The 144,179-nt window shown below is 41.0% G+C and overlaps 3 protein-coding genes across 5 annotated transcripts; all 3 read right to left on the bottom strand.

Annotated features, from left to right (window-relative positions):
* Positions 1–30,525: 30,525 nt before the first annotated feature.
* Positions 30,526–100,849, bottom strand: LOC146491395 (BCL-6 corepressor-like). 2 transcript variants are annotated; one of them, XM_085152744.1, is made up of 14 exons: positions 99,979–100,849; positions 83,035–83,114; positions 80,925–81,016; positions 74,357–77,959; positions 66,652–66,907; positions 61,996–62,436; positions 61,674–61,901; positions 54,157–54,512; positions 48,893–49,051; positions 43,285–43,451; positions 42,577–42,722; positions 41,026–41,103; positions 39,869–40,052; positions 30,526–35,537 (listed from the first exon to the last, which is right to left on the bottom strand). In XM_085152744.1, exons 4-14 carry the CDS (start codon positions 77,933–77,935, stop codon positions 34,241–34,243), a joined length of 6,891 nt encoding a protein of 2,296 aa, XP_085008870.1. In that variant the 5' UTR covers positions 77,936–77,959; positions 80,925–81,016; positions 83,035–83,114; positions 99,979–100,849; the 3' UTR covers positions 30,526–34,240. The 2 variants fall into 2 exon arrangements, with proteins under 2 accessions (XP_085008870.1, XP_085008869.1); XM_085152743.1 differs by lacking the exon at positions 80,925–81,016.
* Positions 100,850–102,450: 1,601 nt separating this feature from the next.
* On the bottom strand, positions 102,451–115,276 carry LOC146491394 (uncharacterized). Of its 2 annotated transcripts, XM_085152851.1 has the most exons (4): positions 114,415–115,276; positions 113,461–113,595; positions 112,046–112,143; positions 102,451–111,950 (listed from the first exon to the last, which is right to left on the bottom strand). In XM_085152851.1, the coding sequence occupies exons 1-4, from the start codon at positions 114,776–114,778 to the stop codon at positions 111,852–111,854; spliced, it is 696 nt and encodes a 231-aa protein (XP_085008977.1). In that variant the 5' UTR covers positions 114,779–115,276; the 3' UTR covers positions 102,451–111,851. The 2 variants fall into 2 exon arrangements, with proteins under 2 accessions (XP_085008977.1, XP_085008976.1); XM_085152850.1 differs by having other exon boundaries at positions 102,451–112,143.
* Positions 115,277–131,288: 16,012 nt separating this feature from the next.
* On the bottom strand, positions 131,289–138,120 carry LOC146491393 (uncharacterized). Its single transcript, XM_085152874.1, has 4 exons — positions 137,700–138,120; positions 133,089–133,190; positions 132,729–132,835; positions 131,289–132,086 (listed from the first exon to the last, which is right to left on the bottom strand). The coding sequence occupies exons 1-3, from the start codon at positions 138,061–138,063 to the stop codon at positions 132,756–132,758; spliced, it is 546 nt and encodes a 181-aa protein (XP_085009000.1). The 5' UTR covers positions 138,064–138,120; the 3' UTR covers positions 131,289–132,086; positions 132,729–132,755.
* Between the last annotated feature and the right edge of the window lie 6,059 nt (positions 138,121–144,179).

Raw genomic sequence — 144,179 nt, 5'->3', positions numbered from 1 at the left:
ACAATATGATACAAAACACAAGTGCATGCAACCCTGTCATACTACAGGGGGTGTCCCTATCTTTAAAGTGCTTTTCAGTGCAATGAGTTGCAGTCAAGATTGCAGGAGTTAAAAGTCCATACTGCAGAAGGTACAGTTAATGTTGCAAGTGCATGATGCATATGTATGAGATTCAGGGCTTAATACACTCTGACTTTGAAATAAAAGCCCAGAGGGTTTTTTAAAGAGTGCCGCCAGGTAGTAAGACTTACCTATAAAGGGACTGGATTGACGCCCGAAAACAACATGCTTGATCTAAATAAAGTTCTGTTCTATTTTTTTTAATCTAAATTTGTTTTTTATACATTTTATTGAAAGTTAAAGTTTCCATTCATTTAATATATTGCAGTTTGTCCTCTAACAGACTTCAATAAAGATGTCAGCAGGGGGCGCTGTGGTAACACCACAGTACACACACACACACACACACACAAACACCTCATATCACTGTGCAGCAGAGTGAGTGTGTGTATGTGTCTGTGTGTGTGTGTGTGTGCGTGTCAGAGTGCCAATTAGTGTTTGGGAGGTTTAGCCCAGAATAATTAACACACACATACACACACCCACACACAAAAACGGTTTTCATTAGTTTGTGTGTAAATGTTTGCGTGCGGAGGAATGAAGGCAAAGTGTGAAAATTAAAGGTCAAAGGTCAGCAGCAGGAGGGGTGGAGGAGCGTGTTTAAAGTTTTTGTGTGATTGATTGCTGATCAGTGTGTGTGTGTGTATTTGTACTTTAAACCTAATCCCAGCCCTCCTCTTTATGTGTGTGTGTGTGTGAGTGTGTCTTTCTTTGTGTGCGTGTCTCCGGCGTTGTCGGTGCTGTCAGGCCTCGTTTCCGTGACGGCCGGCGCTGCAGCTCTGATTATTCACCTGTCACGCCGCTCGCTCTCTCTCCCACACGATGTTTCTCGCCTGCGCGCGTGTGTCTCCCTCCTCCCTCTGCGGCTCACTGCTTTGACAGACAGTCGGAGGTTTCCACAGCCTGTACACACACACACATGTACACACACCACAAATGTCTCTGTTATGACAGCTTTCACACATTTTCTATGTAAAGTTTTTTAATCACAATCCGACCACCAGGGGGCACCAAAACAAGGATGGTATTGTTACACTAAAAAACACCTTTTTTGTCAAGTTAACAGCAAATAATTGATGATAATAAAAAGTAGAAGAACAAAAGTTATGTTATTTATTTTACTCAAGTATCTGACCTAACAAGTTACAGCTAGCTAACCATCTTCATGTTTGTAGCTACTGTGGTCAATATTATTATCATCTTTCTGCCATTATCGGATTGACTGACGGATTAAACCTTTCGGGTCAAATTCCCATTTGTTAATGGGCATCCAAATGTCCAGTAGTCAAGCATTGCTTTGTCACTGGCAGATGATCGCTGGTGCCCATCGAAGGTTCTAGGTGGATAAGTAACGTTTTCATTTGTCACTTAACTGTATCCCTTACTCTTATTAGTAATCGCTTAAGTCGCTTTCCTTCAAGCTCAGAAACATTTACTTCAATTGTTACACTTTACATCGCCGGAAATTTCTTCACCTGCTATCCTGTGGAGCTGCTGAACATCATTCATTTTTAATGGTTCACAATCCAGCATTGACGACCTGGCCAGAGTGTGTCCCAACTCTTGCCCAGTGACAGGTGGGCTAGGCTCCATCACCCAGGCGACACTGATAAAGAAAGAAGAAAGAAAAGCAGAAGAGAATGGATGGATGATCATGGATGATTCATGATCACAACATCTTTGCTAGTCACTTCCTGTGTGGACTTCCTTTTAGATTGTGTTTCTTCAAGCTAACATTACTTTAATTGCTAAGAGGAGAATAAAACACAAATATAGCTTGACATCACCCATTGGTTAGAGAAGCCCCAATCCGAAGCCTCAAAAATTAATTTGATCACCTCTGCCTAGTTTGCAGTCAAGTGACCACTAATGACATGACATTAATTTATCCACCTTTTTGGGCGTATGACAATGTAACGTCAATCCAGATCTGATCCATGACTGTTTGCTATGTGGTTGCTGGAGACTGATGAGAGTTAGATAGTGACTGATCAGTGAGAACCTGGTAACCTCTGCCTCCTATGGAAAAATTTGTATGCCCCGAATGGTTGGTGAATGTCATCTGGCAAACACGTTGGTTGTTAGCAGATTGCCGTGGTTGTCTGTGCTTTTCACTGAAGACGGCTACTTTAGTGAAACACGAAAATGGAGAACATTTGCCTTCAAAGTATAAAGTAAGTATGTAAGTAGTGGCACAATTTTACTCTGGTTGCCAGCAGAATTATTTTAAATTTTAGTACCATTTGGCTAATAGTCAGCAAGTGCTTGCAGACAAATCACTCTCTGCCAGACAAACTATGGGAAACTGATAACCAAAAAAGGGAGTGGCAAGTGTCACCTTTGTTTTTTTTAACCACAGGTAGCTTGTGTTCAAAATAGTTCACAGTCACTTTCTGTTATTTAGGTGAGAGTCTGTTTGCTGACTAACATTAGTAAACATTAGTTAATGTTCCACTTGTTTTTGGCTTGTATTGTTGCCGCATCCATTTCTGCTCACCATTATGGATGGTGCTATTACCGGTGGTGCAAGAGAAGAAGAAGTCAAACCTGGAAATAATGTAATTGCATTTGAGTTTTTTTCCACAAACTGGATTTTTTTTTCCAACTGTTGTAACATTTCTATCATGTATGATGTCAGATATCGACATTGTCAAAGCAACATCAGTGCGTCAAGACAGTCGTAAAATCGGTGTACCACAAGTGTATGATTGAATCTCTTCAAGTTAGCAATTTCATGCAAACTGTGCAAACTTTAAATTGTGCAGTAGTATAGTAGCTACAGCCTTGTCTTTATGCAGTAATATCACAGAAATACAAACAGCTGAGTTGAGTCCCATGTGGCAAAAAGGGATGATGAGTTGCTTTCATCTGAGTTACATCTGATTGATTGCAATGTGTTGGCATTTACAAATTAAACTGCAATTATTTGCACACCTTCAACAATCTGTCTGAGACTGAGCTGTAGTCAGTGTGAATCAGACCATGATTGTTTGCAGATAGGTTGCCTCCTATCAGGCAACCTGTGCTAGTGTGTTACAAAAGTGGTCGCCCAGAGCTTCAGAGTGTTGCTCACTGAACTGTAGGGTGAACAGGTGCAACTGGTTGCCTAATGCAATGAATTTCAATGCAAAAACAAGGCATCCACCAATTTCCCCTAGTTGCAAAGAGGTTGCTGTCCTATTTTGACTCTAGAGGGACTGAGCCATTAGAGACAACACAGAGTTTGATCAGCCCCTCTTAACCTTTCCTTCAGTCTGTTTTCTATCTTCTTGTTTCAGTTCTTTCTTCTTCTATCTCTGCTGTATCCTGTTGGCTCCTCCTGAAAGCACACACACACACTCAAACATGCACACAGTGCCTGTCAGTTGCTGCACTGGGGGAAATTTGCAGCAGGGCGATCAATTTGTCACACAGAATGTGTGTGATTTATGCGACCCTGTAGACATCCATTAGCCTCCGTCTCTTTCTGTTTCCCTCCGCTCGTCCTTTCTTCTCGCCTCTTTTCCTTTTCTTTCCATCACCCCCTCTCTCTCTGCTACTGTTTCTCATGCCATCATCAGCGGTGATTAGATGCAAAATGAAATGAGCAGCAGCAGATCATAAAAACATGAAAGAAGAACAGCAGATTGTCACAGTTACAGTAAAGTGAAGTTTGCATGGAGAGTCGACACTGACATCATGCCGCAGCTTGTGTAGCACATGAAATCTGATAACACGTTCATCGCACAGAGAAACCCACTCCAAACACAAATCCTTAAAAGCAGGATGTAAATGTACACAATAAACTGACAGCCATATTGTCTCATCATATTTGTTTTAAAACACCAAGATAGTGGTGGCAATATTTGACTTGAAGCTTTGTAACGGAAGTTTACTATCCAGTGAGTGAGATCACAGTACTTACATCCATATCCAGACCACATGCTCTGGTTGCTTTGGGAAGAATGTGCATTTTGTGAGTGGTTACTTACTGTTTCTAGGTGAAATCGGTAACTGAAAGGATGCTGCATCAATCCTTACAATTATTTTTTCTAGTAGATTCCCACAATTGCTCATTGTTTACTTGGAAGATGCCAACTTGTCTGCAAATAGTTTCCAACTGAAACTGAAAAGTGCAAAACGTCAGTATAAAAGTTAAGCCTCAGTGATGGGGCCAACACATTTCAAAGGCACAACTTTTATTTTGAAGGTTAGCTTTTAACAGTTTGTATTACTACTGCCTGGCAAGTAGTTAACAAGTTAGCATACAATCTATGGGCAACTGCAGCAACCTGCTAATGATCAAAGTAATCAAAAGTAGTTTTTTTGGTCAATTTTTACAATTTCACCTGGCTCCTAGGTCATTACACCCAACACGATGTTCACCAACTTCAGTGTTATCGTTGGTGTCTCAAAGTGATCAGGTCTAGAACCAAACTTTTTATCATTTTTGTGGTGACAGATTGAAGCGACTGTAAGTGACAGTGAAGGATACCAGGTAGCTTACAGAGTTACCCAAGCAACATGAACCAGACACCCCCACACGACAATGCTGAGTGAATTGCTTCATGAGTGGACGCCCGAAACAAAGAAGAGTTTAACCGCTAGGTTAAAACTGGGGTCAGTGTCAGCATAGATTGTCCGTTTTTGGGGATTAAATCCAGCTGTTGGAAAACATACATTCATGTATCAGTAAAGTAACCTGATAGAGCAGGACAGCCTGTGGATGACTCATTAATGATTTGGTCGATGCTAGCACGTACACGGAGAGCAGATATCTGATGCGGCGTCATTAATAATGATTTATGATGGTTATGCAGAGAACCTTTAAATTCTTTCTCTCCGTCTCACCAACTAGTCCAATGTGCATTTCTATAAGGAGATGGAAAAAGGTAAGAATGTGTGTGTGTGTTTGTGAGTGCGTGCGTGTGCAGAGTGATGCATGGTGGGAAATCGTTTAGCGCCCTCGCCGGTCCTCGGCGACAGCCCTTGGCGACGGGATGAGAAACGAGGCGGCAACGAGGATGTAATTTGAGAAGGAGAGAACGAGGGGGAGGAAGGAGTGACAGATCGGAGGACGAGAAGGAGGAGGAAGGGAGGAGGGGTGAGGGTGATGGAGAGAGGGATGAGGGAGAGGAAGAGGAAGGAGAGGAGAGGATAGTGAGTGACAGAGGAGACGGGGGCGGGAGAGGACAAAGGGACGGTGAATGACAGAACGAGGAGACGGAGGAGGAAGGCGGGAGGAGGGAGTGACAGATCGGGGAGCTCTCGCTCTGCCTCTCTCCCCCCTCTCTTTCTCTGTTGAGGCGTAAACGAGGCGAGTGCGTCGTTTCTCCTTCGAGCCAATTTGAATAATGAGGCAGTCTAATTTCCCTCACACACACACACACACACACACACACTTTTAGTCTTCCATGTGACGCCCTGATTGCCTGTGTGCATCTGTGTGTGCGTGTGTGTGTGTGTCTGGGCGTGTGTGCTAATGCGCGCACACGGATGTTTTTTTCCTCTGCAGCTGCGGGCGAAACTCGGCTCTATTTTTCTCTTCCAGCGAGCAGCCGGCACACAGAAAAAGAAAACCCACCAGCAGGAGCAATAAATCCTGCAGGTTTGCTTAAAATACCACCTGCGACGTCCTAATGCAGCATAGCTAGGGGGCGCTACAGCGTGAAACTGTCACGTATATTTAATGTTGCATGAGAGTAGCCCAGCTCATTTGAATCTAAACTGTTTACAGGGTGAATAAACAAAAAAAGAAAAATGCTAACATGAGCGGAACCTTGCAAAACACAGGACATTTTTTTATAAACGTCCACTAAAACATTGTAGCACAAAGTCTGTTGTTAGCATTTTTATGAGCACTGATCGATGAGCTCCGGTTGACTTCATGTTAATAAATTTGCACGAAACCTAGTTTAATTCCACCTGTAGCACAGCAGAGGGCACTGGTCTTTACTCTCTAGCTGCAAATCCTTCTGCAAACATATGCCGTACCCGGCGTGCACCTCCATAGAAATGAAAGTACACGTCGTTCTGTACCTCCTACAGTGCTTGAACTGCCCATATTTCTTAAATTGACTACTAGATAATGGATGAACTTGGAGAGAGAAACTCCATCACCAACTATTGTTTTGACCATGAAATCACAGAGCAACACAAGCACACCGACAGTGGCACTGGCCATGTGCACAGGCTACATCCTAGGTGCTATGATCGATGTTTCATTAATCAGGCAACGATTATGTGTACGAACTGAAAGAAACTGTTCCCCTTTAGTTTTTCCCACAGAAAAGCTGGTTTTGACCATAAAACACTGTTTGTAATACATGATGATTGGCCGGTTAATAATATAGGACAGTCAGGACATCCTCTCTTGATTGGCGTCCATTTAGAAACGATAACTCCATAAGGCGTTCGGAGTGTTGTTAAAGCCCAGAATTAACCTCTGTCGAGTGAAACCCTGGGAATACACAAAGGACGCGACCCTAAGCGACGGCCTCGAGGTAAACGAGCCGGCATCAGGAACAGGCTACAGGCTTGCGCACACCGCGCACCCATGCCCAGTATCCTACTAGCCAATGTTCAATCCATCGAGAACAAGCTTGATGACCTCAGAGCCAGAATCAAGTTCCAGAGAGACATTCGGGACTGCAACCTCCTCTGCTTCACCGAGACTTGGCTGAACCCAGCGATACCAGACCACGCCGTGCAGCCGATGGGGTTCTTTTTGGTTTACCGCATGGACAGGACAATGGAGTCGGAGAAGAAAAGATGTGGTGGAGTGTGTTTGATGGTGAACAACAGATGGTGTGACAGCACAAACATCTCCCCACTCACACGCTCTTGCTCGCCCAATCTGGAAATTTTGATCGTTAAATGTCGCCCTTTCTATCTCCCTCAGGAATTCACTGCGGTCATTGCCTGCACTGTTTACATTCCGCCTCACGTGGACTCGGACACTGCCTTATGTGAGCTACATGAGGCTCTCACACATCAACAAACACTTCACCAAGATGCCGCACTCATTGTTATGGGAGATTTTAACAGAGTGAATCTCAAACGGACATTTCACAACCTTCACCAGCACATCAACTGCCCCACCCGGGGCACTAGGACATTAGACCACTGCTACACCCCGTTCAAGAACTGTTACAAGGCTCAGCCCCTGCCGGCATTTGGAAAATCGGACCATGCCGCCATCTTCCTCATGCCTGCTTACAAACAAAGGCTAAAGCAGCAACCACCAATCAGGAGGGAGGTCGCTCGTTGGACGGACAAGGCTGCGTCCTACAACGTGCGCAGCGCGGTCAGAAAGGCAAAGCGGAGCTAAGGGGAAAAACTAGAGTCACAGCTACGACAGTGCGACTCTAGGAGCCTGTGGAAAGGACTGCGGACAATAGTGGACTATAAACGACCAGCTTCTTCAATGATGAATGCTGATGCTTCACTGGCTGATGAGCTGAACACATTTTATGCTCGCTTCGACACCACAGCAATTGAAACAACAAATGGCTGCGCGCGCTCGGAGTGCACCAGTGAAGAAAATGCATTCATCATCACAGAGCATGCCGTGAGGAACACCTTCAGGAGGGTGAACACCAGGAAGGCAGCAGGACCAGATGCAATCCCTGGCTGGGTTCTGAGAGCCTGCGCTGACCAGCTAGCACCGGTGTTCACGGAGATCTTCAACCTCTCCCTGGCCCAAGCTGTGGTTCCCATGTGCTTCAAACAGTCCATTATTGTTCCTGTTCCAAAGAAACAACGGCCCACTTGTCACAATGACTACTGTCCAGTAGCACTGACTTCAATTGTGATGAAGTGTTTTGAAAGACTGATGAGAGATTACATCACTTCTTCACTTCCTGCCACCATCGACTCACTTCAGTTTGCTTACCGGACTAATCGTTCCACAGACGATGCCATATCTCACCTGCTCCAGACATCCCTGAGTCACCTGGACACTGGCAGAGGGAATTATGTTAGGATGCTGTTCGTGGACTACAGTTCAGCATTCAACACAATAATTCCCTCTAAGCTTTTCACCAAGTTGACGGATCTAGGACTCAGCTCATCACTGTGTCAGTGGATCCTCAACTTCCTCACAGACAGACCCCAATCAGTCAGGGTGGGAAAACAAGTCTCCCCCTCCATCTCACTCAGCACTGGAGTGGCTCAGGGCTGTGTTTTAAGCCCCCTGCTGTACTCACTGTACACTTATGACTGTGTAGCCACATCAGACACCACCTCCATTGTCAAGTTTGCTGACGACACTGTTGTTGTAGGCCTGATCTCCGACAACATCGAGACGGCCTACCCGGAGGAGATTAGGAACCTGGAGACCTGGTGCCAGGAGAATAACCTCCTCCTAAACATCAGCAAGACTAAGGAGCTGATCGTGGACTTCACTACAAAGCAGGCGAGGAATTATAAACCCCTCATCATCAGTGGCACGCCAGTGGAGAGAGTGGACAGTTTCCGATACCTGGGTGTCCACATCACTCAGGACCTGTCATGGTCCTGCCACACCAACACCCTAGTTAAGAAAGCCCGTCAGTGTCTCTTCTTCCTCAGAAGACTTAGAGACTTCCATCTGCCACTGAAGGTGCTCAAGAACTTCTACTGCTGCACCATCAAGAGCGTCCTGACGGCAAACATCTGCACCTTGTTTCGGAACAGCACCAAGCAGGACAGACGAGATCTGCAAAGAGTGGTGCGCTCAGCCGAACGCATCATTCAATCAGAGCTCCCTGACCTGCTGTCCATCTACACCAAGCGGTGCAAGTCCAAAGCTGGGAAGATTATGATGGACCTCTCCCATCCCAACAATGGACTCTTCTCACTGTTGAGGTCTGGGAAGCGCTTCCGCTCCCTTAAGGCCAAAACAGAGAGAATGAGGAGGAGCTTCTTCCCCCAGGCTATTCGGGCCCTGAACCAGGTGTAGGACTGGACTCTCCCACACACATCACTATAAGACTGGACTCTCACACACATAACATCACCACACGCACCACCACACATTTCCTATAATCCTATAATTCCTATAATTTATAATCTTTATAATCTTTATAATCTCTTTCTGCTATTTGCACATTTTTTTTACTGTAAATTCCTAAGTTAATTTGTAAATTTTGTAGTAACCTGTAAATTGTAAATACTGAAAAACTTTTTTTTTCTGTCATTTAATGGTCGGGCATTGTACAGCTACAAGCATTCCACCCCCATGTCATACTGTGTATGGTTGTGTGTGTGTGACAAATAAAATTTGAATTTGAATTTGAAGTAGACATCTTTGACAACAGGACTTTGGTGCAGTTTTCTTCCGTCCCTTTTCTTTTGAAAATTGCCCAGATACGCCAAACTGTTCATGTGTCCAACTTCCTACTATCCTCCCCTAGTCTGTGCATTGTAACATAAAAATATACCTGCTGTTATTGTAAGTGATCTAGAGTGACAGGTGCTGCGGCATTGCATGCTGGTGATCCTGCTTTGTTTTTGAGTGGGTGTGGTTAGCATTGGAGCTGGAAAGGAGGATAAGAATTCCCAGGTTGCAAAGCAGCTGGTTGGGGTGGATAAAGATTAGGCCATCAGGAGGCTCTTGCTTGCATGCCTTATACCAAAATGATAGATTGGTGGATGCTATAAAGTGGCTTCAGTGTAGTTCAGTATGCAAACAACATACTTGAGTTTTTGCAATGTGAATACTTGGAAATAATGGTGGAAAGGTGTGTCCATGATTGTCTTGCTAGAGGTCACATTTTGTAGAATTGAAGGCTTTTGGCATCTTCAAAGAGTCTTCAGTCCATCAATCCATCTTCTTCTGCTTATCCATTTCAGTGTCATAAAGGGTTTGGGGGCTCGGGGTGTGCACCTTAGTTGTCATAGAGCAAGAGGTAGGGTACGCCATGGATAGATCACCAAAACTATTGCAAGTGTAACCAGTATGTAACAAAATATATAAACAATGGGCAAATCAGAAGACTTCAGGAACGGCAGGAGCCTAGAGGATGGCTAACCACAGTGAAAACACAATCACAAATGATGAAGCAATGGTTCACCTGTATTTGAAATTTGTGCACTGTATTGCATTTAACAATAATAACCAAAATTGTGTGTGCGCGCACAGATACCCAAAAGAAAAGAAAAGAATGTTAGACCCGGGTCTTTTAAAGTGTCAGTAGAATCCAGTTCAGGCCTGTTTGGTGATCGGGCAGTTTATTGATGTGAGTTCAGTCCTCGATCGATGTATGTTTTGCACAGTTTTGTCCTACCACAGTTCATGCAAACAGACGTCAAGATTCAGTTCCATATGGGCTGTGGCTCGCCATCCATTGCAATGGAAAATTATTCCCCTTCTACGGATTTCCACAAAGTCTGTATTCCAAAGTTTTCCATGGAGTCTCAGCTCCTTTCTCCAAATCAAAAAAACCTGACCAGTGCAAAGCACTTCGTAGTCATAAAATTAGCTTTGGATATCCAAATCTGGTGGCTAATCAAGCAGACACCAACAGCTTCACTGTTTCAACAGCAACCACGTTTTCCCACAGGTACAGCTATGGCACATGTGGTCTAAGCAGCCTTAGCAGCGCAACCAAACTGGAAAACAAGGCGGGACAAACAATCCGATTGGTTGAACCGACAAAAAATAACCTTTGAGAAACAAAAATAAATAAATAACAAAAATAATACAATTCCATACAAAATAACTTGGGTGTTTTCTTTAGAGTCTCTCTCCAATTATGAGTGTTTTTAACTGAACAGAATAAAACCCCTTTAATAATAATAATAAACAGTCTCTAATTGCATCTGTTTGCCTCTGGGCTACACTCTCCCCTCCTAAAGTCCCTTTGCATGGGAGATGGCTGTGACCTCACCACTTGAGAGAGTGGCTCCTGGCAAGTTCCAACCTCCTTACTCTCTTGCAAAGCATCAGTAAAAGCTAAGTTCAAGCCTTGGAATAAGGATTGCACAACAGATATCAGTGGATTTCCCAACTGGGTGTACTGCAGTCTTTCTGGCAGAACTCTACCTCTAACTGAATGTTGAAGAGTGTCCATTTTATCACCTTCCAAACTTTGTTGTGAATCTTTGTTGTTAATGGCCTTAGGCTCAACGTCAGAGTCTTCTCTGCTTAGAAGAACATCTCCCTGAAAAGTAGATTTGTCTGCTAAGTCACTTTCACTTTCAGGAACATCAGCAGCCGAGCGTTTTTCACTCACGGCATCCAAGGCAGTATCCTCAACAATGATTTCTGGATTTTCATGAGACAAGTCTTCTCTGACTACTGTATCATCAACAGCTAAGCAGTCTTCAGTTAAATTCGTCTGTGCTGCCTCACCATCATCTGCATCAGAGCATGATTTTGGAACCTCGTACACTGTGGTGAATCGAATGGTTTCTTTGGGAAGCCTCTCACGAAACCAAATGGTATCCTCCTCTGTCTCAGAAGGTTCAGTCTCATCAGACTGTTTAGCTGATTGCCGTGTTACAGGCTTGCGTGTGAAGTTTGTCATAACAGGCTTCTCCTTAGTAGGTGTGACAAAACCACAAGGAAGTAGGAGGTCTCGATAGATAGTTTGCCAAGGAGCGTCCTTGTTCTCAGGTTTTGTGGTGTAAACTAGGAGATCTCCCACCTGCTTTACCACCACATAAACATCTGATTCCCACTTATCAGCAAGTTTATTTTTCCTCTCAGGCGTACAGCACGCACTAAAACTCTGTCTCCTTCTTCCAATTTAGAAGCAGTTACACGTAAGTCAAATCTGGTCTTTTTCTTGTCAGCAATTTTTGCTACATTTTGTGCCGCGATCTTGTGACTCTCTTCCAGACGTGACTTCAAACTTTGCACATATTGCGAATGTGACTTGTAGCCGTTGTCTCTGAGGGGAAGACCAAAAGCCAGGTCAATGGGCAATCTGGGTTTACGGCCGTACATTAATTCATAAGGTGAGTATCCTGTTACGTCATTCTTTGTACAATTGTATGCATGAACCAACGGTTTCACAAAGCTATGCCACTGTGATTTGTCCTTGTTTTCCAATGTACCAAGCATGTTCAACACCGTCCTATTACAATGCTCTACAGGGTTTCCCCTGGGATGGTAGGGTGTAGTACGAATCTTGTGAACACCCATGATGTTGCATAGTTCTTTGATGATGTGTGACTCAAAGTCAGGCCCTTGGTCACTATGCAAACGTTCAGGGATGCCATAGTGGACAATGAAATTATCCCACAGGCACTTGGCAACTGTTTGAGCTTTCTGATTGGGTGTTGGGACGGCAATGGCATACTTAGTAAAGTGAGTAAGTATGAGAACATCCTTAATATTGCTCCTATGAGGCTCAGTGGACAGAAAGTCCATACAAACAAGCTCAAGAGGTCTGGTGGACTTTATTGTGACCAAAGGAGCAGCTCTTTCAGGGAGAGATTTTCTCAGAACACAGCAATCACAGGTTTTAATCTTTTTGTCAACATCTGCAGCCATCCTTGGCGAGTAAAACCTTGTTCTCACCAGGTCGAGAGTGCGTTGAATCCCTAAGTGACCCATATCATCATGGAGGCTATGGAGGACTGTGTCTTGAAACTGCTCTGGAAGAACAAGTTGCCAGGTTACACAACCTCCATCTTGTTGTGTTCGGTACAGTATTTGATTGTGTAGCTCAAGGCGACTGAATTCCCTAATTAATAAGGGAACATCCAGCAGTTGCTTTCTAACGGTGGGTGGAACCTTGTCCCCAGTCTCAAATTGAGCAATAATTTCCCTCAAACATGGGTCAGTTCATTGTTCTGCTCTTAGCTGCTCTACTGGCATATGGGGAATAACTGGTAAACCACCACACTGATCTTCATTCACAAACTCATCTGGTATAGCAGATGCAAACATGGCTAAAGAATCTACCAGGGTGAAAGCACAGTCCATCTCTTTGTTTTCACTTGGGCTACTGCCAATGAGGTGCCTCTCACAGATAGCTGGGACCACATCTGGGCCAAGAGTGACTCCTTGACCAGACAGATGTGTTTCAGTGAATCGCTGTATACGTTCCTGCTCTTTTTCTGAAATGGTGTCATTGAGCAGTTCTCCATTTGGTCATCTTGAAAGACCGTCTGCATCAGAATTTAACTTCCCAGCTCTGTACTCTGTCCCCACCACCCTGCTAACATCAATCGGGTCTGCATTGGGCGGAACAACTGTGGTTGAGACATGACCCTCAATAGCAGCTTCATTGTCCTGGTCACCGTCAGTAATGGCTGCCAACTCCAAAACAGAGGAGGCTGCAACTGGGGCCACAGACATAAGCAGGTCAGAATGTTGACCACCAGAGGTGGCATCTACCTGCTCCTCAGTGTCAACAGGGGGAACACTGGTACAGGCAAGCTCTTGATCTACAATGCTGCCTTCTGGTTGAGTAACCTCTGTCATCAGCGAGTCGCTGGACACTGCAGACGGTAAGTCAGACACCCGAACTCTCGTTCTGTATTCAGCCATGCCTACCGATGAGTTGCAGACAGCTTCTCCATCACATCCAACCGTCAGCGAGCCAGACTCAGAAACCTCATCTCCATCATCCTGAACTGAAGCACCACTGAGAGGGAGGAAGTTCACTCGCATTATCAGGTTGCGATGCACAACTTTCACTTGCCCTGTGGAATCATCCATCAGCTTAAAGGTGTGACTCTTATCATTTTTGTCAAAAACTGTATAGACAACACTCTCCCAGCAATCAGCAAGTTTTCTTTTGCCATGTCCCCTTTTGTTGGCCAAAAGGACACGATCACCAATCACTACTGGGGCTCCCTGCACCTTCCGGTTGTAGAGGTCCGTATGACGCTTCAAATGTTTGCGTGCCACCTCCTGCGCCAAATCCATGGCCTCTTTGAGGTCCCTCCTCAATGTCTGGACATATCGATCATAGTTCATGATGTCTTGGTGCTCAATAACAGAGCCCAAGATCACATCAATCGGCAGTCTTGGCACTCTGCCAAACATCAGCAGAAATGGCGCATAGCCAGTCGTCTCATGGACTGTACAGTTATAGGTGAATGTGAGAGCTTACAGTGCATCATGCCACCTTTGCTTGGCTCTCGGGGGTAATGCACGAATCATGTTGCCCAAGGTACGGTTCATCCTCTCGCAGGAGCCGTTTCCCATCGGATGGTATGGGGTTGTGTGAGACTTCTGGACACCTGCCACATTCAATAGCTCGGCAATGAGCACACTCTCAAAATTAGCTCCCTGATCCGAGTGAAGGCGTTTCGGAAAGCCGTAGATGCAGAAGTAGTTATGCCAGAGTTGGTGTGCTACTGCCTTAGCAGACTGATTGGGGCATAGAAAGGCCTTAGCCATCTTAGTAAAGTGGTCTGTGACCACAAGCACATCCACTGATTTGTTCGCCAAATCCTCCGCAGACCAAAAATCTATGCAGACCAGTTCAAGGGGCTCTGATGTTCTGATGTTCTCCAAAGGTGCTCTCGCCTCTGGCTCAGGTGACTTGCTAACAACACACCTTCTGCAGCACCGTACATATTCTGACACATGTTTGGCCATACCAGGCCAGTAGAATCTATGCCTGGCCAGATAAAGTGTTCTTTGTTGTCCCTGGTGACCGGCTTCATCATGGACGCCTTTCAGAACAGCGAGACGCAAGGTTGGCGGAACAACATACAGATAAGTCTTTGTCTTTGTGACGGGATTGTTGGAGACTTGATACAGCACACCATCTCTCACAGTTAACTTGTCCCAAGCCCTTAGAAGTCTCTTCGTATCAACCGGTTCACTTGCCCGCTCCCTCCTCGAGGGTCTCTGTCCCCTTTCCACATAGGAGATCACTCTGCACAGCACATCATCACGCCGCTGGTGTCCCACTAGGTCATCATGTGAGAAGGGTTCAGAGTAAGACTGGTTTGGCGTAAGCACAGTCTGAGAGCATTTGGGCAGAAGGAGAGCATGTGGCCACACCCTGGACTCATGTTCACTATGGGCCTGGAAGACAGCTCCCACCTCAGAAGATGTCAGCATTCCTGTCTGTGCAACAGCTGTGCACTGCGAAACAACAGGCTGGTCATTGCTTGAGGCCTTATCAGCTGAGTGAACAGTCCATCTGAAGGCCTCCTGAACCCCACCAGTGGCGACTGCCTCTGCTTCTGCCAGAAGTTCCTTATATGGAACCCTTATCAACCGGTGGGAGGCCCTGGGGTGCACGAAGGGCTCCCTGCTCAGCGCGTCAGCAACCACATTTTTAGGACCAGGAATGTACTTTATGTCAAACTGGAAAGGTGCTAGCTTTGCGATCCACCTCTGCTCACATGCATCCAGTCTTGGCTTAGAAAGTATGTAAGTGAGAGGGTTATTATCCATCCATACGGTAAACTGATGACCCCTCAACCAGTGATGGAACTTGTCACACACCGCCCACTTCAATGCAAAGAACTCCAGCCTATGCCCTCCAGCCTATGGACTGTGCATGATTGAGTGTCTTACTGGCAAAGGCGATCGGTCTTGATGTAGAAGCCCCAGCAGGAACTTGCGACAACACGGCACCAAGGCCACTGCTGGAGGCATCAACAGAGAGCAAAAAGGGCTCCTCAAAATTAGGATGGGCCAGGAGCACTCGATCCAACAAGGCCTGCTTCAGCTCATTGAAAGCTGCCCTACATTCATCCGTCCAGTCCTCCTCACACAGCTTTGTACGCACCAGCCGGTGCTTTCGCCGTGAACCACGAAGGCCTTTATCCCCAGATGTCAGCCGAAACAGAGGTTTTGCGATGGATGAGCAGTTCTCAATAAATTGTTGGTAGAACATTACCATCCCCAAAAATGAGCGGACCTTCTGTTGGGATGGGACACTCGAACCCTCTTCCATAAGGTCTGCCTCTGCAAGGGATATAATGGATGCTATTTTGTCAGGGTCTGACTGTATCCCATCTGCATTTACAATGTGCCTCAGGAATTTCACAGACTGTCTCAGAAAATGGCACTTCTTTGGAGCCAACTTAAGGTTGTGAACCTGGAGTCTCTGGAACACCATATGCAAGCGCTCCAGTGCCAATTCTTCTGTGGGGGCAAAAACCAGAACATCATCAAGGTAACACAGCACACTGAGGAAGTTCTGATCCCCAAAAATGCCTAGCATCATCCTCATGAAGGTGGCCGGACTGTCCTTGTGGCATACGATTATATTCGTACAACCCAAATTGACAGTTCCAATCTTATCACCAACATGCCCTGGGGCCACCACTCCTGACATTGAACTCAGCAGATTTTTTATTAGGCTGTTCTTCAGCACTCAGGGTCTTGCTGCATTCCTCTCCTAAATGTCCCTCTTCCCTCAGGCGATTACCCAGATACCTCATTAGGTTGCTGCCCAAAATGAGGTCCTCACTCTGCCCTGCAATCACCAACATTGGCACAACAACTTTACAGCCATACATCTCCACTGTAATGTCACACACACTTGATGGAACTGTCCTCGAACCACCACAGCCAATCAGGACGACATCCGTGGGTTGCAAGGTGGGGGTCTGCAGCACTGCATGATGTAATAGTTGGGGCATCATATTGGTGCTGAGGGTGCAGGCCATAGAGCCACTGTCAAGCATGGCTTTAACAGACACTTTGCCACCCAGGGTCACATTTTCATAGAACAGCTCATCATGCTGTTTTAATCTGTGTGTGTTCTGAAAAATCGGTTGCCGGCCTAGCTGGCGCTCCTCACAAACAGTGTGGTAAACAGATTCTAAATCTTCAAAATCATCCTTTCTGGGGGTGATTTCAGGCCTAACACTTGCCCCCTCCACATGTAGGCCATGTAGTTTCCCAGCTGCTGGGTGGCTAATTCAGGCCCCCTCACTCTGACATTCACGGCCCTGGGGCATTGAGCCCGTGTGTGGTCGCCAGCATGGCAGATGAAACACAGTTGATGGGCTCTACAGTGGTAATACGTAGAGTGTTCAGTGTCACCACAAATCACGCAAGGCACAATTTTGTGTGTTTGGTTCCGAAAGACCCTTACATCATCCTTAGCAGGCAGTTTTGCTTGTCGAGGCTGTCCCTCCAGGACTTTCTCTAACAGGGCTATCACATGATCAAGACGATCAGTAGGTGGTTTTGCATGAAGGTCGGTAAGTGATGCTGAGGTAGAGGTTGGTGATGGTGTAATACACTTACTGTTGTCTGTCACCTGCTGCACATTAGGACTCACCTCCTGTTGCTGAAAACTCAAGGCACTGACTGCACTAAACTGAGTGGTGCACTTCCAGTCCTTGCCATGCTCCAGCAATTTCTCGTGCACATCAGCAACCGTCCACTGCTGCAGGGGCTTGCACTTGAAAATTAGAGTCTGGGCAGTGACGGATAAACATAGCAGTCAGCTCTTTTGTCAGATATGCAAAGGACTTATTTTGTCTCTTCAGACAGTCTTCTGTCACCTCCATGGCTCTGTTCAACCTGAGCCAGTAATCAAACGGTGTTTCACCTGAGTTGGGTAGTGTTGCATAAAAGTCAGCTAAAGGCATGCTTGAACAGGCAGTGTCACTGAAGTGCTGCTTTAAGATCTCAAAAATGGGCTCTGGGCCCCTCTCAAGACACACAGATGGCTTACTACGTATGCCCACCTTGACTATTTCTCGTGCCCTCCCCAGCAGTTTACTTAGCACATCATCAGCTTGTTCAGCAACTGGTACCCCTCTTCTCTTAAAAAAAGTCATCATCATTTCCTCCCATTCCTGAACACTGCATGTATCACAGCCATCCCCTCTAAAACACACAGGTTCTTTAACATCAGACTTTACAATCACATTCAATAGTGATGGTTCTGATAACACATTATTGGCAGACCCAACAACACTGTTTTGCTGAGACGCTGAAATGTGCTTGGAGCATTCGTAATGCCTTGCGGCATACGATTAAACTCCCAAAATCCAATGGGACAAATGAAAGCTGTTTTCGGTTTGTCAGCCTCATCAACCTCAATCTGGTAGTAACCAGATTTTAAGTTGAGGACAGAAAACCACTGGGAACCAGACAGCATGGAGAAAGTCTCCTCCAAGTTTGGGAGGGCGTAAGTATCCTTCACTGTTTGCAAATTGAGCTTCCTGTAATCAACACAGAGACGCACATCCCCATTCTTCTTCCTTACCACCACTATGGGAGAAGAGAAGGGTGACGTGGACTCCCTGATCACACCTGCCTGTTGAAGTTCTAGCAAGTTCTTTCGGACAGCTTCCAGATCATTTGGGTGTATGGGGCGTGCCCTGTACTTTAATGGAGTCTCATCAGATAACTTGATTTGGTGTGTTACCTGATTAGTTCTCCCAAAGTCAATGTCATTTTGCGCAAAGACCTCTGGCATATTGGCAAGTTTTTGTGTTACTCGCTCTCTGAAACATGAAAACACAAGGCAGGACAAACAATCCGATTGGTTGAACCGACATTTGTATCCAGGTCAAAAAATAACCTTTGAGAAACAAAAATAAATAAATAACACAAATAATACAATTCCATACAAAATAATTTGGGTTTTTACTGTAGAGTCTCTCTCCAATTATGAGTGTTTTTAACTGAACAGAATAAAACCCCATTAATAATAATTACAATAAACAGTCTCTAATTGCATTTGTTTGCCACTGGGCTACACAAGGCTAACATAGAGACCATTCACACAATTCAGATTCACAAATTAAACTAACCCCACATGTTGCACTGTCTGCGCAAGCTAGAGTACCTGGAGAACACATGGAAACTCTGCATTAAAAGTGCACAGACGGGTTTCAAACCCAGAACCTGCTTGTCATGATGTGACAGTGCTTTGGACCGCCTTTGGACTGCAAGAGTCAGGGATCGACCTTCTGATTATTGAAAACTAGGGGTAGCACTGGTGGGAATCAGTATTTTTAAGCCATGAGGTTAACTTCAGCACCTCAAATTTGAAACAGATATGATGAGCCAGTTATAGCTTGAACAGAGAAACATTGGACATTGCAACTTATAAATCACACAGTATATCCTTCCCTGCTTCCTGGTCTTGTTTGACTCTAATGGGACCAAAATTTCCAATATGAACTTCATGTTTTATTCACTAAGACTTCAAACTAGCATCTGAGACCATAAACTCATAAGGAAAGTGTTCACTGAGCTGGGAGTTCAAGTGAGTAGTAGAATGATTTTTCCATGGACTTCTGTTTAATTAAATTTCTTTTTACAACCAGAGGAGTCACCCCCTGCTGATCATTAGAAAGAATGCTGGTTTTAACATGGTATTAGACAGTTTTGATGATAGTAGCAAACATGATGCATGTGGAGAAATCATTACTTGTTGAACTGCCAAGAACATTTAGTGTAGTCCCCCTCCCACCTCCTGTAACCTTCGCTATGAAAGACTAAAACTTCTGAGAGAATCCTAGAATTCTTTCACACTTCTTTTTGGTTACTTTTCTAACTTTTTAAATGTCTTTTATTCATTTATTGTTTTGATGTGTTAACAGTGTTAGTTTTTTTAGGCTCCTGTATCATTCAGGAAGGAGTGAAGACCTTCACTAGTGCCTCCTACAGGCTGTCCTGTGTCTTCCCAGAAAAGATTAGGAAGAAATAAAAATCCTTGCCCACATTTTCCACACAGTTTAATGGAAAATAATTCATTGATTTGCTACAACCTAGTAACCCTGCTGCCCTAAGGCGGGCACTAGCTCCAAAAAAACTAATCAAGTCAAGTAGCTACTGAAGTCATTGCTTTTTGTATATATTTGAATAACTCAATGTAGCTGAAATTTTGTTTTGTTTTGTTTTTTAAGGACGGATATTTTGGTAGAACATTTTTAACATTTTGTTAAAACTTTCAGGATAAATGTTAAAGGCCGATCCTGCACTCTTATTTCTGCTCCATATGATATGTTAAACCTTCACAAACCCTCCACCTGCATCAGTCGCAGCGCTTCTAGTTGAACATCTAAAAACTGAACGTAACAAAACACCAGAAGATCTGAAAGACGAGAAGTCGGGTCCCTCGCCCACATCAGAAAGGACTGAAGGGGGGAGGGAGGAGGCGGGAGGAGAAGGAGGTGGTAGGGAGTCTAATTGATTTCCTCATTTTCCCTCCCTGGAAAGAGAGCGAGCAGGTCAGACGAGTGCAGCGGCGAGCGAGCAAGTGTCTGCATTTCAGCGAGAAAGAGAGCGAGAGAGAAAAGAGACCGTTGAAGGCTTTGGCAGTGAAGCATGAAAACGTGTGTGTGTGTTTGTGTGTGTGTGACCTTGTCTGGCAGCGTGTGTGTGTGTATGTGCGATAGAGAGAGAGCGAGACAACGAGAGCGAGCGAATAGAAAGGGGGAGCCTTGAAACTGTCTTGATTCCCTCCTCCATTATTCTCTCTCTCTCCCACACACATGCAGACACATACTCGCTTACCCTCGTGCATTCCTCCAAACCTTTTTCCTCTCCTTCTTTTCTCTTTGTTTGTCTCCTGCTGTCAGCACCGCCTCGGAGGTCACCCCCGCTGACCTTTGCCCTCTCGCCTTCCTGTTGACGTGTAAACATTAAACGACCTCCCTTCCTCTTTCTCTTTGAAAGATGAGAGCTGAGAGAAGCAGCAATTATTGTGCCAGTGAAGCAAAAGCAGAGGGTGAAAGTGATGGAGGAAGTTTTTCATGACGCAAAGCCAAACTCCAGCATCCATTTCACTGAGCTGTATAGGTTGTGATTAATGGGTTTATATAATGGTTAATGCACCATTAACTTCAAATTTAGTCCCTTAATTGATGTGGAAATGCCTCCAAAAGAATGTTTTTAACTGAGCTCGATGAATCGCTATAATAAAGAAAGAGCCTACAGCTTCCACAGTAACAGTAAGTAACATTAAGATAAGTTGCAGTTAAGTTACTAGCTTAGTTTAGCCAAGGGATTGTTTATATAGATGGACGAAGCTCCTGCTTTGTAGCAATAAAACCCACATTTTTGATCACCCCCTAGTGGTGGTTCTATATAGGTCATAAAACCGCATATTTAACATTCAGTTGTCAATCCCACCTCCTAAACTGGCATCTCAAGACTCGATTCAGCAATCAGTGATTCTAACTTTATTTGCAGATTCACCCTCATGCAACTAGGCTGATTTGAAGGGATGTTTTTTTGTTGTTTGTTTTTGTTGTTTTCTTTAGCTTGCTGAGCTTGTAGTAATAACTGGATGATTTTGTGAAATAAAGAAAAACCCTGCAGTTTATCTAATTTCCATTTGAGGTAGACTCCTAAAGTGAGTCAGTTGCATGTTACCAGGAAATAATGGACCCATCTTGCCTATCACCAACATTTCAGACTGCTGGTCATGTTATGGTGTGGAGTATAATTTCGTGGCACTCTTTGTGCTCATTAGTACCAAGGCAGCATTGTTTAACCACCAGAGCCTACCTGCTGAGTATTGTGGCTGACCATGTCGATCCCTTTATGACCACAGTCTGCACCAGCTTCCAGCAGGACTCACCATTTCACAAAGCTGAAATCAAACTGGTTTCTTGAACATGTTAAGTTCACTGTACTCAAATGGCCTCCATTGTCACAAGATTTCAATTCAACAGAGTCTGTTTGGGATGGAATGTGAGACTCGCATGGATTTGCAGTTGAAATACCTGTAGCAACTGTGTGATAATATCATCTAAATATGGAGCAAAATCTCTCAAGAATCTCTGAAGAATGTTTATAAATGAGTTTCAGATGGTTTGAAAAGGTTGTTACAGCTTTTTAATCTTTCTACCATAAAAATCTGTTAGCGGCACTTGCTACAACTTGTTGGAAATGGAGAAGTGGTTCATATGTCAAAACTCACCAAGGCTGCAGAATAGAACAAGGACTATTGTTATCAGGTCTTCTCCTACACAGTGGAGGTGAAGTCTGTCTATACATTGGAGAAGCAGGTGATTATGCTGTTATTTATTGTTACAGAGTCCATATGATACTATCAAATAATTTACGTAAGACAGTTTGGGTGTATCTATTGATAAGTACCATGGACACATTAAAGTCATTGCAAAGGGCAAGAAGATATTCTAACGCGCTATGTTTTGTCAGTATGTTCTCGTGCATGATGAGCAGTGATGGGAATAACGTTCTTATAAGTAATGGCGTTACTAACAGTGTTTCTTTTTTCAGTAATGAGTAATCAAACTAATTACCATTTCTATTGTTACATCGCCGTTACAGTTACTAACAAGAAAATGCGGTGCGGTCGCGTTACTATTTTTCAACAAACAGACGGTTGAAGCTGTGTTCAGCTTACTGCACGTTATATCAGTTGCACGGAAGTAGCTGTCTACGTAAGTAATCTGGGCGCTACAACTTTAAGCAGCTGCGTGCACTCCCACGGACAGCAATCACTTTCTGGCAGACGATCACTTTTTGGGACAACACCCGGAGCTGAGGGGGCAAAACAATCGCATGAGTGCTGCTGTTTGAATGAGGAAGAATTAAAGTAATCGTGGTAAACCAATCACATGACCACTTCAAGATGACAAAGCAACAAGGTGATATATACCAGTTTTTAAATTGTGTTGATAGGCCACGTAAAACCAGAGTCATGATAAACAATATATACGCGGCGTTCTCTCCTGAATACTTTCGTCACATTTACTCTCTAAGGCCAGCGCTAGCAAGCACTCTCTGCTTATGACCAAAAAACAAAACAAAAAAACTGTAATTTCTAACATTACACTGCGACAGGTTGCGGGTGGTAGTAACTATGTAATCAAGCTCTAAACCATTACATTTAATGAAGTCCAGGCCCTGCTAGACATTCAGGACAACTGATTTGATGGTTGTAGGGCATTGCCCATTATGTGTAAATAGATTATAAGAAACTTGTCATGTTTTGACTCAAAATTAACAGAGAAAATAGACCTAAAATTGTTATATATTTTGTTTTAATGCAAAAGTGGATTTACTTGAAATAAGTAAATAGCTTGAAAGGGAGGTTTCACAGCAGGAGCGTTACTGAAGGCTTTAACAGAGAAAAGCAAACCTATTATAAGTGGCCAAGGTGACTATGAAGTGATAGCCTTGAACTTGTGACTTAATTCAAAGGTTACAGACTGGAATTAAAGTTTCAGAGGGGTTATCAGGCAGGCAGGATTCTAACATGCCTGGGAATGCAATGGTAGAAGGTGGGCAGGCATGTGATTTACAGGTAAGTACTTTAAATTCCTTTGCAGGTACAGACATCAACATACCTATTGATTAAGCTCAGGTTAGAGTGGCAGGTTTGTCCATTCAAACTGTCTTCGAATGGATGACTAGAAAGATAGCACAATAAATTGCTAGTTTCAAAGATTGCTTGATTACTACCATACTAGTGACGATAATCTGGTGGAGAACAGCAGTAGCCAGCCAGCCTTAAAATAGCATTCTAATGCGTTAACTCGGAACAGGTGCAGGACGGAAAGTACAGGAAAGAGAAGCTCCTGTTCAACCAGGCCAGGCAGACCAGTGAGAAAATGCAACGTCATCGTGGCTCTGAGATAGGCTTCAACGTCATCGTGGCTCTGAGATAGGCTTCAACGTCATCGTGGCTCTGAGATAGGCTTCAACGTCATCGTGGCTCTGAGATAGGCTTCAACGTCATCGTGGCTCTGAGATAGGCTTCAACGTCATCGTGGCTCTGAGATAGGCTTCAACGTCATCGTGGCTCTGAGATAGGCTTCAACGTCATCGTGGCTCTGAGATAGGCTTCAACGTCATCGTGGCTCTGAGATAGGCTTCAACGTCATCGTGGCTCTGAGATAGGGAAGCCTATCTCAGAGCCACAATGACGGCAATGCAGAGGCTGGAGCGTGAGCATCAGAAGAAAAACGGAGCACTCCCACCTGAAGCGGCCGAGGCTTGGATGCGAGCGGGGCAACAGGCGGAGGTTTTTGGCAACTTCGGGGACCTCCAAAAGCCAGCCGAGTTCCACGGAATATGTGCTCAAAATCCGGAGCGTGCCATGGCTTCCAGCGGAGCTCCTCCTCCAGCTGGGCGATGGCTGCCTCCTGGCGCTCATACAGCTCACTGTCTGCTGGGTCCATGTAATGGTCGCGTCGTTCTGTCATGGTTGGCTGTGTGGCAGGCAGGTAAGCAGGAGTGGTGGACCCAAAACGCAGGACTCAGACTCGAGGGATGAACTCAAAATACTCAGCTTTATTTGCTGGCACGGGAAAACAAGCATACAAAGCAAGCTAAACTAAACTGGGAAACAACATCAACTCACGGGAAACACAGGGAGATCCACACAGCATGAGGGTGGACTGACGTTAACGACACGACAACAAGAACTAACTGACAGGGACTAAAATACACTGGCAGGCACATGAGGAAACGAGGAACAGGTGGGCACACAGCTGGGACTCATTAGGCTAGTAAGGACAAGGAAGTAAAACAGAATACGCTAACATGAGACAAGACCTTCAAAGTAAAACAGGAACTCCACAGGCAGGATTCAGAGACAATACTAACACAGTACAGAGGAAACAGGAGGAACATGAGGGTAGAACTAAACCTAAGAGCTAGAAATCACAACCCAGAAGGACAAGAAATCTAGAAAAGCAAAACAGAACCCAATAAACAATAGTATAGAATCAAAACACTGGGCCACAGGCCCAGGACCGTGACAGTGTATGTCTTTTCATTAAACTTTACTGTAACACCTGGGAGAACAGCTACACTGATCATTTTATTGGAATGTAGACTGTTTTTAACTCTTAGGAACTTTCAGTTTTAATGACTGGACAATTGAGCAATGCTAATAACCAACAAAAAAGTTGTTTACTGAAACATCTGACTTTCACAAAGTTTATGTCAACAGTGGAACACTTGAAAGGTTTTTGATATCAGCTCCAAACTTTTGGTTGAAACTGGTGAGTCTGGATTCAAAACAATGCTCGTAACAAATTCTTAGATGATCTAAGAAACTTTTACCAAATCTTGCAAAGATCAAGAAGATTCCTGTTCTGAAGCCTCACATTCAGGCTTCTGCAGTTTCCCATACAGCCTCAGAGTTGACTTGCGCTCGGATGCCGGCTGTTTCCAGCACACACTCCTCTCCAGCGCTGTGTACACAGACAGGCTATTCATCTTTCCCTTCACTAACATCAATAAATGATGGCTGCTCTCTCTCTCTCTCTCTCTCCCTCTCTCTGTTTAAATATTCATCGGTAGCGCTGCTCGTCTCGCTCGCTAAACAGCCTCGCATGCTTGCCAGCCAGACGAACCACACACACATACACACACAGATACACACACGCACACAATCCCTGAGGCGCATTAGCAATTCAATCCGTCGTCTTCAGCATCGTGTTAGGCAGCCACACACACACACACAGACACACACACATGGATGCGTTTAGAGACACACAATCACGGTTACACAGTCATTATACACACACATACACACACAGAAAACCACACATAAGAAGCCGGAGAGTAAGCGGCAGCTTTGACATAGCTGCATGAAAGTGTGTGGCTCTGATGGGGGAGGTGAGGGTGATGAAACCCAAAGCCGCTGGACGCCTCGTTTATCATCACTTAAAGGAACAGTCCGTCACGCTAGGAAGTTTCCCAGAATTATTAATTTTAAAAAATCTATTCATGTTTTAACTCTAAACTGAATTAGTGACACAACTGAAACTGCTGCTGGAGTCATTGTGTCCTTCAAGAGGAAAAGGTGTTTAAGGCTTTGATAAAAACACTATGATGTGTTTGAGGAGCACTTTGAAGCAATGAAAAAAATGAAGCTGAAGCTGGAGTGCTGAAGGCATACAACATATTTCCACCAACATTAACGCCCAAACACACACACAGCTGGTTCATATTCACATCACTCTGTATTCATCCCCACCTCTTTCACTTGTTCGGTCTTTAAGACTTTTTTTTCCCTCGCTAATTAAGCTCAGTTTGTTGCCATGGAGTTTCACAATAATGGAATATGTCTGTGTTCATTGTTGGCGGGTCAGTGAAAACCACATTTTTAAAAGCAGGAACGCACATGAAGGTTCCTTCACAAACCAGCTAGATCACTGATTAAATGCAGGAACTAATCAATATAAAATTCAACCAATACGAAATCATAGTAAGAAAGGACATAGCCATCATTACATCACTTGCTGGTTTGTGGACTTGGCTTAATGGCTATCACTGTGTTAGTTGGAAGCCAGAAGTGACCTTATTTGGAAGAGAAAATGGAGTGCTAAGTTAACAGCTGTTGCTAGCAAACTTAGTTAGTACGCTTAAAAGAGTAGTTGTCAAACAGCTAACAGACCCAGTGGCGGTCCTAGCCTGTTTGGCACCCCGGGCTAACACTCCCTCTGGTGCCCCCACCTGATGGCTTTGAACTTTTCTTGTCCATCTTCCATTGGTTTTAATTTTGCACTCCAGTATGAACACCCATTGCCCAACCCAAGGATCACCACAACATAACCTAATAGACCTACACCTTAGTTCACAGATTCACTTTGTCTAAGGTGTATTTCTGGGATTTGCATTTCGTCATTTCGAGCTGATTGGAAACCAAAACAGCCAATCAGATTTTTTTTGCATCCAAGTCTGTGATTGGCTGGTTTTGTGGCACAAATATAACGGTGTACAGAAAGAGTTGAGCGCGCACGGGCAGAAATGTTGAAAGCGCAAGCAACACATTGCGAGCGAGCGCAAGTGCAAAAACTGAGCAACAGGGGCTGCTATTGTGTGTGTGCGGATAATAGCAAACACTGAAATACATTTTTTGCACGCAGCAATGAATTTTGTTCACTCAAATTTAGCTTTTCTTCGCTCAAAATAAATTTCTACTCAAAATGCAACACTTGAACCTGCAATTTTTTTACGTGCGCTCAGAATAGTAGCACAAAAATAATGCCATAATCTTCTGTGAAATGTACTCCCCCCTGCTGTGTAATCCATTATTGTAAATTTAAATGTTTTTAGGAAATAACAGGACAAAAGAGGGTTTTCAGGAAACACTGTTAAATGTTCAGGTTCTATGACATATGTTAGAACAAGATCTCGAGTGTGATTAAAGTGGTGGGTGCGTTCTTTTACATCTTGAGAGAAGCCAATTGAGTCTAATAATAGATTAAATACCGTGTTGAAGCTGTCATTTTTAGTATCTACATGGATGTGAAAGTCACCCACAATAATTATTTTACCTGAGCTGAGCACTAAATCACATAAAAAGTCTGCAAAATCAGACAGAAATCCTGAGTAAGGTCCAGCTGGACAATAGATAACAACAAATGTAGGCACTTCTGGTCCAATCGTGTGGCCAAAGGTCATATTAGGAAAAAGCTTTAGTTTTAGTATAGCCCTTGCTCTTGTTTAATCTGAGCCTCCCCTCACCCTCTCCGAAAACCCCCCAAAACATCTGCTGCAGTAATACTAATCAATATAATACTAACGGGTAATGTTTTTCAGCAGAATAAGCAGCTTTGCTTTTGATAATATGTGTACAATTTGCTAACAGTACAGTTTTTATATGTAGTTCTTCAGCCAGGAAGGAAGGAGTGCAGAAGACCTGCATCTGTCAGCAGTGTGGTCATCGTCTCTGCTGGTCTTTGTGTAAAAGTCATGGCTCACCATAAATGTGCAGATCTCTGTTGATCTAGACTAAAGTATCACCAACAAATTAATAATTAACGAGACTGACAACTTCCCAATTTATTGATCTGCCAAATTAATATTTATCACAAGCAAACCCACTAATTCATCACCCAATGCTCAATCACCATTCAACATCCAACAAAATGACATAAGTTTAATATACCAAGAGATTCACTGTCAACTGACCAACAAAATGAAGTAGTTAATTTATCACACAAAATATTTGACTCAGGAACTTTTATCTTGTAGTTTGTATGCGTTTAAAAGACTGGATATCTGTAGTTTTAGTTTTATTCTGACAAGTGTATTAGTATTCTCAGGGAGAAAACCACAGATGTGTGTGAGTGTTTGCTTTCTCCTTCCCACACCTTTGTATTGTGTTTTGTGAGTACACCTGTGAGGACATTGTGTCTGCTCCTTACTCTCACAGTGGTTTCAGACTGATCGATGGGCCTCACAAGGAGAGAAGACCAAATGCGTGTGTCTTTGAGAGAAAAGTGAATAATGTGTGAATGACTCATCTCTCTCTCTCTCTTTTTCTATCAGGATAAATAGGGTGTGGGCGATCGAAAGTGAAGACAGCTGAGTGAGGGAGGGCGTGCGAGGCCAGCAGACACAGAGAGAGAAAACATCCAGGATGCATGAATGGCCTCTCTCTCTTTCATATAAGAGAAAGTAGTTTGTCCCAGTTTTTGAGAATCCAGTGAGTCACCTCGTTTGCACTTTCCGTGTCTTTGTGAGGAACATCGTTCTCTGACTATCACAGCTAAACGTTGAAGGCTGTTAATGTAAAGAATGCAGCTTTAAACTTCCTGAATGAAATGCATTCAGCATGTCTGTGAGGCTTTGAGGACACATTCAGTGAGTGCGGTCAACAACTATGGGGCAAAAACTTCACACGTCTTTACATTCTTTTCCGTCAGCAACACCACGAGGAGGTGTCTGATCATTCCAGATTTCCTGTCCAAGACAGGGCCTGACATCGAAAAACACGACAGCCACTGTTTGAAAGCCAGATTTTGAACCAGTTCAAATGCCAAAAAACACTCCAATATAGTGTAAAACCTAGTTTGAGCCAAAGTCAAAATAGTCTGAAACAAACAAACGAATAAAAAAAGTGCATAATGAGTCTCAAACCAAGTCTAACGCTAAGTCTGACAAAAAGTCTCAAAAAAGAGTGTAAAACCATTCCAGGGCCATATTCCAAACTAATCTAATCCACAACTGAAGCCAAGGAAATGGTCAGAAAAGAAACTGGACATAAGGTCCCAAAGCTTCAGTATTAAACAGCCTAAAACCAAGAGGCCTGCACTACAAACCAAGTCTGGCACACCCAGGATATACAGTAGTTTCCCTCTGGTGATGGACTGGCATTTATACAGCGCTTTCCTAGACTTACTTATTGACATAGATTTAGCCATACAGTCATACAGCACTTTATTCTAACATTTCAAGCAGTTATCTGTCTTACATCCATGGCCAGTTATGAATGAACCTTTAGACTGTTAGAAAAAGCCAGAGTACCCAGAGGGAGACCATGGAAACATACGTACACATACATAAGTCTTTCCACTGCAGGAACTCAGGCATTAAGTTGCATAAACTGTCACAGAACCATAATGTGTCCTTTCCTCTATTGTTTTCTATGATCCACTGAAGTAACAATTTGCTAATGGCTTCAAAATTGACATCAATTCCTAAACAGTAGGTTGGTTGCTGTTTGTTGCAGCCCCCAGTATAGACAAGAACATTATTGACGGCCATGATAAGCTACTTTTACTTTTATTCTTACATTGTAATGACTGCTGGTTTTAAAAATAAAGAAGTGTTCCAACATTCAGCATCCAGCCACATGTGACATTTTTTGAAGGTCATTTAGAGGTACCAACCCTGCAGGTGTTTGTTTTTTGCTGTACCAAAAATAGCACTGAAAGAGGTCCTATGGGATGGATTCTGCCACAACTAGACAATTGACTAATAATAGTCAATTAGTTCTGCGCTAACAGAAATGATAAATCACCTATAATGTTTAAGAGACTGCTAGCAATTTTAACCAGTAAGCACTAACCATTAAAAAATAACTAGACTCTTGGTCCTGCTAACCAAACAGTTACAGTCATGTGAAAAATAAATGTTTTGCAGGACCCTGTGCAGTCCTATGAAAAAGTACAACTTCACTACTTCCATAGGAATGAGCAGCTAGAGCTGTGAATCAAATTCACTTAACTGATCATTAACAAGTGTGAAAACTAGAGATGGAAATTGATAAGAATTTAGAGATTCCATTATCAATATCACTTATTAATTAGATTCCTTATTGATTCTCTTGTCAATTGTCATTGTGTTCTCATTAGCTCCTCTTTGAGAGGCACCAAAATCACTAAGCAGCATATCAAAGACATTACATTTGTGCAAATTAATTGCATGCTTTGAGGTCAAATGGTTGTGGATGTTGGAGTTACTTCGTCCTTTGTTATGATCCGCGTCTGTGGGCTCATTAGGGTGTTGTTTTTTGTGTAACCATTTCCCTAATTGTAGAGGGTTTCAAAAATTGTGCTGCTGATTTTCATGAAGAGATGCTCCCACGACTCATTGAGTGACATTACTGACTAGCCAATTGGTGGCATGCAGTCAGCTGACATCACATTTTTGGATCACCTCAGATTGATCCAAAAATGGCCAAGTAAGTGCTGAACAGATAGAAACAAAAGCTGCGGCTTGACTGCTCATCAGTTTGTTACTAGTGATGTGTCGGTCGCGAACGAAACAGCTCTTAGAGTCGACTCTTTGAAGTGAACGACGTGAGGCGGCTCCTTATTGGGGGCCGTGTTTTTCTCTCTCTCTCTCGCACTTTTTTTCACTTCACTCCGCACACGAGTCTTGTGCTTGCGCTGGGGAGAGGGGGGAAGGGCGGTAGTTACACTGGCAGTAGCACAGGAACAGAGCCGGCGGGACACAACAGATAACAGGCAACAATACATTTATTACATTTTAATGAAATTTGCAGATTGTTTCGGTGGAGTTTAATAAACTCAGCCGTCTGCTCCTTGCTATCTAAAATATAACAGGACACCGGAGTATATTCTCGAGCATCTCACACTTCTGATAATCATTTGACTGCTTGACGTTTATTCAGCTGTGTAAAAACTAGAAGTTTAATCTCAGCCAAACCGATTTACTCAGGAACAAAGAAATACAAAAAAAGCCAAACAATAACATTTTTAAGTTATCTAAGTGACTTATATCATGTTTAACCTGAGTAGTGAAAGACGACAGCGGGTTTGAAAATGGTTTGCCGGGAGTCCGGTGTTCTCACCTGATCTATTGAGCCTTGAACCCCGGCTAGCTATCGAGCTGGTGGGTAACAGACGTCTCCAAAAACATCTGAACGCTTTTGAAAATATGTGGTGTCTTGATAAACTGAGCAGATATTTGAAGTTTACACAGCTACATTCTCGCCTGAAAATATGTTAAAAGTTTATTTTGTGACTGAGAAAGAATAATAAGAGTAATATTAAAACTAACTAGCTGCCGCCATTGTTGGAAATTGAGCAGGGCCGTGCTATGAATTCTGGGATAGGTTGGGCCACAAAGTATACACCTGACCCATCCTTCAAATCTGGGGAAATGAAGGGCACATTTTTCGGCCGCATTTGTCAGAGTCTTCGAATTTGGACAGTCTTCGTCGTGTCGCTGTAACGTAATCGGCCTACAAATGTGGGCACAGGAGGATGCGGTTCCTAAATTTGGACACAGCTACAATACCGGACACAGCTTCTTCTTCTTTGGGGTTTAATGGCAGCTGGCATCCTTGTACATGCAGTGCTGCCATCTTCTGTTTCAGTCCGTTATTACACTCTTAAATCCTACTACTTATTCCTGTGTCTTTTGGGATCTTGCAAAGCTTCAAACGATGAGTCCACTATTAAATTAGTCGTCGACGATTTTGATAGTCGACATAATCGTGACTAGTCGACTAATTGTGGCAGCCCTACTCTAGGGGCCACCGTATATATTTATATACAGTGGGGCAAAAAAGTATTTAGTCAGCCACCGATTGTGCAAGTTCCCCCACTTAAAATGATGACAGAGGTCAGTAATTTGCACCAGAGGTACACTTCAACTGTAAGAGACAGAATGTGAAAAAAAAAATCCATGAATTCACATGGTAGGATTTGTAAAGAATTTATTCGTAAATCAGGGTGGAAAATAAGTATTTGGTCACCTCAAACAAGGAAAATCCCTGGCTCTCACAGACCTGTAACGTCTTCTGTAAGAAGCTTTTCTGTCCCCCACTCGTTACCTGTATGAATGGTACCTGTTTGACCTCATCATCTGTATAAAAGACACCTGTCCACAGCCTCAACCAGTCAGACTCCAAACTCCGCCATGGCCAAGACCAAAGAGCTTTCGAAGGACACCAGGAAAAGAATTGTAGACCTGCACCAGACTGGGAAGAGTGAATCTACAATAGGCAAGCAGCTTGGTGTGAAAAAATCAACTGTGGGAGCAATCATCAGAAAATGGAAGACATATAAGACCACTGATAATCTCCCTCGATCTGGGGCTCCACGCAAGATCTCATCCCGTGGGGTCAAAATGATCATGAGAACGGTGAGCAAAGATCCCAGAACCACACGGGGGGACCTGGTGAATGACCTGCAGAGAGCTGGGACCAAAGTAACAAAGGTCACCATCAGTAACACACTACAACGGCAGGGAATCAAATCCCGCAGTGCCAGACGTGTTCCGCTGCTGAAGCCAGTGCATGTCCAGGCCCGTCTGAAGTTTGCCAGAGAGCACATGGATGATACAGCAGAGGATTGGGAGAATGTCATGTGGTCAGATGAAACCAAAGTAGAACTTTTTGGTATAAACTCAACTCGTCGTGTTTGGAGGAAGAAGAATACTGAGTTGCATCCCAAGAACACCATACCTACTGTGAAGCATGGGGGTGGAAACATCATGCTATGGGGCTGTTTTTCTGCCAAGGGGACAGGACAACTGATCCGTGTTAAGGACAGAATGAATGGGGCCAAGTATCGTGAGATTTTGAGCCAAAACCTCCTTCCATCAGTGAGAACTTTGAAGATGAAACGAGGCTGGGTCTTCCAACATGACAATGATCCAAAACACACCGCCCGGGCAACAAAGGAGTGGCTCTGTAAGAAGCATTTGAAAGTCCTGGAGTGGCCTAGCCAGTCTCCAGACCTCAACCCCATAGAAAATTTGTGGCGGGAGTTGAAAGTCCGTGTTGCTCGGCGACAGCCCCAAAACATCACTGCTCTTGAGAAGATCTGCATGGAGGAATGGGCCAAAATACCAGCTACTGTGTGTGCAAACCTGGTAAAGACCTATAGTAAACGTTTGACCTCTGTTATTGCCAACAAAGGTTATGTTACAAAGTATTGAGTTGTATTTTTGTTATTGACCAAATACTTATTTTCCACCCTGATTTACGAATAAATTCTTTACAAATCCTACCATGTGAATTCATGGATTTTTTTTTCACATTCTGTCTCTCACAGTTGAAGTGTACCTCTGGTGCAAATTACTGACCTCTGTCATCATTTTAAGTGGGGGAACTTGCACAATCGGTGGCTGACTAAATACTTTTTTGCCCCACTGTATATTGGGTTGGCATTCTCTCAGCTTTAACATCACTCTGGGTCCTTGACTAGCTTTGCATTAGCATGCCCCTTTGCAGTTGTTTGCAAAGAGCTGAAGTTCAGTTAGCAGCATAATGCAGTTTTTCTATCATGGCCCCCGTTGCAATTTACAATCACACCATACCTCAACATCACTGAAATGCTGAAATTGGGACCTTAATAGAGCTGTTAATAAATGAATGCCAACAAACCTCAGTGAATGTAAGTAATGCTGTAAAGAAAAGTGAGCCAACAGTGCTCAACAAAGATACAAGGGAATAATAAAGTTATACATAAAAAAGACTGAATCAAGTTATTCCTACTGAAAGTGGTTCTACGAGCTACTGGATCATGAGGTGTACCTAATTTGCACCGGATTTTGTAATCCGGTGCAAATTTTATTTTTTACATGACTGTAAAAATGAGTATATAAACTCAAGTCTTTGCAGTTTGCTCAGGATAATTCAGACAGTTAACTCATTTGTTTTCTTTCCTCATATTTATTGGACAGTAACAGATTGGTGACAAAAGCCAACAGGATGCTGAATACAAAATTACACACAAAGGTAACAAACAGCTTCCCAGATGTGAACCAACAATCTTAGCATGTCAACAGGAATGCCATTATATTTACACTTGACTGCATTTACAAAGAAAAAAAAAGATCCGTCAATTCTGTGCTCATAAATTAAAAAACAAACAAAACCCCCAAACAAACAAAGACTATTTACAGTTTACATATAACACACATTTAATACTGGTACAGTCTTGCCACAGAGTTAACTGTCTTTTCAATGTCCAGATATTAATTTACAATGTTTTTACATGTATGTTGGAATGCTTCTCAGTTTATTTCTGTCAGGATATGTCTCTTCAAATTTCCTGGTGTTTTGTCATTTCATGACTTCCCTTTGATCCTGGCACCCTTCCCAACTACTTTACCTGGCTCTTTCTTTAAGTCTCTTGGAACAGTGCCAACTTTCATTCCCAAGTCCCTGATATGAACTCTAACATTCGTCAAGTTCCTCTGCCAAGCAGGGTCCATCTTTATGTTCTTAGGGCATTCACCTTGGGTGACACAGGGATTAGCCTCTCTTTTTGGTGCTCCACTGTTGCTGCCCATTCTCTTTATTCCTTGACATTCCCATGTAGTGGCATCCACCCTGACATCCGACTTTGCAGGGCCAGAGATCCCAGCATTCTTACTTCGCAGTCGCTGGGGTTCCCAAGCACTACAGTCAACTGCAGCAGCTGGGTTTGTAGAGTCCAAAACCCTGTTGTTTATGTTTCCTTGATTTTCCCGTTTCCACACATTAGCATCCACTGCACCATTTGAATGAGTGGGAGTGGAATTCCCAATGTTCTTATTCCGAAGTCGTGGTGTTTCTAATACTGCTGTGTCCAATTTGGCATCAGAATTCCCAGGATTTCGACTTCGTAGTCGCTGGGGTTCCCACATGCTAGTCCCAGCCATCACATCAGATTTGACCGAAATGATTTGGACCGTTTTATTGCCTTGCTGCGGTTGTTCCCACAGGTTTGAGTCCATCTTAGAGTCCGGATTAGCAGAACCCATGACCTGAGGATTCTTAGAACGCTGTCTTTGTGGTTCCCACAGGCTAGCATTCAATGTCATGTTTGGCTTAGTGGTTGAAGGACCCACAGCAATTTTAATTCCTTGCTTTTGTGGTTCCCATATGCTGGGATCAAGTTTAGTTTCTGCCTTTTCTGCTGGAGTAGAGTATCCCAGGTTTTTAAATCCCTGACATCTGGACTCAGTCTGGCTCAGCACCACATTTCCCACCTTGGGACCAGCATCTGGTCCATGTTGCTCTGGGAATAATGGTGGTGGAACACGCTGCAGTGGTCTTGGTGAATGTGGTGGAGATGGAGTTGGTGGTGGCGAAGCTTCCAGCGAGTCCCAGCGACTATCCACAAACTCCACTGAAGAGCCTAGCATGCCAGCCAGCTCGGGTGTGGCCTCCACCAGCTCCAGAGGGTCTTTGACATCTGGCCTGAAGGAGGCCAACTCCTGTTCATCAGGACCTGTCAGGAGCTGTGACAGGGATGCCTGCCGGTAGAACTCGTCTTCAGGGATGGACTGGACGTTGAGCTGTGGGAAGAGGCGGCGAAAGGACCGAGAAGTCATCCGAAGGCGACCCAAGACATCTGCAAGAAGGAGCCAGTTCCTGGGACTGGAGGAAACAAGAGGGGAAAATGTACAGATCAATTTCAAATGGTGTTTTAAAAGGCTCATACAGTGTTAAGTTCGATGTCAATATATATTTTGTTTTAATTTTTTTAACACATTGAACAGGTTCCTATGATTTGAACAACTTGAGTGAGATTAGTGTTTGTAGCCCTAATTTTGTCGCAGTGCTTTTGGCCTCTTGGAGCAAAATAATAAGAATTCAGGGGTGCCAAAAGGTTGATCCTGTTCATCTGGACATAGTGTTTTCAGTGGGAGAAACTTTTTGTCACTCATCCACGTGACTTCTTCAGTCTCAGCTGACTGCAGGTTTCCCCAACCTTATAAACAATAACCCGTTAAACATTTCATTCCCCACTCCCACTGAAAACGCTACGCTCTGATGAACAGAATCAACCTACTGGGATTTTCTTACTCGGAATGATTGAGCATGCATCAAGACAATTCAGGGGTGTCTCGATACTTTTCCATGGTACGCTAAATTTCTTGTTTTATTGGTAAAAATCTGGTCAAGTGGCTTGAATATGCCACTACAAAAAGTTGTCAAACTTGCAGCTCCTGCATTAGGCTTCCACTACATGTAACAGATTTTAAGAACACATGTATCGTGTTTAACAAATAAGCAAGTTGATTTTACTGTGTCACTATTGTGCAGTTTTTTACACTGACACAATCTCCCAATGCATCCTGATTGGCCAGTAATCACTACAACTGAAACCACTAAAAGTGAAATTAATTCTGCAGTTCCACAGGGCCCTATCTTGAGAGTACCACGCGTGAAACCAACAATCCAGTCGTGACATATTAGTGAGTGTTCTCTACTGCCGCATAGTGTACATTGAAAAAATAAGACTTCAGGTTTGAAGAGGTCTACATTGCCCATAATAAAACCCCTCACCCACTCATTGCTGCTCGAGCCCATAATTTAATATTGAACACTTTGGGCTGCTGTATAATGACTGCAGTGGTGCTTGACAGATTATATATTATATATTCAGCTGAGGCAAAATTTTAAATTTGGCTTCCACGGATGCCAAAGAGGGAAGAGGAAGGTGGGAGGAAAAAAGAAGGAGACAGCTCCTCTTTTATATATTCTGCTGTAGCAGCTGAAAACATCAATGGAGCTGTTATTGATTCACAATGTCTGTCAATGTGTGCGCGTGTCAAGGGCAGATTAACACACACAAACACACACACACACACACACACACACACACACACACACACATACACGCTCAGTGCCATGGACAAGGCCACATGTTGCTTTAAAGCCAGTTGCTGCCTGAATTTTAAACAGCTCGGTGAAATGTGTGTCGCTGCCCGGTGGCCTTGTATCCAGGAAGAGCCATTAATACAACATCAGACGGCAGAGAGGAAAAAAGGGAGTGAGCGAAGAAGAGAAAGAGAGAGGCGGAGAAAAGCGACAGGGGAGGAAGACGGAGTGGAAGCCAATTAGCTGCGTCGCCGCGGCGATGCAATCCTCGTTAACGACCTCTCCGTCTGTCCTCCCTCTCCTCCGCCGAGGATCTTTTTTCTCTCCTTCTCACACCACCCTTCATCCATTCTCCCTCCTCCGCTGCTCCCTTCTTTCCTTTCCGAGCTGCTTTCCGCCGCCTTAATTGGTGTCTGAGTGTGTGCGAGTGTGAAAAGACGTGTTAGAACAACACTGAGGAGGAATGTGTGAGTGTGAAGAAGATAAAATGAGTGTGAATAAGAAACACAAAGTGTGTACACAGGTGGGGTATTTGCTAGTCCCTCTTTCTTTAGTCACATCCATTTAGCACTATTTCCTGTAGCCCTTGGTCTTTTAGAATTAGTGCCTGTAGCCCTAATTTAGTCCCAGTGTGTTTGTCCTAGTTCTGTAGCCCCAATATTATTAATATATTAGTCTTTGGTCTTTTTTTTTTTTTATCTCAGGTTAGACTTACTTAACCCTGCTGCTTTAGTTTGAGTTTGCTAAGCCCAGTTCTCCTGTACTATGTAGTCCTTAAACCTAATATTTGGTGTTTCTTTTAGTCTTAGTCCTTTTGGTTATACATGGGTTAGTCCCCGTTCCTTTAACCTACATTTTTTTTGTAAGTAAGTAAGTAAGTAAAACTTTATTTATATAGCACCTTTCAAGATAAAAATCACAAAGTGCTTCACAGAAGCTAAAACCTAAAAATAAAAATCAACCAAAAGCAAGTTTAAAAAGATGAGTTTTTAGCTGTTTTTTAAAAGCGACCACTGAGTCCACAGATCTCAGGCTCAAAGGGAGAGAGTTCCACAACCTGGGGGCCACAGTTCCAAAAGCTTTGTCGCCTTTTGTTTTCAGCCTCGTGTGTTGGAGAGCAAGCAAGCCCTGGTCACATGACCTCAGGGACCTGCTGGGAATGTATGGATGTAAAAGTTCACTTATATATGTTGGTGCTTGTCTATGCACAGCCCTGAAAGTCAAGGTCAAAACCTTAAACTGGATTCTGAATTTAACGGGGAGCCAGTGCAGCTGAATCAGCAGGGGTGTGACATGGGAAAATTTGGAGGACTTGTCCCTAGTCCTCTTAGCTTTCTACCTAATATACTTACTCAAAGGAGCTTGCAAAGAAAAGCGTCTGGACTTCTTTAAGTTACTTGTACAAGTAACTTAAAGAAGTCCAGACGCTTTTCTTGACCTGGATGACTGGATGACTACGATGACCTGGATGACTGAGAACCTTCACAGACCTAATATACTTACGTTTCTGTTTTCTTTACCTCCTGTAGTCATTGTTTTTTGTCCTTTGGCCTTTAACTCTAACATTCAGTCCTGAATTTAGTTCTAGTTCAGTTTCTTACGGTACATGTTGTTTAAGCCTGTTCGATCCTTGTTTGTTTAATGCATACATTTTAAGTTCTCGTTCATCTCGCTTTGGCTTAGATCCTTTGGTCCTTTTAGATTTAGCTCTGGTTCTTCTCATCCTAGCCTTCTTGGTCTTGGCCTGGATCTTTTAATCATAACCCTAACACACTTATGGCCCTTTTGTTTATCCTTTTTCCTTTAGTTCTAATTCCTTGACCCAGGGGTCCTGTAGTACTTCTAGGCATTTCATTCTCTATCAGTGCGCCCCAGGGCAGCTGTGGCTACAATGTAGCTTGCCATCACCAGTGTGTGAAAGTGTGTGTGAATGGGTGGATGACTGAATGTAGTGTAAAGCGCTTTGGGGTCCTTAGGGACAAAGTAAAGCGCTATACAAATACAGGCCATTTACCATTCTAGTTCATTTACCTTAAAATATTTAGTCATTGTTGTGGTCACAGTACCAGTTCCATTGGGGCTATAACTTAATATTGTTGTTTTAGTTCAAATGACTTTAGCTCTTTTGTAGAGCTAAATACAAGCCCTTTAGGATTCTTAGCCCCTTTTGTCACACAGTTTTTTTGACCTAGGTTTGCACTAATAAGTTTAGGCTTTTGAAAGCCCTTGTTCCTTATATTTGAGTTCCTCTGCTTATCCCTATACATGTTGTTTTAGTTAGAAAAGACTAGGCTATTTTATATAGACATCCACCATGGTTACGCATGCATATATATTTAGCATATGTATATATATATTTTTTTACATTTTTACATCTTTTGTCCCAGACACTAGTTTATTGAGGTCCAATTTATTTTATCCATCTAGTACCTACAGTAATAGTTAATCAGGAGCACCACTAATCCTAATCCCATTCTAATGCCTGTTAATTCTAATACAGTCAATCCAAGTTTCTGTTTCCACTGTTCCGATGTGTTTAATCTACATCCTTGAGTCCAAGATCTTTTACGACAACAAAATCTGACATTTGTCCCTTTTCTCCATCTTTTAGGCCCATTAGATTTCATCCTCTATATCCACCTCGCATTGTTCTAACAAGCTTTAGTCTTTCATGTCATTTACCTCTTTTCCAACAATGAGCTGCAGGTGCCCAATAAGGAAACATTTATTTCATTTCCACCAACAAGATCTGGTGCCAGCACCAAAAAGCTGGCATGAGCATGACACCACAAAAGGCACATAGCTGCAACCCGCAGTTCCTTGTTCACATGGATATTTTCCCACCTTTATATGTAATGTTTGTTTCTCAGAGCTGTCAAAATGCAGGCTGATGTCAAAGGCATCAAGCCAGAGCTGGCTCTGCATGGACAAGTATACTGTGCTGGTGGAAAAAGCTACCTAAACTCTTGCTCTATTAAATCTGTCCTCATTATTAGATTCTTAAGTTGATATTCTGAGCATACTTGCTCCTGTTTTTGACCTTTACGTTCTGGTTATGTAAGCTTCTAAGAGGGACATAAGGACGGTGGATATTTTGGACTTACCCTTGGGAAAGTGACACCTGGATGTTGTAGCAGGGAAGCAACGGTCGGTCGGAGAGTTCAAACTCAAACACTTCCCTCCTAGCACGTTGCTCCTCATCCTCCTCCTCTTCTTCGTCTTCTTCCTCCTCCTCTGGTCCCGGTGGATCAGCAAGGATATTATATACACTTTCTTCACTGGATGGCTCTTCACAAACAAGAGTCCACAGCAACACATAAAAATCATTATCGAAGGTCCTTTTCTGCACTAGTCCCAGTTTTAGTCTGGGTTTCTTTCCCTATTGTGAGTTCCTTTAATTCCATTGAGCGTAATTTTAATTCGTTAGATTAGTCCTTAGTGACACAGGACTAGAGACCAGTCACTAGTTGCACCAGTGGCCTCCTTGTAAATACTCTGGGAGCTAGCAGTTTTCCTTGGTCACCTGTGATTTCCATGGTTGATGCTGACTTGTCGGCAAACAGCTGTCTACTGCTCACTACCATGTGGTCTTAATTCTTTAATTGTAACTTTCCAAAGACCATTAATTCTCGAGCCCCAAACCTTTAGTTCAAATTTCTTAGTCCTATCCTAAACTTCAGTTCAATTGTTACTGGACAACGAGCTCATTTCTTTAGTTGTAGTTAAACAAAGTGCTGCTCTTGTATTTACACTTAATTCTCATTTAACTGTTTATCAAAATATCGATAAATGCAAATGTTTTCAGTACCAGTGTCTTAGAGTTGGAATCATTACACACAGGTTTAGTAGTTATGAGTGGTGTAATGGTAGTTCTTGTCATTGCAGTTGGGTTAGTGGTAATTATATATTCCTAATTAAATTCATGGCAGTGCCTTTACTCTTAACTGGTTTAGAGGTTAGCTCTAACCAGTTTTGTTGTAGTTCCATCAGCTGTAATTGAGTTTGCTGTGGTTCTTTTAGTCCCGGCTGGTTTATCAAAGCTTCCTTTTGTCCTGATTTTTTCTGAGTCCCTGGATTTTTTTTTTTTTTTACCAAAAGTTCAACTGCATTTCTTTTCATCTAACTTTTGTCTTCCGCTGCAGGCCATGCAATTCCTTTAATCCTAAATTATTTATCTTTCCCAGCCTTCCTGCCTTTCTCCTCTGACGATGTCATTGGTGTGTATGTGTGTGCACGTGTGTGTGTTTGTGTGTAAACTAACCGCAGACTGAGCTGCCGTAAAATTCCCAGTAGATTCCCGGATCGCCCTGCGACCTTCCCTGGAGGTCAGAGAGATAGTCTGCAGGGAGAGAACGGCAGAGTCAGTGGCTTTTGTGGCTGATCAAAGAGCCGACCAATCAGAAAGGATGAAGGCAGCGAGATGAAAACAATAGAGCCACACACAGACGCACACGCATAGACACGCACACACAGACTCGCACACACAGACTCGCACACACAGACCCACAGTGAAAGACGGGAAGAAGAAGATGAGTGTTTGTGTTCAGACGGTGCCGGCTCGTCGCCGCGGCGCTTGGCGCTGAGTAGACGGATGCTGGCAGGAGTGTGTGTGTGTGTCTGTGTGTGTAGCAGTAAGCTGTTCTGGGATTCAGCAGCCAAGCCTCATTAAACCCCTCTGGAGAGAGAGAGAGGGAAAAAAGGGAGATGGAGAGAGAGAACAAATAGAGGCAGGGAATGGTAATCAGACAGGCTGGCGAGCGCACACACTAACACACAGAAACACACACACTCAGGCTGCATCGCTTTCCTTTCTGTTTCCTCCTTGTTTACTCCACTGTTTTTCTCGCTCTCACGATATGTTTAATTCTTTGTTTTTTCCACTTTCTTTTGTTCATTTTTCTTCGGAGGACAAAGGACTTTTTATGTGTAAATTTTAATGACTTTTGTAAACACAGTGAAGCGCATCAGGACAGAAAATGGGAGCAAGTGGGACAGTCGGTGGTTTTATCCTGTTTTGTGGATCTGAGTGGTGACAGCTGGCAGCCTGAATGCTTCACGAGGTCCCTTCAAAAAGGCAAGCCTTTCAGAAATGTAGATTCTTGACTGTGACCAGAAAAAAGCAAGGAAAGACAACATATATGGTCTTCTGAGTGCACCTTATTGATTCATCTACAGTAGTTCCTGTTTCAGGACACCACTCTGTGACTCTGTTATGTCTCTCAGCAAAGAAATTCTGACTTGATAATCGTTTATAGGGAACCTTACAGGAAAAGCACTGGTGGAGCAAGATGAAGCTATTTCTTACTAATAGCTATATCCCCACAGTGAAGCATGGTGGTGGTAGCATCATGCTGAAGGAATGGTTTTTGGTGACCGAGGCTGAGAAAAGATGAATTTAGAAATATACAGAGCGATCCTGAAAACCTTTTCAGGAGGGCAAACGATCTCAGGGTTTAGGTGTACATTTTAAGACAAAAACAAACTGAAGAATACTGCCTGGCTTTACGAAAATTTCATCACAATCTTGGACACGAACTCAGCCAGAGTCCAGACCTGAGCATGTGAAAACGTCCGTGTAGTGATGCTCCATATTCATAACTGGCAGAGTATGGATGAAGAAGACCTGAAACTGTCACTGCCACCTAAAACTTTTAGTCAATTAATGGCTCTGAAAACGTAAGTCCATCTGACCAGATAAGAAAGTGACAGATGTCAAAACATTATCATCATCAGCACTTGGTTTATGTGTAAAAAACAGCAACAGTTAACAGACAGCACACACAAATGTTCTTCCTTCTCCTTATTGTCCTACCCTCCAGAAAGGTTTCCATGGCAGCACTGTGGGTCATGTTGATTGGTGCTCGTCCTGAGTAGGAGGTCAGAGTAGGGTCAGCGCCACAGGCTAACAGGAAGCGCACCACCTCCACGTGGTCGTTTTCCACAGCGTCATGAAGTGGCCTGATGAGAAAAGAAGAAAGAGAGACTGAATCTGCCCTCATCACTTGAAGGACTTTTTTTTATCTGTTTCAGCAGCAGCTACCTGACTTTAAATTACTTTATTTTATGCTTAACAGTTTCTAATATTAATGTGCTCACTGGAAAAAGACACATAACCCATTATATTCACATAACCTTATTTAATTTAGATAAGGTAGATAATAAGATGTGAATCTGAACTGGATTTGAGTTCTTGGACTAGCTCAAACATAATAAGGCATCTAAAACACTTCTGTATTCACATGGACAAACAATAATAGCAATTCTTAAATTTATAAAGGTTATTCATTTCTCAAATTTGGTTTAAATGTGATTAAGCCTGCAAAACTTTTACGTTTGCTGCAAGTCCATCTGATTTTTCATGACCTCAGTTTCAGCTTTATCCCCATTTACACACCTTTCATGAATTACCAATAGTTGACAGGATTCAAACATCCAGGAAACCTGTGCAAGAACTCATATTTACACTTTAATTTTATATTTTAATCTAACAAATGCAGAAATCTCCTTTGATGCACGGTACCTGGTTCCATCTTGAGCACTGCAGTTGACATTGGCTCCATGCTCCACCAAGTGGCGTACAATGCCCAGCCAGCCACGGGCACAGGCCTCATGTAAGGCACAGTACCCAGCATTGTCTCTATGGTTGACATCACAGATTCGCCGCTCGAGACAATACAAAACCACCTCCTGCAAATGTAGAAACAAATTGAGACCACAGTAAATTTCCCCTCCTGTCACAAACCCATCACAGAATATGAACAACTTTTCATCTTGCATTCATTCTAATGTTTTAATCCTTCTGCAATAGTCCAGTGTGCACAATTTTGTCTATACACGCAAGATGTTGTGTCAGGCTGCAGTCACACAAGCCTTGAGACCTCTGTGAATACATCCTCTATGATATCCTGGAAACCACAGGTCAAAAGTGTATTTTCTTGCCAGTTGTTGTGTGGTTGCTAAAGGCCGATGGTAGTCACCACATGAAATTTGTTTTAAAAAGGATGCTGCATCAAAAACTTTCTAGTAGACTGCCATAGTCCTCTGCAGTTTGCATGGAAAATGGTGATTTGTCTACAAAGACACAAAGTTTGATACAAACCATAAATGGGGACTAGTCACCTTCAAAGTAAAGGTTGTACCTTTTAAATTGTGCTGGTTGCAGTTTTAAGGCTCAACCTTACCTTGAAGGTGAATGTTTGCCATTTCTGCACTTTATCAGGTCTCACTATTATTTGGCAAGTAGCTGGTAAGTATTTGCAGACTGCAGCAATCTGCCAGTGAACAAATCAATTTCAAAGAGGTTTTTAGTTCAGCATCAAATACCACCTTATGACTAATTTTACCTAGTTACTGCCAGTAAGTACTTGCCAACCATTCAGGAAAAACAGATTTTCTCTTAGTGACCAGTGGGTTTCTGGCTGTTTTCAAGGTGTGACTTATCCAAACGTGACCACCAGTAGCAACTCTGGTTTTAGAAAGAGGTGAATTTTGGCTACATTTACCAACCAGTGCCACCAGAAATTTTTACAAACCTGTCTTTAAAAGATGTCCTCAAGTTAAGAGTGCAAATGATAACTACAAATTGTACAACAAATGTAGAAACGTCTCAACATTCAGATACTTAATCCATCTTCCCTGAATGTGACTTCAATTCATCATGGGAATATTAATTCTGTTGGCTGCATCATATGTTATCAATCCACAAACATCGTGCACTGTTGCTGGAACCAATCAGCAACCGACCACAAGAAGTTACTGAAATCCAGGAGAGAAAAAAAAATGACAAAAAGCAACAGAATGCCTAATATTATTTCCAAAATAAAGAAAAGAGTTTATTAATAAAATACATATAAAATTGACTTATTGTGAATATCATTTCCACTCTTTACTCATGCTGACTCCCCCCAACCCCCCCTTACACATCCCACTTGACCTTCTGCAAGAATTCCACAGGACTAAATATATATCACCACAAACACGCAAAAAAAAGTGATCAGATAAACAATGTTTTGTTGGGTTAAAAAATGCGGTAATATTTATTTGTCTCTATGTAGATGATACAGTCATCTATACAAACAATAAAACCAACCACCTCAACCAAATTGTCCTTAGCTCTAAAAAATATATAGTAGCCCTTAAAGTCACACTTTCGTTTCACGGGGCTTTATTGTTCCCACACTATATGGAGAACATACCAACATGGAAACATCATGTTACAAGCAAAGAGCAGTTCCACCTTAAGAATATAATTAAAGCCTCACTGTTTCTGTTCTTCTATACGCGTGCACGGAAACCTGTGTGTTAATGTGTGTGTGTATGCGATGATGGATGACGGCTTCATATGCAAACTGAGCTCATTAGCTTCACCGCTGAACCTCAATGAGAGAGAGAGAGCAAGCGAGCGAGAAGCTAGGCGACACCTGTGAGCCCTGACAGGAGCCGTCACACAGAGCATGAAATATTCACACCATGTGAATGTGTGCGTGTGACAAACCCCAAAAATCCCCCAAAACAAAACAAAAATCCCAAACTAATTTTCAAGCCCATTGAGGGAATTTGAGTGAAATAACAACAAAAAAAAAAGTCCTGTGATGTTTGTAACATAATGTCACAGATTCAAGTTGATGTTACCTGAGATGACAGCCAGGAAAGCGGGACAGAAATATCAGCCTGCTTCCAACAATAGTTTACAACATATATTTACTAGCAGGTGGATATTTTTATCAGGCTTTTCTGAATCAGTTGTTTAATGTTAAAATTATTAAAAACAACAATAAAAATAAAAACCTTCATTAATCATCAGTTCAGCATCATTTAGAGGTAATTTTGGTAGTTGGCTGGTTTTCTTGGCATTCTGATGGTGAAGGAAAACCAAGAAGTCAAGGGAACGGGACCAAAGCTAAATATGGTCCAATATAATATTACACTGTCTGATACACTGTAGATAACTTTAAGAAAACCAATTATCATGAGATTAATCAGAAAAAAAGGCTTCAGTTTGCTAGGGAACATACATAGACCGGACTCTCAAGCAATAGAAAATGTCATGGCGTTTGATGAGTTCACATTTAGCCTGTTGCAGAGGTATGGGTGCATAAAGGTACGATGAGAGGTGGATGAAGTGAAGCACCCATCACGCCTGTTGCCTAATGTACAAATCTAAGTGGGCAACAATATTATATGTGGTTGCATCAGTTGGTCAGGTCGAGGTTCTGTGACATTATGTGCACAAAAAATGACATCAGCTGACTATCAAACCGAATAATCAACAGTTTTTTCCCCTGATGGCGTGGGCATCTTCCCAGAAAACAATGGCAGGATTCATCGGGCTCAAACTGAGTGTTTCAGGGAGCATGTGGCATCATTTTATATTTTATTTATTTTTTTACACATGATTTGGCCGGCACAGAGTTCAGTCCTTAACCCTACTGAGAATCTTTGGGATGTGCTGTAGAAGTCTTTATACAACAGCCTTACTCATCATCTGTTCATGTGTTCACAATCCTGGTGAAAAATTATGCAAAACTGGACGGAAGCTTATTGAAACGATGCCATGATGCACTTGTGTTGTTATCAAAGCTAAAGATGGTCCAATATAATATTACACTGTCTGATTTTTTTTTCTTGGTCATGCAGTGTTTTATAATGGTTCTGCATCTGATGAGTATTTTCAATTCCAATTATCATTCAAGAACACAGAGGAGCCTTTCCATTTTTTGTAGAATCAGCAAAAAAAAGAAAGGAAAAGAAAAACCCATTCACTTTACAGCAAAATTTCACATTTGAGAACATGAAAGCATCAGTTTTTTGCTTTGATTATGAACTGCAGTCATCTTCTTGATCAACTGTTGCTGCTCTGAAATGCGGCAAAGAAAAGCTGAGACTCTTTACACACTTTTTCACTATTTCTGCACTTGCAATAACGAGACCAGTGCTTGATTTTTATCTCTTTTAACTGTTCCTTTCGGATCCAATTATTGCTTTGGTAATTTGAAAACATTGTTGCTGTAGATCGGTACACACGTGCGTTTTAGTTTGTGTTTAAATGAAGGTGAGACTTCATTTTGATGAAAAATGAATCAAACCAGGGAAAAAGAGGAATGAGTGAGTGGTGAGCCGAGGGCTAATTCAATTAGAGAGAGAGGGGATGTGAAAGGATGGGAAGCAAGTCTCTCTCTAATCTTTTTCATCTGGAAGCGGGGGATTAAAGTTCAAGGAAGGCGAGAGGAGGAGTGTGTGAATTAATGATCTCCGCTAAGAAAAGGAGTGAGTGAGGCAGAACAATGCTCAGTGGAGGAGGATGAATGGATGAATGTGTGAAAACGTCCAAGTGTATTTCAGTGTACATGTCTGATGTTCATAATGCCAAACTAAAATCTAAAAAACGAAAAGATTTTCTTTTAGCCTGACATCAAAAAGATAAAAAAAACCATTTATTTTTAAAGCATTTTGATGCAACAATCCAGAAGCCATGAATTCAGTGATGTTTTGTGCTTGTTCTTAGAGTTTATAATCAGAACTGAATTTACTGATGAGAATGACATTTAAAAAAACCACTGAAGACAGTTGGATACAAATATAACAAAGAATAACTGGACTGGAAAACTAGACTTACATGTCAGAGAGGAAAACTGGACTCAGATTTTCATGTAAGAGAGGCAGCAGTTTAAGCAAAGATGCCAATTCTTCAGACAACAGGGACAGCAAGCCATTTCCAAATCAGCCAACAGACCTAATCTCTCCAACATGTCCTGGGTCTCCTACCAGTTGAACATCTCACCAAGGAGGCATCTACAGCTGGCTGTGATGAGCTTTCTTGTGGTCACTACTCACAGCTCATGTTTATGTTTGAGGGCAAATCAACCAGTAAATCTACAGCATCTTCACCAATCTGTCTGTCAATGTCTTGCTCGAATCTTCCCTCAATTATGAACTTCTGGACAGCGTTATCAGCTTTACTTCATGTGAAACTTGCTGTCATCCTGGAGTGCGCTTCATCCTTTTCCAGCTGAGAACCTCAGAATTGAATGTGCTAATTATCGTTCCAGCCACTTCACACTCGGCTGCACACCACCTCAGTGTGAGCTAGAGGTCATGGCTCAGTAAATCCAACAAAACCACACAATCTGCAAAAGCAGAGACAAAAGTCAAAGACCACCAACCACTGCGGCTGTACAGGACCCAAATATCCTGTGACAACAAGCCCGATACCACATACCTTTGAATCCCTCCCCACGGGACACCTCAAGGCACATGGCTGAATACTTTCTCCAAGTCCACAACGAGGATGAAAACTGCATCTTTCCACCTAAAGTTGAGGATTGACCAATAGGTGAAATCTCACCTTGAGTATGCCCTGATGTTGACCTTCTCAGAGAAACTGAGGAGTGGGATCCTGCTGAAGGAGAACATCCTACGGTCGCCTTTCTTAATAAGAGAAACCTCTACCCCAGTCAGTCCAATAAACAGCTGTTGAATTACTTCAGAGACTTTAACGACAGAAATGTGTGAGTCATCCTCCCCAGACTGCTTCCTCTGTGGATGACGTGTCAGTGGGTTTCAGGGGATCCTCAAATTATTCCTTTCCAACCATATCCACAGCTGAGGACAGCAGCACTCCACCCCCTCCACATAAACAGGAAACTACACATGAACAGGAAACAAATTCTCCAGAGTTGCCTAATGGGTTGCCAGAATCAATGCTGACCAGAAGTGTTGTTCAATGGTTTCATCAAACTTCAGTTTTTGCTTCAACCTCTGCCAAAACCCCGCTCAAAGAGGAAAACTGGACTAAGATGGTAAAGGCACCAGTTGTACCTCTTTACTCTTAACTATCCTTTAAGTGCTTTTTACACTGCAAGACACGCAACATGCAGTTTACTTGCCACATGCACACGGGCACACTGATGGAGGGAAACTGGACTAAAATAGCTCTCAAGGGGAAAATGGACTACATTGTCCTCGAGGGAAACTAGCCAAAAATGGCCCCGATAAATAAATGGACTAAAATGTTACAAACTGAACTAAAGTCAATCAAATTTGCACGTATAACCAACAGTTGTGACTGCCTAATTTAAAACTGTTACCCACCTCTCCGTACACCTGTGCGTGTGTCTGCATTTTATTACCTCGTATCCCAGCCGGGCGGCTCGCTGTAGCAGCGTCTCTCCAGCGTTTTTGTTCACAATGAGCCGGCGCACCTCTGGAGGGACGGGACGAGCATTGTGGGTGTGTTGTGGGGAAGGAGGTCGATGACTGGGCGAGCGAGATGGGTCTGACAGAGCGACCTGTGTGTGTGTTTGGAGGAAAAAAAGGTGACATTTAAAGTGATTAACATGTGCTCGAGGTTTTTTTTTATACCCACAAAACAATTAAACACACACAAAAACATGTGCTCACTTTCTTTCTACATCTGTCATTGCCACATCCCCCCCCCCCCCCCTCCCCCTCGAAAGCACACACGCACAGCCCTACTTTTTCAGGCTTGGTTGAAAATAGCACTGTCACCACCTCTGCTCCCGCGACTCTGTTTTCGTGTGATTTGTGTGTGTGTGTGAGTGTGTGTGTTTTCCTTTGTGAGTGTGTGTGTGAAGCCTGAGGCTGATGACAGAAAGCTCAGGAGGAGATGGAGGAGGAGAAGGAGGAAGAGGAGGAGGGAGTGATGGTTTGTCTTAAAGTAAAATACAGAGCAAAGGAGGAACAAATTAGGATTCTCTCTCCCTCTCCTCGCTGTTGGCATGCCTCTCTCGCCCCTCTCCCCACTGTTCCCCTTCATGTGTTTCCTCTTTATCTTGTTTCCTCAGGCGTGTTGTTGTGCGTTGTTGCCACTCAGGATCACACTTTGACTCTAACGCACAACAAAGAAAAGCTTTAGCAGGATTAGTAACGTCTTTTTTCTTGTGTGGGGTTCCACGTGGTGTTATTTTAGGTCCTCATGTGTTCTTGATGATCAGTTCTCTGCACAACTTTTTGGACTTGGAGAACTTGCTGCAGCTCCTGTGTGAATTTTTTCACATCATCTCATAAAATTAGATAATTTACATAACTTTTAGACTTTTGAACATGTACAGTATTCAGTGTTGGGGAGTAACGGAATACATGTACCGCCGTTACGTATTTAAAATACAAAATATGAGTAACTGTATTCCGTTACAGTTACCGTTTAAAAAGGTGGTATTTAGAATACAGTTACTTTGTTGAAATAAATGATTACACGGCGGTATTTTCCTGTTTCATATTGTGGCGGGTCAGGACTGTTTGGGTTTTGTTTAACAGCTATGTTCTGTTGTTCCAGGCGGCAGCGTTACGGTTGCCATGGTTACAGGGTGACGCGCGCTCTCTCTGCGACTGTGTGTTTTCTGGGTGAGAGAGCGCCTTTTTGTTGTTGTTGTTGTGCTAAGCTAATAGGCAGAATGCTACAGGTATAGCTCTAAAGAATGTAGCCTCATGGGCAGTGTAGTCCGTGCTGCAGGGAGAATGGACTGCCATACCCGTTATGTGTCTGTGATCGAGGGAGGGAGAAAAAGGAGAGTGGAAAAGTACGAGTTGTCATCGAGCAGAAACGGGAGCTGGAAGCATGTAAATATAATAATAACCACTGCAGCCAAGAAGAGTGCCTGACGAGCCCAGTTGTAAGTAAGCTATTAAGACTCGACTGTGTTCATGTTTTCCTCCGAAACAATAAGTTCCGTTGGAGCAGCCTTTCAATGCCTGTCTCTCGCTAGCAAAGTTGACCCAGACAACAAAGTAAAGCTATTTTTCGGCTACGAGCCCGACACGGAATGGTCTGGACTAATTTTTTTTTTAAAAATTAAAAAAAAAAAAAAAAAAAATTTTAACTAATTTTTTTTAAAAAAAAAATTAGTTTGGTTTTGGACTGATTCTGAATTTGACTTTGGACCAGGCTTTAGACGGCAGTGGGTTTGGTCTTTGGCTCAAGATGTATTTGAGATGTATTTTGGGGTTTTGTTGTGGATTTTATCTTGGAATTAGATTTTGACCTACTTTTGAAGTCTTTGATGTCTTTTAAGTTTGTTTTAGACTGGTTGTACATACTACCATCTACCAACTTTAGCTTATTTGACTTACTATACTGTAATCATTTTGCTAAAAGAACATGCAACATCTGGCATTTTTGGTGTACTTTTTGAATCTTCTACACACCCACCAGCTAATTAATTACCCAGTTCACTGGATTGGACCCCAATTTGCATCCAGACACCTTAATTGACCATGGTACAGATTCAACAAGGTGCTGGAAACATTCCTCAGAGATGTTGGTCCATGTTGACATGATAGCATTAAACAGTTACTGCAGATTTTTCAACTCCACACCCATGATGGAAACTTCCCATTCCACCACAAAGCTGATCTATTGGATTAAGATCTGGTGATTGTGCAGGCAGTTTGAGCACAATGAACTCACTATCATGTTCAAAAAACCTGATCATCTGAACTTTGAGACACGATGCGTTATCCTGCTACTGGATATGGCCAGCACCAAGTCTCAGGCAGGCTATGGTGTTTAAACAATGCCCCACCAGTAAGGGGCCCAATTATGTGCCAAGAAATGACTCCCCAACACATGCTGTTTAACATAAGCACAGTCAGATCCAATCAGCTGGATATTTTCTTCTTCTCCATCTTTACTGCTCCTAAGGGATCATCTGCCTCCATCTCAGTCTTCCTCTAGCCTCTTCTTTTGTTGCACCAATCTTCTGCCTCTGTCCTCTTTCACTACATTCATGAATCTTCTCTGAGTTTTTCCTCTTTTCTTCCCGCCTGGCAACTCCATCTCCATCCTTTGCTCTATATATCCACTATCCCTCCTCTGGACATGTCCAAACCATCTCAGCCTTGCTTCTCTGTCTCCAGAATGCTCAACCTCAGCAGCTCAACCGCAGATGTACTCATTTATAATCTTGTCCAGTCTCTAATCTTGTCAATTAAAATCTAAACATCTTCAGCTCAGCCTCCTGTCTTTTCGTCAGTACCAACATCTCCAAACCATACATCACAGCAATTCTTACTACCATCTTGTAAACATTCCCTTTCAGTCTTGCTGCTGTCCTGTCACAAATCCCCCCACACACCTGTCTCCACCCACTCCACCCTCCCTGCACTCTCTTCTTCAGCTCTCTTATGCACTGTCTTTTACTTTGGATGGTTGACCCCAGGAATTTAAACTCATCAACTTTCACTACTTCTAATGTCTACTCTGACTACAGATCACAGTGTCATCTTCAAACATCACAGTCCATGGAGACGTTTGCCTGACCACATCTATCAGCCTGTCCATCATGCAAACAACAAGGAGGTCAGAATTGGATGATTTGGCGAAAAAGCAAGATGACTTCTCTCTTTTGTATCGGCAGAGTAAACTGGATATAGCGGCAAACTGGGAAATCAGATCTAAACTAACAACGCAATTACTACTACTGCACAGCACTACACAACTATCAGCCAACCAGAGGATACTGCAAAGAGTTAATTATTTTGACATTAAGGTTCAAGGCAGTGAGTCCAACAAGTGTTCATCGCTCAGCAGCTCTTTGGCAGAACTGCCAGATTAATGAAAAAGAAAAACCAAGACCAACAAACACTAAACATTCACAATATTGGCAGAAGCAATTTGATAATGGTCCTAATATATTTACATTAAAATTAATTGGTCACTTTAATAAATGAGGACATTTTCTTGATCTTTTTCCAGTGATGAAAAGTATTTTCTGTTGTATTTAAGCAGAAACAAACCTAAATATACAGAAATATATTCTGTACTTTTAATCAAATCAGAAGCAGGTAGAGCTGGATGAAAATGCAGCGCTGAGCTGCTGACGCCACCGCAACAGCCTCCACCGCTTAGCAGCCAGACGGTGTGTGCGTGTTAATGTTTTTATGTGTGTCCGGGTGTTTGTGTGAGTGTGTAATGTGCGTGTGCAGGCGTCTGTCAAACGAAGCCGCTCGCCGCCACGCATCGGCAAACAGGATGCGAGCTTTGCCCTGGAGGTGTGTGTGTGTGTGTTTTCTAGCGCAGCAGACTCCAACAAGGAGGAGGAGGGCTGAGCGAGAAGAGAGAGAAAGTGTGTGCGTGTGTGAGCGTGTGTTTGTGTCCTCGCTGCCCGGAGGAAATCTCCGGTGCAGCAGCTGTCAAAACGACACAATCCTCCGCCCGCACACACACACACACAGTATGAACACACACACGCACACCAGCAGTACATGCGGAGAATATTATTCTTCCTTCATAACCTTCAGTCACTCCATCCCTCCCTCCCTCCTTCCTTCGCTCGCTCTCTCCTTCAGTTTAATCTGTAGCGAATTGAATTACACGCGCATGCACACACACATACACGCAGACAGTAAAAACACACATACGTCCCTGCTGAGTTTTCCCAGTGAGCTCCAATCAGGACGATAATTGCAGCGATTAACAGAGACGGAAAAGAGACGAGAGGGAGGACAAACAACAAGACAGAAAAATAGAGTGTTGGAAAACCGTCCTGGCCCTTTTTGCAGAAATTATGCTTTTACTTGGACTTGTTGCCAGCTTGTTTTCGTCATGTGTGACTCGTTTCTCATTATACCAAGACAGTTTTATGGGTATCTTGAACTGGTTACTGGTTTTATGGGCATTTTAGCTTAGACTTCTCTTGAGGGTTAGGATGTCTCACACTTATCTCATAGACTTTGACTTCTAGCCATCGTATTTCAAACCTATAGGGACCACTTTGTCCAGAGAGACTGGTGGGTGTTGTGACCTGGACTTGTTTTACCAAATATAAAACAACGGTTCCAGATGCCCTTTTCTTTTCGGTCCACAGATGAGCACCTGATTTAGACACTTAGATTTTACCTTCAGCTGTGGTGTATTACTACAGATATAAAACGATATCAAGGAGTTAAACAAGCGCTCCCTCTTGACATCATCCCTCTGGGTGAGTGTGTGGGCGTTTGAGTCATTCTGAGTCACATCATTTGCATGTGTTACCATTTCTGCATTTAAGTAAACAAAAAAACCAAAAACAAACTCAATTTCTCCACATTTGTGTGCATTTGAAGGGTGGCAGTTTAAATCTAAGGTGGCCTGCCTGTCTCATTATTTTTATGTGTTATGGCAAAATAAAATGAATCACACTTTTCTATTTTCATATTTTGAGAGGAAATGAGTCAGAGGTCTTGTCCTCTATTCTTTTGATGTGGCCAGTAATCCCCTTGCTAATATGCAGCGGAAGAAATAGAGCACATAAACTAAGCATATACACAGATGACCTCTTGCACTTTCTCTCAGTTGCTCACAGTTCTATTCAAGGTGTCCTTCAAAAATCCATTCGTTCTAAATAAATAATAAATAAATCACATTTTATAAAGAGAAAAAAACAAAAAAACTGACCTTCCCGTTCCTTTCTTCCTCATCACTTCCACCCTCGTCTTGTCCCTCCGCCTTTGCTGCTTCTCCTCCGGTGTGTTTCGTCTTGCAGGAACGCTTGCCTTTCGGCTTGTCTGGGTCATCATCATGGCAGCGGAATGGATGGGGGTCAGGTGATGAAGAGAAAGAGGGAGGAAGAGAAGGCAAGGAAGGCAGGAAATTTGACACCTTGCGGCTCTCCTTCAACTTCTGATGCTTGTCCTGAAGGTGGAAGGAAGTGAAGGTGGCAAAAGATGTGGGAGCCGGTTGCCGAGGTACAGAGCTGGATGGTTGCCGGGGTAGATGGGTAGGAGAAGAGGGATCGGGGGCCATGTGGAAAACTGAAAGAAAAAACAAAAGACAAATCAGGGATGAATTGTTTCTGGTCAAAACATACATTCTGGCAGAACTGATTCAAAATTACAAATGATATTAATAATAATTTCTTTAAAAAGTCATCAGATATCAACTTTTTATCGTGGTGGAAATACTTGAACAATGACTAAAAGCATCATGTTAGGTGTAAAATCACTGTCTTGGCTGTGAACAGAACGCATGTCCTGCAGGTATCTGTTAACTAATTAAAGTTACATTAAAATGCTGACGGTCACAGTGATTCCAATTTATCCAGAGATAAGAATGACTTTTTATCACAATCCATCTAACAGATATCTCAGTCTTGAATCAGAGGTTGTTAATTCTATTTTAGTTTTTATAAAACTACATCCTGAAGTGCAATTTATATGATGCTAGGAGAAAATATTATGGATTCAGTAATCTCTAGAAACAAATTTTTAGGCGAAAGTACAACATCCTCTTCTCTCCAGGGGAACATCCTAGGCATCTCCATTCCGGCAGAGTGATATAACCTCCAGCGTGTCCAGGGTCTTCCTCGGGGCCTCCTCCCGGTTGGACATGGCTGGGATATCTCACCCAGGAGGCACCCTTGTCAGATGTCCAAACTACCTCAATAGGCTCCTTTCGCTGGGGAAGAGTAGCGGCTCTATTCTGAGCTGCTCTCAAATGACTGAACTCTTCATCCTATCGCTAAGGGAGATGCTAGCCACCACAACCTGACTTTGGATAAGCCAACATAATAGATGGATGAATGAGGGTTAAAGAGACAGGATGGCTTGTTTCTGACAGAATATATTGAAGACCTAGAGTTGTTGTGAAAAAGTGTTTGGTAATTTTGGTTGGCCAGCCACTCCAGGGAAGGTTCACCACTGTTCCATGCTTTTGCCATTTGTGGATAATGGCTCTCACTGGGGTTCACTGGAATCCCACAGTTTTAGAAATGGCTTTATAATATTTTCCAGACTGACAGATCACAATTACTTTTCTCATTTGTTCCTGAATTTACTTGGATTATGGCTTGATGTCTAGCTTTTGAGGATCTTTTGGTCTACTCCACTTTGTCAAACAAGTCCCATTTAAGTTATTTCTTGATTGAGAACAGGTGTGGCAGTAAACAGGCCTAGGTATGGCTAGAAAAACGAAACTTCCAAAGATGTGATACACCACAGTTAATTTATTTTAGAACAATATGTCGTGTTCTAAGATTTCTCAGGGACTTGATGGAGATTTAGGCTGATTGGACATCAAGGATGATGATATCCCTTAGAAGTGCTGTGTTAGAGTTATGAATGAAAACGAGGACAGTTTAAAACACAGATCACACCAGATATGATAGAAAAATGAGTTCCATGGCTTTGTGTTAATGGTATTTTTTATCCAAGTTGCCAGCTGTCAACGTACGTCCAACCTAAATGTGGACGTCACTTAAAAATTATAGTCTGTTAATCGGAGTCAATACATTTTCAGGGTGACCTTAAAAATGGCCAATTTGTGCGACAAACTTAAACTTTTCTTGCAGCTTATGATCGTTCTCCTGTTTGTGCAAAGACTCTATTCATCGCCCAAAATGAGCCGCCGTCTGTCCTTCAGCCGGGGACGGGTTAGATAATAAGAGACAGAGCAAGAGAGAGCGTGAGAGAGGAACAAAGAAACACACAGCCTCCTCGCTTGAGTGGAGCAGCGAGCAAGCAGGCGTGCGAGCGAGCGAGCGAGCGAACGAGGTAGCAAATAGTGGGGGAGGGGAGGAGAGAGAGAGTGCTTGCAATGTTTTCCATTGCAGATGCCTGGAGGAAACACTCACACAGAAAAACACACACATGCTGTGCCGTCTCACACGCTCACGCACACACACACACAACCACTAATGTGTAAATGCCACTGCACGCGCATGCACACAGACACACACACAGCCACACACACAGCCAGAGGTTGTTTCTGAGAGCCGGCGGGGAGTCACGCCGCTTCCATCTGCTGAATTATTTATCAGCCTGGACACACACAAACTTACACACACAGAGACACACACACACACTTTATTCACCTACGTACTCATTCTCTGTGAATAGGATTAACATATACAGCACATAATGAGGGCGCACGTGAATGTGTGAAGCTACTAAACAGGAATTTATCATTTACTGGAAGCTAGTTTGCGCAGACACACAAAATTAGAGACACGTGTAAAGACCCACACACATACAGGGCTAATACTGAGTGTGTGTGTCTGTGCGAATCCCTCTGGATGTGTCGCAGTAAAACAGCTCCTCATTTTAATCATCAAACTGCAGCATTCATTGTTTTCTCAAGCATGACATGATCATTATCTGGAATCACTGGCCACGCCCCTCTTGCAAACACCTGGTGCTTTCAGGTGCGACTGTGCATATCGATCAATTGTGGAAGAAAATTCTACAGTGTTTCCCAAGTTCCATTATCTCAGTTGTAAAGATCAGTGAACTGAATAAAACTAGGATTGAACATAGTCTTTATAGAACAGAATGGAGATGGCTATCTTTCAATATAGTTCAAAGTACACAGTAAATAGTAATTTTCCTTCAAATGCCCACGACCACACTCACTAGGAGAGGACACTGTTGCCTATAAATAATGTCACAACTGGTGACATTATCCCCAGGTCTAAAAAGTCATGAAATTGACCAACAAAGGTTTTTCTTGAGCTAGTGAAGAAGAAGAGTCTTACGAATAGAATTCAACAGGAACGTTTCTATCACTTTGTATCTTCCTCACTTGGCTTCAGGTTACAATGAGAACTTTTTAGAGTTGGAACTTTTAATCTTTTCGCTCCTTTTGACACAATGAAGTAGTGACTCTGCTCCAATTTCCCTCCCATTATCTGAACTCTCCAATGTATCTCATGGTGTTTTCACACCTTTGGTATTTAATCTGTTTCCCCCCTTGGCACGGGTTGTTTGTGCAGGTGTGAACATAGTAATCGCACTGGGTCCAAAACAGCAGCACTGAGACCATTTGCACGAGAGAGTTACAAATGAACTGTTACCAGTTATGTTGCAAGTTTTTTTAAATATATTTTTTTGGCCTTTTTGACTGGCTTTATTGGATAAATACAGTGAATATAGACTGGAAGGCGGAGGAGAAGAGAGAGGGGATGACATGCAGCAAAGGGCCACGGGCCAGACCCGAACCCGGGCCCTTTGCTGCTTTCAACCATGCGGAACATGGTTGATCGTTCATCCGACTGAGCCAAACCGGCACCCTAATATGTTGCAAGTTTGAGCTAAAAAACTTACTTGTATGCTTTGCATTCTGGAATACTGAATTGCACTATGATGTACAAAGTTGTGTATGGACCAGCAACTAGCTGAGAGATGAACATGAATTCTCAGTGTTCTCAGATACTTCAGAAGACTGCAATGTGTTCCTGTATTTACTTTTGTTGCTCCCAACTCAGACATCTCGGTAATAAGCGGACTGAACATTCTCACGTATTTTATTGCCATGTATTTTGGTTAACTTGGAGTTCACTCTGATTTTTCTCTGTGTGAAAACAACCCAAACCACATGGAAAAGCTACAAGGTTACAAACTCACCAACTGATTCAGACCAAAGTAATCAAACTATAGGTATGAAAACACCCTCAAAGAGTGATCTCAGATATGGGTAGGGTGTCTGGTTGTCTGGTCTGGTACAACTCCCCTGTGGCTGTGAATGCAGCACTGGTCAATCTCATGGTCCACATTATCATCCTCTATAAACAAGATAAACTCTTTTACTAGGGGCAGCAACTCTCCTGCATCATAGAAGAACTTATCTGCTCTTTTCCTGCAGAGAATTATGGACTCAGACAAGAAATGTTGACACTCATACTAGTTGCTTCATACTCTGCTGCAGACGTCCCAGCGTGTGTCAAAAGTATGTTCTGAGGCCTACAGAACCAGACCATCTGCAAAAATCAGATGCTATTCTGAAGTTCCCAAAATGGACACTCTCCACTTCCCAGCTATGCCTGAGATCCTGTCCACGAATAACAGAAATGGCAACAAGGGACATCCTCTATGGAGTTTAACACCCACCAAGACATGCTTGATTTTATGTCAAGGCTTGCTTATACTGAGCTATAACCACAGGTAACTGTGACTCATGAAACCTGTAGTTATACAGTTAAGAGTACCTCTTGCTTCACCTCAGGGAATCTGGAAAAAAATATTCTCCACATTTATAAGACACATGCAGACTTGATAGTCAAACTCCCATGATCCCATGGGTAAAGAGCTTTTCCACTGTTCCAAGGTGGAATTTTTTGAGAAGGAAAAGAGGGTCCAAGCTTCCTTTTCAGCTTTCTCCAACAGGCTGAACAGTGTGTTACCATGACAATTGAATCACATATGAGGGAACCCTTTTGCAAATGAGAACCACTATCTCTCCCAGCGACCTCATAGGTACTGTTCCAGATGTTCATGTATCCCTGAAAAGGTGTGTCAGTGAAGACTACCCAACAATTTCTAGAGCTTTTAGGGGGAAACTTTTGCAACTTTTGCCCGGATATTCAGCAAGGTTTCAGTCTCTGCTTCCTTTGGTAAACTTGACCAACAACAGTGTTGTTGCAGGAAGGAAGGAGCTTTTCAAAGTACTCCTTCCACCACATGGCAGTATTCACAATGTGCACCAGCAACTCACGACCAAAAATACCAAGCCCTGGTTTCCCTTCCTGAGTTTCTGAATGGTTTACTGGAACCTCTTTGAGGCCAACAAAAAGTCCTTCTGTATAGCCTCTGTTTTTGTCACGGCAGCAGTCTTTCTCGATCCCAGGTATTGGTGGTTTTTCAGGAGTCCCCTGGCCCAACAAAATTTGAAAGTACTCTTTCTACAGCCTGATGGCTTCTATTACCACCAACAACCATTAGTGGTTTCTTAGGTTACCACCAAGATTCGCACCAATGACTGTCCTACGGGCTGCTTCTTAAATTGAGTATCATGGCCCAGTCAGATTCCATGTTACCCCATACATGCAGGAGGAGTTCTTATATGGCTTCAGTCTTGTATAGAATGAGGCGTTTTTCATAAAAACAATATTACTTTATTTTGGGTTTAATGACAGAAAGACATGTCAACAAGTTGGAAAGTGCCTGAAAAATCATTGGTGCTATAAAGAAACAGTTGGAGGGCATTGTTATTAAGTTAACTGACTACATATCATTAACACGACTGGGTATAAAAAGAGCATCCATGAGAGGCAGATTTCACCAATCTTTAAAAAATTGCAGTTATTAATAGTTTATCAATGTAAAATTGAAAAGAGTTGAAGATCTCTCATATAACATACACAATATCATCAAAAGATTCACTGAATTTGGAGGAATCTCTGTGTGTGAGGAAAAAGGCTTAAAATCAGTAATGAATGCTTCTGATCTTTGGGCTGTCAGGAAGCACTGCATTAAAAAAAGATAATTCTGTCATGAAAACCACCTTATAGACTTAGGAATGCATCCAGAAATAGATAAAAAGAGTTCACCATGCCATCCACCATTGCAGGTTAAAGCTCTATCATGCAAAGAAGCTTTATGTGAACATTATACAGAAATGGGCGAAAGCTCATTTAAAATTGAGGCAAAATGGAAAACTGTTCTGTGATCAGACACATTGAAATAGTTTTTTAAAAAAAAACATGGAACACACACAACATCCTCTGGACTAAAAGAAGGGGGACCATCTGGCTTGTGATCAGTGCTCAGTTCAAAAGCCTGCGTCTCAGATGGTATGGTGGCATATTGGGCCATCAGTGCTAAATGCAATAAACAGGTTTAGAGCAACATATGTTCCCATCTAGACAATGTCTTTATCAAAGAAGGCCTTGCATATATCTTCAAAGTGCTTTAAGTCATTGGTAAAGTTAATCTTCTGGACAACAAAAACTGACATAACTTCAGTATTTACACACAATCAGTGTGAGCAAAATCCTTGCAGTGCATGCTTTGGTAAATATAACTGCTCAGAGCTAACAATGTGTTCACTCCCAGCAAACTCCACGACAGCAGAAAAGTAACCATAAGCAGCCAATAGCTGTTCAAATTAAACACCTAAATTATTTCATAAATCTGGTGTACCACAGGGTGCTCCATTTGGTCCATTCCTATTTTGATTTAAATGGATCACATTTAAATCAATGCTTTTAATTGTATCATCTTGACAAATCAAGTTCCAACAGCATTCAAATGTGCTGCATTTGGGTTTATTTAAATTAATTACGTGTTGGTCTGCAATAATTCCAACTTGTTTCTCCTAAAAAGTAATAGCTTTACAGACCTTGTTATCAGCATCATTAGCATGTAGTAAATTTGCAGATTTTAGGCAAGCACATGAAATCAGCAGAGACTTTGTAAGTCAGATGCACCAATACCACCACCACCACTAATGGCAGCTTTAGATTTAATTGGATTTATTTGGTTTGAGTGAATTTGACATCCTGAAGAGAACAAGCAGAGACTGTGAGTGCCACTCCGAGCAGCCTTCAACAAACAGAGCAAGGAGACAAGGAGGAGGAGGCTGCTAACACATTCCCTATGTATTACTGCGAGTGTGACAGCTCCATCTGGGAGATGTTAGACGGCTATTAGCACGCCACGAGGCCGCACGGGTTCATACACACACAGATTTACACACACGCTCACATACACATACGTCGTTGGTGTAATTCCACTCGTGTGCTCCGGCAATCACAGAGAGAGGAAAAAGAGCTGTGAGGGAGAGACGAGAGGGGGTGGAGGAGGAAATGGAGAGGTGGAGGACTGATGACAGCAGAGAGACGCAGAGAGAGATTTCATCAGCACGAGCAGCAACAGCAGCAGAGCTTTCTGCTCTGAACCCACAGCTCTGCCTTCAGAATAAAAGTTGTTAGAGGTCTGCCGCTGACACATAAATATGTGCCACATGCAGCGTGGGTTAGAAGTGTGGTTTAATAAGTGAAACAAGTCCAAATCATCATGAAGCTTGACATGGGCTGTCAGCTTGTAGACATGTCTCTACTCGTGTCTAAACACATTTTATTCTTTAGTTTCCAGTTTCACAGTACATTAAATTTTTTTATTGTTCTTTAGTCGGATCCTGAATACACGTAGAATCATCTGAGGCAAAGCGTCAAGTTTAAAGAGCAAAATTTGAGGGTTTACCTCTCGTGCCATCCCTCCTCGTAAATGTGGGCTCACACCAGCCTTCGCTGATGTCTGACCTCGCCCTGACGGATGGGACATCTGTTCTGAACTTCCTGTTGGCCTCTGCTGATCTCTGACCAGTGGGAAGCCATTGGTTGAACTCCCCGGGTAGGCGGGGCTTGTTGAGCCGAAGACCATTCAACTCGATGCAGACCTTCAGCTTCTTCACGTCTTCCAGAGATGCCTCTGTAATCACGACCAGTGAGTCAGTAGGAGAAGACTCCAGCATCCCAACACAAAAAGATAAAATCACAGACATGAAGACTTTCTGAATTCTTACCGTTTGTGAATTTGGCTTTCTTGCTCAAATTTTCGGTCCCCTCCTCCACCTCCATCTCCTCCTCTCTGTCCTCCTCCCTCCCTCTCTTCAGCCGGCTGTTTATGATGCTGCTCTGATGGAAAGGCTCAAGGCTGAAGATACGCCGCCGACTCATCTCCATATTCAGATTCGAACCTGTGAAGCCTGGGCTGGACATCAGTGTGGAGGTGTTTCCCTGAAACAGGCCTCTGGATGGGGGGAAAAACCTTTGTTGTTGTTCTGTCTGTGAGCCAAAACAAGTGTTCTCTGTCTTTTTCTCCTGACCAGTTCCTCTTTCATGTTCATTCTTTTTCTCTTTCTCCATAAAGCCATCATTCTTCTCCTTGGGGATGGGAAGGTTGTTGGAGTTGCAACAAAGTGGCAAGACAGGGAGGTGGTTGTGAGGGCAGGGAGAGTTTAAACCTGCATGAAAAAAAAAAATGTACATCTTAGTTTAACACCCCTATTCATGTACAGGGCCTGAATCTTAAAATGACTCCTTTTAACCACTGAGGGAAGACACTAACTACTCAAAACACATTGGTATAATTTGTAATAGCTTGAAGACACTGATTTCAATAAGTGATTTAAAGAAGAAGAAGAAGAATGCACAGAAAAGACAGATAGCTAAGATTTTTGGTGGTGCTCCATAAGCCAAATGAAAATAGTTGCATTCAGTGCCAACAGACCTTGCATTATTAGTTACAACCAAAGACAATGACAGTTAGAGCTATGCATTCAGGTTGGTCAACTGGAGACAACTGTTGTCAGTCGGTTAGTATTATTTCCAGTTGTTTCTGGGGTGTTTTTTTGCCATTTTACTTTGGAATTTTTATGGCCTGCCTCTTACAAAATGTGACTTGGTAAATAATTGATCTAAAAAAAACTCAACTGAGACCATGCATTAAAAACTGGAAGTTAAACTTAGGCGATATTACAGTATACGTGTTCTTGTTGTTCTTAACTGAACCAAAACCTACACAGCTGTGTGCCCCATACACATTTAACAGCATATGTTATCCCAACTTCCTTTATTTGTAGTCTGGAAGCAGAGGAGTCCTTCATCTTGGAGCTTAATTTCAGGGGTTTATCCAGCTGCTTTCTTATAATTTTATTTGAAACATTTTTAATCTTCCCCTGGACACCACCACCACTGACCCAGATGGCATCCAGGACCTTCTGAAAAACCAGGGAAAAATGATGCCTTAACCTCATCTTCACCCTCAAGTGTCCTGATTTACCTTTTGCTTGTTTTTTGTCCCCATAAGGAAGCTGAGTCCTCACAAAGTGAGCAATACAAACACAGCTGCGTTCTGTTTTTCCGCTGAGAGGATCAAAGACAGGCGCCTTATACTCTCCCTCATCTTTTATGTCTCTCGCTCACTCTTTCCATCTTCATCTTCACATTTTCTCTTCTTCTCCTCATTCCTTTCTTTCTCTCTTCTGTCATCTTTTTTATTCTTCTTTAATCCTTTCTTTAATCATCCCGCCTCCCTATCTTTCTTCCTCCATATATTCCCATGCTCTCTCTTCTCTGAATCATCTGACTTGCCCTGCTTCCCGTTGCTTCCAGGCACATTATGCGCTATGGCAACGGGCCATCAAAGCAATCGTCATGGAAACGTTGTTGTCTGGCTGCATGCACTAAAGACCGCCGCTTAGCACGCACACAGAGAATAAAACTGCCCTGAGAACAGCAGCGGCAGATTTGAACAACTATTGATTTTCCCGAAAACTTTTTAAGTTGATGATTTGAATTTTGTCAAAAAATACTTTCAGTGTTTCTGAGATCCTTTGATTAGTTTAGGATTTCATTAAAAATCTTTTTTTTTTTGCAGCAGAGGTCAGCAATAATCTGACATAAAATCCCCCCCAAAAAAGTTGCCATATGTAAGGCAACACTATAATTCAAATGGAAAATGTTTGTATTCAAGGAAATGATTATTGCACAGTCACAAAGTCAGATATATTTATAAAGGAGGCTTCTCCTAATCCTAAAATGTAATCCCACATTGCCTATAAAGCAATAAAAACACAACTCTATCACCTTTCTGACAAAGCCAGCAAAACTGAAAATGCAGTAAGGCAGTAAAAGCACAACAGTGTATAGATGTTCACCGGTCTTTTAATTATTTGCTCTGTAGAAGCATGAGCCTGAACTTGTGTGACAGATCGAGAAATACTGGCTGGATATAGTGGGGGTCACCTCAACATGTTGCACTGGTTCTGAAACCAATCTCCTAGAGAGGGAATGGAGAGGGGATTTCCAAGGCTGAGAAACAGCTACAAAGGGCAGGTTCACCTTTATTCCCTATGCGGGTCAGGGAACAAGCTCTGACTATTGTTTCACTTGTGTGTCAAGCAACAGTTAGGAGTACCCGAACCTTTACACAGTTCTTGGGTGCTGGAGAGCGCACAATAGGTGATAACAGTGAAACCTGGAGCGGTTAGATTTGGAGAAACAGCCTGCCTGATCTGAACATGAGTGGTCTTCTGTGCTAACTGCAGATGTACAAAACAAACACGGTGTTCATGCATACGAGTGTTATTCAGTACACATGGCACCAAGACACCTTTGGCTGCACATCAATAATCAATACTGTAATAGAATAATTGGCTTTGCATGGCTGGGCCCCTCGGATGAAGACAGGAGAAGAGCTGACAGCCGATTGCAACCTGGTGATGCTTTGCATCAAGTAACAACAGTGGAGGAGGATGCTGGAGAGGCCTGGTGTGCCCAGTTGTGTAGGAAGGATACATTGTACGTGTCTAGCAGAAGTCATGGTCCAGAAGATCTTCAAATCCCACCAGAACATCAAAGACCAGCAACACCGAGTCCAAACAGCCCAGGTCTGCCTCTATGTTGCTAGGGTCTGTAGCAAGATGGTAGGTGCTTTCTGTAGCAGAAACCCCCAAACCCAATTAGGGACACCACAAGTTAAAAATGAGTCCTATCAAACTTATCTATCTTGTGGGGCTCTGGAAGAAGCTGACTACTACCAGCATACCAAGTGGAAAGTTGCTCTAGCAGTAGCTGAAGGAAATATATGGTTATGGAAGAAGTGGGAATCAGGTAGAGGACTTGATTGTAAGGGCAAAAGTTACTGGTTGCTTAAGTTTTCAAACCACTCCTCACTGGCAGGCCCCTGGGGCTGGATGATATTTGCCCTGAGGTTCTTAAAGCTCTGGCTGATGTGGGTTTTTCCTGGTTGACATGCTTGAAGCTGCGAGCCTACATTTGATCACATCCCTCAGGTGTCCGAGTATGCTTTGGGAGAATGGGGTATCTGGCTCACTTTAAGGGCTTATAAGTTCCCTGTTCAGTCTGTCAGACTCGTTGCTGGTGGATAAGGAAAACACTCCATACTTATAACACAACCACAGTCTTTGCAGAGCCTACCACGTTCCCTTTGTAACTGTCTGACACTGTTATCAGCATTCATACTTTTCTTCCCCTCACCCCTATCCATTTGGGGTAGATGGCTGTCCTGGTCTGAGCCTGGTTCTGCTGGCGGTGTTTTCCTATTGAAAAGGAGTTTTTCCTTCCTACCGTTGCCAATTATTAAAGATTTTTGTAGGTTCTTCGTTTTGTTTTCGTTACATATATGAGTCTTTATATTGAGACAATGACTGTACTCTTACCGATAAATAAATTGTAAAAAACAACAACAACAACAAAAATCTGCTAAAATGTTGAAAATGCTCAGGAGGAATCTACGGCACTGGTCAGGTCAACCACAATAGTCAGAGCCTGCACCAGCGCAGTGTGTAGTTACAAAGACACACTTTAGGATATGCTGTAAGGTTTCAGAGGGGCGTGTGGTTACAACGTATCTACAGTGTAGCTTTAACACAGAACTAAAAATCCCATGTAATTTTACACTGCAAACAAAATAACATAAACTGCTATATACCCAAGAATGACTCAATCTGAAGCAAAAAAACAAACAAAACAAAAACCTGACAGTAGGTTAAACATAAGAATCCAGCCATGAATAACATAACTGAACCTTAAAATGTCTCAGATTTCAGCCTGTGGAGCTGTGACCTGCAAGAAATGCAAGTTAAAAATGACTTAAAGTGAATCATCACAGTCAGACTTGTTTGGTTAGTTTGAAAAACTCATTGAAACAAGCCAAAACTGATCACCTAAAAAACACCTACTGAATGATCCTGAAATAACGTGTTGGGACTTTTTTTGTTTTTAGCAGAGTGAACCGAGCGTGAAACAAAACAAATCGGGACTCTGCGCTTAAAACTTTTACTTTTAAAAATGTGGAAGAGAAACCGCTGATGGTTTGCGTGTGCGACTGAACGGGCACGCTTGGCTTTCTAGAGAAAATGAGGGCAGCGGTTCGCTCAGTTTAAAAGGAGAGAAGTGCACCCAGAGTTCAAATGTGTGTGTGTATGGGAGATACACACACACACAAACAGACACACACACACACAATGATGGAGAGAGAGCACAAAAAGGAGAGAAAGAGACAAAGAAATTGAGCGACTTCAAGCGAGTGAGATCAACTGGGAAAAAAAAGGCGTGTGTTTTTATGTCTTTGTGGGTCTGTGATGTGTGCATGTGACTGTGTGCGTGTGCATGTGTGTGCGTCATCCTGCAGAACTCTCAGGAAATCCTCTTACCTCTTGGAGCCTCGGCAGCGGCTGCAGTGGGAGTTCTTCCTCCTCCCCCTCCTCGCCTCCCTTCACTCTGCTGGCAGCGTTCCCAACCCGCCTCATCTGTCTTCTTCTCCCCCTCCTCCTCTTTTTCTTCTTCTTCTCCCTGCTGGCCTTCTGCCAGCTCCTTCTCCACTTCTTCTTCATCTCCTTCTCCTTCTCCTCGTCCTCTGTCTCCCTCTTTCTCTTTCAGCTCCAGCTCGGAGAAGCGAAGCATGGCACGCTGAGAAAAACAGAAAAGCACATATGAGAGTTTGCGTCGGTCGAGCCTGAAACACAACTAAGTGTCAACATGTTGCTTTAGCCTGGAGGCGTTTGGACCCTCTTGACCTTCATTACACATCTTAAATTTATTATTTCCCCAGAAACCAACCAGCACTCCTAAAGCTGGATGGATCAGTACATTAATTAGTCCACTTATTCTAATTGATTTAGCCAACAGACAGCAGCTTATTCAATGAAACAAACAAACACACAAAAAAACAAAAAACAAGTGAGCTCAATAAAAAATGAAGGATAGAGGACCAGTTGAAAATTTTGAGATTGATCAAGCAGCAAAGTCTGGAGATAAAAATGTTAAATGTCCACATTTATGAAATAAACTTTTTTACAGCTTGATACAACGACTGTGTTGGTCTCTGTAGCTAATGTTCTCCTTTCTAACGACTGTACTCAAAGTTTGCATTCTTAGGGATGTGGCCTCTTTGACTGACAGGTGGGTGGCGACACAGGTGGCTCTGGCTGCTCAGCTATCTGGAGTCCTTGAATTGGACCTCTGGACTATCTAACCAATGATGCGGCCGCTGTGTGGTTAACTGTACTAACAGGGAAGAACACTGAGCTCCAGTTTTTGATTTTACTTCACACTAATTTGAAGGTATCTGTGTTTGTGTGTTTGTGTGATGCTTCCATACGGACTGTAGATGCATCTTGCAAAACAAACCACCTGATATGAGGAGAAAAATTACAACTTGACCTTCTCGTCCAAAGATGGTCATTTCTGGCTTCAGAAAACCAACAGGGCAACAAAGTAAACATTATAGTAGTTTTGATGCTTTAAAAAATATAGTCATAAAGAATCTTTTACATGGAGTTTATGCAGTACATACTGAGTTGATACCGGAGTTTTTAGAACCATCCACACACGGTGAAGCAACATGGCAACCAGAGATGTAAGAAAGTCGATAACATTTATTGACTTTTCGTGATAATGAAGGAAACATTTTCTGGCGTTGGATTGGTCTAGAGTTAAATTGTTCATTAAGTTACACAATTAAAGCGACTACCAATAAGTGCTAAGGATACCGCCAATATATGACTGGGTAGTAAATACTAGAGGGTTACCTAGGCAACCAGATTGAAACCCTGTGTGGACGGGGGTTTAGGCCCATCAAAACTGGAGTCATGCAGCATTACTGTTTTGTTTCCATGTGAATATACAAAACCAAACAACCAGTACAGCACAGGTTTGATCTGTTTTCCTTGTTTTCAGTAATACATATTATTAAATGTAAACATTTCAGGAGTTTCAAATGAGGTAACTAAGGATAAAAGTGATCCCTATGAACCCAGAGCTGTGGTACTTTCAATATTGACCAGCTAACAAGCACTCGGTGCTGCTCCCAGGCAGACTTCCATGAGCTAGCCAATCAGAAGAAAGTGAACTTTTAATGAGGGCTTTAAGACACAGGACCCTAATACGGAGTGTGAACTGAGGAGATACATAAAGGGCTAGTATATAATACATGCGGATTATTCTGAACTGTCATTCAGAGTTACTGCAGTGGGTCCAAAAATAAAGCACAGTACTGAAAATGAGCACAACAGGTCCATATATCTGCTTTTAAATGATGCCATCTGCAAATGAGTTTTTAGGGAAAATGTATTTCCCTGAAACTACAAACAAGTGTATCTTGGTATAGAAATATACGCAAGTAATTTTCAGGTAACATAATGAGCCCGCTAGAGGTTAGAGTTTTGTTTATTTGACAAATCTTAATCGTTTTAGTTTTTGGGCCAACTTCCAGCTCTCAGGAAGAAGAGCTTCTGCTTTTGAACTGGATCCTGTTCACATTTGGTATTTGACCTCTTTCAGTCAATATTTGTAGGATTGGTCCCTAAAAAAGAATCAGCATTTGGTCGCCATCACCTTCCCTTCTTGACCTCTAACTCCGGACTTTCAGTGATCCTCACAGGCGGCGGCAGCTGTCGGCCAGAGGTACTCACCTCTGTTTCTCTGTGGCAGCTGGAGCCTCGAGAAGCTTCATGATTTCACTGCCTCAGAACACAAACACACCACAAATCCTAAACACTCAGAAGTCGCTCTGTGACCCCTCGACTCTGCTGCTTTGAAAGATAAAAAAATACTCCCTGCTGGTATTGCAACAGACAAACGCAGAGAAATATGTGAAGCTGCTCCAAACAAACAGTGAACAGGTGCTGCTGGGATGAAGTCCAGAAAACAGCATCATATTTTGGAGAATCTTTCTTTCCTTCAAATGATCAACCAAAGGCAGCAAATTTAATGCATTTCTGTAAAATAACTGCATATGCTGTTAGTGACCAATCATTTATCACCAATTAAACACACTCACACTTTGATTCCTTTCAGGAAGCTTCAAACACAACAAAGTCCCTCAGTTCTTCTCCTCCTCACAATCTGTCAGATTGTTGTTGTTTTTTTCAGTTCAACTGGAATCACAGTTTGCTTGCAACTTTTAGCATTTACACCTCAACTCCTTTCAGCATGTTCATCTCTTTTCATTTTTTTTTTAAACTTCATCTAACCTCTTTCACCTCTAACACTTTCAAACTCAGCGCAATGATTTTGAATTTAGGATTTTTAAAATCAGTTCATTCATTCATGTGAACTATGGATTAACAGTTCTGTTTGATAAAATCATAGTTCAGTGTTGGTATTTATGTATATGTCTGTCTCCACTTGGGCTTGTTTAACGTCACCTGTACGTAACTTAATGGTCACCAAAGTTTTTATCCCTGCGTATTGTGTGACAGAATTTTATTTGAGTCACCACAAAATACAGAATAAGGACTTTGAAAAAACACTGAAATCCTGGCAAAAAAATCTATTGGGTGGGTTTTTGGTAGGTTTCCTGATGGTGATGCCCCCTTTCCTGTTCCAACATAAACAGGAAAGGGGGCATCACCAACCTGTTCCTGCAAAGTTGGCGGCGTTAAATTGTCTAAAACGTCTTGGTATGCTGAAGCATTAAGACATTTCTTTCACTGGAACGAATAAGCCCTTTTCCACTTGTACCTACTTGGCTTGATTCGATGCAGCTTGACTCAGTTTTGGTCGTTTTCTATTTCAATGCAGTCACACAAGTACTGTTCTCTTAGCAACCCCCAACCCAGACTCATCCATTAGATTGCTAGACCGTTTGATTTGTCACGCCAGAGAACACTTTTCCACTGCTCTAGAGTCCAGTGGGAGTGTGTTTTACACCACTGCATCCACTTGGAAACCCATTCCATGAAGGTGTCTGCCATTGTTCTTGAGCGAATCTGAAGATCACATGAAGTTTGGAGGTCTGTAGCGACTGACTCTTCAGAAAGTTGGCAAGCTCTGCACTCTATGTGCTTCAGCATCTGCTGAGCCTGCTGTGTGAGTACTTAACTCCAAATGTTATTTTCTTTACATGATCAGATTTTCTTATTTACTGATTATTACCTAAACCTCCGTAATGTAAAGTTTTTATTGCCTTTAAAGAGTTATTAATGGCATTAATAGTTGTTTTTAATTTTTTTTTTCTGTGCTTAAAAACAATTTGTCATTTGAGATTCTTTTAAAGACAGAGTTAGTTTCATGGCCATTTTAATAATAAAAAAAGACCTCGGCTTATTTTATTACTTAAATTCTAACCACTGGAGAGCTTTCTTGCAGTGCTCATCTCAAAAATCGCTTTATACTCCTTAAGTATTTTACCATCGCCTGCTTCTCCCCATTCACTGTTACGTTGTCTTTTCAGATGCTGATGTTTAGGATATTCGGTAGCCACCAGCACGTGATATTTTCTTTCAGAATTTAAATATTTGCCACTCCTGATCTGCTCTGTTACCTGAACTAATATACCAGAAACAAATCAAGAAACCTCCAATCATGTCTGAAAGACATTTTGTTATGATCCTAAAGAAGAAGATGGATGTTTACAGCTTACATCCCAAGATGCACCACACTCATTTCTGAAAGCTTCATCTTTGGTTTTACAGGCTTGTTATGCCCTTACTAACCATTGGTGCCTGCTCCCCTGATCCGCTGCCTGACATCCTGGTATTAGTCACTCACCTCACTCTGCCCTGACCGCAAACCCATTTTAAAAATTAATGGCCCGTGAAACGATCTACAAATCCATCCAACGCTGCCGCCCAGAGCTGAGAGCACCCAGGGGCGTAGGAGCAAAAATGTGAGTTAATTTGAGCATCACCGGCACCCTCCTTCAGGAGCCACGATTGACTGAGCAAACAGCTTTGTACAGGGAATAAACAGATGGACAGGAATCACCCAGAAAACACATGAAAACATGGAGCCCAACATGAAGAATCAGTGCAACAATAAACCTGCATGTGCAACAGTAATGGCTAAATGTAATATTGTGTAATTAGTTTATCTGGTGCCTGGGCTTCAAGTGTCACTTAAAAAAAAAAAGTTAAAAAGAAAGTTAATAGAATTTTACTGAAAACACCAGACCCTGAAGTTGTTGTTTATCCTTGTGGAGCTGTTGGTTTAATGCTAAACTCAACACTGTAATTAATGAAGAATGGAACAAAAAGAGACACAAAATGAATAAAAATAAGTTAAAAACGACCATAAAGAAATAAAAAAAGACCAGAAAATGGCGCAAAATGAAATAAACAGAAAATGATCAGAAAGCGATGCAAAATGATCACAAAGAGATAAAAAAAAAAGAAATTGAAAGGCAAAATGACTGTAAAACATATATAAAATGACAACAAAGACAAAGAGAGATAAGAAACAGAGATAAAAAAGGACCACAAAAAGGCAAAAAATGACCATAAAACAAAGAGACGTCAAATGATGACAAATTTAGGCAAATTGACCACAAAAAACTTATGCAAAAGAAAGGCAGAATTACTGTAAGGACATATAAAATGACAACAAAGATGAAAAAGTACTACAAAGATACAGAAAATGAACAGAAAGAGATAAAAAGGACCACAAAAAGAAAATGACCATAAGACGGTATAAGGACCATAACAGAAAGAGTTAGAAAGTAGCCACAAAGAAAAGATGGAAAAATGACTGTAACAAGATACAAAGTGGCTACAAGCAGATGCAAAAAGACATTCAAGAGATCCAGAAAGATGAAAAAGATAAAAGACGGAAAATGTCCATAAAAAGATACAAAACAACCACAAAAGATGTCTAGAAAGAGATCTAAAACAACAACGAATAGATTTAACAGAAGTGTGGTGCTTTTTGGGCTCAACTGTTCGTCTCACTATCTATTTGCCTGAATGTGGATATATATCTGAAAACTAACATATTAATTATAGAAATATTAATCACGTTATTTTAGACAGCTAATATTTTATTTTGCGTCCAAAATAATTCAATAGCTTTACATCAGCTGTAATGTAAAGTATAGGCTTTCTAAAGCTGCCTGTCTGGAAATGTACTTCATTTATTCATTTAGCAGCTTCCATCAGTAAAAGAAAAAAAAATGACAACAAAACACTTAAAGAAGTCAAAGCTAATCTGGGACTGCAGGATGAAGAGGAGGACTCCTTAGGAAAAAACCCCAAAACAAAACAATGAATTCATCCTCTTCCATCTACTGAGAGGAGGATGAAGAGGAGGAGGTGAAGGAGGAACAAAGAACAGAAAGAACAGAAAGCAAAAATTATGTTCAGAGAGAAAGATGAAGAGAAAAAATAGAAAAAGCCAAGATAAACATATAAAAATAGAGACAGAAAGGAAGAAAAAATGCAAAAGAGACTTCTTCCTTCCTTCCTTCCTTCCTTCCACTGTTTCCTTCACAGTTTGGGGAAAAACCATCAGGTTAACAGTCGCCTGGAGCCACAGAGCCGCTGAGTTATCCTAACTCGACCTCAGCTCGACCGCAAATATCAGCAGGCAGAAAAGAAGAAGAGAGGAGGAGAAGGCAGCCACTCTCCTCCTAAATACCTCCTCATACCTGACCACTCTTCACTGCAGATTCAAACAAACCTCCTCTCCCGATTTACGATTAAAATCCCATATTATGTCTGCTAAGTCTGTTGTTGACATTCTAGGTTGTTTTTCTTTGTATGGTTGGATTAGATCTGAACACTCTATGATCAGGATTAACAATAAAAAAACAGAAGCATTAACAATAGACTCTGGCCCTGTGAACGCAGCCGAAAGTGCTGATTTCTTTAAATGCAGACCAAAAATCCACCAGCTGAGGCTAACTTTAAGGTTGTGGCTTATAATTGCTTTTTAAAGCAGCATTTTACTGTTTCTGTCTTACTTACCTCCTCTTTTACTGCCACATCATTGAATTAATTCAAATTCAAAATATTTTTCACTCATTAGCCACCTCATATAAGCCCATATTTACATTCAGTTTTTGTACATTGGGTCCTGTATAAACAAGGTTTAAGTGATTTGACTGCGCATGAAAGCAAAAGAAACAACCAACAATGAAAATGAACTTTAGAATCAGTTGGAGGGTTTTAGTTGTTCAGACACCTGCAAACGGTGATTCTATTCGAACGTTCATGTCCTTAACTGTCCACCACTTCCACAATTGGGGTTTAAAACTGCTGACGCTATGCTGTGGTTGTTTTGTTTTTTTCTTATTGAACAATCAGTTGATAAATCAAAACCATAATTTAAAGACCAGCGCTCTGCAGCATATGCTGAGATTCAATCCTCCTACGTAAAAGCCATAACAATCACAGTGTTCTCTTTTTACTCCTCCTGCAACTTCCAAAGATAATTTGTAGGTGGGAAGCTAGTGAGGGACCGCATCCTCAGAGAAAACCAATTCCTGCTTCCTCCTACAAATATCTCCTTGGCTGCGCATCAGCAGGCAAAACTGACACATATGTTCATGTTTAATTTCTTAATAAGACCCAGAAACACCACAACAGTTGAGTTAAAAGCTGCATTCCAACCATATTTTAGCCAAAATGGCAAAGAAACTTCGCCACATATGAATGTTCATAAAAACATATGATAAGGCTTTTTGATGCATGCTCAATCATCCAGCTAAGGAAATCTCAATTTTTTAGGCTATCATAATGTTATAACTGCACAAGAAATTATTGACATGACCTTCTTTCAGGCACAACTTATTATTTGGTAAATATTCTCAGTCTCCTGTGCATTTCCCGGCTCCAGGACTTTATTAGATAATGTCATTTTTTAAAAAGCAACCCTGGTTTAAAATACTTTTTCCATGTTTACAAGAAGCTTCACACTGTGGAATTGGACCACAGTGAATGGGGAGTCTGTTTCCTTTCAGTGAGTGTGACTTAAATTACCTTAATGAACAGTAAGCTGAAAAATCAATATCAGAAAACAAACCCAAAGAGGCAGCAGTGGTGTAATCATAGCACACCAGACCACCAGAGAAAATCTGATTTGCTCTCTCTGTCTCACCATACCATCATTGAATAACGAAGGGATGAGGACATGATGCCTTACCTGAAGTGCTCTCTGTTCTCTGCTCAGCTTGCTCGAGTCAGCGTAAAGCTCTGTGGTCACACATTTGAATCGGTCTCCCACGTAGCCAGATGAATTGGCAATGCGTTTGGTGAGGCCAGAGACACGGGATTTGCTGTGACCATCCTCTTCATCTGCCAGAGGATCCACACAGTCTTGCATGTTGAACTCCTTCTCATTTCCACAGCTAATAGTAGAGGAAAGGTCTTTGTTAACTAATAGCTCCAGCATTGGATCCACTGGCATCGTGTTCAGACCATCACTGGTTGGTGAAAGGTGTTGACAGGTTGGGCCCTGGATAAAACTATTTCCATATGTGGGAACCCTGAGGGTGCTGCTTGCACCGGCTGTTTGGTAATTTCCAGAAGGCTGGCTCTTAGAAAGGGATCTTCCATAACTCTGACTACTAAACTTTCCAAATGCAGGAGCTCTGGGATTAGCATTTGATTGTACTGCATTGCAGTTTTCACCATGAGGGCTGTTGCTCCTGTAGCTTGTAGGCATAGAGTTAACATTTTCACGAGTTGGGCTGCTGAAAAGTTTCGGTTCAAAAGTTGGTGCCCTCACAGTCAGATTTCTGCAGCATGGCCCAACAAAATTTCTAAAATTTGGACTGTTTGCATTTCTGTTACATGATGAGGGGCATCTTGGGTTGCTGTTGGCATATAGTTGGGCTCCTTCAGGTGATGGCCTGGAATTAAAACTTCTGCATGCTGGAACCTGAGGACTGAAGTCTCTACTACTCTGTCCCATACTGCTGTAAACGGGACTTTCTGATTGAGTGCTGCCATGGTGAGCTGAGCTCTTTGGGCTCATTGTACAGACTACTCCCATGCTGTTGTTGGAACTAGTACAATCACTAGAACTATTTTCTCTGCTTCCAGGAACCAAAGAGCTTACGTTTCTGGTAGGGCTTTGCTGAGGTTGAATATTTTTACAGCTTGAAACTTCTGATCTAACCTCACTTGTAACACTTTTTCCACCACCAGTAGCATTTAACGTTTGATTCCCAGAACCAGCAGAGGCTCCAGTTTTACATTTTCTAGAAAACTGCTGTGGAGACGTTCGGGCACATCGCATTGTCTCCTCCTCTGCGATATCTGGGAATGGACTAATTGCCTCTTCCTCCTCCTCCTCTGGGATTTCCACTGTGCTATCTTGACCAGTAGGAGGAGGTGAGGAAGAGGTGTGATGAGAAGTGTGGGATAGTGAACCTAGTCTCTGCTCTGTACCTTGAGTTGAAAGGATGCCTTTTGGAGGCCCTGGCTCTGTTTCTTTGATTTGTACATATTTGGAGAAATCTTCTGTTCTGGTAGATGTAGAGCCACAATTACTGGTGGAAAAATCATCTTCTGCCTCATCATGCACCAGGTCAATGCAAACTATATCATCTCTTATGGCAGACAGGCCTTTACCTGAGGCCTTGGACTTGTCTTTCTCATTGTCACGTGTGCGAGAGCTGTCAACATCTGGCTTTTCTAAAGTCCAGAGTTTATCCTGGCTCTTGGACCTGATCTCCAGCTGTTCTTTGCTTGTAAGACTTGAATAATTTGAAACTGGAGTTGAGGTAATCTCTTGAGAATTTGGATATGAATGAACTCCATATGGGAGGCCGTGTCTTGGTGGAATGTTAGATGAGTAAAAGCTGCTGCTACCGAGTAATAGTGGATGCGGGTACACATGTCCTTTACTTGCTATTGACAGTCGCTGCATGGATATATTTTCTGCAACTGAGTATGGGACATAGCGATTAGTATAACCTAAGCCAGGAGGAAGATAGGAATCACTATACATCTGGCTAGAGCCATTTCCATTTTCTAAACGAAATGGCTGCTGATGCTTAGTCTGGCTCTCTTTAACCTCTGGCTTAGCAGAAGTTAAGATTTGTTTTCCAGAGTGAGTTTCCCCTTTGCTGTTTGTAGGGACTTTGTCAGAGTCAGTAGGCGGGACTTGTGGCCACCCAACTTTGGCATTTAAAGAAGGACATGCTGCAGAAGGTTGCCCTCCTGAGACAGTACTGGAAATACTGGCTAACTCAACTCTCTTAGAGCCAGGTGAGCCAGAAGGGTGCTGTTGGTGAACAGTATTGTCCACACTTCGGTTTTTCATAGACTGAGATCCTCTGCTGTGGTCAGAGATGACAGCAGAGGAAGGACCTGGAGTAGCCCAGCTGGGGCCTGCAGTGCTGATCATTTCGGGATGATCTGAAGTCTTAGCTGATGTGCTAACAGTTCGGGTTAAACTCTCTTTGAGCTGTTGGTCTTGACTAGTTAACAGCTTGTAATGAGATGGTGGCACATATCCCAACTTGGACAGGGCTTCTAATCTGGTTGGGAATCCACTTGGAAAACCTTCCATCTCTTTAGCAGACAAATCCAAAGGTTTTTCTCTGGGGTTTTTGGCAGCCTTATGAGGTCCTACTCTGTCCAGCGATGTCTTTGCAGGTGATATACACTTTTCTTTATTACTGCAGTCAGAGGTGACATCTTTGGTTTTACTGCTGCCTGAGTGTATAGGGGAGGAGCGCTCAGAGCTCATGTAAAAAGGGTGACACACTGAAATTGAGGTTGAGGATAAGGAAGTGCTTCTGCTAAGGGACTTTTGGAGTTCTGCAGAACTGTTGCTGAGATGGTGGGGTGTTGGAAGTGAGGAAGAAGAAAGGGTAACTGGGGATGACTCTAAGGCATCAGTACCAGCTGAGCTGGAAACATGGGTGCTACTGTTTCCACCAGTAGTTTTGCTGAGAGTATTTTTGGTAGAAGTGGTCTGAGTGGACTTTCCACCACTGCTGCTGCTACTCTCATGTTGTCGCTCTGTATGGTGAACAGCGTGAGCTTGGGTTTCCTGATGAATCTGAGGACTGGTGCTGAAAGCAGAGGGTTCTTGATGTACCTGAGAACCAATGCCCTGCAATGTCTTGTCCTGGCAGTGGGGTAATGGTGAAAGTACCGTAGAAGCTGGGGTGGTTGTAGAAATCCTTATTGGAGGGCCTAGTGGAGAAGAGATATGGGCCGGTAAATAAGGAGGCAGGTAGAAAAGTCTCTCCTCTCCAGGCGTGCTGTTCCCAAGCCTAGAGGCACACAAAGATTGGTATGCCAGCTGTTGGTGGATGAAGGGTGGCTGCTGAGACAGGAATGAGGCCTTGTATGCCATGTCCAGGAAGGGGTACATTGTAGCATCGGTATAGGGGCTGATCCAAGGTAGTCTAAGAAAGCTACTGGTACCATTCAAACCCAGCTCTGGCTGTTTGTCACTGGATCCTACTCTGCGGTCCAAGCCCAAGCCATCACCTGCTGCAGCAGGAACAAGTAAAGGTTTCTGCAGTCCTGGTGCTGGGCTTTTATACAGTCCAACATATCCATTTGCAGATTTCTGGCCTTCAAGCAGGGATACATCTGGTTTATACAGGAGATCATAGCCAAGTGGCAGTGAGGTACCAGGCTCCTGGGGTTTTTCAGAAGACAGAGGATGGATGCCAGGATAAAAAATTCCTCCATGGGGGCGAAGGTTTTCCCCCACCAGTGCATTGCGGTCAATACTAAGGGCAGCTAACGGGTTCATCCTGCGAGCTGCACTGGCATCCACCTGTAACAGAGAGTAAGAGAAAATAATGAATAACTGTATTCTATTGTAAAATCCTCAAGAACTGCTTTCTACAATAATCATTAATTCTGACTAACAAAGTCAGAAAAACTTTCATGCACAAAAAAGGAAACAACCTTTCTGATTCTCAGATTGATACAGAAAATGCTAAGAATAATAGCACATCTTTATATTTGAGTCAGGAAACAGTTTTTGAAATTTTATCTTGTAATATTTTGTGATCCATTTCTTCATACGACATTTTGCAATGTGATGCAGCACACTGTGAAGCATTTAGTTGATACAATATTTTGTGATTAAATTTTGTGATCCAACTTTTCATGATATGACATTTTGCAATGAGAGATTCTGCAGTGCATTTAATGGTTATATTTTATGATATGACATTTTGTGACATGAAATTACATATATGACTTTTGCTGAACTCTTAAGACTAAGTATCCCACACTGTGACCCACACTAGTGGGCTCTGCAGTGCAGGCGATTCTCCCTTTAGTACAGTACATACTCTGAAATATATGGTTAAGCACCACATGGTTAAATTCGCACTTCAAGGACAAACAGGAATGAAGAGAGGAAAAAAGAATTTTGTCTATTTAGGGGATCTCAACTGCAAGACATAAAGCCTGTGATTTCATTTTCCTGTCATGGAGAAAAATAAGAGCACTCTTTCCTTTTATTTATTTATTTTAGTATTCCTGGATGACATACGACGCCCGGAGCTACTCTTTCACTCTCTCTCTCGGCAGATCCAGGAAACAGAGAGATGAAAAAAAGAGAGGAGGCAGGGGGTGAGAGGGAAGAGCCAGAGAGAGAGAGAGAGAGAGAGGAGGAAAAGAGGAAATGCTATAAACAAAGACAGGGCAAGAGACAAAGGGAAAGCATGGCAGAAAAAGAGAGAGTCAGGGAGCGCAATATTGAAAGAAAAAAAGCAGCCTAATTGAATTTCCTGTCACACGGCGTGGTGAACCATCTCTGATTGGCTATCAGCCGCAGGGCCATTAGGAAATTATCCAGACAGCTGGGTTGCCGCCTGAGATGAGAAGGAGGAGGCAGAGATCCTTCACTCGCTCTGTTTTTTAAGGCACCGAGAAAGGAGAATGGTAGAGACTGAAAAGTGTAGCTAAAGGAAAATCAGGGTTAGAAAGCAGCTTGGAACAAATATTAAACCAGATAAATCAGGCATTTATTTATTATAGTTAGACGATAACAGATCTATTTTCAAATTGCCATTAATTTCAAAAATCCTTGTGAAAGTTGTCGCTCATCTTCTCCTTCAGCTGATTGAGGGAGTCAGTGTCTTTGATAGATTCCAATCTCGAACCGATGAAGCCACAACATTGAAACAGCGTACCTGAAAATCACTAATGATATATTTACTTTTATCTGAGGGCATAAGAATATAATATTCCATTTTAGCTCCTTAGTTTCATTTTAGGCTCATTTGAAGCCATTTAACATGTTAGTGTAATCTGTAACAGATTACAGAATTGGGTTGGCAAGAATGTCACAGTTCTAAATGGTTTTCATTTTTATCTGATCAATTTCATTCAATAATTTGGATATTTTAGTTATTTTAGATATTTAGCATTTTAATTTTCTCCTGGCTTGATTAATATAGCTCACTATAGCTCATTTCTTTGTCAAGCCTTTCTCTTCAGTTGGCCAAGAAATGATGCAAAACTTAGGTGGTGCTTGGACATAACCTCTATTCTTGTTTCTCTTCTTTGGCTTCCACTAAAATTTAAAATAATCCATCTTAAAATTCTATTATTAACAAGCTCTATATGCCCAGGCTCCTGCTTATATAGCCGAGCTCTCAAGTCACCTGACTTGGGTCTTTTAACTGTCCCACGTTCTTATTTTAAATCCAGAGGTGAACACTAGGGCTGGGCGATATGGCCTAAAATCCAAATTGCGGTATAATTTGAAGCATGTGCGGTAACGATATATATTGCGATAAATTCTTTTGTTCTGTATACCGTATTTTCTGCACTATATGGCGCACTTAAAATCCTTCAATTTTCTCAAAAATTGACAGTGTGCCTTATAATCCAGTGTGCCTTATGTATGAATTCTGGTTGTGCTTCTGACCTCAAATTTTATGTGTGCGATTTTATGTGGTACACGGCGCTCAAAAATCTGTCAAAAATGTTTTACTATGACTTTGGTAAGCTATGACACTGCACCACTTGATGGATTGTTGGAGCATTACAGCTACCGTAGTCAGGAGCCTCGCACAGTGTTTCCAACTTAGCGACTTTGTCGCTATATTTACCGAGTTTTCAGACCCCCCTAGCGACTTTTTTTCTAAAAAGCGACTAGCGACAAATCTGGCGACTTTTTCTGGTGTTATTGGAGACTTATTTATGACGACTTTTTGACGTGAAAGAGCGTATCGCTTTTACTCTCAAAAAGCAGCAGGTGCTGCCGTGGGCACCTCGCCCGTTCCAAAGCACTCACAGGCGGAGGATAGTCCTCCCCCAGCTGCTATCAGGGCAGAAGATGTTCACACCTATGCGTCCAAACTGCAAGCTGCTGCTCCCGCACTGACTGTAACGCAGTCAGTTCTTCTTTTACTCTTATGCTGTTTTGTGGATCACAAGGTTTAAAACTACTTATAAACACTCACACACAAAGAAACTCCACCAGAGTGCCTATTTCGGGTCACTTTTGACGTTCCAAGCCCGGGTAAAGGAGCAGGGTTGAAATTGTGACATTAAAAAAAAAAAAAAATTGCTAAAAGAAATTTAATTTGTAGTTCTAAATAAATTCTAACTGCATTTAGGATGTTTTTACTCACTTTATGTCTCTTCCACGATGTTATTTCTCTCTTCAACATCGTAGGTTACAATTACTTTACCATGAACAATTATGCAAATTAGGCGATAACATCATTTAGCAACTTCTAGCGACTTTTAGGACAACCAATAGCGATTTTCCTTACTGAGGAGTTGGCAACACTGGCCTTGCGGAGTAATCTGGGTCCAAAACTCTGTCCCCTTCAGGTCCCAATGTCAAACGAACACTGCAGCATCACTGGGAGTTAGAAAAACGGCATAATTTTTTTAATCTTTAATGAAATGATCAGCGTTGCTGCTTTACCAGGTGTAACAAGTAAGTTTAACATCCAGGCATCCTTGAAAACAGAATTTATTAAATTTAAAGGAGTTAGAAGCTAGCAGGATGTTAGCCCGCTAGTTTCCAGCTAAACATTATATATCATGTTCTGACTGAGAGATTTCTGAAAAAATTAAAACGTACAGCTCTGCTATCACTTCCAATATAAATGAAGACAGAAAACTAAACAGCAGTGACGTTTGTAGGGTTACTGAATTTGGGCTAGCTGGTATATAATGATGTGCTACGTGATTGCTAGCAACACAGCTATGTTAGCATAACATAAACACAGTGAACCTGGAGGATGAATGTTAACTTTTTTCCACTCGATAAAAGTTAACGGGAGGGTTCCTGATTATTAGGGACAAATGCAATCACATGGCAAGATGCTGTAAACTAACTAAACTTCAGTCAGGAGAACAACTGAGTAGATCGATCCACAATATGAGGCTAGTCATTAATATACTGCAACAACATGGGAATAGAGCAGCTATGAGAGAATTCAACATTAATGAATCAATGGTACGAAAGTGGAGGAAGCGCAGTTTTTGGCTTTCCTCATATTCCAAAACGTGCTTCGTCTCTTTGCTATTACTGTCGCCGGGCATAATTTGCAGATAATATTTTTCTGCTTAACATCCAACTGCTTAAACCCAAACCAGGTACATATGACCGGCGTCGCACCGGTCTTCTTTATGAGCACCATCTCCTCCTCCTCATGCTTGCAGCCGCTGTGATGCTTTCGATCAAAACGGGTGCAGCTTGATGACACCATCAACATGTGCTATTGTGGTAGAGCGGTATAGTCAAAATCCCTACCGTTGGCCAAATTCATATTGTTTCTACCGTATACCGTTTATACCGCCCACCCCTAGTGAACACACTTGAGCTTGTAGCGCCCAAACTTTGGACCATTTTGCCAATAAGGTTGGCTGTTTTTTCTAAAGGCACTCTAAACGGCACCTATTTGCTTGTTGCTGTGTTGTGCTACAGTATAGAGATGCACGCAGACACCAACAGTCATATACCAACAAACAACAACAAAGCAACGCCACAATTAAGGAATCTTGATTCACATGTCCAAATTTAGAAGCAAACAAGCTACCCCAGGGCATGCAGCCTGACTATTTAATATCATATGTCCTTCCTCATTTAGGAAGGACATATGATTTAATTAAATCAAATTGCTGATTTAATTCTCTTCAGTGTTGCCCCTCACCTAGAAGCTTTTATGGTATAAATCCTAGTTCAGATCTTTCTCTGAAAGAGTTACTGCATTCACAAGATTTTCAGAACTTGTAACCTCGAACTTAAAGTTGAGGTCAAGGTCACCGATATTTTTAGTAGCTGCATCTATGGCATCAATTTAAAAATTATACTTGACTTATTGTGGTCACAAAGCTGGCCATCCCCATTGCCCACCGGTGTGGTGAAGACAATATGCAATCAGCCTTTCAGGTGTGAGGGAAAATATGCAATTTTTGGTTTTGTTAATTATATCTTAAATCACCAACCGTTGTTCTTGTTTTTTGATGTTTTGCTTTGGTAATTGTGGTCACTTCCTTGAAAATTCAACTCAATAAATAATTAGCTTCTAAAGACTAACTGCCAAACAGTTACTCTGAAACCACTGAGGTCATGGCTTAGTCTGCTATTTCATGTCACGAAAAACTCTTGGAAATATTGGCTACAGTAGCCATCTAGGGGAACAACAATCGACCGGTGGATCTTTGTTGCTTATCCAACATTTTCATTTATGTTTCCCGACTCCTGTATCGCAAATACCAAACTCAGACTTTCTCTAAAAAAAAGTTGAAAAAGTTTCATCATCATTTCAACTTCATTCTGCATGGAGTGATTATAACTTAAGTTCAGTCTGTAGGTAAAGCTCCGACAGCTCAGAGGAAAATAAACTTGAAATTGAACTTTAACCTTACCATGCTGCGGGCCTGCCTTCCGCTGGCTTCTGCTTCAGACGGAGACGTCTGCCTCGAGGACGCTGCTCAGCCCACCATGTCTGCAGAAGGAGAGAAAAACCACATGAGAGCAGGTCAGACTGAAACCACATGAGGTTTCTGCAAAGAAAAAAGTCTCACTGTGTAACACAAATCATTTCCTTTGACATTTTCACTACATTCCTTTCTTTCTTTTTAACCAGAGCAGGGATACTTCAGAAAACAGACTCTGTTTGATTTGTTGTACACACTTTTACACACACTACACGCAAATTTTAACCTTTGTGTTTTAATTAAGCTGGTGAACTAAAAGATCAGTGAATTCATAGAATTGCATTAAATATAAAAACTCCAGAGATCGTCATGGGCATTTAATGTGTTAATAGCAAGAAATATCATCTGTAGTGCTGTGCAATTTGTTCAAATGCCTGAAAAACACGAGTTCAAACAGGCAGGAGTTGTTGCCTTCTTTTCAAGTAAGAACTTCACATAAAGTTTGGAAGCATTCCAGCTGCTGTCGTACAAAAGCAAACCTAATGAAGGTCTGTGGAGACGATACTTTGATAAAGTAAGCACAGGTGTTTGGAGGATTGTGAAAAAGTCAGTAGCATTTCACTTGTATGGGAAGCTTAAAATGTACTGGAACATCTGGTTTAAATATGCATTTTGCTTTCTATTCACATCAGACTTTTGTCCCTGTCCATGTCAGATTTCACTGAAAGTTCTTCAGTATTAAAACTTTAAATGAGGTCAATCAGTTACACTCATACACAAGTTGACCTGAAGAAGATCTAAGAACCAAAATGTTGAGTAAAACACCAGGTGGTGAGCTGTTGACAGCTCAGCACCTCTCTTTACCCACGTATCCAAGAAATATGGCTGCAGGTCTGATGATATGATTACATAATCAGTCATCGATCCGATGTGTGTACAGGTGCCAATTGGACTTATGAATACCCTCATTATGGATAAGCTGTGGTTAGCACAGAAGTTCAATAACAGAACACCAATAGGGGTACAGATCAGACAGGCCGTTCCTTTCATTCACAACCCTCAAGATATAACCATCAATGCCCATGTGAGAGTTGAAGTCCCCCAGTAGAACAATAGAGTCCGTAGATGAAGCACTCTCCAGCACTCCACCCAGTGACTCTAAGAAGGCTGGGTACGTTGAACTGTTGTTTGGTGCATAGGCATACACAACAGTCAGGACCCGCTCCCTTACTGAAGGCAGACCTGGGGACCACAACAACATTGTTGTGGGGAAGAGAGGGGAAAACCTCTGTCAGAGACGTGACTTTCTGATAAAAAGACAAATGTTCCAAATTCTACAATAATGTCAATAGATTTTTTATGCATCTGAGCTACAGTGCTGTGCAGAGTGTTGAGACAGCCTTCAATCCTCCAAGTTTTTCTTTGGCTGTTTTTTTTTTTTCACTTCTTTTCAGTCCAGTCCTTGTACCTGACCATGTTCAGAGGGGTGTTTTTTGTTTGTTTACCCACTTAACACTGACCTATGAATCATTCAAGCAGAAAAAAGTGTGTCAACACATAACACACACATCTTAAATTGTGTCTTTGGGTTAGTAGCAGCATGTCACAAAAGCACATAATTACTTCCAATTTCTTGAATGGCTGAAACATCTGAATCTTGTTAAAAGCTGAATTCTAAAATGCCAAAAACAATAGTCTGATAGAGATAAAATAGCATTTCTCCACTAACAAGTTGATTCCCAAAGAACTATTAGCTCAGGGGTGGCCAACTCCAGGCCTCGAGGGCCGGTGTCCTGCAGGTTTTAGATATCACCCTGGGTCAACACACCTGAATCACATGATTAGTTCATTACCAGGCCTCTGAAGAACTTCCAGATATGTTGAGGAGGTAATTGAGCCATTTAAATCAGCTGTGTTGGATCAAGGACACATCTAAAACCTGCAGGACACTGGCCCTCGAGGCCTGGAGTTTGACACCTGTGTATTAGCTGAAAGCTTGGGATATCTCAGCATGGTGTGCAGCGAGTACTTACAAAAATTTGAGGGAAGAATGGTTTCAGTGGAAGGAAAGAAGCCATTCTTAAGAAAGGGAAATTGGAAGAAAGAGCTGAGGTATGCCAAATTATACAAGAACTGGATATAAAATCAGTGTGTGATGTATGCGACACAAACACACACACACCGTTTTTGCTCACGATCATGTTTTTATTTATAATAACAATGCGCCGTGACAGCTCGTCCCGGTCCAGCCCGCCTCCCGCTCGACTCTGCCGTCACTATATAGACACACAGAAGGAAAACACTCATGACACAATCGCCACCACCTGTGGCTCACCTGCCTCCCGGTACCACCCCCCTGAGCTCACCGCTCCACCCCTCCCCTGCAGCTACGCCAGGGACCACACCTCTGCCACACAGTGGTAACAGGTCTGATAGAGTGATTTTTTTTAGGATCAAATCATCATCAGTATGTACAGAAGAGGTCTAACAGTGTCTACAGCCATCTGTAAAACATGGTGAAGGCTCTGTCATGGTTTGGGGCTGCTTCCCTACCAGTGGTGTTCGGGAGCTTTGTTAAATTTGCTGAATTATGAACACAGAAAGGTACAGTGAGATTTTAAACTACAGTGCAATTTAATTTGGAAAGCAAAATTGATTAGCAACAGCTTCATTCATTTTTCAGCATGACAATAATCCCAAACACACTGTTAATGCAGCAAAAAACATACCTAGATAGAAAAACATACAATGGAACCCTATCAGTCATGGATTGGCGTCCCCAGAGCCCAGACCTCAACATTGCTGAAACAGTGTGGGATCATGCTGACAGAGAACAGAACAAAAGGAAGAAACATCCAAAGAAGAGCTTTTATTGTCCTTCAAGAAGCCTGGAGAACTATTCCTGCAGACTACTCAAAGAAATTATAAGCTTGCCTATAAGAGTTCAGGTTGTGCTGAAGAGTGAAGGTGTAAAGGTGTTAAGGTTGCAAAACAGCTGCAAGTTGTGTTAATGCAGCTGAAGTGTTGCACAAATGTCTGCTGAATAATGTGAGCCCACCTGCACCTTGATGATGATTTGATTTTACTTTCACTCATAAAAGGTTAAAAAATGTAAACGAGTTAGAGAAAGTCAGTGTAGTCTGGTGCACGGTTTGGGCTTCATTTCAGCTGCGCTGACAGTGAAGCACACACACTCGCAGACACACACACCGTTCTCTGTCTGCAGCCACATAACGAGCCTCGACATCTGTGTGTGCGCGCCCGTGTTTTATCGCACAGCCGGAGGACTGATAAGGCACGTCGCCTCTTTTCCCGAGGAACTCATAATCCAGCGGAGAGAGAAAACGTATCAGCGCTGCTCGGCAGACACACGCACAGAGCTGCCTGACGAGCTGCCACACACACACTCGCACACACACACACAGAGTAATTGATGGCTGTTAGGGAGCTGGGATTTCAATAACGGCTCTTATCTCCAGACCGCTGAAGGACAGCGGTGTGTGTCTGTGTGTACACGTGTGTTTGAGTGTGTATGTTCAAGTCTTTGTATGCTTGTGTGCACACATTGCAGTACAAAAAACGTCAAAGTGAGGACATCATGGCTGCTTCAGACTTTGCATTAGCATTCACGTTAGCCTGGGAAAGCATTACATCAAGTGTTACCAACACAGCTGGATCTGCTCACTGGGAAATTTATTAGCACAATTTGAGCCAAATTCTCAGAAGAGGATGAAAGTTTTCTTTCATGTTTTTTAGATCTGTATTTTGAGTTTGTGCATAAAAACATAAGAGTCTGATTTACTTTTCACAGTATAAAAAAGCTGTTTTTAACAAAAATACTAATTGTTTTTCTTTGTCATCTATGCATTATTTTCCATATCTCAATTGGGACAGCAGCATTGTGACGTCTTTAAGCCTTCTCAGGCAAGAGATGATCTTCAATAATTTCACTGGACATCCAAATTAGCCAGCATCCCCTCTCTGTAAGGTCGTAGTGTCACATGAATTTCTTGTAACCATTTACTGAAGATCAGGCTACGTCACAGACTCTAAAGTAAAATAAAATGTATAATATCTTCCAATAAAACTCTGTGACTAGTCTATAAATGTTGAAATGCTAAAACATCAAAACGCACAGTAAACTCACATAGGCTACAATAAGCCAACTAACAAGTTTTCTTTTTTTTTCTGGTAAACATATTAAAAATCTTCTTTTTTTTATGTGCCATAGTCACTCAAAGACAAGACACTTTACCTTTTCATTGAAATGTCTAACAAAATAATAGAATTGTATCCCTTTTAGTTTTTCCACGTTGAATTTTCTTATTCTCCATAGTGCTGGTAGTAGCTAGAAGTGATGATGAAATTATTTTTTATTCATTCTTTAGAGATTTTATGTAGACAGAAGGTCATATAGCACATAAGTCCAGGATAATTACTAAAGCATATAAATAAATTACATAAATATCAGGCAAAAGTTGAGATTAGATGCTAAAAACATGCAATGTCATAAACGTCTGTGTGGAACCTCTTCAAACAATAAACCAAAAATGTATTCCAGTTTAAACTGGACAGGTAAAGCTAGCAGGTCACAGGACTGCCACTGCTATATCTTTGCTACATCTCTGCTACATATTTACTCAAAAGGGTGGATTAAGTATGACTGAAACTGACTGATCTATTCACTTCTTTGTTGCTATATATGTGATAATGCATCAGCAGCAGGAGGGTCTGTTAGGCTTTGCTAGTATTTCAGTATTGCTACATAACAGATTTTTTTGTTTGAACAAAATTTTCATTGGGGTCAGGTGAGTGGGACAGACTGAAAAATGCCAGTGTTAGGAAGCTTTTTATTACACTTCCGGTAACATAAAGTGTTGTTTTTAACCTGATCAACATTATTTCTCTTTTCCAGTTTCTGTCTGCTCCACTCTGTGTGTGCGGTGGTGCAAACACAGGGAGAGCAGGGAAAGAAGAAACTAACAAGGCTCTAGATACCAGCAATCGAGACTCCCACACTGAGCTGAAATCTGACCAGTGACAATGAATTAGCAGGAAAAATACATTTTTAAACGTTACCTTATCTACATCTTGTCGTTTAAAGTTTTAAAGTTAGCAAATTTATATTATTGACTTGTTATATTTGACTTTACAAAGTTAGAAAAGCAATGTTTTAGTGTTGCTTCACAGATAAAAAAAAAAAGATTTCTAGCCTCTTCCTCACAGTGAGGAATACAGATGACCTTCATTCTACGCTGTCAGAAAATATCACGTTCCCCCCTCCAAAGTCTTGGCAGTCAGCAGACACAGAAAGTAATTCAATTCAATTCAATTCAATTTTATTTATATAGCGCCAAATCACAACAAATGTCGCCTCAAGGCGCTTCATAGATACAGAGAAAAGCCCAACAATCATATGACCCCCTATGAGCAAGCACTTTGGCGACAGTGGGAAGGAAAAACTCCCTTTTAACAGGAAGAAACCTCCGGCAGAACCAGGCTCAGGGAGGGGCGGCCATCTGCTGCGACCGGTTGGGGTGAGAGAAGGAAGACAGGATAAAGACATGCTGTGGAAGAGAGACAGAGATTAATAACAGATACGATTCAATACAGAGAGGTCTGTTAATACATAGTGAGTGAGAAAGGTGACTGGAAAGGAAAAACTCAATGCATCATGGGAATCCCCCGGCAGCCTACATCTATTGCAGCATAACTAAGGGAGGATTCAGGGTCACCTGGTCCAGCCCTAACTATATGCTTTAGCAAAAAGGAAGGTTTTAAGCCTAATCTTAAAAGTAGAGATAGTGTCTGTCTCCTGAATCCAAACTGGAAGCTGGTTCCACAGAAGAGGGGCCTGAAAACTGAAGGCTCTCCCTCCCATTCTACTTTTAAATACTCTAGGAACAACAAGTAGGCCTGCAGAGCGGGAGCGAAGTAATCGCTCTTACTTATAATAAAGTAATCATTATAAGTAATCATTATTGTCTGCTGCTAGGTCCAGGTCCAGGTCTAGATCACAGGGGCAGTAGAGTCTACAAAGATGCTCCTCCTTCAGCGCTCCTGGGAGGGCACTATGGCGTTCCCAAGCCAGCTGAGAGGTATAATATCTCACGTGTGAGTTTTCATTCTAGTTGGACATACTCGAAACCCCTCACATAGGAGGCATCCAGGAGGCAACCTAATTAAATGCTTCAGCCACCTCAGCTGGCTGCTTTTGATGTGGAGGTGCAGCAACTCCACAGCATCTCAAAAGGAGAGCCAGATAGCCTTCAATGAGAAATCCCATTTCTACATCCTATATCTGTGATCTTATTATTTCAGTCATCATGAAAAGCTACATCACAGGTGAGGGTGACTTAGACAATGATGACTTAGACCTAAGGGGGTCTGCATCAGCAGATACCTGAATCCAAATTATGTACACTGGATTGTGAATGGAAAAGGTTGGATTTGTATGTCCTTACATTTAAGCCCTTATGCCTTTTTTAATGCATTTTTGAGACTTTACATCATCAGTGTGATTTTTCCCCTCGAAACCCAAACCTAATTACACACATACATAAAAAAAATGCATTTTTAAGGAAAAAAATGCTAGATTTAGTAAATAAGATACAAATTAAAAGTAATTTATGGAAATTAAAACATAATTATTTTTTTAACACATTTCTCAGATGGTTCAATAAACTCTCAATATTACAAAAAAAAAAATGATTTTTCCACAATTATTTCATATTTCAGGTTTTCAGGGTTAAGAGTACAACACAGAGCAGGGCTCGCAAAATCGCTAGCCCGATGTCCCGGGGCTAGCGATTTTTCCAGTCGGGCTACCAAAATCTATCTCAGCCCTGCCCGTCGGGCTATCATAGGAAGGAAAATATATGTCTATGCTTTTGCATTCTTTCGCCAATGTAGCTGAGCAATTATGTCATTGGCATCGATGAGCCACTGTCAATATGTGACATATTGAAATCGCGTTTGAATTTGCGCTTGTTTTTTTTGCTTTCACTTTCATTTTGCGATCACGCGAACGGTGTGTAGAGAGCAGCAGCACTGATTGGTAAGTGACGATTAATTGCGCACCAATTCCTCTGACTTCGTCTTATCACTCATTAGCTTACTATTCAAACATGACAAGTGAAGTCTCTCGCAGCAAGCTTAAACATGTGAGAGGTTGAGTGCGCAAAGAATCGCTGACCATTATGTAAGTACGTGTGTAAAAGCAGCAGGATTTAACGCTGGTATTTTAGTTCTGCTGAGCCAAATAAGACAGGTCAGGGTGAAGAAGGGGCAGCCAAAGAAAAGCTTACCACAAAATGGAAAAGTTATGACAAATCAACAATGAGGCAAAAAGAAAGCGCAGCTTTTTTGGTTTCATGGACAAAATAATTTCTGTGGCTGGAATATGACGAGCTAAATATCATGATGTTCTGCCAGGTGTGTTGTGAGTTTCATTTGATTTCTGAGTCGACAAGCGCCTTTGTTACTGGGACCAGTAATTTTAAGAAAGACCCCGTCAGAACCCATGAGAAATGCAAGAAATGCATTATTGCCCAGTCTGCAGTATCTTTCCCAGAACAAACAGCAATTGCAAAAAACATACTAAAAATAAACCAAGCACAACAAGAACTCCTGAAAAATCTGTTTAGAACAGCGTGCAATGTTGCAAAGAGTGAACTACCTTTGGCAAAATTTAGCAGTCTTTGCAAACTTCAAAAAGCAAATGGCCTAGATCTTGGTTCCACTTGCCTCTTACCCGTGACTTCAGTGGAAATGTCAGATTCAGTATCTGACACAGACTGATTCATGTTCTACACAGTTCTTACAAGTTCATAGAAATTTCTGTTCAATTTGAACCAAGTATTTGAGTTGATGATTGTAATTTTTATACAGTTGTTGTAATTTTTATTTTAACAATTTTTTTGATTAATTTTTGTTTCCATTACAATATTATACTTTAATGTATAATATTGTAATGGAAACAAAACATTAAAAAAAAAATGCTTTCTCTTTTATTCGGGCTACTTAAATTTACTTTGGGCTACCAAAAACTGATGAATGCCTGCCCGAAGGGCTACCAGAGATTTTGAAATTTTGCGAGCCTTGCAGAGTAAAAGAAAAACAAGGCTTTTATGTTGTTGTGAATTAGCTATTCTAGCTGATTCTCAGACTAAGATGTTATACCTGGAATCTTCAAGAGCCCTGTTTGCTTTTGTGAGAAAATCTGACGAACACCAAAATTACTTTGCATTTCTCAGCCACATAATTTTCTCTTCGATGTTAAAATCTCAAAGATAATGGAAACTGCAAGCCCTTCTTAGAAATATTATGTAATATTTTAAGCCAAATTGGAGCTATTTTTTAAAGAAAGTCTCGAGAAAATGCAGCATATGACAACAAAATGCATATTTGACATTTATGCACGACTTTTTCAGAGTGGCTTCGTCCCTTATTCCTCTTCTTCCTTTATAAGTTACTTTTTCAAACTAAGCACATTTAAATTGTTGCTCGGATTAACTTAAACTACTCAGACATTTTTAGTTATGACGTGAGTGTATCTTTCCTCTTTTAGCTGCCTTCAGTTACCCATATATGTTTGGAAACATCTCTAAAATCTCTCCCTCCTCTCATTCCCTCACAGATGTAGATGTTACAGTTGTGAACGTCAGCTCCAGATTGCTGGGTTTGCAGCCAGCTGCACGTGGAGCTCCTCTCTCAAACTCCTGATGATCCAGCTGTGCTGCTGGCCACCGAGGCCAATCTGAGCTGCAATTTTCTGGACGCGTTCATTACCTTCATGCTTTCCGCTCAGCATTGTTTTAATTTTACGAGACGAGAGACTGAGATGAAACTTTAATGACCCCTGCAGGGAAAACGCTGTTTATTTAACCTGGATTTATCTGGACTGCCCTGCTGATCGCTGGGAAATCTCTCTTGTAATGAGAAAGGAGGAAATAAAGTCCCTTTAAAAAGTACTAAAATCATCATAAAACCCTCCTGTTTTAACCTCAAACACATCTTTTTCTCTCTGTTTTGACCTTCCGTCCACACTGCGATGCCGTTTTTGGTCAAGGAAAACTGAGCTTTTTTAAAACGCTCTCCAAAGTGAATACATTTGAAAATGCCGTTTTTGCATCGCAGTGTGGACAGCGAAAACGGAGGCTTTCGAAGACGATGTCACATTTTAGTCATGTGATGCAGTCATGTGACCAATTCAACTAAGATGGCAATGGCATTGTACAGCAGTTGTTTTGTTTGGTCTCAATTTTGACAGCATTATTAAAAATTAATAACAGTTTGTACATGATCCAGATAGCTTTTCTTCAAAGACGACGGAATGTTTACTCAGAGCTGTTGTTCAGCAACTTTGTACTTTTGTGTTACTCGCAGCAACAACTCCACCTCATTGTTGGTCCATTTAAAAAAACGGTGTTTTTCCCATCTTGTCACGACATTTCAAAGAGCTGGAAAATAAATAAACAACAGACGGAAATGACGCAGGTCGAATCGTCTTATGTTTCAAGCATCCACAGTACTGCAACGTAAACGTTTTCAGTGTGCATGAAAACGATTGAAAACGATAGTGTGGACACGGAGCGTTTTTAGACAAAAACACTGCTTTCAAATTTATCCGGATTAGTGTAGAAGTAGCCAAAAATCTACTTTGCCCAAGATTTAAATCAGTAGCTGCAAAGAGAATGAGTCTGCCCCCAAAACTGGATTTCTTTCTTCTTTTTCCAAAACACAGTGAGAGGTCTGGAAATATTAGGACCAGAAAAAAAAACAGCTGAAAGCCCAGGAAAATCTTTGGGAGATTCAGCAAAATATGTGACTTCAATCAAGGTTCCCTAATTGTTTTTAAAACTGATTACTGGTGTATGTGACTTCAGATAGTGATGCTCCATTATGGTAACAATAAAAAAAAAAAATCATGACAGTTATTTTGGTCAATACTGCGATCACAGTTACTTTAAGACTTGTTTTTTAAAAAAGAATAAGCCTTGTCTTTTGTAATTTAGTAAATTTCCTCGATCTTTAATTATAATTAAGCTGGATCGACTAACTAAACAAAGAAATACATAAATAATTGTGAGCTGACCTAAAGCTCACAATGGGGGAGAGAAGCTGACTTTCACATTCTCTTCCTTTACATTTTCCCTAATGTGTGTAATACATTATTGCAAAACAGAATGTGGCAGAATAATCTCAACCGGCTTATTTTAATAAGCAAATGAAGACAGAATTACAGAATTAAATTTAGCTGATTGCACAGCTCTATCAGACAAGGCCTGAAAAATAAAACTATAGAAATCAAAACCACAAAGATAATCAGTTAATGAACGAAACACAAATAAAAATGACTAAAATAAATTTTCAGATGAGTTTAAACTTTGAAAAACTCTCTCACAGCAATTATGGCTGTAATCCGAGTACAGACGGTTGGATACATTACATAAGCGATATTTTTACACTCTGGGAACCTTGTGGGTTTTACATGATTTAGGAAGAAGTACTGAAGTGTCGCAGCAAACTCAGAGCGTGAGTCATTGCAGGAACACAACAAGAGATAATTCACTGGGCTGAGAGAAATATTCTGAGAATGTGACACTGAAGAAAATCAGACAGAGATATAAAGAAGCACTGACTCTTTCAATAATAAACAGCATGTGATTTCTACCACTAGGGGTCTCCAAAGCAAATAATATGACATATCTTACTGGTGTTGGAAAGAAACACGGGATTATGGGTTTATTGTTCTCAAAGCCAAATCGCTGCCAAAGAAATCTGGTGCAGGCTTAACATCACGGTTTGTTCAATCTAAATATCCACATCTGATGACAGTTAACGTATTGCTAGTTTACCTTATGATGACCTGACAACTAGCAAAGATACTGTAGCTAATGTAACCCAGTGAATTTATTTGTGGGTAACTAGACAAATTTTCCAACTGGCGACCCACCATCCAATAAATGGTGATTCCAAATATATCTCTGAAGGTGGTTTGGGTGTTTGTTCTCTTTGGGGTTAAACTGGACAAAACTAGCAAGCTGAGAGCCCCCGAACATAGGAAGTTATTAAAGGTTTGCTTGTTTTTTTAAATACTGATACACCATCATTTTCTTTCTACAATACTGTACAAAAATCTCTAGCCACCCCTCATTTCTTTATATTTTTCTTGAAAAATTGGAAATAGGTGCAGTGATTTGTTGAAATACCTGCAAACATACATGGAAATACATTCCATAAGGCAAAAACAGTTCTTGAACAATTTTAACAAGCTTAAAATCAGTATTTGGTATGACCACCTTTATTCTTCAACACAGCCTTAACTATTTTAGGTTAGCCTTCTTGTCATTTCTTTAAGCAGTTTTCAGGAATTGTTCTCCTGGCTTCTTGAAGGAGAACAAAGCCAGACCAAACCTCTTCTTTGGATGCTGGCTGCCTTTGGTTCTGTTCTCTATCAAGATGATCCCACACTGCTTCAACAACGTTTAGGTCTGGGCTCTGGGGAGGCCAATCCATGACTGATTGTTTTCCCTTGTGTGCTTTTTCTACCCAGGTATGATTTTACTGCCTTGCAGTGGGTTTCAGATCACAGTAATGCTCAGAAATGCCAGTGGTGTTGTCACTCAGATTCCCAACACCAGTGGCATTTCAATCTTGTTTTTTCATTAAGTGCCTTAACAACAACAGCAACAACAACAATAAAACAAGACTTTCCTCTGAAAATGGTCAGTTACAACCCGCAGCCTGAAAATGAGTGAAAAAGCAGCCAATGTCCAAAGAAAGAGCTTCAGAAAGCCTGAAGAACTTACAGCTGCTAGGTCTGGTTGCTTGGAAGCAAAATATAAAGTCATGAGATGTGTCTCAATCATTTTGCACTGTGCTGCATGTTTGGAAATGTTTTGACTTAATCATAGACTGTGGACAAGCAAGTTGACATACTCCATCAAACGATGGTGCTTCTTTTAAACCACTCACATTAATCCAGTCTAATCTTGTGGCAAATACCGAGGTCAGGTAAATTTAATTTAAGACTAATATTGGCCAATACTTTGTGTCAGTAAATAACCAAGGCTGAGGTATTGGTATTATAACTGGCAAAAATTGAGCCTGTCCACCCAGTTTGATTCTGTGAAAAACATATGAGCTGAAGATTTGATCAGGAATCAGAAATTAACCCCATTCCCCTCAATTGTAATCATGGAATTATTTTGGTTTTCAAAAGGACCAACCCAGCAAATTATAGAACAAAAAATGCCTTGGTTAAACATCTCCGTATAAACAAAATTTAGCTATTAAATGATCCACATTCAAAAACACACTTCAAATGGTCCATTTCTAACATTGCTAATTTCAATCTTCAGCACCAATCGACTGGACAGAGCACTCTAAAGACATCTTTGCTGGTGTTTACTGCAAGAGAGACTCAAATCAGGGCAGGCCCAACTCAAACTGCTATTGCCTGCTTTAATGGTGCTGTTCAGGTTTTTGCTTTCAAACTGACCAGAAGTTGTACTTTTAAATTAGCAAAACAAAAATAGAAAAATCACCTAAAAGAAACATCTCCAAACAAATCATTAGACAATGCACTCTCATAACTTGGTTGTCTAATTAACCTACTCTGTGGGGAAGTGCACTACTGTTTCCACAGGTCAAAATAACCACACTAAAAATAACCCACTGATGCACACTTAGGTACTCTCTAAGCGTGCATCACCTCGGGAACTGTTCCATCAACTTGTTTTATTTTTCGTATGCCTTCAAATTACACCAAGAGCCTTTCAGAAGGAGCAATTAGTCTGCATGGGGTCTTTTAATTTTAAGTTTCATCAGATTTTCTGTACTCTTTCTGTGTACAACTTCCTGCTCTGTACAGCAACATTAACACACACACACACACACACACACACACACACACACACACACACACACAAGGCTCTGTCTTTCATGATGTTGAGTGCTTGAGATGAACTCCAGAGCATCCTGCTGTACATCCAGAAATACATGGGTGTTATAGACTCCATGTCAGTAAGTCTTGTGTCCAAGTCACTTTAATTCCACCATAAAGTAGGGAGCGCAAGCAGGGCTGGACTGGGCATTTTGACTAGAGACTGGCCCACCAGGTATTATAGGAAAAACCATAAAGCCTTTGAATGAAAACAAACGCTGTTGTGACAGTGATGAACACTGTCTTGCTGGTATTTATGTATTAATCCAATAAACTTAAACCTACACCATCTTTCCTATTCTGATATTCTAAACAGTACTTAGCCGAAACCCAAAGACTGCTTGATCTTTGGGTTAACCTCCTAAACCATCTATAACACATGGTGGAAACCTGAAATTAAGACAGAGAAGACATGATCATTACTGAATATTAAAAATAATAAATGACAGATTTAGTGATATTTTCATAAACTATTTATTTACCACATCAATGGCAGGGCAAATATCTTTTCTAACATGGCAACCTTTAAAAAGTGAAAGGAGACAGAAAGATAGGTGAGAAAGAATAAAACTTACACACAGTACTGGTACGGTATCTAGAAAATGTGGGAAAATACTGGCATCATATACAGCACTTTCTTCTGAAGAAATTATGATGGGACCCTAAAAAACATTATTATGTACAATAATGGATTTCTATACATTTTACAACAAATGAAAACATTGGTTGTAAGATTCAGATAATTGTTTAATAAAAGCTAGACATTTTAAATTAGAATAAGAAAGAAAAGTATTTCTTTGTGCCCACCTCTCCCCGTTAATGCCCTACCTGGCCCCCTGGCAAAACTTTGCTAGACCCGCCCCTGCACAGTTACCAGCTGTCAGCTACGTAAAAAAAGGATCCTGGTGTTATTTGTCTCTCAGAAACAGTTCATAACTTCCCTTCAACTCATTCATGTCACCTAAAAGGTAAACCTGTTTCTCCATCACCTGTTCAGCTCTGATGATTCAGTAAGGACATCTCCTGGTTTCATGTTTCTCTCTCACTACATATCCAAACTGATATCATGACCAGTAGCTTTACAGCTGTGGCTCCAGCAAACACCAGCTGATACTAGAAAGTAATATTAATTAAATTCTAACAACAGCTTATCAAGCTTAAGTGCTGCTGTTGTTTAGCGCGACATCCGCTGGTTTTCTCTTTCTGGCGCAAAGTGGGCGATAAACAAACAGGAGAGACGGGACTTGCGACAGAAAAGCCGATCAGCTGATCATTGATCAGTTTCATGATTGAAGTAGCAACAGGAGAGGGAGGGGGAGAGAATGAGAGAAGAAGAGGCAGCTGTGCAGCGTAAAGACGCAGAATAACTCCAACTTTGTGTCTTTTTTTTTTTCTAGCTGAAGTCCGGGACAAATCGCGTTCCTTTTCACCTCAATACGAAACGCGTAATATTTTCTCTGAATACGAGACGATTCCGTTCTCTAATAACTAACCCTATGAATAAAATAAAGCACCCGCCCAGAAACTTCGTCATGCTAGCTAGTACGCAGTACGAGTTTTTGTAACTGACTGTAAAAAGTCAGCACAACGAAAATAAACTATACCTAAACTTGGTTTATATCTGATCCAGATAGACTGCAGGTCATAACTTCTCACCTGAAGTTCAGTTCACCTGATACTCGGCCAGTGGCCGCCTCGGGTCTCTTCTCCTCCTGCCTCAAATTTCCCACCTTTTTGAAGTGGTGGAGACCAGCCACTTGCTAATGTTACTGAATCTGTGGAAGCTCTGGCATAGCCACCACAAAGCAATTGAGTTATTTTTACACATCTGCCAGCATCTGGCCAATCCACCGCCTTTCATTGTTTATACCGTTACGTAAAATCCAAAAAAAACATCAGCCCATAAAAACAAAAAATCACCATCGGCCCCCCGGGCAAATACCCGGTATGCCCGATGGCCAGTCAAGCTATGAGCACAAGGTTCTTTGCAGACCTTGTGTGTACGATTTTTTTAGAGTATAAACTCGTTCTCAGAGTCTCTTTACCGAAGTCCACCTTCTGCGCGTGTCCGTCAGGACCTCAAAGAATGTTCTGTGGTGTCTGCAGGTGTCCACATGCAGGTCTTCAACTGAGTCTAACCCCTGCTTAAGCCTGGTGGCTGGCATGAGTAATCCAGGAAGTAGACTGGGTGTGGATGAGGTTTCATTCTGTCCATCAATTATACCAAGAACGCTTCGTAAGCAGTGCACATATGTTCTTTTATTCTGGAAATTGACTGGATTCTTTGTGCTGGTCCTGTGTTCGCCCTCTTTTGCTTTGTGCAGCAAAGGTGTTATTTTTACCTGGGATAAAAATTGTTTGTCACAATATGTGCATGCTCTCCACTCCATGTCGCTTAAAACAGTGAAAGGTCTACTTTTTATTTACAGAGTAGCAGCATCAGATAACCTGGTTAAATTCCAGTACAAAAGCCGCTTTGCAGACTCTCCACGTTTGAAAGGCTCCTGATGAGACTCAATGCCATACAGAGGACAAACCAAAGGTATGACTTCAGAGGTACATACCTGGGATTCAAGATGAGGAGTGCGTCAGATGTAATTGCAAGCTTTGCCGTAGTGATCAGCAGCTGCGCCAGAACTAAAGTGTGAAACAGCCGCACTCGAGTATTCCCGGGTTGTGCTCCTGTGCACTCTTACCAAAATCAAAACTGCTCGACATGGATGATGCTGCAGGTCGTGCAAATGCTGAAGTGGTCCAGAACAAGGAAGGGAGGCGACACCAGAGTTCACTAAGAACAGAAGAACTGCCAACAAAACCCCCCAAAAACCCCATCAAATATCAAAAGAATGTAGGAGGAGAACGCACAGATTTCATTGCTTTTAACACAGAGAACACACTGTAGTTCTCTGTCCCTGGCTGATGCACAAGCAAGAGTCGTCCACAGACCTGTGGCATCATATTTTTGATGCTGACCCCACCTGACAGCAGAAGCTTTTGGCCAGTAGACTGCCAGTTTGTGTCTGCACTCAGGCTGTCAACGAGCTTCCAACGCTGAACCATAATTTCCCCATTATGTACGACTTTTACTTCTGCATAGAGCCCAGGTGTATCCTTCCCACATGGCCAACGACCTTGCTATTGCGAGCATTTATAGTTGCGGTGGTGAGCAAGTGCTGCTCTGCAATTTAGGTGCTAAAACACTAGGCTGGTCGTGAACTTTCACTCTTCTAGTTGATCCATTCTCTTCCACTCAATTTGAAAAATCACAGCAGAAGAAGAAGTAGCTGGAAGAGTACGAGGAAACAACGGCAGGCAACTGTCTCTGCGCAATGTGTATCTACATTTCTGGGGAGGTGCATGTCAGGTTAGGGCGAAGGTAGTTACGACATACCTGCAGCATAGGTTTACTGAACAAAAGTAACAAGGAAACTACACCAATGAGAGGCAACTAAATGAACAGCATTGTTATATGACACAAAAACATGGACGGCACACATCTGCAATGATGGTAGCACACAAGTGATTTCATGAGAAACTTTAATGTGGAACGCTCTGAAAAGGTTATAACAAGTTATAACAAGGTCACAAGAAAAGCAGCAAATTCTTACATTTAGAAAACTCTAAAAGCTGTCCTGAAATAAAACACAAACTCACTAGGTCAGGAGATAGCGCTCTCTGCGCTTGTGAATGTGACAAAAAGTGCAATAAAAGTCATAAAAAAATGTTGGAGATGAGCAGGAAAATTCTCAAACTGCAGGAAAAAATTATATCAGCAATGTAAAGAATATTTTCTTCAGTCTGAGGAATATTTGAGTGTTTTAAAGTGAATTAAAAGCAGGATAATATGAAGACGTCAGTGTCTGATTATTGGTGCAAAGTTATATACAGACATGTTAATCATCAGTGGAACATTAGAGGATTAACAGAAGAGTTTAAATGTAAACTTAGCTCTGTTTTATTTCAAAAATAACTCTAAAACTTACCGTGTTCTTCTCCTGAGCTGTAAAATCCAGTTTTTCTTACTTCCGACTGAACATCCATCCGCTCGAAGCAGGTGAGATTAAAACGAAAAAAAAAAAAAAAATCCCATCAAGGTAAATAAATCCACAAATCCATCCTCCTCATCGATCCGCCGCGTGCGGGCGCAGGACGGGGTCGTGTGCGCGCACGTGCACGCTCATGGACACGCTGTCACACACTCAGCGGGGTTCGGTTTCCTCCCAGAATTAAATTAAAAATAAAAGAAGATTAAAAAAAACGCTCCAAAGTCATTACAAAGAGCACGAGCGCGTCGTGTGCGCACGCGCACGCACAGGTCACAAACAAGGTGTCCCGTGCTGCGCAGAACTCCGCTGGAAAAACGCCAAATTTAACCCCGAACAGCAGACACGTACACACACACACACTCACAAACACACAGACAACCGCGCACACCTGGGCACGCACCCACCGTCCTGCACACGTGCCGTCCGGTACCGGACTGAGCCCTGAGTGCGTATGTGTGTGTGTGTTTGTGTGTCCCTCCGCGGAGTCCCGGCTGGGAGCGACAGCAGCAGCGGATCAGATCCAAACACTTTGAGCCCCAAAACAAAAAACAAACAAACAAAAAAAAGGAGAAAAATATCCCTCTGGGCGCCTCGCGCGCAGCTCGCGGGTTATTCCACCTTTCTTTTCTTTCTTTGCCGTCCCGTCGTCCGTGCGTCTGCTGGGTTTATCCCGCTCGTCCTCCACCTCCTCCTCCTCTCCACCCGGCGCTCTCTTTTCTGTTTTCCTCCACGCGAACACGGACTCCCTCTCTTCCCTTTTTTTCTCTTTCTCTACGTCTTTCTCCGCCGCGCTCGCGCTCCACTGTCAAATTTCACTCAATTAACAAATTTCGGTTCCGGTAGGAGATTCCAAAATAAAACCAAACCGTGTCGTTTGTGCCATTTTCATGTGAAAGTAACCGATGTGGAAAAAAGTGTTTCTTCATGAGGCAATTTTATTTCCCGGTATTTTTTCTTTTATTGCTGTGAATGAAAAAAACAAAACAACAACAACAAATAAAAGCCACTGCAACCTAAATATAAACACTTTAGATCTAATATAAGTATATATATATATATATATATATATATATATATATATATATATATATATATATATATATATATATATATATATATATATATATATATATATATATATATATATATATAGTACAATAATTATTACAATTCTTTAAAAAAATCCAGCACAGGACTCTCAAATATCTGTTATCCATAAGGCACTTTCTATTCCGTATGTATCACAAAATGAACAGAGAGACATAAACATATAAATACAATAAATAAGAATAAGCATGATCAATAAAAACAAATTAAAAGAAAATAATAGAGGAGTGAAAATGCCAAAAAAAAAAAAATTAAAGCCTTAAGCCTAACTGAAATTTGATGAGGTGATCAGAAGAGAAGCCAAAAATATGGAGAACCATCTACAGAAGAGTGAAACTTATTTTTAAACACTTGATTAAAATCAAAGGTAATAAACCCCACAAGCAACAAAAGTAAACAATATTTCAGACGAGAAACTAGATGACAAACAAGAGTGCTCTGAATTTAAAGGAGTGGTTTGAAACCCTGCACCTGATGTGATCCAGTGTTCTGTTTTTAGCAGACTGAAGCAGAAGAGTTAAAAACAGATTCACCCGTATCACTTTCTGATATATGGCCCTGCATATCCTTTCTAGATAAAACCTGTGTTTCCCTCCTCAGTGCACATTGTAAATATAACTTTAGGATGTTACATAATATGCAGTGAAAGTTCTTCCATGGATTGATTTCAAACAGTCCACTACCCCACTTTCCTTTGCCTAATGGCTTACAGGGGTTTGGTCCACTTGACTTTTATATTTTAAAAAACAGTTTTAAACATCAAACTAAAGATAGAATTTTACTGTTGAACCAAAGTGTATTTTGTTAGCTTCAGTTAAAGCTTTGAAAAGCGGGAGGTGTGCCAGTTGAAATGATCATAATTCGATGAATAAAAACAAAAACAGCTGGTTTGTGTTTGTTTTTAATTTTTATTATTTTTAATTTCTCAGTGAAGTTTCTGATTTTCCTGTGAAGCCCCTGAGTTATTGCTGGTCCTCTCCTGCCTATTTTAATATCCTGGGAACATCTCTGCTGAGGGTTGGAGTCACTATTCAGTTTTCTTGTGTTTGTTTAGTACCACCTGCAGTTGTATCTAAGCAAAACAAAAAACAGATCTTTCGTGTTGGTGGAAAAATGCACAGTGTCGACCAATCAAAAAATGATATGGCAACATGACATTTGGTTGTTTAGGAGGAGGGGGAAGTTTTAGGAGTGATGGCGAGAGAGAGAGAGAGAGAGAGAGAGAGAGAGAGAGAGAGAGAGACAGCAGAAAAAAAGAGAGAGCGAGTTTTGAGATGTGAGAGATTTGTGATGTTTAGCATGTTTGGAGTGTGTAGTTAATGTGTTGTCTTGTGTAGTTAGTGTGTAGTGTTGTGGATAGTTTTGTGTTGTGTGTCAGAACAATGAGGCGACTGCTGGTAGAAAAAGGAGTGATACACCTGCTGCTGTCAGACTTGCAGGTATCAGGCTGTGATGTTCTCCTTTATAGTGGACAAAAAGTTTTTTTGGAGTGGCACAAATAATTTGTGTGGCATCTTATTGAATGCAGAACAGCCCATGGTTATGTAAATAGTTTGAAGTGGTTATTTAAAAAAGGATAAAAGGTAAATGGCTGCAAAAAACTTTATTGTTTGCAAAACTTCTACAGTATAGTTTTTAAAGGCAAACTGTAGAGGTCAAATCAAAAGTAGTCAAAAATGGCCAATTATACCCAGAGGGTTAAACATTTATTTTAAGTAACGCAGTAATCTTTTGCTTGTTACCCAATGGCTTTGACCTTTTCTTGTCCATCTTCCATCAGTAATTTTGCACTCCAGTATCAACAGCCAAAAACAAAAACATAAACTAAGAGACTAATAGATCTACACCATGTACATTTTTTTCTGGGATTTCACAAAACCCAGGAAAAATAATTAATACATAATGGGCTTGGATTGACAATATTGTGAATGAAGTGTGCACTATTTGGAAGCAGCCCCCTCCCCTTTCGACAGGTTGTGTGTGAGACTTCAGCCCAGCACCAAGCAGGCGCACCGAGGGCCCTCGCACTCACTTTTCACGTCTATGTGTGTGAAAGAATTTAGAAAACACATCGGTGCAAATTATGAGTCTACATCATAATGTCTTCAGTTTTTGTGTTTGTTGTAGGGTTGTCAATGTTAACGCGTTAACGCCTTCATCAAAATTAATTATGCGACCCATCTGGAGCGCAGAATGGACAAACTTTGGACAAACTGCCCAAAATGCGTTGACAGAGACATTTCAGGGATTTTGAGTGATTCTGCACTCCAAATGGATTAATTGCGTTAAAATTTTTAATCGCACTAATCAGTTGATAACTGCATTGACAGCCCTAGTTTGTTGGTTTGTTTTTGTTTTTATATTGTTTTAATTTGCAGGCTGGCTATAGATGCCAGCCAGAGAATCCCCCGTCGCCCCGCCCCTCTCCTCACTGTGTGGCAAGCAGCAGGCACTCCTTACAAACGCAGGGCGCCTTTTCTCCCCGCAAATTGGCAATAGAAAACTGATCAGTGCCCATTCAACCACCAAAATGCGCTGGCATGATGTGGGGGCAGCATGGGTGCGACCAACTTTTTTTTGCCAATGCCATGATGCCGCCCCCACCACGATGCCACTCTGGGCAACCGCCCATTTTGCCTATATCAAAAACCACTACTGGATCCATGATCTGCTAATTTAATTCAGTTTTATTTATAGAGAACCAATTTAAATGCTTTATACTGAAATATCAGAGAAAAAAAACCCCAACAATTAGATGACTCCCTTTGAACAGCACTTGGCAAAAGTGGGGAGAATGAAATCCTTTTTAACAGGAAGAAACCTGAATGAGAGCCAGGATCAGTGTCATGAGATTCAGCCTAACCTTTCCTAATCCAATCTTTAATGCAGACAGTGTCAAACTGTGAGCTGGTCCTACTAGACAGCAGAAAGCTGAAGAAGGATTACTCTTAGAAATTCAGGAACCTGAAGTAAGCCTGCAGTCTGAGTGGAGTGCTCTGTCAGGATATCACATTACCCCAAGGTCTTTAACATGAGAAATTATTATTACACAACATTCAAGGAAGAGCCTATTTCAAGAGGAAGAAAAAAGAACGGGCAGTTTATCATAAACAGCAAAAGAAACAGTGCTTTTATTTTGACAGCCTCACACCTTTACTTCCGTTGTTATCGTGGCGCAAGGACTCTGGCTTCATGCAGATCTGTACTCAGTGAAACACTTCACATTTCTGTTTACTTTGTTTTAATATAACTTAGAGCTGTTTTGTTTATTTGCATTTTTGCCATTATTTTTGCTGTTTCAGAAAAAACCCAACACCATCAGGAACTCCCCTGAAGCTGGTGTGAGTACCACAGCTGCTACAACACTGAGTGATAATACTACAACTTATACGACTCTCTAAATCTCTAAAGTACGTGCGCTTAATGCTGGTACTCCTGGGTGATTGGAGTAATACTGTGTGACCAGAGAGACTAGTGCTGCATCTGCCATTTAAAAACTACTTCTACTACTGCTATAGCTGCAGTACTTATTAAACTCACTATATGCACTTCTCCTTTTGATGCTCGTAATACTTTTAGTTCAACATTTTTACCGCAAACACTACTAAAAACACTCTGCTTGTGCTATTGGAACTCTGTTCAGTTGAGCTGCACACCTTCTTTTGTAAAACCACAGCGCCCCCAAGTGGATTCAGAGTGTTGCAGTATATTACAGGACTGTAACGAGCCAAAAGTCCTGAAACGTCATCCAGGGTTAAAACTTAAAATTTAAAACAGAATAAAGCATGTTGTGTAAAGTGCTTTGAGTGCTCAGATAGAGTAGAAAGTGCCATAAAAGAATCAGTCCACTTACCACTATTTTCTGTTTAGTTAGTTTGAAAGTCATGTTTTCTTACATTAGTTGAATTTTATTGTTTGTTTCGCTTTGTTAAAAAAAACCAAAAAAATCCTCAGGGTTAGTTTACTTCCGGCAGGAGCACTGGGGAGGCCCTATAGTATCTGCTCCATTTCTTTTTCTTCTTCTTCTTATTGCAGCAAATGAATAACTGTTTTGAATAGTGAACATCCTTAAAAACTGCTGAAATTTTGCACATGTGTCTGTTTGTCTGTCTGTTTTTTTACACATATGTTATACAAAAAGGGTCTACAGCACCTATTTTGAAGAAATTTGGTGCACACATGTAAAAGAAAAATCTAAAAATGTCCATCTTTGACCCAAATCCTACAGGAAGTTGACCATTTTGACCTGAAAATGACATTTCAAGACCAATTTTATTTTTTTTATTTTCATAACTCCTCACAAATATTTTCACAGCTCATATTCATATTTGGCGGTTCTCAACTACATAATAAATTGAATGAGATGTCTGTGGCGCCACAGTGATATACTGAGTGTTCTCCAATGCCATCTAGTAGTTGAAGAAAGCAACAAGTAACTCTTTCAAAAACAGCCACATGACTTCAGGAAACACCTTGACTTCTGTACACAGTTTTAGTGTAAAAACACCTCATAGTAACTGTCATCATAGTTGATAAGGTGTAATAGTTTGGGCTTGTTAACTATGAACTCCTCTGTATACCAAAGTATTCTAGAATCAGATGTGAGGCCATCTGTCTGACAGCTAAAGCTTGGCAAACACGAGGCTGTGCAGCAGGACAGTGATCCCAAGAACAACAGCAAATCTAAAACGGTTCAAACAAAGGGCAGAATCAAGATGCTGCAGTCGCCAGCTGCCCAATCAAAGTTCAGACCTCAATCCAACTAAAATACCCACAATACCACAATGCAGTGAAGCAACATTAATAAAGTTGTAACAAAACTGACACCAGTCCAGCATCCCTGTGGCTGGTTTAAAGATTTTACCCAATATTTGTTACAGCACCCACACCTGTCAGACTGTGGAAAAGGTACTTCCCACAATTAGTATGAGTGCTTTGTTGAGTCAGAGTTAGTTTGCTAATGTCCACAACCACTGACATCCCCGCATGGTGAACCACCCAGGTCATTTCCAACCTGGGTGTGCTAACAGTTAGGGATGCAGAATTTTTGGTTACAGTTGGTAAAATAGAAGCGGGAAGTAACATGTGTACATGGATGATTTTGTCAAAGTGACATCAGATTTTAGCAGTGTTGGGTGTTATGCCTTCCAGAGTAACGTCTTACTGCAATCACATTATGTCTCATGCAGTAACTGTGGTGCTCAGGGGGTCAGTGCCAGGGAGGCAGGTGAGGCCACAGGTGGTGACGATCTGGTTAATAAGGCGTCTCTTTTCTTATAGTGAAGCCGGAGACTGGAGCAGGAGGTGTCTGTGCCGAGACCAGCTGTGAATGGAGAGACACTACCTGTGAGAAGTGGCAATAAAACTCATAAACAGTGTGTTGGGTCCATTTTTACAGTTTTTGAAGAGAGAGAGAACCGTCCGCCTCCTCAGGACATCCTGTCCCTCATCTTTGAAGGGGCCCACAGACAACTTTAAATTAGTGTACTAATGTTAAAAAAAACTATTCATTCACAAGGTGAATGAATAGTTTTCTATGTACCGTATAATGGACTCTTGGTTTATGTTAATGAAAAGCTCAGACTGTTACTAGACAACCCCAATCCCCACCTAGAAACCTCAGTTAAGGAGGTGATTAAATGGATGAAAATGAGACATTGGGCAATAAAAGTAGTGTAAGTGTGTATTTAGTTAGACAACATATGACATTCATATGACAGTCTGCCCGTGTAACTGGACCAAGGCTGTACAGGCAAAACTAAGTCTCCATCTGAGGATTTAGGAGGATTCAGTTGCATGATGACATCTCTCACCTCTGGGTTAAAAAGCAGACGCAAGTTTTCTCACCTCATGTCAGCGATGACACCTGCTGATTCATGCATGAAAAAACAAATTGAAGAGTATTTGGCTTTAAATTTTCAGCCACTTTGAATTAATTACACTAAAGAAACCCCCAAAACAATAAAACCAAACCTAGAATTTAGTAAAAAACATGACCACATACAGATGAGTTCAGTGCCAACGCTAACCAGTTTAGAACAGATTGCATCTGTCAGTAGCCTCCTCCAGGGCTGAGGGGGAACGAGGATGTGGTTTCATAATGTTTCTTGTGAAGTCACACTCGACTCTCTGTCAGATGGGGTTTTTTTTGTCCTTTTTTTAAAATGCCAGCTGTGTATAAAAAAACAACCCTCAATTCACTCACAAATATGTTTGCTAACCTTTAGCACTCAGTGATTATCATAGTATTTATATATCAATGAAATGCTGCTTTTCCTGGTTGGAACGCTTTACAATCAAATTATAGTATTAGAAGAACCACCTCCTTATTTTACTAAAATTATTTTTTTAATGTTTTAATATTATTACCATTATCAGTATCACTATTATTAATACTTCTACTAGCATGCCAAGTAAAACTCCCGTTAGGATCCTGTTTGAGCATTTCAGTAAATATTTCACTTCACAAAATTACTTTTAAAGTCCTTTATGGTGCACTGTGTTTATGCTGTATACTCATTTTTAGAGCTGCATTTGCATATTTCAAATAGTTACATTTAAATGTGATAAGTTTAAAAAGCTGAGATCATTTTAAGAAGATTTTTATCAGCTTTAGTCAAAGAAATGCTGTGAAAACAAAGTGCTCTGCAGCTTTATTCTATGGTGTTGAAGTCATTGTATATTTTCATCAGTGTGACCACAGTGTTGATTCACAGCTCTCTGAAATAAGAAAACAAAAGCATTACTGCAGTCAAAGGCTGAAAAATCCCACCTGACCACACCGCAGCTTTTGTAACTCACACTCATACAGTGCAGCTCAAAGGTGGCACAACAATGTCTGCTGTTTGTCACATGAAAACCTCTCCATCTTTGCTGCTGTGATGTTTTCTTTTTCGATCCAGTTTGCAGTAAACGTGTAATAATGCCAAACTCATGGACTCAGTTTATATGCAGATGACACTGCTGTTGATATTTGGGTTTTAACAAGGATACAATAAATGAAAGCAACATTTTTAACATTGCATCCTTTACCCGATATATCCATTATCTCTGCACAGCCTATGTATATGGAAAGTAGAATATAATGCTGTAAAAACATGCAGTCTTTCCCTCTCAGCAAAAATATCACACAACTGCTGGAATGCTTGAAGTCTGTGAGGGCATATGTGTTAATTATATTTTAGGTGATTCTATTTTTGTCAACAGTACCGGCAGTTCATCCTCCCACCACTTGACCACAATGCTGCTCTCATCGAAACATCAAAGCACTTTCCTTCACAGTTTAACTGAAGAAATCACTCTCTGGAAAAAGAAAACCTTTTCATCTTAGCAATAGAGAGCAATTTGATCTCATAATTTTATTGTTATAATGTTGTTGTATACATGCAGTCAGTTTATGCACAGATGACACTACACTGCTCTTTAACTGGTTGTTGATATTTTTCATAATTTGATTTAAAATAAATCCTGACTCTAAGCTAACATGAGAGTGTGAAAGCTTAAGTGAAGTCTTTTATTTATCCAGAGATGAGCTTTTTACTCCCACCGCCTGACCAGAGCACAATCAGTATTAAATACCCTCCTACAGCAAATAAAGTCATCATAAATAAAGGAACCACTGTAGAAAAGAACCCGGGCTCCAACAACTGAGAAGTCTAAAATTAGTCACATCTTCAATCATTTCTGCTTAGCTGGTAATGCATCACCATGCAGCACTAGTATAATAGAAGCATAAAACTTTTGACCCTGTTTAGTGTAGCATACAAACTTCCCACTTATGAAATGCAGAGGTGTCTACACAGACATGTGTTTCACAGCAAAGAAACACATCTTCAGCATGAACATCATGGTAATTTCAGGCTTTTATTGACTTAAATGACTGAAAAGATTTAAGTGAGCTTATGCATAGATTTGAAATTGTGTACACCGAGGCCCAGATTTCCAGTAATGCAAATTAAAATTAACATTAACACTAGGCCTGCCACGGTTAGTTGACTAGACACGATTACATCGACGACTAATTCAATAGTCGACGCGCAGAGGTGGGTCGAGTATCCAAAAATTGTACTCAAGTAAGAGTAGCATTACTTTAAAATATCATTACTCAAGTAAAAGTGAAAAGTAGACGTTTTTGGAGACGTCTGTTACCCACCAGCTCGATAGTTAGCCGGGGTTCAAGGCTCACTAGAGCCGGTGAGAACAGTGAACTCCCAGCATATCGTTATCAGATCCCTGCGGTCTTTCGCTACTCAGGTTAAACATGATATATAAGTCACTTAGATAACTTTAATAAAAAAATTTATTGTTTGGCTTTTTTCAGTGATTTATTTGTTCCTGAGTAAATCAGGTTGACTGAGATTAAAGTTTGTTTTCATACAGCTGAGTAAATGTCAAACAGAAAACGGATTAAACAGAAGTGTGAGATGGTCGAGAATTTACTCCAGTGTCCTGTAATATTTTAGATAGCAAGGAGCAGACGGCTGAGTTTATTAAACTCCACTGAGACAATCTACAAATTTCATTCAAAGTTTAATAAACTATCATCTTGTCTTTATTTTTAGTTAGCACATACCTTAGACACTAAGCTAATGATAGTTATATAAGAGCACATGCATGCTGGTGCAATAAGCTGTACATTTTATGGACAATGGACAATGGATCTGATAAGTCGACTAATTGCAAGAATAATCTGTGACTAGTCGACTATCAAAATAATCGTTTGGGGCAGCCCTAATTAACAGTGAAAAAGATGGTGGCAGAAGCAATGCAAAGATCATGACAAGCCACAGTTACACACCAAGTGCTCAATTCTCAGAATAATCGGCCAGTAGGAGCGTTCTGTAGCTACAGCCAACAGTGGGAGGTGGGAAGGGATTAACGTAGTCATAATTTCTGAAAACAGGAAATTGGTTTTCTACAGAAGAGCAACGATGAAAACTTTTTTTGCAGTTTATCACTTGTGGTCGTTTTCAGAAAGTGTGATTAAAGTTCTGATTCGTTTTTGAGACAAACACCCACACAGCCCCCAACTTTATGAAACTATTTTTTTGAAAAAAAAAAAAAAAAAAACACCAAACGGATTTGGTTTCTCTTCATTGGTGTTGTTACATTTGATGTGTTAACACTAAACATTACAGTACATGTAATTAAAGTACATTAAAGTACATTAAAGTACACTTTCTACTCCAAAACAAGAAAACACTGAATGTAAGAAAAACAAAGGAAAAGCAACCTGACAGTCACAGTGTTGTTTTAAAACACTTCTAACACTGGAGGGAACTTCCATTTGAGGCTACAACTTCTGAATGCCTAAACTGAAGACGAAAGTGTCAATCAAACAAAATCTGCACATTTACTGGAATACATGTTCATTCCTCAACAGTGTAGTTTCACAGATCAAATGAATAATGCCACACATATGTAGAAATATATTTTAAATGTTCTGAAGCAAACACAGCACCACTTTGAAAAATGTTTGGAAGCTGGGTCTGTCACGGCTGAGCAGCTGGTGTGTTTGCAGTGTGGACCTAAACACACCGGCTGCTCAGCCATGAAAGTGAAAAATGTAGCTAACAACAGGATGCAATGATTTGCAAAGACCTCAAAGTCAATATATTGTTAACAATACTCTAAAAATAACACAAGCAGAGATTCTCAGACCTCCCCACCTCTCCTGGCCACCTAGCTCTTTTGGGTTCAGGAGCCTCCTCTCAGCACACCTCGAAGGTGTCCAGGAGCAATCCTTGTTAGATGCTCAAACTACCTCAGACAGCTCAGTGCAATGTGGAGGAGCAGCATCTCTACTCTGAGTCATTGACTGACTGTATCTTGAAGGAGAAACCCTGACACCCTCTGGAGGAAGACTATTTGGGTCTTGTCAATCTCTTGGTTACCACCTGGAGCTTGTGAGGGTAGAAATGTAAAACTTAACATTTTTTTGAATTGGTTTTACAATTCCCACACTTACATAAAAAGCCCTAAATGAATGATCTCCAGGCTGTTCATCTCAACTTCTTGTTAAACACTCAGCTGCTTGCAGTCTTCAATACCAGGCTCAAAATGTATTAATCGCCCCTCACAGACTAAATGGGGGGACAGAGGCTTTGGAGCTGGGACTCTTTTGTTATGATTGTTTTTGAGTTCAGTTATTTTCTATTCTGAACATAAAGTTTTGTTTGTTTGGTGCAAATAGCTCAGTTTTTTTAAATTATATTTTATAGATATTTTCACAATTTTTACTTTTTTCCTGCATGCTGTTTCATGATGCCTGTTAAAGCCAATCTTTAAATAAACTTGACTTACTTAAGTTTTGAATGTGTTCAGAATAGCATAAACAACTAGACAGCTAAAACAAACACTGTTAAATAGATGCAAACAGAGACAGAACAAATAAATATTTAAAGGTTTTAACAACAGCTTTGAATTCTGGCATATCCACCTTAAATCCTAAACCACCTTAAAGCAGGTTTGGCTAAAGGTTGTCACATCTTTGGGTCTCTCGCAGCTCAGAAGCAGAGCAGATTGTTTCTGACTGAAATTAATCTCACTGCATTTCTAATGTTTGTCAAGTTTGTGGATTTTCTCGACAGGAAGAAAGAAATCCTCCCACAAACAGAGGAGCAGAAAGTCCTGAGTCATAAGACTGACCTCTGCCAACAAAATCTGAATCCACCAGGTATCATCCACCTGTCCAGGTGTGTCCATCAGCTCTGAGGCAGTGACGAGTGAGGAACCTGCAGTTTGTAGTAAATGCTCTGTGTAGCAGGATCAGCAGATGTAGGGGGGTATTGGATCTCCTCGTACTGAAACACAACAGCAGCACTGAGTACAGGACAAAGTAGCACTGAAGGAGAACAATGAGCATGAGCTGCAGGGTCACCTGTACACTTTGAGTTACCTGTGGAGCCTCCAGCCTCTCACTGGTCCCAGCTGGAGGGAGGTTTGCCTGATACTTGCTGATTCTCCTCTTCCGACACAGCCATACACAACTCAGACCTGCCAACAGACCATCAGAGGAGTGACATCACCTTCACACTCACATCAGCACTCATCACATACAACACATTTCTCCACTGTGCAGAGAAACCTTTCAACATCTGGCACAACATCTACACAGCAGAAGCACAGCTGAAACATCTGGCAGAACATAAAGAGAGGAAGTTGAGTTTTTAAACTGTGACTGGAAGCTGCTGCAGGTCTAAACTACACTCTGATCAGAAACAAGTATGAGCTCTAATTCACAGTAACACTGATCTCTTTCTACACAAACAGCAAACTGCTGCTCTGCTGCTATCTCACACTAAATAAAAGACAAGAAAAACATGTTAACAAGTTAAACTTTCAGCCTTCAGGAAGTCCAGTTAGCTCCTCCTCCCCCAAAATGTGACACCTGATAAGTTTATAAAAGCTCCTTCCTCTGACTCTCTCAGCCAGCAGGCTCTGCAGGGCCTCAGTGTCCCCACACACATTATTACTTCTTTCATTCATTGTTATTAAAGCATTTAAACCTTATTTTTTTATTTTTATGAGATCTCTGCAACTCCACCTTTAATATGAACATGTGGTCATGCATTTAAGAAAAATAAGAAAAGCATAATAAGTATTTCACTAGCTGGTCCCACGACCGCATTTTAGCTTTGACAGCGTTTTAGTAGGTAAAGGTGAATTGCTTGGACATGACTTGAGCTGCGGTTCGGGGAATGCCTCGAAGGGAACGGGCGACGGCTCCCGGGCCTGACAGGTTCCCAATGTAATAAATAAAAGTGAAGAAGTTAAAGAATTGAAAAGAAGAAGGAGGGTGGGAGACGTAAACGAGAATGACAGCTTGCAGAACTGGGGGAACCTATGAGATACGGAAGAAGTGTGTTTGGAAGCTCCTGAAATTCTGATACATAATCTCCATTACAACAGGTCTTTAATTTAGGCCCCACAAAACTACCACTAAAGAACAATTTTAGATGATTGTGGTTTATATTAGTTTGTACTAATCATCAGCGCTGCAGCTGTGAAATACTGATACTACTGTAATTTTTTCACTAATTAATTTTTTTACATAAAACATCGGCATCCATACATCAAGGACACTACTGATTATGAGTGACGACAATAATAGTCTAGCTAAATCTTTTGCAGATCTTTAACTTGAGCTCAAACATGTTTCGAAAAATAGCTTCATTACTTCTCTGAAACGCGATCTGATGGTTACACGTCTGCACCTCTAAATGCACCACGATGTTGCACGCTGTGGAGGTGTGCTGATATTTATAGAAGAGCAGAGAGACCACAAAGATTTAGAGAAAGAAACAGACTCACAGATTACCACAAGAACGAGTGCAGCATTCAGGCTCAGAGAGATGAAAACGACACGAACACTCTGCAATGTATTCTTGTTAGATTGCTGGTCTGGGCGGTTATTGTCGGTGACTGTGACAGATGTTGCAGACACAGCTGGAGAGAGAGACAGATTGCCAAAGAAATTAATGAGTGTATGAAGAAACTCATAAAGAAGCAAACTGAGCTGACATCTGAGGCTTTTTCAGATGATTAGTTTAAGATGTTTGTGATCTGCATTTTAAAAGTTTGAGATTAAGTTGTGAACTGGCCCAGCCATCAACACTTTTTAACAAATTGGTTCCTTTGAAGCCTCAAAGTGTGGATGATTGTTGGGCTGTGTGTTACACAAAGGTACAAAGTTACTGTAAGAAGCTGCCTTGAGTTTCAGTGACGACCTCTCAGACACTGACTAAAGGAACAAAATTGACCTGGTTGTAAGAACACAGAGTTCTGCATAACATTTGAAGCCTGTTTATTTTCAAAGGTCTAGACCTATCTGACACTTAAAACAGTCGGGGTGGCTGTAGCTCAGCAGGTCACCTGCTAATTATAAGGTTGGTTCGATCCCTGAAACTGAAACACAGAATGTAACTAGGAAAACACGAGGAAGACACTTGTTTTTAGGAACTACGTGATGTTGTCTTTCAGTCTCAGACATGCGTGTTAGTCTCACAGTTGTTCTTGTGTAAGATTTTTTTTTCAGGTTTACAAGACAGAGCATGATCCCAGGAAATACGATCCTGGCCATAACAGGTCAAAAATGGACAATTTGTTGTTATCCAGACACACTGATTCTATTTAATGACGTCTTCCTTTAGCTGAAAGATGTATATAGCCAAACTATGTGAAACTTCAGGTGTGAAACTTGGACATATTTGTGCTTCTGTAGTTTTCAGCATTACAGTAAAAAAAACCCCCAAAACTTTTACTTACCTGAGACGAGGCTGAAAGTGTCCACAAACTGAGTGCTGCCATCTCTCTTGATGCCACAGAAGTAAAGCCTGCAGTCCTCTGTTCTGAAGTTTTTAATCACTAGTTTGTTTCCCAGGATTGAAAATTTAGTTTCAAAACCAGGAGAGTAGTAGGTAGAGCCTGCTGAGAAAAAACTGCGGCCGATACCCGCTCTGAACTGACTGTGGATCTCCATGTACCAGTGTGTGTCTGATGCCTGATTAGAGCAGGTTAGAGTGACATTGGTCCCCAGCTCTCCTCTGACCTCGGTCACGTTCTCGGCCTCTGCACAGAGCAGAACCACCAACAGGATCATCCACAGGAGAACCATGATCAGCTTCATCATCCACAAGAAGACGGAGTCGTCTGAAAGCAGCTCAGCTCTGATGGACTCTGACACAGAAGTGCTCTACACTTCCTACTTCAGGTGGTGATTATGTCGTGTGCAACGCCTTAAGACAAACCACAAATACCAAGTAACTCTACAGGAAGTGAAACTTGTAGGAAAGACAAAACACAAGGGGAATAAAATGTCATTCCAGTACAGCACATTTTAATTGAAATCCTAACAAAAAACAATAACAATTAAATCAAAATAAATAAGAAACCCACTATTGAATTAAACTGTAAAACAGAAAAGACACAGGGGTATAGCAGAGGCTAAACACCAGCAAACCATGCAACAACACACACACACACACACACACACACACATACATACATATATTTATATATACATAAATTCTTTGCCAACATTAAGCATAATGCTAACATATTAAGAAACACAAAATAACTGAATAATCCATCAAACCAGCTGCAATCAAAGCTGAACTCGAAAATTGGGAATATCACACACATACACAATACACACACATAAATAAATGCATGAATGAATAATGAAGCTGAGTTATTGAACTCTACTGGCACATCATCCAAGATGTTCTCTGCAAACTGTGAATAAAATATGTAACAATGCAGTCATTATTTGAAGTAACATTTGGTTTTCCAAAAATTGCATTCATATTAAGTTTTTGACATTCATATTAAGTGTTGAGACACTGGAGGAGACGTAGTGGAGACTACAACCAAATGAAAGTGGTTTTATTGAGGCTGGTAAACATGAACAAAACTCCAGCAAAGACGGAACAGGAGCGACAACTAAACTGGGAAACTAATTATGAAAATGTTATGAAACTATGATAATTCTGAACCAATTAAGATGACTATCACGACTATGATGACTCCAATGACTGTTTTGATGAGACGTGAAGGTAAAATACACAGATGACCTGACAGCAAACAAAGGACGACAGAGGTCTTAAATACAGACACGAGGTGATCGGGGAAAGTGGAAACACATGGGCAAACAGCTAACTTAAATGAACAAAATGACATCACAGGAGAAGAGTAAAATTAAAGACTTTGAGCAAAGAAGCACAAAGTTTTCAAAATAGAACAGCAAACATGACAACATGGCATGACATAAACTAACAAGGGAGGCTCAACAACATGAAACACACAGACAAGAAACACATATCACGCTGACTCGGAGGACAACAACTGGCTTACACAAGGGGACATAGATGAAAACCTAAAGTAAAAGAACTTAGAATACCAACACAAGACTCAACATATTATCAATATAATTAGAAATCGAAAATACAAAATTAATTCAAAATTCTGGGTCACAGACACAGCCCCTGACAGAGCTATATGCTGAATGTTCACACATCATCTTAACTGACATACGTATATATATATACAGTCACTGTACACTTTATCAGTTACACCTAAAAATCTGCTTGTTAACACAAATATCTAATCATGTTCCAATCACATGGCAGACGTGCATTGCTATGTAGACAAAATGACCTTCTAAGGTTCTCACTGAGCATCAGAATGGGGAAAAAATTGATTGAATTGACTTTGTTGTTGGGGCCAGACGAGCTGGTCTGAGCATTTGTGGAACTAATGATCTACTGAGATTTTCACAGAAATATCTCATAACAGAATGGTCCCAAAGACATAAAACATTCAAAGAGTGGGAGCTGTTTGGGAAACTTCTCTTGATGATACATACCAGAGAATGCCCAGAGTGCTACAACTGACAGGAGGACTACATAAACACAACATAACTAACCATTTACAACCAGGGACGGCAAAAGAGCATCTCTCACCAAGAACTGAGGCAGTTCACAAGGAAAATGGAAGTCCAGTATGTTGCTATGAAGAATTACCTCTTAAAGTGGCTGTGAGTATAGCTTATATAATGGATGACATTAATTTAAAAAACAAAAAAACAAAACATATATATATTTTTTAATATAAGTCGAGTCATGATTTGGCACATCTAATTTGCTATTTTCATGGTCCAAGGATGAAGCAGTGTGTCGCATACCCATCTTGAAGGATTAAGCCGTATGTGTCTCATGAAAAACCTGAGAGAGATATTGTCATGGTTGTGTGAAGGCAGGCAGGAAATGGTGGACCCAAAAGCAGGATTCACGGAGGCAGATGTAAAGTCAAAACACACGGCTTTATTGTTGGACAGCAACCGAACTAACTAAACTGAAAATACAAAACAAAACAAACCAAACAGGCGAGCTAGCAAGGTGTTCAAATTTGCTTTATGAACAATAAAAACGAAAAAGTGGTGAAACAATACAAAAACATTAAGTTCACCGGGGAAGACACAAAGGATGACTGTTTGTCTTTCCTGGACTGCGCTGTGCACATTGAAGAGAATGGCAACCTCAACATCGAAGTTTACCGGAAGCCCACACACATGGACCAGTACCTCCTCTTTGACTCCCATCACCCTCTGGAACACAAACTTGGAGTAATTACGACCCTGCACCACTGGGCAGAACATGTTCCCTGTAAGCCTGAAGGGAAAAAGAAGGAACACACGTGTAAAGGAAGCACTTAAAACATGCGGTTATCTTAATTGGGCGTTCATAAAGTCAGCAAAGATGCACAGAAAAGAAGATCAGACACCAGCGAGGGAGGAAAAGAAAGACAGACAGACGCAACAACATTGTCATCCCCTATGTAGCCGGTGTATCAGAGAAACTCTTTATTCTTAATATTCATGGTTGGAAACTTATCTGTTTCAGCAAACCATAGATGCATTAACATTTATAGGTCTTGACAACAGAACATTTCTATAAACATGTATCATTGTTAATATTTCAAGTAGTCATGCCTTTTGTGGAGCTTTTAATCCAATTATATTAAAGCAAAGCTATTATCATCATTTACCCATGTGAAGATCCATCACCTTATTATTATTGTATTTCACTTCTGTTATTGGTGAGATATTTTAGCTGGTTTTCATGTAAAATGACCATGAGTCATATCTATACTGATGCAGTGTGAGCTGTCGTATACAAGGCTCCTTTATGATATGATTCCTAAAATTATAACAAACATACCAAACATATTTTGACTTTTGATTAGTATCCCAGCACCAATGCAACAGAACAGTGCCTGCAAGTGGAACAAAGTTATTGTCCCATTAAGAGCAACATGTTTTACATTGCTCTCTCTGTCCTGGTCGTTGTGTCCTTGGGCAAGACACTTCACCTACCGCCTACTGGTGATGGCCAGAGGGGCCGATGGCGCGATATGGCAGCCTCGCTTCTGTCAGTCTGCCCCAGGTCAGCTGTGGCTACAACTGTAGCTGCCTCCACCAGTGTGTGAATGTGAGAGTGAATGAATAGTGGAATTGTACAGCGCTTTGGGTGCCTAGAAAAGCGCTATATAAATGCAATCCATTATTTGTGTATCTTTTTGAAATGCTTGAAATGAAAAATAAATGGTATTCTTCCATGTTACTGAGCTCATGTGTGGCAGACTCTTGAATTCTTGCCTGTTCAAATAGATAAGGAGCTTGATGAACATATTCAAAACAACAATACAAATGTACTGTGTACAAGAACATTTTATTGGAAAGATTTTTACAAGAAACCTGTTCTTGCCACTAACATGGCTAAAACTCATAGCTGTATAAGCTATGAGTTTTAGCTTATACAGTTTGAGTCATTCTTGCCCTGCAACAAGAATGACTCAACTTTTAAAACAAACTTATAGATCTCATCCAGTCTTGTTACACATCAGTGACTTTAAAGATCATGAACACTGGCTATTGAGGTATCACATATTCCTTCAGTGTCATCTATGGTATAGACATAAAAACAAGTGAACATGCATGCATACAAATAGGAATGCATAATTTCTGGCAGAAACAGGACATTTTTTCAGGTATTAATATTAATATTATATCTGAGAACATGAATATTTGGCATGACAAAAGGATGATTGAATAATCACAGCCCTTAATCCACTGCACTGAACTGCACAGCGTTTATTTATGATCTAAGTAATCAGTAACTGTGCTCAAAACAGACTGAATCCTTTAGGCAGCTTGAATCAGTTTGGTGGATGAATAACATGTATGCTTAGAAACAATATGACATTAGGAAAATACTGGAATTTGTAAAAATAGTTTCACTAACTTTAAATAGAACCTTTGTAATCAACAGCAAATACCAAACTTTGATACCTTAACCTACCTTTACTAACAATTGCATATACTGTAAAGCAAAATATTTTCAGACATGAACAATACTAAAGTATAAAATTGCACAGATTCCTTTTATAATACAGTGCTATACAACAGCATTACTTTTAAGTTATAACAATGTTCAGCTTTAGCCCTGACCTAATTAGAAAATAACATCTGGATGAATTAGTCTTAATACTAATTAGTTACAAAAGTATTTGACTGTGCTGAACTCTCACATCACACATGGTACATTAAAGAAAGTTTAAAAGAGCAGTGTAATTAAATTTTATAGATCTTTAGTATTCTTTCTTCATGCTTTCGCTGAAGGTTTCTGTCTTACAGCTAGAAAGCTTGGATCTGGTGAAGACAGCTCTGGATATGGTAGTAAACACCCGTTCGCACCTGTTCATATTGTTTTGTGACTGTATCATGTAAGACTCAAAATGATAAAAGATACTGAAATATTAGCCAAAACTCGACTTCTAACAGAGATTACAAACTCCTCTCTAATTAAAAAAAAGTATTTTGTATAAGTTCAAAATACATAAGAACACATATTCCTGACATCTCTTTAAAGTCCTGCTCTAGTGTGCATGAACAGTTCACATGTAGCACATTGCTGTGAGAGTCTAAACAATGTCCATCACCCAGACATGCTTTCAAGAACTGCATTAAATTCTGAACAAAAATCTGGCAAGTTTTCATAGATGTTAGCTAGCTGCAGAACATTCCCACATGTGTTTCCAACTGGTCTTCATATCATATCATATCTTGAAATTCCACATAAATACTGTTTGTTACTATAAGATCAGCTCCGGTGCTGAAACGCATAAATTTCTGAAGTTTAATGTTATCCAGCTCTCTGATGAATCTTTTGAGATGATTTTTCACTTCCTTTTGTTGTGGAGTCAAATCCACAGCCAATTTCAGCAGCTGGCGCACTTTTTTTTAAGTTGGTTGCAGTTCAGAGAATAACTTGGTCAGAATCTTTGGCAAGATCTGAAAACTGCTGTTCACAAACGCTGTCCATCTAATCTGACTGAGCTGGAGCTGTTTTGCAAAGAAGAATGGGAATTTTTCAGTCTCTAGATGTGCAAAGCTGGTAGAGACATACCCTAAAAGACTGGCAGCTGTAATTGCAGCAAAAGGTGGTTCTACAAAGTATTGACTCAGGGGGATGAATAATTACACACACCCCACTTTTCAGTTATTTATTTGTAAAAAATGTTTGGAATCATGTATGATTTTTGTTCTTCTCACGTGTACACCACTTTGTTTTGGTCTTTCACGTGGAATTCCAATAAAATTGATTCATGTTTGTGGCTGTAATGTGACAAAATGTGGAAAAGTTCAAAGGGGGCCAAATACTTTTGCAAGCCACTGTAAAACTGCTGTTCAGTCTAATGAAATTCTGAGGTTTCCACAGTTTTGTGTGTTTCATAGCAAAGAAAATGAAATCTCTATGGTTGTAAAGGACGAGAGATCATGTGTGTTATTTATTCCACTTGAGTTACTTTTGAGTCCCTAGTAAAGTTCCTCTTTTGACAGACTTGCCTGTCAGTTCTTAAGCATTTTGAGATTGGTTTGTTGATCAAAAGGTTTCTATTCTGAGTTCAACAATTTCTTCACAGGAAAATCCTGGACTACCACTGACCTCAAGAGAAAAACCTCCAAGCAAAAGACTTAAACATATCTCAAAGTAATCTCTGTAAACAAGTTTTATAAATGGACTCCCCAGTCATATTTTTTCACCACACTTTATGTTTATCTATTCCATTACTTAAAGATACCACTAGGTGGCGCATATGCTCAGGAGGAACTTAAACCATCTTAGAGGCAAGCCTGCAGAATCAATCCTGCAGTCTAAGCTGTAAACAAACCCATGATCTGTGCGTCTTTATTTTAATGCACAGTTGCAGGATTCAGCTCCCTGATGCCTGCATGTTGGTAAATGTGGTCCATTAACTGGAACATTACTGCAGTACAATGCAATACAATTACTGACCAAGTCACTGATACTGTAGCTTAGTGTTTTTTCTTCTCAGAAATGTTCAAATGCTGAGTCAAACACGTTTCGTTGTAATGTTGACGCTGTGATCATTCAAAAGTGACAAATGAAACTGAGCTGTACAAATATTTACAGGTTTTCACGGTAGCTTCTGGCTCTCGTATATGTGTCTTAAATTCTTAAACACCTTGAAGCAGGTTTGGCTAAGGATTGTCAAATCTGAACCCAGCAGCTGTCATCCACGTGTGCAGGTGTGTCTGTCAGCTTTGATGCAGTGTGGAGTGAGGAAGCTAAACTTGAGAGTAAACGCTCACCATAGCAGCAGATGAAGGTGGGAGCTGGATCTCTGAAGCAAATTATACAACAACATGTTTGTACCTAAAAGGACAGTGATACCTTTATTGTAAAACTTCAACAGGACTAGAACGAGTACTTTTATACTACAGTCTAGACTGCAAATATTACTTATTCTCTCTAAAATAGCAATAAAACTTCAACTAAGTGGCACTAGGTAAAATGTACTTCTGCAAAGGTGCATCAACAATCACTAAACCCTCTAAAAAATCCTGCTAAAACTATAACTGTACTGGTAGAGCTGCCAAAAAACTCAACTACCCACAATCCTGGTTATGATTGTTTCTGTTAATTCCTTAAGTTTACTGAGGTGTTAATAGCCTTTAATTAACTGGTACTAACCTACTTCTTTATTTAAAGTTCTGCAAATCAATCTATAAATAAATATCTAAATTTATATAATGTAATGTGGAGATCAAGAAAGAGTGAGAGATTATGGGTGACATTTCCAGTATTAACAAATCGTGTCAGCACTCTGTCAAAATTAACAAAGAGGCGACAGTGACAAGATTAAACTTCTTCTAAGTATGTAAGAAGTGTCAACTCAGAAACTTTGGTGACTGATCACTTACGTGTGCATGTAGTAAACTCAGAGACGGACCTCCAGCCAAAGTAGTCATGATATAAATACTAAAATTTGCTGCAACTCTTCAGTTTTTGCTGTTTGTTTGCAGGAATTTTCCAGTTTGTGTTTTGAGGTTCAAAAAGAAACGACTGAAGAATGGAGGCAACGTTAAATTTGGATCCTCTCCTGATAATCTTGTTGTTGTTGCTTTTGTTCTGATCAATACAGCCACATCTAAAAGAAACTTGAAAAACTCATTTTTCCTTAGTAAGATTTCATTACATTCAAATAAATATTTAATTAATTTCATAATAAAATATTATATTAAATCATCCGAATACTTCATTAATCTCAGAGGAAATTATGTGGTCAGAAACCGTCAACGTCAAGTATCAACATAAAATATTACCAAATATTTAAAAAATTACAGGAAGCTCTGATATATTACAGTAAATAAAAAATATAAATAAAGTTGATGTTGAGGTTATAATTTCAGGACCATGGACAACACATGCAGGTTTCACCATGATCTCATGAGCTGTGCCTTGACAGGTTTTTAATGATGGGCCTTCACAAAATCAGCTGCTGGCAGTTTTTCTTTTTTAAGTAAATAAATCCAGCAAAGGTAAATTGTGGTGATGTTGTTAACACTAAAGGTCACAGAGTAGAGAAATAAACCTTTGCCAGTTGGGCATCTCTGGTTCACTTTATGCCCTGCAGGTATGTGACTGCACCTGTGGGTGGGGGCAAAACATGGCATGGAAACTGGCATTCTACAGAGGAGCAGAACATTGTGAAACTCTTCTTTAAAGAACATCAGACAGGTTTGTTTTCTCTGCATTGGTGTTCTCACATGTTTAATGTGTTTATACTAAATGTTACAGAGAAGTAAATCAAACCACATGTTCTGATTAAAGCAAACACAACATTAAAAGAACAAAGTAAAGAAACCTGACAGTTGCAGTGTTGCTATAAAAACACTGGTGAGAGTAGAAATATATGACAACATCTGAATTCCTAAACCAAAAGTGAATGAAAGAATAAACCTAAAAATGTGCACAAACAATGGATTACATGTTGTTTAAAGGTTAGTGACGTCCTGCTGCTGGTATATAAATGTGGGAATGTGAGGTTTTGCGTCACCTGACCTTCCCTGAAACAAACATTGTCTGAATGGAAACATAGTCTATGTTCTTAAACCTGTAGATGTGGTTTGGTATTCATGGGTCCTTCACAGATGACTGGTTTTTACAGTGGTTTTGAGTTCTGGCTTATCCACCTTAAATCTGAAAGCACTTTGAAGCAGGTTTGGCCAAAGGTCACATTCTTGGGTTCATATCATATCATATCATCATATCACATCTGAGGTAAATTAATCTTGCAGGTATTTCTTTAAATGGTCTTCAAATGGAGAAGCAGGAAGTCTTCATTGATGACACTGACTGTCCACCAGTTCTGAACGCAGCAAGTATCATCCACCTGTCCAGGTGTGTCCGTCAGCGTCGACGCAGTGTGGACTGAGGAAGCTGAACATTGTAGTAAATGCACTCTGTAGCAGGAGCAGGAGATCGACGGGGGAGCTTGATCTCCTTGTACTGAAACACAACAGCAGCACTGAGTATAGGACAAAGTAGCACTGAAGGAGAACAATAAGCATGAGCTGCAGGGTCACCTGTACACTTTGAGTTACCTGTGGAGCTTCCAGCCTCTCACTGGTCCCAGCTGGAGGGAGGTTTGCCTGATACTTGCTGATTCTCCTCTTCAGAGACAGCGATACACAACTCAGACCTGCCAACAGACCATCAGAGGAGTCACTTCCCCTTCACACTCACATCAGCACTCATCACATACAACACATTTCTCATTTCAACACTTGGACAGCAGAAGCACAGCTGGCAACACTTGGCAGAACATAAAGAGAGGAAGTTGCATCTAAGTGCCTAGCCACAACTAAGTCGTGCAGGGCCTGAGTTCCACTGTTGTTGTAGCAGACAGCACTGAGATCTGTTAGCTGCACTGAGACTGCTCGCCCAGCAATTTTCCCCGAACTTCATTTTATATGAAGACATCTAAACTTGAATTAGCTGCATTCAGGGACTTTTTGTCTTGTTGTTGCTATCCCTGTTCAGGTCCCTTCTTCTCCCGGAAATCATGTCATGGGTAAAAAACTTATACAAGGTGCTTTATATATTAGTTTTTGGTTTGATGGTTCCTTTTGTTTTGTCCTATGCTAAGCAAAAACCTTGGGTCATCATGGAGCTCAAAATTACTTATGCCTCCCAGATATCTCTCAAACTTCACTCTAAACAGTCAAGATGGATTTGCTTAAAGTCATAAGTTATAATGTCAAAGGCCTCCACAGCCCTATTAGAAGGGGAAAAATACTAGGTCAGCTAAAAAGTTTGAATTGTCATATAGCTTTTTTACATGAGACGCATTTATCTGCTGTTGAGCATGACAAGCTAAAAAGGTTATGGACACAGCAAGTGTTTTATTCATCTCACAAATCTGGCAGGAAAAGAGGGGTTCTAGTACATAAACAGATACATTTCACCCCACGCGCAACATACAGTGGCTTGCAAAAGTATGCGACCCCCTTGAACTTTTCCACATTTTGTCACATTACAGCCACAAACATGAATCAATTCTATTGGAATTCCACGTGAAAGACCAATGCAAAGTGGTGTACACGTGAGAAGTGGAACGAAAATCATACATGATTCCAAACATTTTTTACAAATAAATAACTGCAATGTGGGGTGTGCGTAATTATTCAGGCCCCTGAGTCAATACCTTGTAGAACCACCTTTTGCTGCAATTACAGCTGCCAGTCTTTTAGGGTATGTCTCTACCAGCTTTGCACATCTACAGACTGAAATCTTTGCCCATTCTTCTTTGTAAAACAGCTCCAGCTCAGCCAGATTAGATGGACAGCGTTTGTGAACAGCAGTTTTCAGATCTTGCCACAGATCCAAATTAAATACTTACTTAGAATTGAATAAAACTCTGCAGATATCGCCCTTAACTCTCTGGGATGGCACCAAGGCATACATTAGTGCCAGGGAAAAAAAACAGAGTCCGGGTGGTGTGAATTGGAGGCCAAAATAAGGCACCTAGAGCAACAACACAAAAAAGTGCAGACAGCTGTTCGATCTTAAAGTGCTGCGCAGTTAGCTTAATAGTTTAATTAACAAAAAACTTGAGGGCAATTTAAGATACATTAAACAAAAGTATAATGAACAAGGTAGTAGGGCTAGTAGATTGCTGGCAATAAGACTCAGGAAACAGTGATCGTGTAAGATGGTCCGAAAGTTGAGATCGAATCAAACCCTAATTACTAAACCAAACCAAATTGCAAATTGCTTAGCCAATTTATTTGAGTCATTATATAAAAATTCAGATACATGTAAGGATGACAATATGCTATCTGCTTTCTTAGAAAATATCAATCTAAAAATACTGCTGGAATCAATAGCAAAATAGTTAGATGAACCAATTCAAGAACAAGAAATTCTGATTTCAAACCTTAAAACTAAAAAAAGTCCTGGCTCCGATGGTTTTATTAATGACATTTATAAAAAGTTTAAGGAAAAAGTTGTCCCCTTATTACTAAAAGCTTATCACTGCAGATGGGGACTATGGTGCCTTCTTGGAATGATGCTTTAATTGCTGTAATTCATAAAGAGGGCAAGGGTCCCACAAATTGTCAATCATACAGGCCAATTTCATTACTCAATACTGATTTGCGCAGTCTCACCTCAACCTTAGCCAAAAGATTTAGTAAAAGTATTACACATGTTATAAATCCAAATCAAACGGGTTTCATTTCAGGAAGGCACTATGGGGACAATGTTTGTAGACAGCTGAACTTAATGTCTTTGTACAAGACCAGACAAGAAGAAACAATGATTCTGTCTTTGGATGCACAAAAAGCATTTGACAGTCTCCTGACAGAACTTGGGCCCTACGCTGAAAGACTTGAATTTGGGCCAAACTTCATTGAATGGACACAGATTCTTTACTCTAACCCAATTGTGGCTGTACGAGTAAATGGAAGAATATACTCAAGATTTCCACTGGAACATGGGTGTAGACAGGGATGCTCACTGTCGCCCCTGCTGTATTGAGTATTGTATTGTATTGAGCCTCTGGCGCAGTTAATTAGAGATGCACATGAAATTCAGGGCCTTTCAATTAATGGAGAACAGCATGAAATTTGAAAGAAATTATCGGCAAATACGGTTACCTTTCTGGGTATAAAGTTAATATTGACAAAACATTGGCTATGGATACAAGAGGAAATATCTCACAAACATTCAAGGATTAAAAGTGGTTTTAAATGGTCAAACGAAGGTATCAAGTATTTAGGAATTAAAATCCCTCACTTATGATCAGATTTGTTTTAAGTAAATTATGAAGTTGCAATTGCAAATATAAAAAAAGATTTAGAGCAATGGGCAGTCGTACGTCCATTTTTCCTCGGTCAGATTGAGAGTATACGTATGAATGTATTACCAAGACTTTCATACTTTTTTCAGATGCTGCCTATAAACATTCCTGACTCTACATTTGATAATTTAGATAAACTTTTTTCCAAATTCATATGCCAAGGCAAACATCCAAGGATCAAGTTTGATCCTTCAAATTTGAGACCCCTGACTGTATGGACATGGGATCTGTCTGAAACTCAATGGCTAAACATTGAGAAGACAATATGCAAAGGATCATTGGAATCCCTGCTTTTTTCTAGCATTTCACTTGTGCATATGGGGGAATGGACAAGGGTTACATTAAAGATTTGGTGTAGAATCAAACAAACATTTGGTCTTCCAAAAGAAATTTCAGACTGGCGACCTGTCCAGGGTGTACCCTGCCTCTCGCCCTATGACAGTTGGGATAGGCTCCAGCGCCCCTGAAAAGAATAAGCGGAAGCGAATGGAACCCTACAACTCCTGACACTTGTTGGCAAAATTGTGGTACTCACTTACTGACCCATTCATACATATTCTGGTCATGTCCAAAAATTTGGAATTACATATTTAAAGCTCTCAGTACAGTTTTCCAACAACCATTAACAAAGGACCAACAGTTAGACATTTTAGGAGTACTACCAGGAAACAATAAAAAGGATCTCTTAAGAATTTTGCTTACAGCAGCTCTAAAGTGTATCACCATTAAATGGTTAATTCACGAACCACCTTCATATAATATGTGATAAAGTAAGAGAGATTTATCAGATGGAGGACAAAACATGTGCTCTGCAGATTTGGAGAGAATTGTTCAGTGAGCGACGGCGACCCATACATGCTTTATTGTTTCAATAATCTAGCATAGGTTTGCTTCACTTTGTTCATTTATTGCTACCAAGATTGTCCCATCTTATTTAATATTATGTGAAGTTTTTTTGTCTTGTTTTCTAGTGTTGTTTTGTGTTTCCTTTTTGCAGTTTTTTTTATTTATAACTTGTACTTCTACATTGCTGTCCCTGTTCCTGTATCTGTCCAACTTGTGAACATTGACAAGTATAAGTTGCAAGATTGTAAATTATAATAAAAATTGAGTTTAAAAAAAGAACTTACAAAAAAGAAATAACTAAAAATAATTTCAAATAATTACTTATAATCGGATTTCTCACAATTCAGTCAAGATTTGTCTTGATGATTAAAGGTAACATTTAAAGAAGAAACATTCTGACATATTTTACATTTAAACGTACTCAGCAAATAGATCCATTAATGAGGTGCTGGCCTTAAATACTGCTCTGAATCATGATCTTGTGGTTACATTTCTGTACCTCTAAATGCCCCATGACACTACACGTGGATATTAATAGAAGTGCTGTTCAACCACAAAGGGACACACTCACAGATTACCACCAGAATGAGTGCAGCATTCAGGCTCAGAGAGGTGAAGAGGACATGGTCACTCTTCAATGCTCCCCTCGTTGGAGAGCATCTGGAAGAAGAAAATTAAAACAGGTTGAGCAAGCAATTAAAGAGTGTTTGAAGAAACATGTCTGAGGACTTTTAGCTGATCACTTTAACAGTTTCTGGTCTACATTTTAAGAAAAGTTTGAGAAGGATGTTGCAAACTGGGCCCAGCTATGAATACTTTTTAACAAACTGGTTCCTTTGAAGCCTCAAAGTGTGGATGATCATTGGGCTGTCTGTTTCACAAAGGAACAAAGTTACTTTAAGAAGCCGCCTATACTTTCAGTGATGGCCTTTTAGGCACATGAAGTGTTTTTATTTCCAAAGGTTTGGACCCGTGTGAGACTGACAATAGTTTTATTTACAGCTGATTTCCATAAATAAGAAATAATGCCTTGGTCACATCTTGTTGAACTATTTTCATGCAACAATTATCTTTAACTGGATCAAGAGTTAATCTCTGTCTGTGTAATTAAATCTCAAATGTATTTACCAGGCTTTCATGTGACTCTCTGCTCTCATTGGACATTGCAGTCATTCAGTTCAAAGCTGAGTACCCGCCCACTTCCCCTCACTAAAGGTTGGTCTGCAGCCTTAAAGTACGCAGCCTTAACGGTCCACAAGGGCCGCGTACTCAAAGACCATTAAGGCCGGAAGTGCGAGGCTTGTGAAATGGGACGGTCTAGCCTCCTTCGCGCTGCCCAGGTTGCCTATCAACCATGATACTAACAGCTGGAAACGTTTCATACAGCATTGTTTGACAGAAATGAAGGAGAAAATCTTTTGTTCATTTGTTTGTTTGTTTCTACATGAGCTTTGATCATTCTCTGTAAGATTAAGGTCAGCTATTGAACGGCGTATATTTTATATTACTGGTGTTTATTTTAGCCTCTTAACATCACAGTTAGGTTTCTACTCTTTCAGTTTCAGTTTTCAGTTTCTACTCTTTTATGATTTCTGAATGGAAATCATAAAAGAGGAGAACTGGAGGAATGGGGGGTCAATTAATGTAATGTATCTATTTTTAAATGTGTCCATTGAGAACAGGTAAATGTTTGGTGCAGTTTTTGGCTTCCACGAATGTACCAAAGCAGAAGCTGCTTTTAACCACTTCAGGTGTGAAATTTACTTTGGACACATTTATATGACATTTTTTCCCAGAGTGCACTGGGACCTCTAAACAAACAAGACAGAGTGGAGAAGTTGTAAAATGCAGCACACAGAGGCCTCGCTGAGGATTCACAGTTAAAAAAACACTAAGAACATTTTTAACAGGAGTTTTCAGCATTAAAATATATAACTTTGTACCTACCTGAAATAAGGTGGAAAATTTCCACAAAATAAATGCTGCCACCTCTCTTGAAGCCACAGAAGTAAAGCCTGCAGTCCTCTGCTGTCAAGTTTTTAATCACGAGTTTGTTTCCCAGGATCTAAAATTTGGTTTCAAAACCAGGAGAGCAGTAGGTAGAGCCTGCTGAGGAAAACCTGCGACCGATACATGCTCTGAACTGACTGTGGATCTCCATGTACCAGTATCTGTCTGATGTCTGATTGGAGCAGGTTAGAGTGGCATTGGTCCCCAGCTCTCCTCTGACCTCGGTCACGTTCTCGGCCTCTGCACAGAGCAGAAGCACCAACAGGATCATCCACAGGAGAACCATGATCAGCTTCAGCATCCACAACAAGACGGAGTCGTCTGAAAGCAGCTCAGCTCTGATGGACTCTGACACAGAAGTGCTCTACACTTCCTACTTCAGGTGGTCATTATGTCGTGTGCAACGCCTTAAGACAAACCACAAATGCCAACAAACTCTACAGGAAGTGAAACCTTTTTACCTCCAGCCTGAAGTCTGCAGCATGGTGCTTTGAAGACCGATTATTATTTTTTGTCATCACTGCTGATGTAGAGGAGTGTTTTCCAGTGTTAACTGAGAAAGTCTGAATTTAATAAAATATTTAAACCAGTTAAGAGCCAAACAGCCTGGACTCCTACACAGTGTTTCAAGTGCTCAATGAGTAAGTTGTGATTGCAATGTCAAAAGCAGCACTCAAGTGAACTGAAATGGAACCATCAGAATTAGCATCAAGTAGAAAATCAATTGTCATATTCAAATAATGAGACTTAGTACAATGACAGGTCCTGAAGTCTGATTAAACGGCCTCATAGATGTTGTTCTTGTCTAGAAAGAATGAGAGTTGAATTAAAAACAATCTTTTTTAAAACTTAAGCCTAAAATAGCAGTTTTGATGTACATCAATAAATATTCAGGATATTCACTTTCAAACTTCTTTAAGAAGGACTGGGGACTAGACTACTGCATGCTTAAAACACCTTTTGGTGTAATCAAGATTTTATTGAGGTGAAATGAATCTAACAGCAATCACTGAAACTGTGTTTTTGGTAATGGACTTGGGTGTTCCAACACTGATATGAAGACCAAAATCAAAAATCTTGAGCTGTCAGTTATACACTGTTGTACTGTTATACAGCATGCGTAGTCTCAATTGACCCTTTCCTAGAAAACAATAAGCCTGTAGTTGTGCTGCTTTTTAGCTTTTGCTAACTTTAGCATTCTTTGTCTTTTGGCACCTTCAGCCCTTTACATTCTCTGTTTCCTTCCCTTTTACTTTTTTCACAGTATGTTTTGAAGCACTCAATGTACATTAAAGCTTTGCATTTCTCACATGCATAGATGGTGCATTTATCACATAGATGACATCTCAGGAATCGATTCCCTGTGTTTATTAGCCAATTTTTATTGGAGAATTTTGGTCATAACCTGCCTGATCTTGAACAGTAGCTAGTAGGGATCTCCTTCCATGGCTCAGTGGTTTGTGCCAGACCTTTGTAGGTGAGCATATCCTCCCATAACATCTCTGTAGAAGTAGTAGCTATTTACAAGTACACTGATGAGAGACTGTGCAAAGATGGGCCACCGTCACTCCTTGGACCGAATCATGATGTGCTCAGCATATTGTTTGATGCATTAAGGTTGACAGACTCGATCAAAGGCATGTTGATCTTTATTGTATTGCTTGACAACTGTTTTAGTATACTTCTCCACATTTGTTGAAAATAGTGACAATATCGCTGTCCTTCCAGCAGACCAGCAGTTTCTCTCTGTGTTAGAGGTTCCTCTGGGTAACCGCATGAATTCAGTCTTTGGTTTGAAGAGAACATCAAATGGATGATTTTCCCTCATTATTCCACAACTCCCACAACCTCTTATCCAGGACTGCAAGTAAAAAGGGTTTTTGTGGTGGAATTTCAAACTTTGAGGCACCTCACCTTGATCTTCAAACCAAAGAACTACACTCGGCCCCTGACATAACCCAGTGACTGGAGGAATGTGTGGCATCCCCCATATGGCTCCATATGATGCATGTGCTCACTGGATAAGGGAAACCTCCAGATCATTCATTGATCTTCTACTTAAAATGTGACATTTATGTCTTATGTTATGATAATGAAAGTGTAGGATTGATTATAGTTCAAAACAGTTGTACACAAACCAATCAAACACTTTGTTCTGAAGCCTACCTCTTTATATGGTTTCTAATCTACACTGACTAGATAGAATATCTTTTATTAGAAATGAAAAAAAAAAAAACACAAAAAAATATGTACACACCTTGATACCATGTGTTATCCTGACCATTAACATATTTTACTGCAAACACACCGAACATGTTTGAGTAATTGTAAAGGTGTATAACATCACTAGTCACGATAAAGATCGTGTTTACCACAAATATTTGTCCTCTGTTTATTTTAAACATACTTTACTATCCTTTTCTTTGGGAGCTTTCATGCAGCTATCTTCTTCTCAAAGTGCAGTCAAGAAGTAAACCATTCTGGTCATGTGACAATATACCTTTAACATGTGACACTGCACATCATTCACGGAAAAATGCATTGCAACATCCAAAATTCCAATATCATGCATTAATATTTTAAAAAACTAATCCTGAAAATTTTCTACAGTTTTCTAAAAATGCTTCACTCAATCAGTTGTTAGTTTACCAATGCATTTATTGTAATTACTACAAACACTGCTGCCATATTGTTTACAGTAATAAAAGACTGACAGCAGTCAGAGAAGTCCAAACAGCACCGACAGCAACAGTGCCTGTTGATGATTTTTTGGAATACTTGGACACACAGACACAGCGCAGACACATCTTCAATATTCTTTCAGTGACATTCTGGTGGGAGTGTTTTTCCTCATGCTGAAACACAGAGCACAAGTACTCAGTACACTAGTATATAGCACTGTTAGCATTAGTAGAAAATTAAAATGAGCAACAATAGAACCTTTGATTATGTGTAACAGACAGACACAGTTTCTCAGAATGAAACATGGAACCATAAACCCGTATTCTCCCTAATATCAAGCAGGGGGGACTTGTGGTTATAACATGATGTCTGATTGGAGGAGTCTGTGAGAAAATAAGTCTACTGATCACCTGATTTCTGATCATTAAACACTTTCCTGATTAGTTTATGGTCACAGTAATTAATTTTAAACAATACTGAATAACATATAAAGTTGTAAACCTTCCTCCCAGTAGAGTCAGAAACAATTAGAACTCAAGGGAAGATGTAAGGCAGGTTAAAAATTTGATCCACAAAGGTCAATGAGTGATGTAGCTTCATCTATCTTTTAGCATTAACAATTGTGTAGCTTTAGCATTGATAGTTATATGAACAGTTGTGATATGGAGGTATTGTAGCAGTAGTTGGAACTAATCAGAATATAGTACCAAAAAAAAACCTAGCATTAATGGCATTTCGCCAAATATAGCAAACATGTATCGAATGTGTACTGTAGACAGTTGCAACTGGTGTCAGTAGTTCTGTGGTTTGTTTACCTGGGAGCTCTGCAGAGTCTCTGTATTCTAGTTGGTCACAGGTTGACGTTCATCCGCCTGGTCTCTCTGAGATTTCCTCTTCAACCACAGAGATGCAAAAACCACAGCTGCCGAAAGAGCAACTGGATCAGTTCACTATCAAACTAACATCATCACTTAGTGACTCATAAACACTTAAACTAAATTTAATGCATTCTTCTTGTTTTTCTTCCTGCATTTGTCCATAACTTGTCATTAAGTTGAACCTGGTTCTTTCTGAGTGCTCAGTGCTATGAAACTTTATCTGAGATGAATGTGTTTCACTTGTGTATTAGCAGCTTTTAATTCTAATAATGTTAATCCAATAAATAAAAGACTCACCCAGCATAAGGAGGATGAGGGCAGTAATGACGAAGGCTGAGCGGTACATGATGACGAGCTGATGATCTGATGTGGAGCTGTTCTGCTGCTGATGATCTGACTCTTTAAAATCAATGAAATAACACAAAAAGCAACAGCAAAATTTCATAGCTGATTTCAAGTTTTTAAAAATGTTTAACATCAGACATTTAAAGCATGATGAAGGATTTGCTGAGTTTTGACAAGAAAAAAAGCAATGAATTGAAAAATAACATGAAAAGTGTAAATCTACCAAAGCTCAGATTTGATGAGAATAAATCGTATGAGATGGTTAGCTTCATCAGAAATTATCAAATTAGGATCAAAGATCTCCAGCATGTTGTGTATTGATTTACAGTGGCTTGCAAAAGTATTCGGCCTCCTTGAACTTTTCCATATTTTGTCACATTACAGCCACAAACATGAAATCCACGTGAAAGACCAACACAAAGTGGTGTACAAGTGAGAAGTGGAACGAAAATCATACATGATTCCAAACATTTTTTACAAATACATAACTGCAAAGTGAGGTGTGCGTAATTATTCAGCCCCCTTTGGTCTGAGTACAGTCAGTTGCAAATAGACATTTCCTGATGAGTGTCAATGACTAAATAGAGTGCACCTGTGTGTAATCTAATGTCAGTACAAATACAGCTGCTCTGTGACGGCCTCAGAGGTTGTCGAATGCTGTGTCCCATTTCAGGGTCTGCACGCTTGAAGTACGCATTTTAAGTGTGATTACATCACCGCCACGCGACAATGGCTGTCCCAATTCGAAGTGTACTTCAAATGCGTACTCCAAATGCGCCGTCGATTTCCCCAAATATCAAGCGTGGTCCAGTGCATGCTTCGTGGTCCCATATATCCCACAATTCATAGCGCGGTGGTGGGTGTGGATAATTTTGTCGCAAAATACAGCAGAAGGGAGCGGCCGATGTAAATCTACGGCCGGCCGGACCGGCCGGCTGTCAAAAGTAAGTACTGAATATGACGTCACTTATTTATGTGCGAATGTTTAATAACGAAGAACATTAAAACATTGCTGTTGGCCACATATCGGCAAAGTTATTTGAAATTAGTGATGTTTGTACTTTCAGCCTCTACATACATATATATATATATATATATATATATATATATATATATATATATATATATATATATATATATCATAATAATATGACAATACTATAATATTGGCCATATTATATTTACACTACCACAGTGAGATGACTTTAGTCTCATGAACAACAAGAGCTAATTGTTATTTACTAACTAATCTTGAAATGACTGTTCAGTACAGAAATGAAGCCCAACAATCATGTTTTACAGTCTTGTGGTCTCAGCCTCAGATACTCAACTAATCAAAGTGATGTCATGACAAAAATGAATGACCAACAAAACATTTTATCTCCTTCATTTATGTCACACAATCACGCGTTTCTCGCGGTTAGTATCATGGTTGCTAGGCAATCTGAACAGCGCGACGAAGGCTAGACCGTCCCATTTCACAAGCCTCTCACTTCCTCACTTCTCGTACTTATAGTATGCACCGTACGTAGTACGCGTAGTGCGCGTACTTCAAGCGTGCGGTCTCTTAATTGGGACACAGCCTAAGACAGACCTTCCCAAAGTGTGGGGCCCGCCCCCTAGGGGGGGGGGGCGCAGAGCCATTGCAGGGAGGGCGGCATGAAAAGGGGAAAAAAACAACAACGCTTGGACACTGCTAGCACGGGCGCCTACACACACGCAAAGCAGGAGATGAAGCATAGCTGAATATGTTTCCAAACCAACTTCATTCTAAGCCAAAGACTAGAAAATATGGTGAAGCATATCTTCTCTTTGGTTTCACCTGCACAAGTGCCGAGGTAGGTCTCCCTGCAGGATTGGTTTTCCCTTCCTGGGGAGCAGCGCTGGGCTCTTCAAATCACAGACAAACAGTATCCCACATTCTTGATTTTAGTTCACAAACACTTGTTGTAATGACTAACTACTCCTAACATTTTGGAGATGTTAGCTGTTTATACAGTAAAGTTACAGCGGGATACAAATAATATCAGGCTGATCCTGCCACGATTTGTTCCCTTGGTTCCAATCACGGACAAACAGTATCCCACAGTTGTTTATGTTTTTGAGCCATTTGGCACAGAGAGACATTTTTGAAAAATGTATTGATACAATGTTGAATATTATTATACAGGAAAAAAACAAGTACATGTAAAATAATTACACAGTGACGCCTCTGCCTTTCTAAATAGAGGGACAGTAACTGCGTGTGTATATGTAAGCGTGTAAAACCTGAAGATAGTCAGATTAACAGTATTTTGTCTCTATCTGCCATTCTGCAATTCATCTCATGTAAACAATAACATGGCGCACAGCTGACGTGAAAAAAGGCACATACCTTTAACGTTGCGTGATGAACTCTGTATTCCTCATCCACACATAAACCCAAAAAAGGAGTTTTAAAAAATCTCAGTTTTCGGTGATTCCAAACGCCGTTTACGTGTGGACGAAACAGCTGCGTTTTCAAAATCATTCATGTAGGTGCGGACGCAGCGTAAAAGAGTTAATAGTTTATTTTCTTACTAGCTGCAGATTACTTGTATTTGCTTAATTGTTTGCTAAATGTTTGAGGTGTGAAATAAACTGCAATGGAGCAAAATGTGGGTGTGTGTGGTTGGAGGATGTGCACGTGCGTACGTGCATGCGTGCGTGCGTGCGTGTGCTCGCGAGGGGGGGAAAATATTTTTCTTGTAAAACAAAGGGGGGCCCAGCAAAATAGTTTGGGAACCACTGGTCTAAGAGAATATTGGGAGCAACAACACCATGAAGTCCAAAGAACACACCAGACAGGTCAGGGATAAAGTTATTGAGAAATTTAAAGCAGGTTTAGGCTACAAAAAGATTTCCCAAGCCTTGAACATTCCACGGAGCACTGTTCAAGCGATCATTCAGGAATGGAAGGAGTATGGCACAACTGTAAACCTACCAAGACAAGGCCGTCCACCTAAACTCACAGGCCGAACAAGGAGAGCGCTGATCAGAAATGCAGCCAAGAGGCCCATGGTGACTCTGGACGAGCTGCAGAGATCTACAGCTCAGGTGGGGGAATCTGTCCATAGGACAACTATTAGTCGTGCACTGCACAAAGTTGGCCTTTATGGAAGAGCGGCAAGAAGAAAGCCATTGTTAACAGAAAACCATAAGAAGTCCCGTTTGCAGTTTGCCACAAGCCATGTGGGGGACACAGCAAACATGTGGAAGAAGGTGCTCTGGTCAGATGAGGCCAAAATGGAACTTTTTGGCCAAAATGCAAAACGCTATGTGTGGCGTAAAACTAACACTGCACATCACTCTGAACACACCATCCCCACTGTCAAATATGGTGGTGGCAGCATCATGCTCTGGGGGTGCTTCTCTTCAGCAGGGACAGGGAAGCTGGTCAGAGTTGATGGGAAGATGGATGGAGCCAAATACAGGGCAATCTTGGAAGAAAACCTCTTGGAGTCTACAAAAGACTTGAGACTGGGGCGGAGGTTCACCTTCCAGCAGGACCCTAAACATAAAGCCAGGGCAACAATGGAATGGTTTAAAACAAAACATATCCATGTGTTAGAATGGCCCAGTCAAAGTCCAGATCTAAATCCAATTGAGAATCTGTGGCAATATCTGAAAACTGCTGTTCACAAATGCTGTCCATCTAATCTGACTGAGCTGGAGCTGTTCTGCAAAGAAGAATGGGCAAGGATTTCAGTCTGTAGATGTGCAACGCTGGTAGAGACAAACCCTAAAAGACTGGCAGCTGTAACTGCAGCAAAAGGTGGTTCTACAAAGTATTGACTCGGGGGGCTGAATAATTACGCACACCCCACTTTGCAGTTATTTATTGTATTGATTTTCGTTCCACTTCTCACGTGTACACCACTTTGTATTGCTCTTTCACGTGGAATTCCAATAAAATTGAATTATGTTTGTGGCTGTAATGTGACAAAATGTGGGAAAGCTCAAGGGGGTCGAATACTTTTGCAAGCCACTGTAGTTGGTGTATAATTATTTTCTGGCATGATATGCTTATGTAAATGATGTAAATGTCTCTCTCCACATGTTATCCTGAAGTGAATTTTAAACAGGATGAAGAACACGGATATATGCTGATTCTTTTGGTTATATGATAAGAGAATTTCTTATTATTTCTTTCCTGATTTTAGGACATATGTAACTGCTCACAGGTGCTGGAACATCGTACCACTCATATAACCTGAGGCAATTTCTAACACTCTGAGATGGTGCAAAAACATTATTAAAAACATGACGGAGAACTTTACAGTCATTACTTTTTTAAAGTTGAGTTCAGGCCCTGATGCTAGCAGGAGGAGGTTTTTATGGCATGTTTTTGGAGTGAGCGGATTCTGATGAGCTGTTTTTTTTCTTGGAAACTTTGTATGTTTACCACATGAAACCTTTTCCTTTATTTCCCACTTTATTTTTACATTTTGTACCTTTGAATCTTTCCAGTTCTTAGCAAACTTAACCAAGACATGCATCACACTTTTTAGAGCAATTTTCCAAAATTAAAAACTTTGTACTTACGTGAGACGAGGCGGAAAGTCTCCACAAACTGAATGCTGCCATCTCTCTTGATGGCACAGAAGTAAAGCCTGCAGTCCTCTGCTGTCAAGTTTTTAATCACGAGTTTGTTTCCCAGGATTGAAAATTTGGTTTCAAAACCAGGAGAGCAGTAGGTAGAGCCTGCTGAGGAAAACCTGCGACCGATACATGCTCTGAACTGACTGTAGATCTCCATGTACCAGTGTGGGTCTGATGTCTGACTGGAGCAGGTTAGAATGACCTCTGACCCCAGCTCTCCTCTGACCTCGGTCACGTTCTCGGCTTCTGCACAGAGCAGAACCACCAACAGGATCATCCACAGGAGAACCATGATCAGCTTCAGCATCCACAACAAGACGGAGTCGTCTGAAAGCAGCTCAGCTCTGATGGGACTGACAAGAAAATGCTCTACACTTCCTGCTTCACATGCCCTCCTTTAGCTGATGTGACGTCTAATAAGAAACCACAAATACCAAGAAACTTACAGGAAGTAAAACTTCATGTCCAATCTGCAGATTGAGTTCATACACTTCCAGCTGCTTTCTGTTGATGATTGATGAATTTTAATCACGGTCCTGCATTAGTAAAGAACTATTTTTGTTTGTCTGTAACACTCTACAGTTTCCTAATCCATCATTTATATTTTGTAGCATTTCAGTTTTCCAGTGTTATAATTTGCAGACAGACTATGGGCCCACGTCACCTTCCAGCCAGAGACAAGTTCCAACCATCACCAAACTATCAAACTTGGATCATTTGGATGAAAAGCAGTTGAATTAATTAAATCAAGTAGTTATTGTAAGATACAGGGCACAGTTTACTGAAAATTTAAAAGCTCATCTGTAAATCATCTAAATTTGCAGTGTGGTTACAGATGTGTAATCTATATTTTTAATTGACCTCTGACCTGAGTGAAGGCAATTAAAACAATACAACAGGTTGTGTTTCTGTTGCCCCAAAATTCTACACTTAAGACATGCCCAAGAATGCAGACACTCCACTTGTAAAAAAGTAAACTCAATACATGATTAACCAATTTGTTACAAGACAGTCTTCTTCTGTATCGATACACTGCTCCCAGCTCTGCTGATATGTTTAGAAGTTCTCTTCTGAGTGCTTGGACCTGTTTGCTGGATCTCCTCCCTTTAACTAGAACCAGGTGAGCTGGGCTGGAGGTGCTCAAGATTTCTCAAAAGTAAAAGCAAAAGTACCTGATAGTAAAACTTGGGGTTGATCTGACTGATGAGATGCTGCCTTCAGGTTTGGACACTGCAGACTTTGACAGAAGCTGCTGAGTGGTCTCTGAGTCATAGTCATTATCATAATGATGCTCCATGTGAAACATCAGAAGTCGATGTTTGTTCTCTGCACAGGTTTGAAAACTGTAGTGAAAACATAAATATATTCAAAGTAAATTCAAAGTATTCAGAGGACACACCGCTCCTCCTCTGGACATCTCACACCTCATCTTTGAAGAGGAGCACAGAGCACTTTAAATTAGGTGTTTTTTTCTACTCTTTTTTTAATGGTCAGTGTTCAAGTACATTTTGATCGCTCACTGTGTGGTAATGTGTCTCAAATCATATGAGGTATATTAATCTAAATTTATATGTAGCCCTGTCTGAAATTATTCAGGCTTACAGTATAAAGAAAAAAGTCTACTGTTATAAAAAAAATGGTTAAAATATAAATAGTTGATAAAAGGTTTAAAAATCATATGCTTTGGTACAAATGTAATTTCATTTACAGTTAAGAGTCCAATAAATAAAAGGGTTTCATGATTTAGAGTTCATTTCCTGTGCAGAATCAATATGTCGGGGTGTAACCTAAGTTTATTTACCCATCTAATGTCAGTTATCTTAATGTTGTATTGTAATTGGTTGTTTGTGCTGACGAGCCAGTCAATGTCATTCTTCTCTGTTATGGGGGCGGGACGAGTGGTAAGGTCTGTGTGAATCTGTGGGAGCGGACACAGAAGCTAAGTCCGAAGAGAGAGATGTCGTAAGGCAAACGTGGTGTGGATTTTACATCTAAGAGTATCATTTGAGGTCGACTACCCGTGGTCCTGATATTTCTTATTTGTGATCTGCAAGAAGTAAATGAGACTGTGTGCCTTGACATTTGTACTGTAACTATTCGTTATAGTGGTAAAATGGCGCGATATGTGATGCTAACTAGCGGCTCGCTAATTAGCGCAGCTTACCGCGTTATGTGCTGTGATGCCATGCTGTATGTTTAGCTCTGTGATTTTTGGGGAATGCCCAAGATGGCGCTCTGAGCAGTCACGTATCGCTGAGCTCTGCGAACCTGGCCTTTTTTTAATATATATTACACACAGTGAACAGAGACTTTATTTACGCCTACGCAATAGTCATCTTTTACTTCTCATTTTGGTATCTATTTGTGAACCAAAATGAGCAAACCCGACAAGAGAAAGTCCGAATCTAAGAAGTTGCATGCTAACAGCGGCTCCGTTAGCAAGCTTGCTAATGTCAGCCAAGCTGCTCAGTCTTCTCTCGCTACTGAGATGCCCGCCGACACTAAAAATACTCTCATCGACTCCATGCACGACTATTTGGAGGCAGTTTCCGAACCGCTTCAGTATTCACGGATGGAAGAAGAGTTTCCCCCTCTCCCTATCACTCCATGTGCCTCTCCCGCTGGTAAGCTAAGAAAAGTTGCGGATACGGAGACATCTACGGTTCTCTCCCAGCTCTCATCACTTACCATGTTGATTAACTCGAGGTGGGACAATCTTGAAAAAATGGTGAGTAACAACTCCATAGCCATCTCCGAGATGAAAAAAGCTGTCCAAGAGAACACTGAACATATCACAGCTGTTAAGGAGTCATTTGATGCGGTCTGTGCTGAGTTAAATGATATGAAGAGCAGAGTTGTCAGTGTTGAGGCACAGCTCGAAAAATATAAAGCAATTGCTGAAGCACAGGAAAAGCGCATCTCTCACCTGGAGAGCTATTCACGCCGTTGGAATCTGAAGCTCTACGGTCTGACCGAGAGGGACAAGCAGGACATGCGGCAGGAGGTAATCAAAGTCTGTAGATCAGTCCTACCGGAGATGCAAGATAAATTCCCTGACGTCGTTGACACCGTCCACCGCATCGGTCCCAAGAAGTCCAACAACAACCAACCCAGGGGAATCATCATTCAGTTTACATCCAGGATCTACCGCGATGCTGTCTGGCGCGCTGCTAAGAAGTCCACCTACCTGAAAGGTAACAACCTAAAGCTGGCTGAGGATCTGTCCCCTGACGACCGCGCCCGAAGAAACAGACTCTTGCCGTCTGTGGAAGCTGCGCGCAAAGAAAACAAGCTGGCGTTCTTCGTAGGAGGCCATGCGTTCGTGGAGGGAAAAGAGATTTTTCCACCCCTATAATTTGATCCAAGGTATTTTGAGGTGAAAACTGAAGTATCTTAAGATTAACTTGGTTTCACTGCCGTTCTTTTTTTGTTTGTTTGTTTTTGTTGTTGGACTCATAAAACGATCAGAGTTAAACTGATGCAGTTTATTTGTTCTAAGTTTATTGGTCTTCAGTTTGGCTGCAATTTAGGCTATTGTATTCCTATTATTATTCAAGTTCACAATTTTCTTACTCAGGGGTTGCAGTTCTCATCTTATATAGGACTCTCTTAAGTGACCAGGTTCCCAATTCAACTGTTCTTCATTTACTTGGTCTAAGCTTTTTCTTATTTGTCACTTTTAATTTTTGTTACTATCATTATGTCTCTGTCTGTTATTTCTTTAAATGCAAGAGGTTTAAGAAACAATGTTAAACGTAAGGCTATTTTTTTGTTTTGCAAGCAGTTCAATTCAGATTTCTGTTTTATACAAGAGTCTCACTCAACAGAACAAGAAAAAAATTTTTGGAGATCGCAATGGGGAGATGATCTGTGGATGTCCCATGGTACAGAGCATGCTGCTGGTGTCTGCATACTTAAAGGAAGATTTAATGGTAAAATCTTGAATTCTGACATAGATAAAGATGGTCATTACATTTTTCTAATAGTTGAGGCTGCACACTCTATCTATATTTTAGTCAATGTGTATGGTTTTAACTGTCAGAGGGAGAATAAACTATATTTTGATAGGTTGGAGGAGCGCCTACTGCGCTGGTTATCTAAATATCCCAATTCTTTTATTATTTTTGGTGGAGACTTTAATACAGTGTTTAACAGCTATTTGGACAGATGGCCTTCTAGAAGTTCAGACTCTAACTCATTCATAAGACTGTTTGCACAAAGATTCAACTTAGTCGATTCTTGGAGGGATTCTCATTCATCTCAGATAGCTTATACATGGTGTAATAAGACTCAAACCAGACACTCACGTATCGATTTTTGGCTTATCTCAAAAGATTTAGAAAAAGTTAAAACGGATATTTATCCTACACCACTCTCAGACCACAAAATGGTTAGCTTATCAATCCCGTCGTCATCCTCCCTAATCACTAAAACCTCTTACTGGAAGTTAAATAGTACCATTCTTGAGCATAAAGAAGTGATTTGTGAAGTTCAGAGATTCATTAAACTTTATTGGAGTAAAGCTCTCACAAATAATACATTTTGTAGTAACTGGGAACTTTTGAAATATGAAATTGGAAAATTCTTTAGAAAATATAGCAGTGATTTAGCAAAAAAAAGAAGATCTGATGAGACGCAAGTGATACAAAAGATCACATGCCTTACTTCCAAACCAATAGACACCCTCAGTGAATCTGATAAGATAAGACTGGTTGACCTGCAGCATAGGTTAGATGAGATTTACAAACGCAAAGCTGATGGAGCATTTATTTGGTCTCGCAGGAAATGGCTCGAAGAAGGAGAGCAGAAGTCAGCCTATTTTTTCAGACTTGAAAAGCATCAATCTAACAACAACTCCATCCTACAACTAAATATTAATGGGACAATTTCTAATGATAAGGATACCATAGCAAAATATTGTTCAAATTTTTATTGCAAATTTTATTCTTCTAGTTATTGCCCTGAAGCTTGTCTGACTTTTTTAAAATTCTTTAGACAAAATTACTCAGCTGAATGAGGAGGATAGTCAGCTTTGCGACAGATCAATTTCTTTGATTGAGGTTGCAGATGCTATAAAACATCTAAAGATTAACAAATCACCTGGAACTGATGGCCTTACTGCCGAGTTTTACAAACAATTCGCTGACAGTTTAGCCCCGTTTCTTTTAGAAGTTTTTAAGGAAAGTATGGATAGAGGTGCACTCCCTCCCACTTTATGTCAAGGTTTGATCACCCTCATTCCAAAACCAGGAAAGGATCCTTTGCTCTTAGACAATTGGCGACCAATCTCTTTACTGAATAATGATTATAAGATATTGGCACAAATTCTGGCTAATAGAATGAAACCTGTATTAGATAAAGTTATTGATGAGAGTCAGTCTGGTTTCATGCAGAATCGTCATATCTCAAACAACCCAAGATTAATTTTAGACATAATAGATTACCCAGAACTTGTACAGGATGATAGTCTTATTCTTTTTTTAGATTTCTACAAGGCGTTCGACTCCTTAGAGCATGAGTTTATTTTTACTGCTTTAAATAAATTTGGGTTTGGTCAGTCCTTCTGTAGTGCCGTTCGGACACTGTATTCCAATAGTAACAGCTCCATAAAGCTTGCCACTGGTATTTCCCCAAGATTCTCTCTAAAGCGTGGAGTGAGGCAGGGTTGCCCCCTATCCGTATATTTATTCCTTCTTTCTGTGCAACTCCTTAATTCACACATTAAACTCAGTTCTTTAAAAGGCCTGGTCATTGCTAACAGAGAAATACTCATAAGTCAGCTGGCAGACGATACAGCTCTCTTCCTCAGAGACGCATCGCAAGTTTCAGTGGCCATTAACAATATACAGCCATTCACTAAAGCCTCCGGACTTTCACTCAACCTGCATAAATGTGAACTTTTACCAGTTAAAAGTTGTTTAGCAACTTCAATTCATGGAATACCTGTAAGAAACTCTGTAAGATACCTTGGAATTCAAATAATAAAAAATGAGCAATCCAGATGCTCCACAAACTTCATTCCTATTATAGATAAATCCCAAAAAATCTTTAATCATTGGCTACAGCGAGACCTGTCGTTGAAGGGTAGAGTTCTGCTATCGAAGGCTGAAGGTATCTCCCGTCTAACCTATGCTGCCCAGTCACTACATGTTGATAATACAACCTGTAAGTCAATTAACAAATTATTATACAATTTTTTATGGAAAAATAAAACTCACTACTTGCGTAAATCAGTAGCTTTAAATTCATATGATAAAGGAGGTATAAATTATATTGATTTCGGTGCTCTTAACAACACCTTTAAAATAAACTGGATTAAAAAGTATTTAAGAAATCCCACTTCTATCTGGAACTTTATCTCACATCATGTGTTCTCTAATTTAAGCGGCCTTAACTTCCTACTGCTCTGCAATTATAGTATTC

This window comes from Neolamprologus multifasciatus, chromosome 23 (assembly GCF_963576455.1).
Source record: "Neolamprologus multifasciatus chromosome 23, fNeoMul1.2, whole genome shotgun sequence".
Classification (NCBI taxonomy): domain Eukaryota; kingdom Metazoa; phylum Chordata; class Actinopteri; order Cichliformes; family Cichlidae; genus Neolamprologus; species Neolamprologus multifasciatus.
The sequence above is the reverse complement of the archived record's forward strand: the minus strand, read 5'-3'. Positions and strand labels throughout refer to the sequence as shown.

Excerpts from the sequence above, each read along its gene's own strand:
- LOC146491394 (XM_085152850.1), bottom strand. The coding sequence starts at position 114,778 with ATGATGAAGCTGATCATGGTTCTCCTGTGGATGATCCTGTTGGTGGTT. Across the intron at positions 113,596-114,414 it reads CACTTTCAGCCTCGTCTCAG|CTGTGTCTGCAACATCTGTC; the intron begins GTAAGTAAAAGT and ends CTCTCTCTCCAG. Across the intron at positions 112,144-113,460 it reads ACTCGTTCTTGTGGTAATCT|GTCTGAGTTGTGTATGGCTG; the intron begins GTGAGTCTGTTT and ends GTCTGTTGGCAG.
- LOC146491395 (XM_085152743.1), bottom strand. Across the intron at positions 54,513-61,673 it reads GAGGAGGGATGGCACGAGAG|TTTTCCACATGGCCCCCGAT; the intron begins GTAAACCCTCAA and ends TTTTTCTTTCAG. Across the intron at positions 42,723-43,284 it reads AGTGCTCAAGATGGAACCAG|GCCACTTCATGACGCTGTGG; the intron begins GTACCGTGCATC and ends TTTTCTCATCAG.
- LOC146491393 (XM_085152874.1), bottom strand. The coding sequence starts at position 138,063 with ATGCTGAAGCTGATCATGGTTCTCCTGTGGATGATCCTGTTGGTGGTT. Across the intron at positions 133,191-137,699 it reads GACTTTCCGCCTCGTCTCAC|AGTCAGATCATCAGCAGCAG; the intron begins GTAAGTACAAAG and ends TTGATTTTAAAG. Across the intron at positions 132,836-133,088 it reads CCTCATCCTCCTTATGCTGG|CTGTGGTTTTTGCATCTCTG; the intron begins GTGAGTCTTTTA and ends CTCTTTCGGCAG.